General features: G+C 46.4%; 3 protein-coding genes, 1 long non-coding RNA gene and 1 pseudogene across 6 annotated transcripts; 3 read left to right on the forward strand and 2 right to left on the reverse strand.

Annotated features, from left to right (window-relative positions):
• The first annotated feature begins 15,991 nt into the window (after nt 1-15,991).
• RFC2 (replication factor C subunit 2) lies at nt 15,992-38,951 on the forward strand. Its single transcript, XM_059693441.1, has 11 exons — nt 15,992-16,149; nt 18,498-18,567; nt 23,007-23,048; nt 23,335-23,441; nt 26,796-26,897; nt 28,129-28,229; nt 33,068-33,225; nt 33,663-33,728; nt 35,123-35,203; nt 36,648-36,761; nt 38,116-38,951. The coding sequence occupies exons 1-11, from the start codon at nt 16,043-16,045 to the stop codon at nt 38,224-38,226; spliced, it is 1,059 nt and encodes a 352-aa protein (XP_059549424.1). The 5' UTR covers nt 15,992-16,042; the 3' UTR covers nt 38,227-38,951.
• On the forward strand, nt 18,045-18,145 carry LOC132233907 (U6 spliceosomal RNA; annotated as a pseudogene).
• A 1,407-nt stretch (nt 38,952-40,358) lies between the features above and the next one.
• On the reverse strand, nt 40,359-55,382 carry LAT2 (linker for activation of T cells family member 2). The gene is made up of 13 exons (XM_059693442.1): nt 54,961-55,382; nt 50,804-50,918; nt 50,253-50,292; nt 47,231-47,274; nt 47,006-47,051; nt 46,470-46,507; nt 46,173-46,208; nt 46,065-46,095; nt 45,462-45,514; nt 44,052-44,117; nt 43,667-43,729; nt 42,940-43,063; nt 40,359-40,968 (listed from the first exon to the last, which is right to left on the reverse strand). The coding sequence occupies exons 2-12, from the start codon at nt 50,895-50,897 to the stop codon at nt 42,957-42,959; spliced, it is 618 nt and encodes a 205-aa protein (XP_059549425.1). The 5' UTR covers nt 50,898-50,918; nt 54,961-55,382; the 3' UTR covers nt 40,359-40,968; nt 42,940-42,956.
• A 7,385-nt stretch (nt 55,383-62,767) lies between these two features.
• On the reverse strand, nt 62,768-86,121 carry EIF4H (eukaryotic translation initiation factor 4H). Of its 3 annotated transcripts, none has more exons than XM_059693445.1 (7): nt 85,963-86,121; nt 72,090-72,277; nt 69,747-69,811; nt 69,562-69,658; nt 69,207-69,266; nt 65,110-65,247; nt 62,768-64,850 (listed from the first exon to the last, which is right to left on the reverse strand). In XM_059693445.1, the coding sequence occupies exons 1-7, from the start codon at nt 86,019-86,021 to the stop codon at nt 64,711-64,713; spliced, it is 747 nt and encodes a 248-aa protein (XP_059549428.1). In that variant the 5' UTR covers nt 86,022-86,121; the 3' UTR covers nt 62,768-64,710. The 3 variants fall into 3 exon arrangements, with proteins under 3 accessions (XP_059549428.1, XP_059549426.1, XP_059549429.1); XM_059693443.1 differs by having other exon boundaries at nt 65,110-65,265; XM_059693446.1 differs by lacking the exon at nt 69,207-69,266.
• Nucleotides 86,122-86,140: 19 nt separating this feature from the next.
• Nucleotides 86,141-89,276, forward strand: LOC132233180 (uncharacterized). The gene is made up of 2 exons (XR_009452569.1): nt 86,141-86,547; nt 87,747-89,276. It is a non-coding gene; the product is annotated as an uncharacterized LOC132233180 (long non-coding RNA).
• Nucleotides 89,277-123,336: the final 34,060 nt, after the last annotated feature.

The raw sequence follows: 123,336 nt of genomic DNA on the forward strand, positions 1-123,336 counted from the left end.
TTCTTTCCCATAGAAAAGTATTTCTTTAAATAACTGACACTGATCCCACTCTGCAAATGAGGAGAATTTTGAACACTTTTTATCTGGATAAAATTTTTATTAAAAAATTTTAAATCATTTTTATTTTTGCAGGTTTTGCCAAGTGTACGGCTTTATTCATTTTTTAAAATTTAATTTAATTTTTCATCACCATTTACCCCCTCTGTGCCCTCTTACACCACCCCCCCCCCAACAACCACCACACTGTTGTCCACTGATTTTTAGAGAGAGAGAAGAGAAGAGAGAGAAACATTGATTTGTCGTTCCACTTATTTGTGCATATTGCCATGCGAAAGAGGCCAGTCTGAAGAGACTATATAAACCCATTTCAGAAGGCTAAAGAGTGAAAGTCTACCTGGCAGGCTTGGCTCAGTGGTTGAGCATCGACCTATGAACCAGGAGGTCAAGGTGGATTTCTGTGGATTCTGGTTGGGTTGGGATAGATGCTGGGGTTGGGGGCTCAGGGTGGGCAGGAGGCAGCCAATCAATGATCTCTCCCGTCATTGATGTTTCACTCTCTCTCTATCTCTCTGAAATCAATAAAAAAATATTTTTAAGTTCTTGAGCGAATGTCTGAGTTTCTCAAGAAACAGGGAATGTGCACTGCAAGTAGTTTAGTTCCAGGGGACCCACCCTCCCCGCCCTGCCCCCAGTATAGAAAATGCCAATTCTCCTGCCCTGTCACCTTGAGGAGCCAATTTAAGTTTCCCCCAATTCCACACGGTCGGCGACAACAACCGAAACACTAAACTGCTTCTGGTCCCTACCAGCTGGCGGGGTTTCTTCCCTTCTTGGCTCGGCCTAGAAACTCATATTTTATTCATGAAAATTGAGGCCCTGGGAGGCCTCGGCATAAACAGGATGTAAATATTTGCGGGCGGTGGCCGAGAGGTGGTATTTGAGCGGGGACTGTCCAATGTGGGGACCTGCAGGACAATGCTGGCTTGGGACCCGCCCACCTCGGTCTCCTCTCTTGGTGGGGTGATGGGATGGGGGGTGGGGGCGAGGGGGAGGCTGTACCCCTGATTGGAGACGGGGTTGGGACTCCAGCTCCCTGAAGTGAGGGGCTGCTGCTTCACCTCTGCCTCATCCCATTTCCCTAATCGCGGGCTTCCTTCCTCAGCTGGAGACTGAGGTTTGGCTTTCCTAAGTCAGAGAGAGGACCGGCCCCCTCTCGAGCCCTCACCTGCCCTTCCTACATCTGGGCACCTCTTGTTTCAGCTTTGGGGAGCCCCCTACCACTCCCCAAATTGTACCCTCGCACGGTGCTGTCCCTTTGCTTGTTCCAGGTGCGCCACCTGGTGTGAACTTACCTCTGTGGGCTCCCCCTGGTCTCTAAGACCTCCTCCAGATGTTGGCGTGGACAGACAGCACCCTTCCCCGGAACTCAGGGCCTCCTTGGGAGGAGAATGATCCTGCTCAGCTCTCAGGGCCTGGCTTGGGTATCACTTCCTCCAGGAGACAGTCCTGAGGCCTCCCCTCCGAACCGGGGCTGGAAGCCCCTCCTCCCGTCCCTAGAACAGATTTCTCCTATTTTAGCACCTGCAGTGCAGAGCCCCAGCCCTTCCCCTCCTTACCCCACACTCTGATAGGGCCCAGGCCCTCCGGCCCTGTTCACGGAGTAAACACTTGTTGAATAATTGAATGGATAAATAGGTGGATGGTTGAATGGGTGGGTGGATGAAGCCGTGACTGCCTGTGTCTGTGGCTCTCTTCGACTTGCCACTGCTCCCAGATGGAACCCTTCACTCCCACACATCTGCTCAGGGAGGCCAGACCCGCTGTGTTAATGCCTTACACTCGCTGTGCATTAGTCACTTGTTTCTTGCCTGTGTCCCCCACACCCTCCCCCACAGCCTGTGCACTTAGGACACTTCCTGGAGCAGAATAAGTGGCAGCCTTGGAATCTCCCAGGGTAAGGCGGCTTTTCAAAGTTACACCCTGCACCCAACAGCCTCAGGCATGAGGAAAACGTAACCTTCTTGGAAAGGACACCCTCTGGGGATTCCCAAAGAATGTGGTGAGCAGGTACGTGCGTGAGTGGGCATGCTGGATCTAAGCTTTGCTCAACATGTTCATGACACTCTTCAGATAATGAGACCACACTTGGGTCCTTCGGAGATTAGGGAAGACATAAACGACACCCCCAAAGTTGGACCACCAGTGGCCAGTTGGACCCAGCTGAACGACCCCATTTGCAGTGAAGGTGGCGTTGAAATGGTAGATGTAGCCACAGGCTGAGAAATAATGTCTCTGGACAGATTGCTATTGAAAGAAATGTCAACCGGCTTAGGCGAGGTTTCTTAAATTTAATCAACCCCTACTTGATCCTGTGTGCACATGTAGATTTTTTTCCCCAGTACCTATAAGACTTCTTAGCTTAACGTGGGCTCCATGAACTAGCAGTTCAAATATCCCACACAACAGCGAGCCCAACAGGAAGCAAAACAACAACAGCCCTAGCTGGTTTGGCTCAGTGGATAGAGCGTCGGCCTGTGGTCTGAAAGGTCCTGGGTTCTGTTCTAGTCAAGGGCACATTCCCAGGTGTGGGCTCGATCCCCAGTAGGGGGTGTGCAGGAGGCAGCCGATCCATGATTCCCTCTCATCATTGATGTCTCTATCTCTCTTCTCCCTCTCCCTTCCTCTCTGAAATCAATAAAAATATATTTAAAACAGCAACAAGCACCTATCAAACAGCCTAGAGCAGTGGTTCTCAACCTTCCTAATGCCGCGACCCTTTAATACAGTTCCTCATATTGTGGTGACCCCCAACCATAAAATTATTTTCGTTGCTACTTCATAACTGTAATTTTGCTACTGTTATGAATCGTAATGTAAATATCTGATATGCAGGATGTATTTTCATTGTTACAAATTGAACATAATTAAAGCACAGTGATTAACTTACAAAAACCATATGTAATTATATATGTGTTTTCCGATGGTCTTAGGCGACCCCTGTGAAAGGGTCATTCGGCTGCCAAAGGGTCTCGACCCACAGGTTGAGAACCGCTGCTCTAAGGTCACACAGCACCCTCCACTGCCGCACAGCACCCTCTAGACCAGTGATGGCGAACCTATGACACGCGTGTCAGAGGTGACACGCAAACTCATTTTTTTGGTTGATTTTTCTTTGTTAAATGGCATTTAAATATATAAAATAAGTATAAAAATATAAGTCTTTGTTTTACTATGGTTGCAAATATCAAAAAATTTCTATATGTGACAGGGCACCAGAGTTAAGCTAGGGTTTTTCAAAATGCTGACACGCCGGGCTCAAAAGGTTCGCCATCACTGCTCTAGGGCCACACAGCAGCCAGGGAGTGTTGGGGAATCCACAGGCTCTTGTGAAAGAGCAAAGATGGGCCAAAGTGAATTCTTGCTCTTACCACCAAAGATCTGTGAAATCCCAGGATATTGAATTCACCACCAGGCTAAACTTCCAGAGTATTTTCTCACAAGAGGGCAATTAGTTATACAGAAGAGGAAAGACTGGAAAGGAGATAAAATAGAAAACAAAAATCCTTGCCTAAAGCCAGAGCCTTCCAATAAAATGATCACATGAGACAGACAATAAATCTTGGTTAAAATGACACTTTGTCCTGGCCGTTGACCCCCAAGTGGAAGGGTTGTGGCTTTAATTCCTGGGTTGCAGGTTTGATTCCCCGGCCCCAGTCAGGGCACATGCGGGAGGCAACCGATGGATGTGTCTCTCACATCGATGTTCCTCTCTCTCTCCTTTCATTCTCTCTAAAAATCAATGGGGAAAAAATATCCTCGGGTGTGGATTAACAACAACAACAACATGACACGTTGACTGTTACCAGTAGATGTGGTAAAAGCTTCCCCTGTTGCTGGATGGGGTTGAAAATCTGGTGGCATCTCAAGAGCAGGGCTATTGGATACGCCTGCTTCCAACCCACCCATCGGCCCAGAATGTTGACCTGCTTGACGCTGTTTGCCTTGTTTACATTGAATTTTTAAAAATTCGCTTGTTTTCCAGTGGATTTCTTTATTAATTTCAGCTATTTTCAAAGGTGATACTTTTACTGAAATAATTGTTTTCTCTCAGACACTGCAGTGTTCCATCACCGTGAGAGTTTTTCTGACATTAACATTTTGGTTTTTTAAAATTTAATACAGTTTTATTGATTTCAGAGAGCAAGGGAGAGGGAGAGATAGAAACATCAATGATGAGAGAGAATCATTGATTGGCTGCCTCCTGAATACTTCTCACTGGGGATGGAGCCTGCAACCCGGCCATGTACCCTGATCGGGGATTGAACCTGGTTCTTAAGTCAATGCTCAACCACTGAGCCACTCCAGCCAGGCTGACATTTCCATTTTCAATATTAAAAGGCTCATTACGTAGTGAAAAACGCATTTTTCTAAATATATCTATGGTACAAGTATTTGTCATTTGCGTAACATTTGTCCTCAAAAATCACTCTGAATAGGTCTGTGGAATTTGGAAGCTGGTAATCATTAAGCCTGACTCTTGGTTTCTGTCTTTAACAAATGTTGATTTAGTGCCTACAGCCACTGTGATAGGCACAGGATGCATGAACAGGGCAAGCTTCCAGCCCTCAAGAAACTTACATCGTAGAGAGGAAACGGATACCAAGCAGCCAATCATATGTTTACTTAATTATAATTATGATGTGTTAGGAGAGGCACTGATGGGTTGTTGGGATATCAGCAATCGGGTACCGCCCCACCTAGGAGATCTGAAAGGGCCTTGCTGGGGACAGGCATTTGACCCAAGATCTGAACCCTGAATCTGAGATCGGAACACCTGTGGGCTTTGCCTGGAAGGCACCTGCTAACCACCTCCCTGTCTCTCGCTGCTCTCCCCCCATGGCATTTCTTCAGTAGTTGCCTACAATCTGTAGTTATCTGGGTTTATTGCCCTGTTTATTGTCCCCCACACACACCCCACCCCCACCCCCAATAGCAGCTCTCTGAGAACAGGAACTCTCTCTGTCCTGGTCACCATGGTACCCTGTTGCCTATATGGCTGGCCCAGAGTTGGTGCACCATATGTCCTGAAGGGGCACCCAGTAGCCAGATGGATCTGGATGAGTGGGAGTCAGGTTGGAGAGAGATGAGTCTAGTACAGGACAAGAGCAATGAGCCCCTGGAGAAGGCCAGGTAAAAGCTACATGACCTAGTTTACATTTTAGGTCACTCTGGTTGCCAAGTGGCAAGTAGTCTGGAGGGAGGCAAGGGTGTATGTGGAGGAAAGGTGTGTAGAAATGTTTTGTTTTGTTTTATGATCATACATATACTACATATATACAGACACACACACTAGAGGCCTGGTGCATAATATTCGTGCACTGGGGGGCAGGTCCCTCAGCCCGGATTGCAAGAGGGCACAGGCCCGGCCGAGGGACCCCACTGGTGCACAATCAGGGCCAGGGAGGGACACAGGAGGTTGGCCAGCCGGGGAGGGACCACAGGAGGACTCCAGGTGTGGCCAGCCCATCTAGCTCAGTCCTGATTGGCTGGACCCCAGCATCAAGCTAACCTACCAGTCGGAGCATCTATCCCCTGGTGGTTAGTGCAGGTCATAGCGACTGGTCGACTGGTTGACTCTCTGCCCCTGGTGGTGAGTGCACGTCATAGTGAGCTGTTGAGTGGCCTTAGCATATCATTGGCATATTATGCTTTGATTGGTTGAACGGCTGGCCAGATGACTGGACACTTAGCATATTAGGCTTTTATTATATAGGATTAATTTCAGAGAGGAAGGGAGAGGGAGATAGAAACATCAATGATGAGAGAGAATCATTGATCGTTTGCCTCCTGCATGCCCCCTACTGGGGATTGAGCCCACAACCTGGGAATGTGCCCTTGACCGCAGTTGAACCTGGAACCCTTCACTCCACAGGCTGACGCTCTGTCCGCTGAGCAAAACCAGCTAGGGTTGTTTTATGATCTTTTAATCTCTAAATTTTAAATTATAAAACATTTAAAACATATTGAAAATAATGTCAACAGTCATGTGCTCACAGTCAAGACAGCTGTTAAATTTTGCCTCCTTGTATAAAAAAATAAATAAAACATTATGGATACTGCTCAAGCTCTCCACCATGTTCTTTCCTCTTCCCTTTTCCACTCCCACTTTACAGAAGAGGAAACCGAGGCACAAAGAGGTCAAGCTGTGGTCCCAGGGTGTCTTGGTGAGTAGGAAGTAGACTCTGCATCTAGATGAGGCGGTCTGAGCCCAGGACCTATGTTTTATGTACATTTGTACTTTGATGAGACATACATTATTTGTTAACATGATGTACTATTGTTTGGTGGGTTTCAAAAATTTCCATAAATTGAATCCTTCTATGAATAACTTTCCATTTATTTTTCCCCCACTTAGCATTATGTCTTTGAGTTACTTATATAAGCCTATTTCATCTTATAAAATGTAAGATTACCTCTTTTGTTCATGGCCTGGCACAGAATAGGTGCTCAATAAAACTTGCCAAGTGAATCCATTTGTGTTCTGCCAGAGTATCCCGTTGGGTTTCTGAGACAGTTTCTCTGGAGTAGGCACCTGGAAATGGAGCTGTTGGGTCTCCGGTAAGGGCATCTTCCATTGAATAAGGATCCTGAGAATGACTTTCTGTAGAAGGTCTCCAGACAAATCCTCACAGAATATTTGGGGTCAGGGTAGAATAAAAACCCAAGCCCACCAAAACTGGTTTGGCTCGGTGGATAGAGCGTTGGCCTGCGGACTGAAGGGCCCCAGGTTCGATTCCGGTCAAGGGCATATACTTTGGTTGTGGACACATCCCCAGTGGGAGGTGTGCAGGAGGCAGCTGGTCGATGTTTCTCTCTCATCAGTGTTTCTAACTCTCTATCCCTCTCCCTTCCTCTCTGTAAAAAATCAATAAAAATATATTTTTAAAAAAAACAACAAAAACCCAAGCCCCGCAGGCCCCGTATGTCTTACCTCCATTCCGTTATTTTCTTGACCTGCCTTTCCACCACCCTCACCTTCACACACCTGATTCCAGTCACACGGGCCTCCTTGCTCCACATGACAAGGCCCAAGGACATCCTGACCCAGGACCTTGCCCTCGCTTTCCCCTGACTGTCCACATGGCTCACCCCTTGTCGCATCCTGGTCCCTGCTTGGTGTCACCTGCTCACGGAGGCTTTCCTGCTTCCCTGCTCCCACCAAGTCCTTTCCTCCCTGCCCTGCTTTCCTTTTTCTATAGCATAACTAGCTGGTAGTGTATTATGTGTGCGTTGCGTGTGTCCCCCACTGGAATAGGTTTCTAGGTGGCAAGGATTTTCTCTGTTGCAGCCACTCTGTGGTCAGTGCCTTGAACTGTGAGCGCTTGGCACTTTACAGACATGGATATTCGAATGAAGGAATAATCTCAGAGAGTTTCGGAAGTCCAGACATGATGAAGAAAGTAAAAAATTTATATTAGTGTTTTTTGTAGAACTCATAGATAATTGTTATATATTTGATATTAGAGGCCCAATGCACAAAAATTCGTGCAAGAGCGGGCCTTCCTTCCCCCGGCTGCCAGCACCCGCTTCCCTCGGCACCCGGCACCCGGGCCGGCTTCCCTTGGGCCCCGACTTCGTCAGGAAGGACATTCGAAAGATATCGGTCTAATTAGCATATTACCCTTTTATTATTACAGACTAGGGGCCCGGTGCACGGAATTCGTGCACTGGGTGTGTGTGGGGGGGGGGGGAGTGTCCCTCAGCCCAGCCTGCCCCCTCTCACATACTGGGAGCCCTCAGACGTTGACCCCCATCACCCTCCAATCGCAGGATCGGCCCCTTGCCCAGACCTGACGCCTCTGACAGAAGCGTCAGGCCTGAGCAGGGGACCCTCATTTCCCCCCATCACTGGTTCTGCCCCCAGCCCAGGCCTGATGCCTCGGCCAGAGGCGTAGACCCCCATCACCCTCCGATCGCCTGATCGGCCCCTTGCCCAGGCCTGACGCCTCCGCCAGAGGTGTCAGGCTTGGACAGGGGACCCCCATCTCCCCCTGATCACTGGCTCTGGCCCCCGCCCAGGCCTGAGGCCTCTGACTTAGGAATCATGCCTGGGCAGGGGACCCCCATCTCCCTCTGATCGCTTGCTCCACCCCCCGCCCAAGCCTGACACCTCTGACCCAGGCTTCAGGCCTGGGCAAGGGGACCATCATATCCCCCCAATCCCCAGCTCCGCCCCCCACCCAGGCCTGACGCCTCGGCCAGAGGAGTTGACCCTCAAATCACCCTCAAATCACCAGTCACCGGATCGGCCCCTTGACCAGGCCTGAGGCCTCCGGCAGAGGTGTCAGGCCTGGGCAGGGGACCCCCAGCTCCCCGTGGTTGCAGGCTCCGCCCCTGCCCAGGCCTAACGCCTCTGGCCTAGGCGTCCGGCCCGGGCAGCGGGGACCCGCAGCTGCAGCGGCCCCACGATCGTGGGCTCCGCTTTAGGCCCAGGCAAGGGACCCCTAGCTCCCGGCACTGCCAGCTTCGACCGTGCCCAGCTCCCATCGCTGGCTCCACCCCTGCTTCCTGCTATCACTGGCCAGGGCGGCAAAGGCGCCTGATTCTCCGATCATGGCTGGGGGGCAGGGCAAAGGCGGCCCTGGGGCCTTTGCCCTGCCCCCCAGCTCTTAGCTCCCCCCTGGGTTTCCAATCACTGTCAGTGGCAGGGGGCTTCTTCCTGCTTTCCCTTTCGCCTCCCTGCATTGTGCCTACATATGCAAATTAACCGCCATCTTGTTGGCAGTTAACTGCCAATCTTAGTTGGCAGTTAATTTGCATATAGCCCTGATTAGCCAATGAAAAGGGTATCGTCGTACGCCAATTACCATTTTTCTCTTTTATTAGATAGGATATTGAGGATTTGAAATGCTTATGAGAACTTGGCATACTAATGTCTAACAGGGACAATGTATAATTCTAATTTAAATGCAAAATTAAATTAAGTTGAACAAGTGATTTGATATTGAAATTTACCAAATTTATTAGGATGTTTAAGAAAACTTAAGATTCAACATACTGCCCTATCCGGTTTGGCTCAGTGGATAGAGCATTGGCCTGCAGACTGAAGGGTCCCAGGTTCAATTCCGGCCAAAGGCATGTACCTGGATTGTGGGCTTGATCCCCAGTAGGGGTCCTACAAGAGTCAGCTGATCAATGCTTCTGTTTCATCGATGTTTCTAACTCTCTATCCCTCTCCCTTCCTCTCTGTTAAAAGCAATAAAAGTATATTAAAATAAAGATTCAACATACTACAAGTTTAATTTATTAGATTTATAAGATATATTTAAGTACTTGGAAGGTTTGTCAGATAACGGAGATACTTAAAAAGGAAATCAAACATATTAAATTTGTAAGTATAGTTTCAAATGTCTCTGAGAATTTAATTATGTTCTATCTAAAAAGACCTTGAAAAGTTATTGTCAAAATTTGGCAGCGTTATTAAAAGAAAAATAAGATTTATAGAGTGACCTTGAAACCTTGAGGAAGAATGAGGTTTTTCAAATGTGTAACTTTCACAAGGCAAAACCAATGTAACTTTCCGATACACGTTTCAATGCACGGGGTGGGTGTTGCTACTCGTGTCCTGAAAGGTTGTGCTAACATACACTCCTACCAGCGGTATCAAGAGGCAATTTTTAAAGTGCTATTCAATGGCCAAGCGCTATGACAGGCGAGCAAACTGATGGCTGCTGAGATTCAGTGCGCCCTGTCGCAAATGCACGCTGAGTCGGCGGGTCTCAGGCCCCAGCTCCCTCCCTGGGCCTGCTCCTCCCACCTCGGCAGGGCCTCTCCCTCCGGCACCTGGCCTCCCCTCGGTGAGTCTGGGGCTGTTGCCAGTCTTCAGGCCCCGCTGAGGATCAGTGATAGTAACTAGCAATGGGCCCCCGTGAAGGGGCTTTACACGTCTCCTTGAAACCCCGCTGCGAGGCTGTCATTATCTCCACTACAGATTTAGAAACGGAGGCCCATGGTACTCACCGTGCATCTCCATGAGGAGAAGATGGGGCTGTGATCCAACCTAGGGTCCGACGCGAGCCCCGACCGCTAGCAGCTGCTCTCGTGCCTGCACCTGAAAGGTCCTCCGCCATGCCTGTCTCTGCTTCTCGGAGCCTCTCCCTGAATGTGTGCATGTGTCTCCTGCTCCTCTCATTCCAGTGAGCGAGGTCTCAGGGTGACCTCCAGGGGATGTCTCCACAGGCCCGGCTATCGAGTCTGGATGGGACTCTCCGTCAGTCCACCAAGAGCCAGCCCCGGGTGAGCGCTGTGCTGACCATGGTGGGAGATACAAAAATTAGTTTGTCCGTGAACCGAGAAGCCTGGCAGGACCCCACACGCCGCTGGTGACACCTGAAGGGCAGGGGTGGGGGGGGGGGGGGGGAAGGGTCCTGTGTGGTTGGAGTGGCCCAGGCTCTACAGGGAAATGGCCGGTGAGCGGGGCCGTGGGAGGAAGCACAGCTGAAGCTTGAATTCGGTGCTCCTGAGCCAATGTGTCCAAGAGGACTCTTGTGTTTGAATGTTCACGCCTCTCAGCAGAACAGCTCTGGTCCCATCCCCTGAGACCTCTGTTTTGAGGGCCATGGAAGATGGCTACAAAATACCCTCAGATGCATCTTTTAAAAGACATTTGTTTTTTCTCACACAGTGGCATTTTAGAGTGGGTGAGGCTGGTACTTTCAAAAGAGAGGCTGCCTGGCTTTAAGCAAATTCTGAACAGCAAGACTTTACTAACCCTCCCAGAGAACAGGCCGCTCCGCATGGAGACGTGTCCCGGTGTAGTGGCCTCTGCATGCGGATTTTGCATTTTAACGGTTCTGTTAATTTTTAACAATTGGGAAACTTTGAGAACTGTCCTCCTAAAAACAAAGGTACAGGATTTTGCCTGGTGCTTTAGGGTTACTGCTGATGTGGGGATGACCCCAGGCTGCCCTTTGCCCCCACACTCTAGAGCGGGATCATTAGGCTGTTGGAGTCTTTACTGCTAATTTTGTTCTGTTTGTTTATTCATCCAAGCTTTCCCTGCTTCCTGTTCTCAGGCAGCACATCTGCCCTGGAGCCCATGTGGCCACTTCTAAACCTGCTGAGGGCTGGGGGCCAGCGCACCAAGCTCATTCCGGTTATGGCCGGTTATCACTCCATCAGCGGCGATGAGACACGGGAGGGCCTATTTTTCTTTGTCTGCCAGTCTGGTGTGCATATAAATACGCTATTGCATGTAACATAGGCATTGCATGTACTGTAGAACATGTATAATTGCTGTTTTAATTTTCCTTTTCTTGACAAGCCCCTTTTTAACGTGTGTGGGCCTTTTACATGTCATGTATGCTGCCCTCCTTTGTGACTTGTGCATTTGCCCATTTTTCTGTTCTGTACAAATTGTAAAGCTCTTTGGAGAGTAATTTGTCAGTTTCTAGCAATGCTTTAGAAGTATACATTCTTTGACCCAGAATTTGCTTCTAGAAACTGTCCTACAGAAGTGTTTACACATGTGCACAGACATCAGACTAGGATGTTCACCGCAGCCAGCTGGAATGGGAGAAACAGGAAGGGACAGAGATGTCCACCTGCACCGGATGGGTAGGTGAGTGATGGTATAGTCGTACCACGTAGTCACTAAACTAGGAAGGACATCCATGTACACTGACTCCGTGTCAAAAAAAAAAAAGTGGGAGAAAAAATATAATCTCATGTATCTAAAGAGAAATTGTATCTCTGCCCGAAGCAACAAGTGTTAGCTGTGTCTCCCTGTGGGGAGGACAGCGGTGTGGAGCGGGTGTAAGGGGGACGGGGTAAACTTTCTCTCATGGTTCACGCCACACATTTCTGTTTTAGCCTTCTACAAGAAGGATTACTCGTGTCCTAAAACTTCTTGCCGCTTCAAGTGTGGTTCAGACACCAGCAGCGTCAGCTTCCGTGGAAGCGGGTTAGAAATGCAGTCTCATGAGGCACCGCCAAGTCTTCAAGCCCGTCTGCACGGATCTCCCTGAGATTCCACACACGTGCTGGGGCTGGCGCACTGCAGAGGTTCTGAGGGGGTGGGCCTGGCGGCCTGAGCTCACAGCAGGGCTGACCTCTGCTCTGAGACAGCCAGTCAGTGATAAATGGAGGTACAGTGTGAGTGGCAGGCTGACCCTCAGAGGGTGCTGTGTGGCCCTAGAGCAGTGGTTCTCAACCTTCCTAATGCCGCGGCCCTTTAATACAGCTCCTCATGTTGTGGTGACCCCCAACCATAAAATCATTTTTGTTGCTACTTCATAACTGTAATTTTGCTACTGTTATGAATCGTAATGTAACTATCTGATATGCAGGATGTATTTTCATTGTGACAAATTGAACATAAGTAAAGCATAGGAATTAATCACAAAAACAATATGTAATTATATGTGTTTTCCGATGGTCTTAGGCGACCCCTGTGAAAGGGTCTTTCCACCCCCAAAGGGGTCACAACCCACAGGTTGAGAACCGCTGCCCTAGAGGGTGCTGTGTGATCCTGGGGGTGCTGTGTGGCCCTAGAGCAGCGGTTCTCAACCTGTGGGTCGCGACCCCTTTGGGGGTCGAACTACCCTTTCACAGGGGTCGCGTCGCCTAAGACCATCGGAAAACACATATATAATTACATATTGTTTTTGTGATTAATCACTATGCTTTAATTATGTTCAATTTGCAACAATGAAATTGGGGGTCACCACAACATGAGGAACTGTATTAAAGGGTCGCGGCATTGAGAACCACTGCCCTAGAGGGTGCTGTGCGGCCCTAGAGGGTGCTGTGTGGCCCTAGAGGGTGCTATGTTGCCTAGGGGAGGCTGGGGTTCTGAAGCTCTTAGCTCTGTCTGGGCCTAAGCCCAAGTCACAGAAGGCTCAGTACAGGGAAGAGAAAAATGTCCTGATAGTGCAGCTCTGCTCCAAAGGTCACCTCCTTCTCTGATCCCCTGGTATTCCAAGCCCATCACTGAAAGCAAGTCCTGGGAGTGCCAACAAGCCTCTTGTAGAGACTGGTTTTTAGAAAAGAACCATAAAGGGGAAAGAATTGTGCACTGTCTTCTACATTTATTGAAAATGCTTTGTTTCTAGTCACAAACATCCAGTGAATGTGGTGGGAGGTGTGTGTGTGTCATAGCTGACTGTAAGGAAAATGTGAGTAATATTACCACATGGGGACAATCTCGAGAGAAAAACACCAAGAGACATTTCAAGAAAAGTTTATTTCAATAAAAATTTGTTATTTGTTATTTTCTCCTTCAGAGCAATAAAGGACCTGTGAGTAGTGGTTTTACAAATATGCAAGATGGCCTGGCTGGTGCGGTTCAGTGGTTGAATGAACATCAACACATGAACTAGGACAGTGATGGCGAACCTATGACACGCGTGTCAGAGGTGACACGCGAACTCATTTTTTGGGTTGATTTTTCTTTGTTCAATGGCATTTAAATATATAAAATAAATATCAAAAACATAAGTCTTTGTTTTCCTATGGTTGCAAAGATCAAAAAATTTCTATATGTGACAGGGCACCAGAGTTAAGTTAGGGTTTTTCAAAATGCTGACACGCCGAGCTCTAAAGGTTCGCCATCACTGAACTAGGAGGTCAGGGTTCGATTTCTGGTTGGGGCATGCTGGGGTTGGGGCTAGATTCCCAGTGGGGGGCGTGCAGGAGGCAGCCAATCAATGATTCTCTCTCATCATTGATGTGTCTCTCCCTTTCATTCTCTGAAATCAATAAAAAATATGTTTTTTAAAAATATGCAAGATGGTTCCATCAGTTTAAAGAGGAACGGGAGAGAGACAGCTAACCTCAAGAACTTTTCCCAAATCATATACACATAAGGAAGAAAAACACCAAGGAAGTTCTCGACCTGGAAACTTTAATAATTACCATCACTAAAACAAACTGCTTCAGAATTTGAGTCATTTGAGGTTCCTGCCAATTGGCAATAACTTGAAAGAATGAGGAAGCACATGTTCTGGTCCCACCTCAGAACACAACTGTGAATTGGGACCTTGCTGGCCTGGCTGTGTAACTGGAAAGAGCCATCGGCAGACATCAGCTCCACGCTTACTACCCTACTATGTGCAAGGGAAGAAACTAAGGGGTAAGTACTATATCCTCAAGGAGCTAAATACTCAGGTTGGAAAGATGGAATTTACAGATGAAAAATAAATATAACAGCAATATTGTCTTCCCTGATAAATTTCCATAATGGATAGGGCTTTGGGGGGGAGGGGTAAGGAAAATGAAAATGTTAAGAATAAAAATAGAAAGACAATCGCTCTGGCCAGTGTGGCTCAGTTGGAGCGTTGTTGCATACACCAAAGGGCTGCTGCGGGTTCGGACCTGGCCTGGGTGTGTAGGGGAGGCAACTGGTCCAAGTTTCTTTCTTGCATCAGTGTTTCTCCCTCTCTTTCTCTCTTCCCTCCTCCCTCTCTATAACCAGTGAACATACCCTGGGGTGAAGATTTTAAAAATAATAAAAAAATAGAAAAACAATCACCTACAATATAGATTCTGGAGCCCACGTTTACTTGAATGACTGATCAATCACCTGGAAGGCAAGGTCTACATGTTACATATTGTGGACAAAAAAGGGCCAAATACTAAACCTGGCAAGTCATGGCAGGCCTTACCAACATAAATTCCTAACTAAGGTGGGTAGTCACATCCAAGGCCTGTGGCTTCCTTGATAAACATCAGTCTTTAAGTGAGCTAGGATAACACTTAAAATGCCAGCGTAATCTTCTTGCCCAGACCCCTCAGGGCACACCTGCTGGCATCACTGCTTGAGACCACAGAACCCTTGTGATCTCATTGCCCCAATATCACCTCTATGTGCTGTAAATGTAAATTATTAACTATCCACCAATGGAAAAGAAGTATGTGTGTCTTTATTTTCCCCTTTTACCCAATCCGACAGATTTCTCTGCTTTGCTTTCTCCTGCCCCCTTAATCTACCACCAAGGGGTTTCAAGGAATAGTAAATGATATTACTCATATATTTTTAAAAAATATGTATTTATTGATTTCAGAGAGGAAGGGAGCGGGAGATAGAGATAGAAACATCAATGATGAGAGAGAATCATTGATCGGCTGCCTCCTACACGCCCCCCACTGGGGATCAAGCCCGTAACTCCAGCATGTGCCCCTAACCAGAATCGAACCTGGGACCCTCCAGTCCAGCAGGCCAACACTCTATCCACTGAGCCAAACCAGCTAGGGCTATTACTCATATTGTTATTTATTACTCATTATTATTATAACACGAGCTGTGGGAGGAAAGATTAGTAAATTAGGTAGAAAATCAGCCTAAAAGAGTGCTCACTCAAGTCATTGTGAATAAGAAGTACCTATTTCTCTAAAATGAAATTGAGTCGCATCTTACAGAGGGACAGCTGCCTCACTTGCAACGTGAAAGCAATTCCCACCCGGTAGGCAGCATTAATAAATGTCAAGTGCCAGGGCGCAGAGAGGAGCCCGCCCAATGGGAGCTGGCACTGCATCGGGACATGCTGAGCAATCGGGAAAACCGGATGCCGGCGGGTTCCAGCCGGCGGCTTTCTGCCACCCGGCACCACTGGACGTCAGTCCTGTCCGTCCGCCGCCGGGTCCGGCATTCGGATGGCCTCCCCAGGGCCCCTGCCTCCGCACGGGCAGCATGCTCCTCTCCACCTTGGCGCAGCTGCTCTGCTGGTCGCGCGGAGAGGGCCTCCCAACAAGGCACACGAAGACACAAACCCGCCGAACGTCCCTTCCTGGAGCGACACGCTTTCTCGGAAGGCAAAGCGCTCGGGTCCCGCTGTCCTCTCTCTCCCAGGCCGGACGCCAGGTCTCCCAGAGCAACCGCGGCCTTGCGCAACACAACTCCGAGCCGGTGCCCTCCGCGCAGGCGCGGAAAGAGGGGCCAGACAGCTTCCGCTCGCGCCCGGCGTCCCTCGCGTTTCCAGGGGCGGGGCTTGCGTGATGACATCATGGGGCGGGGCCTCGGGCGGCGGGAAGAGGCGGCGGGAACATGGAGGTGGAGGAGAGCTGCAGTGGGGCGGCCGAGCACGGGGCCCAGGACCCTGCCCCGGGCCCCAGCAAGGCCCCCGGCAGCGCCGGCCACTACGAGCTGCCGTGGTGAGGGCCCAGGCCGTAAATCAGGGGTGCTCTGGGAGCGTCGGTGGGCGAGCGGCGGGTCGTGCCCGGGGGAACCCAGGGGCGGAAGATCGGGGGCCTGAGCGGAGCTGGGGGCTCCAGGGTGGTGTCTGGGAGATTATTTGAAGAGGGAGAGGGACACGGGTCGCTTAGCCCACCCGGGGTCGAGGGTGGCCGGTCTGCCCCCCGGGAAACGCAGTGTCGGTCAGAACATTGCTTGGGGAGAGGAGGGGAGAGAGAAACATCGGTTGGTTGGTCGGTTGGTTGCTTGCTGTAGTGCCCGACTCCATGGACTGGCAACCTTTTCTGTGCACAGGAAGACGCTCAGCCAGCCCAGGCACTGGCCAGGCCCGCCCCTCTTCTCGATGAGAGCAGATACCTAAGTGGATGCAGTATAATGTATTGGAATATGTACAGCTGCGCTGTGCAGCCCCCAGCCACTAGCCGCATGAGTCTGTTGAGCCCTGGAAATGAGGCTAGTCAGAATTGAGATGGCCTATAAGTGCACAATATACGCCTGGCTTTTGAGGACTTAGTATTAAGAAGAACTCATTAGTAATTTTTACATTGCTACATGTTGAGAATGACAACATTTTTTAATATATTAGGTTCATAAATAATATTAGTAAAATTAACTTCATCTGTTTTGCCTTTCGTAATGTGACTACCAGGAAGTTTAAAATTACCCATGTGGCTGGCATATTTTTCATGCACAACACTACATGCCTAGGATACTTGAGTGTACAAAACAAACTCGGCTCTCAGGGAGCTTACATTTGATAGAGAAAGACAAAGTAAAAAAGCAAGTGCTGTGGAGTAAATAGCTGTGGTGTTCGGGGCAGGCCTCTGGTGAGATGACATTTGAGCAAAGACCTGAACTCAGGGAGGAGGAAGGCCTGTGACTGGAGAAACCTTGCAGGTAGATGGAGCAGCTATGAAGGCCCTGAAAGAAGAGCATCTTTGCCTTGTTTACAGTCCAGCACAAATTTCGGCTCCTAACATTCCCAGGTGGTGATTCCCTCAGCTTCCGCAGCCCTTGGTTTCTGTAACAAGTCTAGCACGGTAGTGGGACTTGCTAAGCTCTTATCTCCCTGCCATTTGGAAAGCCCTTCAGAGCAATCACCATGTCTTGCTTATCTCTGTATCTTCTGCTTTCCTCCCCTTGAGATCTCTACCTCCTTTCACAGTGCTTGGCACCTGGAAGGGACTGAGTCTGAAGAATAAATGAACAGGAACAAGCATGCTTTATCTGCTGGTCTTGGAGGGGAACTGTTTACTGTAGTATGTGACAATCAAGCTTCTTTGCATGCAGCTGTTTCTGGAGCACAGCTGGTACCTGCATAATCAGGGAGTGTTGTAAAGGACTGAGGAAGTCCTGATGGTTAAATCATTGTATATCTTCCACTTCTATTCTCACCGAAGAAAGTCACTTTCTCTCTAGCATAGTTTGCTTATTCATTTAAAAGAGAAGCATTGCCCGGCCAGTGTGGCTCAGTGATTGAGTGTTGACCCATGAACCTAGAGATCACTGGTTCAATTCCCAGTCAGGGTATATACCCAGTTTACAAGCTCGATTCCCCCCAGCCCCTGGGAAGGGAGGTGGGGGCGTGCAGGAGGCAGCCAATCAATGATGTTTCTCATCTATGTTTCTATCTCTGTCCCTCTCCCTTCCTCTCTAAAAATCAAGAGAGAAGTATTGGTCTGACTAGGCCACTAGCCTGTCCCCTCCACATAGCCTAATAGGGTCACAAGATAGGCCTGTGGTTTCTGTCTAGCCAGCCCTGCTGTGCGGCTTGTCAAGTCTGTAGAAACTGCCAGGGAAGGCATGAGGAGGCTCAGTTACATCCATATCTGTCAGATCAAATGATGTCAGTGCTGTGCTCACTTCAGCAGCACATATACTAAAAATTGGAACCATACAGAGAAGATTAGCATGGCCCATGCGCAAGGGTGACACACAAATTCGTGAAGTGTTTTTAAAAAGAAAAAAAAATGATGTCAGTGCTGTGTGTGCTGGATCTCTGTTGTGACGGGCAGACTGTTGCTCACAGGATCACCTTGGCCCAGATGGCCGCTCTGGCCCTTCTCCAGCAACAACGGGTATTTCTGTGCTGTGGTGGGTTCGGAGCTTCTGGTGTGTAATTCTCATGCACTTAACTTTTGAAATGGCACTTGGGCACCCCTTAAATTTAAAACCTGCCACCAATTGATGTATTTTTTTTTTAATGTATATCACCTGACAAAGCTGAGGATTGCTGCTCTTTAATGCTTCCTTTTGTGTAGCATGAAAATAGCTATGTCAACATCTTTATGCATTTTCTTAAAAACAGGGTTGAGAAATATAGACCAGTGAAGTTGAATGAAGTAGTTGGGAATGAAGACACTGTGAGCCGGCTGGAGGTGGGTGTTTTTTTTTTTTTTAATTTATATATATATATATATATATATATATACACACACACACATATATACATATATACACACATATACATATACATACATACATATATATATATATATATATATATGAACTTATACCACATTGTGCCTTGATAAAAAGCTCACGGCATTTGGAGCAAGACAGCCAAGGTGGGGGATGGGGGTAAGCCACGGATCCAGAAGCATTGAGGGAGTAGGAGACATTCAGTTTGGGGATGCCTATAGGTGGTGGGTAACTTCAGATGTTTGAAGGGCTGGCTTATTGAAGAGGCGTTATCAGACAAGAGCAAGGTTGGCAAACTTTCTGTAAAGGCAATTTAATAGATACCATAGGCTTTTTGCAAATATCTATAGTATCCTAAATAATAAAAGAAACATGTAAATTGACTGTCCCTTTGCTACACTCACCAGCCAATCAGGAGTGAATATGCAGATTAACCCAACAAAGATGGTGGGTTAATTTGCATATACAGGCGCCAGGCAGAGAGCAGAAGCGGGAGAGCCAGCAGCTTGGGGGATCCAGCACGGGGGAACACCAGGAATTCTGGGAATAGTAGTTCTGATGGCAGCCCCAGGACCGGAAGTGGACACCCAGAGCGTAGGGAGCACCAAGAATGCTGGGAATTGTAGTTCTGGTGGCAGACGGATCTCCTGGACACTAGAGCAAAGTGAGCCTGGAGCAAGTTACTGTTGCGGTGGGGGATGGAGGGAAAGCAAAGGTGAGAGACATAAGTAAAATCAGAGTGTCTAGGAAAAATTAAAGGGAAGATATCCTAAAACTTCCAGGAAATCTCCACCAATGAAGCAAAGAAAAAAAAAATGCCTCTCTTATTCTGTGAGCAACAAACCAAACTGGGTTGGGGGTCTCAGACAATTCGCTCATATGATTGCAAAGACAGACAGAAACTCCCGGATTGGAGAGGGCTCCCCTGAGGGCTCCCAGATTGGAGAGGGTGCAGGTCGGGCTGAGGGACACCCCCCCGCCCCCCCCCCCCCTCCGTGCACGAATCTTCGTGCACCGGGCCCCTAGTATAGTATAAACGGTGAATATCCTGTGTCCAACTGATTGCTATGACACTCACTGACCACCAGGGGGCAGACGCTCAATGCAGGAGCTGCCGTGACACACACTGGCCATTTACAGAGAAACCGCACCACGGACCATTTTTTGTTTTTGTTTTGTTTTTCCCATTTAAGATGCATGTTTTTATTGAAATTAAAAAAGATTTGTAGCCGAAACCGGTTTGGCTCAGTGGATAGAGCATCGGCCTGCGGACTGAAGGGTCCCAGGTTCGATTCCGGGCAAGGGCATGTACCTGGGTTGCGGGCACATCCCCAGTGGGAGATGTGCAGGAGGTAGCTGGTCAATGTTTCTCTCTCATCGATGTTTCTAACTCTCTATCTCTCTCCCTTCCTCTCTGTAAAAAATCAATAAAATATATTTAAAAAAAAAAAAAAAGATTTGTAACCAGACAGAATAAACTAGACAAGAATGTTATAATCTCACTATATAATCTCTCAATCTTGTTGAATCACTAAAATATAACATAGGATTGTTCTCTATGCTAATTTTAAGGTTGTCCAGTTAAACCATTATTTGGTATCTTTTCAACAGGTACTCTTAACTATTTAGAATTTCTTATCAGAAACATTCATATATTATACAGGAAACATTCATAGTTTATTTTCAAAACACCCTGGAGCAACAGCCCACCAAATTGCAGCCAATGCTGCCGAGACCCCATGGCACAAAATGCGGCCCATCGCCCAGCCCAGCCCAGCCCAGCCCAGAAACCGTTGCTGTGGTAACGATGTCATGGAGCAACGCCCGGCTTCCTCTCCGTAGCAACTAGCCTCCTTGGAGTTTCTTCAGCCCAGGAACATGACTTGCTTCATAGCCGGGTGCAAACATTTCACACTGTAACCAAATGTCTGTGAAGTGTTTTTCCGTGCCTCATCTCATTTGATCCTCACAGAAGTCCTGGAGTAGGTAGATAGGAGACTCGGTAGAGTCCTATTTTCTTTTCATTAGCCAGGAAACGGAGATTTAGAAAGCTTAGAAACTTGACCCTACTGAAAAGAAGTAAGAAATGGTGGACCTTGAAAGTCACTTAAGGTTTTCTCACTGTGCAGAATATAGTCAAACACTGCTGCAGTTAAATATTTTACCCTTTGTTCTCCCTGTGTGATCTACAATAATAATGTGCTTCATGTTGATATTTACTGCTGTATTGCTGACAATTACCTGAAAGAGAAGTTGGTGTGCTTCACTGGACTGGAAAAAGTTTAGCTAAATCAGAAAGCAGGTCTAATTAAGCAAATTTATACATATAAAGCTCTCGCTGGCACCATTCGCACGTGTGTGTTTCGATCTGTCATCGTGAATTTGGTTGACACTTCTATTATAATAGAGAAAGGGCAAATAGCGATATTAAAATATTTCTTCTAATTAATTTACTTTCAATGTGCATGAATTTGTGCACCAGGCCACTAGTATAACTATATTTGACAAGTACTCTGTTTATTTTTTCAACAATCCTTTAAAAATGTGAAAGCCATTCTTAGCTAGGGGCATCACAAAAACAGGCCTCAAGCTAGATTACGTCCACTCCCCTCATGCCCCTCCCACCATAGTTTGCCAACCTCTGCCTAGAGGGACTAAGTGACAAGGCTGCTGGCTTCAAAATGGGCAGGCAGAAATGTTTAGCAGTAAAGCAAGCTTTGAATTCCAAGCCATCTTTAGGCAGAATCTAGAAGCCCAACTAATTGAGTCATGACAAAGACAATCTCTGTAGTAATCTGTGCTTACACTATAATAGCTAACAAGGTATTTATTTATTTTACGAATGCATTCATTTTACAAATATTTGAGTATGTTTTCTGGGACAGCTATGGTGCAGTGTTAGGAACTATTGATATAAATAGATATTATTCCTGCCCAAGTAAGATTTTTAGTCTAATGGAGTAGCATTCAAGTCAGCAGGCCATGTGATAAGCACTCTGCTAGAGGAGGACAGGGTGCTGAGGGAGCACATGGGAAGAGTTAACCCCCACAATATCTTTATTCCCAAGTGGAAGAAGTGAGACCAAAGTTTGAGTGGGAGTTAGCCAGACTTAGAGGGGAGGAGTGAGAGAGAAGAGGTAGCAAGAATAGCATGTGCAAAGGCCCTGAGGTGAGAAAGCTTGGCTTGTTCTTGGGTGGGATGCCATCTGATTGGAGTAGTGCTTTCCAGACATTAATGGGCATGTGTATTGCCTGGGGCTTTTGTTAAAATGCAGATTCTGGGGCAGTAGTTCTGGAGGTGAGGCCAGATTCTGCATTTCTAACACACTCCTAGGGGATGCTGATGCTTCTGGTCCATGAGCTCCTGATAACAGGGCTGTAGATGTATTGGGGTGTGTGAGACATGAGCCCATGACATGGACAGGATCCAGATTGGGCAGGGCCTCATGAGCCATGTTTGAGAATTGGGGCCTTATGAAGCCAGCCTAGTCACGCCTTAATTTACATCGGAAAATCCCCAGCTCCCTTCACCTTTGTCCTCCCAGCCCCACAACGCACCTCCTCTCTGACAGCTGTCAGTTTGTTCTCTGTGGGTCTGTTTCTATTTCGTTTCTTGGTTTATTTTGTCCATGAGATTCCACATATGAATGAAATTATAAATGTGAAAGGATTAAGCAAACAAACAGACAAAACCAAAACATAGACACAGACGACAGCATGGTAATTACCGGAGGGGAGGAGGAGGTAGGAGAGAGCATAGGGGATGAATGGTGATTGAAGGAGACCTGACTCGGGGTGATGAACAGAATAGTATACAGGTGAAGTATTTTAGAATTGAACACCTGAAACCTATATAATTTTGTTAACCAATGTCAGCCCAATAAATTCAATAAAAATAAATAAGTAAATAAATAGGAAATAAAAAGAGTTTGGGCTTCATGATGAGAGCAGTAAAGAGTCATACAAGGGTTTCAATCAGATAAAAATGTTTTCATTAAATGTGTGTGTGAGAAAATTAGCTGTGGTTACCGTGGGAAATGGGTTGGGGTGATGAGCGACAGAGAGACTAGGAATGACTGGATCTTTGTAATTAAGGTGCTGTGTGGGGTGAGGAGGAAGGCCCTGTTAACGGTGACAGTGACCTCCAGGTTCCTGGCTTGGGTGGTAGTGTTGATGGCATTGACAGTCCATGGAAGGGGAAATGTGGGTGGGGCCTCAGGTTTGTAGGGGGAAATGACGAATTCGGTTTAGAATGTGCTGAGGTGAGTGTTCCATGGGGCATCCATTTGGAGAAATTTGTAGCCATGTTTACTACACAGGCCTATGTGGCTGGGGAGGCTTGGCTTCTTATGGTTTATAGGTTAATGAACGTTTTAATGAACATTTCTTCTTTCAGGTCTTTGCTCGAGAAGGGAATGTGCCCAATATTATCATTGCTGTGAGTACTCAGTCCTGGCCCTGGTGATGTCTTGAAGTCTCATTTTCACTTCCCTCTTGAGTGCTTTCTTGTGCGCAGACCTCCTCCTCAGAGAGGCCAGTTACCAGCAGAGCCCTGACATTGCCCTCTGCAAAGGGAAACATTTCCCCAAAATTGGTCGGGAGGCTTGTGGGTTGGGGTGGAGGGCTCGAGGGGGAGGTGAGTGTGAAAAGTGGTGAACGTCCATCAGGAGCTATGGTAAGTTCATTCTGCTGGCTCGAGCACTCATTGGAGATCTCATTCCTAGGGCCCCCCAGGAACTGGCAAAACTACAAGCATCCTGTGTTTGGCACGAGCCCTTCTGGGCCCAGCTCTCAAGGATGCTGTTTTGGAACTCAATGCCTCAAATGACAGGTACGTCTGGGAGTTAGGACTGAAGGGCAGCAAGTGTTTTGCATTGTGAATTGTTATAGAAATGGCCTTTTTTCCATTCTGTGTTGTATGTGGAGCTTGCCTAGCCAGCTTTGTGTTTTCCTTTAATCCTTCCCAGTGAAATAGAATGGGAATTGCTGGCTCATCAAGGTGGCATCATAGGCACTAGACTTGATGGCTTAACTTTGTTAATGGAAATTTTAAATATTATTTTTAATTGTGGTAAAATACACAATATAAAATTTACCACCTTGCTCATTTTATTTTTAATCCTCCCCCATATTTTCATTGATTTTGAGAGAGAGAAAAACATCGCTATGAGAGAGAAACATCGATTGGTTGCCTCTTATATGCACCCTGACTGGGGATTGAGCCCGCAACCTAGGTGTGTGCCCTGAATGGGAATCAATCCGCAGCCATTTGTTGTATGGGGTGACGCTCCAACCAATTGAGCGCCAGGCCAGGGCCAGCTTACTCATTTTTAAGTGCACAGTTCAGTAGGGTTAAATATATTCACACTGTTGTGTAGCCGATGATCTCCAGAACTTTTTTGTCTTCCAGAACTAAAACTCTGTACCATCCCCCTCCCTCTGCCCCTGGCAACCACCATTCTACTTTCTGTATCTATGAACTTGATTTTATTGTAGATGCCTCATCTAAGTGGTTTCATACAGTATTTGTCTTTCTGTGGCTGGCTTATTTCACTTAGCATATGTCCTCACGATTCGCCCAAGGAGCCAAACTCTAGCATCTGTCAGACTCTTTCCTTTTTAAGCCTGAATAATATCCCTTTGTAAGGACAGACCACCACGGTTTGCTTATTCATTCATCCGCTGATGGATGCTTGGGCTTCTTTCATCTTTTGGACATTTGTGAATTATGAAAATGCTGCTATGACATGAGTGTATAAATATCTCTTTAAGACCCTGCTTTTAATTCTTTTGGATATATACTTAGAATTGATAGATTATACTTGGTAATTCTGTGTTTAATTTGGGGGGGACCTCCATGCTGTTTTTCATAGTAGCTGTACCCTTTTACATTCCCACCAACAGTGTTCAGGGTTCCAATTTCTCCACATGCTCGCCGACACATTTTTTGGTTTGCTGTTGTTAGTAGCCATCCTAATGGTATGAAGTGCTGGTTTACTTTTCAGACATGAAATAGAGGATTATGAAATGAGGACTTGTTAAATAAAAAGTCTGCAAAGTCTATCTTTGGTTATTCCTTGAGGATGCAGATCTCAGCTCTTTAATATTGTCCTAATTTTGAAGATCTATGTAGACTTGAAACAGGCAATGTTCTTGGGATGCAACTAACGGCTCTTCAGCTGTCATGAATGAGCCTGTAATCAATCCATTTTGTCAATGCTGATTCTTACTACCTCTTCTCACACTTACATCATCAAACTCATTGTTTTTGAAAACTTTAGTGACTCATAATTTTGTTGAGGAAAGAATAGCCCATAATTGCAAGATATTTTTAATTTTAGGTTTATAAAAACCTATTTGAATGATCAATACAATGACTTTTTTGCATTTCTATATCACCTTTGTATACAAACCAGCCTTCAGCTTTTGATCACTTAAAAACTGTACCCTGTAAATGTTGGTATACAAACATAAAAGATGAAAGAGTGCTGTCATATGTTCTTTTATCAAAACAGAAGGCCCAAATTCATATCATAGGATATTGGGGAATGAAGTCCTTCCTGTTGAGTGACTAGCCAGATGAAAATATATTTAGTGTTTGTCCTTATTTAACATGTATACACCTAATGGAGTGATCTCCATGGTAAGTCTAGTCACCATCTGACACTGTACAGTATTATTGACTATACTAGAGGCCCGGTGCACAATAATTTGTGCACTCGGGGGCCGGGGGTCCCTCAGCCCGGCCTGCGCCCATTCACAGTCCAGGACCCCTTGGGGGATGTCCACCTGTCTACTTAGGCCCACTCCCCAGGGGATCAGGCCTAAGCTTCCAGTCAGACATCCTTCTGGTAGCCAGGGAGCCCTCCAGGGATGTCCGACTAAAGGCTTAGGCCCCCAAGGGATCGGGCCTAAACCGTTAGTTGGACATTCTTAGTGCTGCCACGGAGGTGGGAGAGGCTCCTGCCACCACCTCTGCACTGGCCAGCCATGAGCCAGCTTCTGGCTAAGTGGCACTCCCCACATGGAAGTGCACTGACCACCAGGGGACAGCTCCTGCATTGAGCATCTGCCCCCTGTTGGCCAGTGTGCATCATAGCAACCAGACATTCTGCCGTTCAGTCAATGTGCATATTAACCTTTTATTATTATTATTATATAGGATGTCCCTGTTTCCCCCCTTTTGCCCCCTCTACCCAGCTCTTGCCCCCCACTTCTCTCTGGCCATCACCATACTGTTGTCTGTGTCCATGGGTTGTGCATATATTTTCTTTGGCTAATCCCTTCTTTAAATTCACGTCTTTAAATTTTTATTTTCAGATAAGTGCTTATAACTGCACTATTATATATTTTCTATTATATCATTTAGAATTAAGATATTTTTTAATTGAACCCTTGTAAATTTTAGCACAATTTAATAAATTATGCTAGAAGCAATTAGGAGATTTTTCATAATCTCATACATGTAAAAAAATCTAAAATACTACAGCATATTATATGTACCCTTCACCCAATTTCTTAGGTGTTAATAATTTAAACATAACCATTATACAACTAACAAAATTTGGAATATATTTTTCTTATAATCTCTTTAATGTTACTTAATCCATTTACTTTGTTTTTGTTAATCTTCACCCAAGGATATTTTTCCATTGAATTTTAGAGAGAATGAAGGGAAAGGGAGAGACACTCTCTCCAAAAAATGAAGTATGAGACAATAGTAATAGTATTTTTCTTTCACTATTGCTTTATTCTTTTAGGCAATTCCATCATTCTTTCATTTTCTTATTATTTTAGTTATTTTTAACATAGTTGGGAATAATTGATGAGTAATGATGAAATAATTACTAGGATGATGAAATACCGAACAGTTTTAAGATACAGGAAGAATAAGAACACTAAGACTTTAAAATATATCTGAGATTGTAAAATAATTCAGTGGACCCATATGGTTATTACAAGATAAAATGAATCTCATTATAAGTAGTAAACTTTTTCTTTGTTCTGAAAACCTCCAAAAAGGAATAAAAGTAATGAAATTTCAATTCTTGAAAATAGAATTGTTCAAAAAGGAAACTTAAAAACTAAAATTGGGTCCATGATGATGTCTGAGGGTTAAAGTTCCCATGAAGGTAACGGATTTTGTCTCAGAAGGTGACAGTTAACTTCTGGCTTGTTGTTTCAGGGGCATTGATGTTGTGAGAAACAAAATCAAAATGTTCGCCCAGCAGAAAGTCACCCTTCCCAAAGGACGACATAAGATCATCATCCTGGATGAAGCAGACAGGTGGAGTGCTTTGCCAGACATTTGACCTTGATCTCTAAGTCTCTTATCTGGCTTTATTAAATCCAGAGAAAAAGCTTTGCCTTTGCACTTTTGTGGTCTATTTGCTTATCTTCAAAAGCAATTTAATAGGAGCCTGAGCCCTAAAGTCATCTTAATTAACTTACAAACATTTGTCTAAGACAGTCAGCTAATATGTTTGTTCCAGCATCACTTACATGATGAATAATTTAAATGTTTCTTTTATTGTTGTGAAATACACATAACATAAAATTTACCATTTTAGTGTATAATTCGGTGACATTTAGTACATTCACAATGTTAGCCATTACCGGTCTAAATTAAAAGTTTTAAATGACATTTTTAAAAAAGTAACTCATATTCTTTGAAGAAAATTTAGAAAATATTGTTAATATCTTGCTTTATTTTCTTTTTCTACATTATATATTTTTACATAGTTGAGATCATAATATATGTAATTTTTTTTTTTAAATATATTTTATTGATTTTTTACAGAGAGGAAGGGAGAGAGATAGAGAGTTAGAAACATCGATGAGAGAGAAACATCGATCAGCTGCCTCCTGCACATCTCCTACTAGGGATATGCCCGCAACCCAGATACATGCCCTTGACCGGAATCGAACCTGGGACCTTTCAGTCCGCAGACCGACGCTCTATCCACTGAGCCAAACCGGTTTCGGCAATATATGTAATTTTTGTGTCCTGTTTTTTCCTTTTAATATAAAAAGCAGTGCTCCACATTATTATAATCTTGCTTGGAACGTTGTAATTGCCATGTTATAGTACATAGTTTGCTACACCTTAACCTATTTTACTGTAACATTATAGCAATAATAGCCAACATTTATCGAGCACTTATATGTAAGCATTACCTTATCCCAGGTAATGTTATTATCTCATTTAATTGTCATCAACAACCCACTGGCGTAGACAGTATCATTATCTCCTTATAGGTGAGGACACTGAGGCTCAGATAATGTACCTGTGGTCCCAAAACTAGCAGATGAAAGAGCTTCAGGTGGGCCAGGCAGCCTGGCCGCAGAGCCTCTGCTCCATGCCCACGGGCACCTGCCTGTGGAAGACCCAACAGGCTCACGAGGAGAGGCTGAGCATGCCCAGTGAGGAGGTCAGGGTTCCCAGTCTCTAGGGAGGGATTTGTGTCCCGAGGGCCTCCGGTCGCAGTTGCCAACTGCACTCATATTTTTCTTCTCAGCATGACTGATGGAGCCCAGCAAGCCTTGAGGAGAACCATGGAAATCTACTCCAAAACGACTCGCTTTGCTCTTGCTTGCAATGCTTCAGATAAAATCATAGGTGAGGGTCAGCTCTGGGTGTCTGCGGTCTACATGGTCCTCCTTTGGCTCTTTAGCAACAGAAGAGTAGGGGCTTTTTGATTGCCTGACGTGAGCCAAGCACTATGCCATGTAATCAACTTTTTCATTTACTCTTATATAACTATTTGCAGAGGTATTATCAGCTCCACATTAGAGATGAGAAAACTGGAGCTCAGAGAGGTTTAGTAATTTGCCCAAGGTCACAAAGCAGGTGGAGGAGCTGAGATTGGCACCCCACATCTTTCTGCCTCTTGCACCATCACAAGCACACGTGACATTTTGATATCCTGTGCACAGTGTCATAGTCACTGCCACTCTCCAGACATGTTCCTGCACTTTCCGTGGGCCTGAGCACTGCACATGCACTGCGTCTGCACACCGGACTTGGTTATTGCCAGGAATTGCTTCACCTGTGAAACCTTACATGCTAGTCTTCTCTCTGACCTGGCATGTGTTCTTCCAGTCCCCCCTCCGTCAATTTGTTTCCTCACAGTTTTATCCCCTCTCCCCCTTTCAGCATCTCAACTTCCTGGTGGTTTCACATCCTTCTCTTTTTCTTACTGTTTTGTTAATCCTCACCCCAGGATATTTTTCCCATTGATTTTTTTTTTAGAGAGAATGGAGCATGGAACGGAGGAGTATGGAGAGAGAGAGAGAGAGAGAGAGAGAGAGAGAGAGAGAGAGAGAGAGAGGAGGGGGGGATATCAGTGTGAGAGAGACACATTTGGTTGCCTCTCACACTTGTTCAGACTGGGGGCTGGGGATCGAACCTGCACCCCTGTACGTACCCACAGCCAGTCAGGGCTCACATCCTTCCCGTTCTGATGCAGACTTCGGGCGCAGTCCAGCTTTCTCTGTCTCTCACCATTTCTCACAGCTCTTTTTTCCCCCGCTGTCCTTGCCTCACATCCGCCCTGCTAACCCCATCCTATGTGAGCTCAGCCATCTGACTCTCCCTTCTCTTTGCTCCCCTACAGGCCCCCCCTCCCCCGGGGCCACTGTGCACTGTTGCAAACAAACTGGTTATCAGTCATGATGCCCCCACAAAGTTGGTGGGCTCTTTGTGTTACCAGGAATCCTTTATGTCCTTTTACCCTATCAGGATAGTCATTATTTGTTTATTAATTTATTCAGCTCTTCACTCAATAAGCATTTACTCTGGTCTCAGTAGGTGGCGGGTACCACTAATGCAGGGCATACAAAGTTTAATGAGAAACATTCTCTACCTTCAAGACATCAGTGGTGTGATGGAGAAAACTGCAGAAAGTTTTGACTGATGGGTGTGTATGGCGCTTCTCTCCTTAGCCGTGGGCATCTATGAGGGCGGGGCACTGTTATGTTTAGAGGCCTCCCCGGTGCGTTTTGCTCAGGGCTGTATGATCTGAAACTGCACGTGTTGGTGGAGGCAGCTCTGGCTTTCGCTTTTTATGAAAGTAATTTTTGTGATACGTACAGCATTTGGATTAACTTTAATTTTTAAAGAGATATAGCAATCAAAAGAGATCTCTAAAGGAATTTATTTCTCAGCATTAGAGGAAATGGCTTATGACCAAATTGCTGCAGAGCTAACTTGTGAAACTGAATAGCCCAGTCTCACTTTGATTCCTGGGGCCGTGCGTTAAGAGATAGGTGTACATCGAGGAAGGCGCCGCCGCCTTATTCTGACATGTATTTAAGTTCTATGGCTTCAGCTTTTGGAACGTCTCAAAAGACAAAATGGACTAGAGGAAACTTCTATTGGAGTTAGAATACTAATTGCCTTAAAATGTGTATTCCTGTTCCTAATTGATCTTTCTCTTGTCTGTGCTGATAAATCAGATATGCTAATACGGTTCATTGTGAGGCTTCCCGCTTTCAGATGAGTCAGCAGTTTTCACCTGGTGTGTAAGACTTTTTAAAACATGCAATACCTAGTTAGTCAGGGACACTGACCTCTTTCCCTCGATTGTCAAATAAAAAAATGACAGCCCAGCTGCTGTGGCTCAGTGGTTGGGTGTTGACTCATGCACCAAGAGGTTGCTGGTTAGATGTCTGTTCAGGGCGTATGTCCGGATTGCGGGCTCGATCCCCCAGTAGGGGGTGTGCAGAAGGCCGCCGATCAGTGTTCCTCTCTCACTGATGTTTCTGTCTCTCTATCTCCCTTCCTCTCTTTCTTTTCTTTTTTTTTTTTTTTTAATTAAATCTTTATTGTTCAGATTATTACATTTGTTCCCTTTTTCTTCCCCCCCATAACTCCCCTCCTCCCAGTTCCCGCCCCACCCTCCGCCCTCACTCCCCACCCACTGTCCTCATCCATAGGTGCACGATTTTTGTCCAGTCTCTTCCCACATCTCCCACACCCCTTCCCCCCCCCAAGAATAGTCAGTCCATTCCCTTTCTATGTCCCTGATTCTATTATAATCAACAGTTCATTCTGTTCATCAGATTATTTATTCACTTGATTCTTAGATTCACTTGTTGATAGATGCATATTTGTTGTTCATAATTTGTATCTTTACCTTTTTCTTCCTCTTCCTCTTCTTAAAGGATACCTTTCAGCATTTCATATAATCCTGGTTTGGTGGTGATGAACTCCTTTAGCTTTTCCTTATCTGTGAAGCTCTTTATCTGACCTTCAATTCTGAATGATAGCTTTGCTGGATAAAGTAATCTTGGTTGTAGGTTCTTGGTATTCATCACTTTGAATATTTCTTGCCACTCCCTTCTGGCCTGCAAAGTTTCTGTTGAGAAATCAGCTGACAGTCGTATGGGTATTCCCTTGTAGGTAACTGAGTTTCTTTCTCTTGCTGCTTTTAGGATTTTCTCTTTGTCTTTTGCTCTTGGCATTTTAATTATGATGTGTCTTGGTGTGGTCCTCTTTGGATTCCTTTTGTTTGGGGTTCTCTGCGCTTCTTGGACCTGTAAGTCTATTTTTTTCACCAGGTGGGGGAAGTTTTCTGTCATTATTTCTTCAAATAGGTTTTCACTATCTTGGTCTCTCTCATCTTCTGGCACCCCTATAATTCTGATGTTGGTACGCTTGAAGCTGTCCCAGAGGCTCCTTACACTATCCTCGCATTTTTGGATTCTTTTTTCATTTTGCTTTTCCCGTTGGGTGTTTTTTGCTTCCTCGCATTTCAAATCATTGACTTGATTCTTGCGCTCCTCTGGTCTGCTGTCGGGCGTCTGTATAATATTCGTTATTTCAGTCCGTGTGTGCTTAATTTCTAGTTGGTTCCCCAATATAAGATCGAGGGTCTTATTAGTTTTCGTGTAGATCTCATTAAGTTTATCGGCAGCTTCTAAACAGTTCTTGAGAGACCTTAAAAGTGTGGTTCTGAACTCTATTTCTTCCATTGACAATTTTGTCCTGTTTCTTTGTCTCCGCATTTTGTTATGCTTCCTTGGTGCACCCCCTAGTGGTCTTTGTTCACAGTCTTATAGATAAATCTTGATTGTTGTAGCTAATTCCAGGGAGGGTTTGACCTCCAGGCCAAGTGGCTATGAGAATCAGCTGTGTCAGCAGTGGGAGAACTTCTGTCCTCTAGGGAGGTGCTAATCTAGCCTTTGCCTGAGGCTATCCGGCAAATGCCTCTGGGCAGGGCTTGGGCAGGGCGGGTCGCACAGGATCAACAGGGTGGGCCGGAGAGAGCAGTTATGGCGGCTCTCAGTCCTGTCCCCAGGGGCTCTGCCTCTCTGAGTCCCAGCACCCGCTGCAAAGCTCAGAGAGAAAGCTGCACTCGCTCTGACCGAAGCCAGACAGTCCCGCTTCTCCCGTTTGAGTCTGGGTCCCTAAAGACTCGCCCGGATCTGGAGCTCAGAGTCTGCGACTCCCTCCCGATTGAAAACGCCAACCGCGCCCTCCGCCGCCAGCCCACTCCGCGCACTCCGCACCTCAGAATTTGACTTCAGCACTGCGCCTCCTCTGAGTGTCCGTGTGCGTTTCTCTTTCCTCCTAGTTGTAGGACTTCCACTCAGCCAGCGTTCCTGTGGTTCTGGGTGATGTCCGTTCCGTGTTTTAGTTTCACTTTTGAAGTAGTTGTTCAAAGCAGCAAACTCCGGCGTTAACCTATGCCGCCATCTTGGTTCTCCAGTGGCCCTTCCTCTCTTTCTCTGAAAAATCAATAAAAACATTTTTAAAAGTGACAACAGCCAACACAACAGTAACCATCTGGTGTGAATGAAGCAGAATTATACCTTTTTTTTTTTTGGTCAGAGCAGCAAAAAAATATATTTTTGGTGTGCCGCAGAACTTTAGTATTAGTTTATGTGTGCCAGGACATGAAACAGGTTGAAAATTGCTGAGATAAGTTGAGGTGGACTAACTCTTAGGAAAGCTGCTCTTTGAAGTCTCATCCACCTGACAGATGTGTGCACAGCATCTACTCTGCACGAGGTACAGTGGAGGCTACGGATCTGTGTGCGGCTCTGTCCCTGCCCTTGGGAGCTCATGCTTGGATAGGGGAGGGGCTCCCCAACAGCAAGCCATGACCCACCCAGCACACACAGTGATTTGGGGCCACCTGGGCCAGCACTGGCTCACTGCGGGCTGTGGCATGTGGGTGTCTCTATGTTAAAGGGTCTTCTTTCCCTTCTGGGAGCCGTGGCCAGCCACGGACATCCCAGGCAGTACTGGCTTAGGCCTCTCTTGTTGCTTATTGGTTAATATTTTGAAATTTAGTCCTAAATACCGAGTCACTGGTGAGCGCCTGCTGGGTAGAGAGTGGTGCCGGCGTGGCTGGGCTGTGCAGGTTGTGCAGCTGCTTCCGAGTAGCTACAGGACCAGCAGGGCGATGCCATCCTGGGCCGGGAGCCTCACCCTCTTCCTGTCTCATTCAGAGCCCATTCAGTCCCGCTGCGCAGTCCTCCGCTACACAAAGCTGACCGATGCCCAGGTCCTCACCAGGTTAATGAACGTGATCGAGAAGGAGAATGTGCCGTACACCGACGATGGTCTTGAAGCCGTTATCTTCACCGCCCAGGGAGACATGCGGCAGGTGTGTGCGGCGCCGCCCGGAGGCGTGGACCTCCTGGGCTTGCCACGCCCTTACTTTAGGGGGAGAAGGAAGTGATGGCTGCGCAGAGTGGGGAGTGTTGGCCCACACACTGATGGGGCCTTGGGCTGATTGAGAGCCGGAGTGGGGAGTGTTGACCAACACTCTGATGGGGCCTTGGGCTGATTGAGAGCCGGAGTGGGGAGTGTTGGCCCACACACTGATGGGGCCTTGGGCTGATTGAGAGCCGGAGTGGGGAGTGTTGACCAACACTCTGATGGGGCCTTGGGCTGATTGAGAGCCGGAGTGGGGAGTGTTGGCCCACACTCTGATGGGGCCTTGGGCTGATTGAGAGCAGGCTTGCAAGGAGGGTGCTCAGCTAAAGAGGTGGGAGAGGGCTGAGACAGAAAATCACCCCGGTTGTTTTTGCTCCTCAACAGGCGTTGAACAACTTGCAGTCTACTTTCTCAGGATTCGGCTTCATTAACAGTGAGAATGTGTTCAAGGTACAAAAGCTGGCTGGGGCATCACAGTCTACAGAAACTGTATCTATCTGCGGGGCCAGTGGAGTGGAGGCGGGAGGTGCTGGAAGGAAGGGGATGGACACGGTGCTGCCGCTGGGGCTCACCCTCGGAGCCGGGGGGCTTGCTCTGCCTCCCGTGTGTCCCCCTGACTCCCTCACTGGAGAGTTGGAGGGACTTTGGGATGCCATCAGGGTGTGATCCATGCAAGTGCTGCCACTGCTGCCTCAGGCTGGTGCTTTCCGGGTGCTCTGGTCTGCACAGCACCCCTGCACACGCGCTCTCGTCAGCATTTTGTGGCCGAGGAAACAGGCCCAGGCAGCCTGTCCGAGACCATCCAGCCGCTGGGGGCCAGGAGGGAGCCCAGCGCTTCCCCCTCTGCAGGCCTGGCTCCCACTGGAGACTTCCCCTCCGCACTTCCTGTCCTGGTGTGGGTATCGGAGCTCCTCAAGGTCAAGCCAGAAGATTCTCATTCCCACAGGACAGGATTTTCCTTCGGGGAATTCTTCTGAAAACTGATGGCCACATCCAACAGCCCAGTCTGATTCCCCCTCATTTGGGGGTGAAATTGGGTAGGGCTGGATTGTGGGTAGAGAGCTGTGCTAAAAGCCTCTGCCTCGACCTGGGCAGTGAGGTATTTTCAAGGGCCCTGGGGGGAGCTTGCTTGGTCACCTGTTGTGACAGTTAAGCTCTCATTTCCTCCTGGAGCAAAGCATCGAGGCCTGCAAACCAGGATCCTGAGGGAGTTCGTTGGCCTGGGAAGAGCAGGCCAAGGGCAGGGGTAGGCACTGCCTGGAGATATCGAAGGCTGTCGTTTAGATTTAATGTTGACCTGCGCTAGAGGGTGGGCTCCAAGGCCAGTGGAGGGAGTGGCAGGGGCAGCCTCTGGGCTCAGGGAGAGCTGCACCGGCTCAACAGGCGGCTGCTCAGGTGACGAGAGGCTGGGACCCTGTCCCGGGAAAGACAGTTGCGATTCCAGTGGGAGACCGGCCCAGGAGACCTCCCAAGTCTTAGTGAGTTCTAAGTGGTTCTGGGCAAGTGATCATCCCAGGGCTCTGAGATGTGACTTATAGCGGCTTTAAAGCTGCCCCTGCGTGGAGATTCTTCCGTGGCCCTTGTTAATTCATCTTCTGCTGGAGAAATTGGTAACAGAATTGGTGTCAGAAGCCTTCCTCACTACAGTAAGTTGACATCATATTCTTTTTATTTGGTGACCTGTTTGATGGCGAAGGCCTTTCCTCAACCTGGTTCTGTTGCTGGAGAATTCAATGAGAGAAAAAAAATTTCAGAGGTTGGTTACATCGCGCAGAAGCTGGTGTGTCAGGGTCCTCCCCAGATGGTCCCTCAGCGCTGACTCACCTTCTTTTCGGTTTGGTCAGGTCTGCGACGAGCCGCACCCGCTGCTGGTGAAGGAGATGATCCAGCACTGTGTGAATGCCAATATCGACGAAGCCTACAAGGTCTGCTTCGTCCGCCTCCCCTGAGTCCAGAGGGACCTTCCTTTCCTGAGCAGGGCTGAGGGAGTTCCCTGTGCTGGGGGCTTACGTGCATCCCTCCCCTGAATTCTTACAATGATGCTAGGAGTTGGTCCACCCTACAGATGAGAAAACCATGACAGGCTAAATTCCGTTCTCTATATCAACTGTTTAAAAGTAGGAGACCTGGAATTCAAAATCATGTCTTTGTACTATAGTTACATTCTCTGCATCAGGGATTTGCTCACCGAGCATGAGGGAAGACCAGCCTAACTCCTTACTTTGCCATGACGCCGTCTTTCTCTGTTAGGGGAGGTTTCCCCTCCATCCTCCCGAGGATCACGGGAGTGAGCATCCTGGGCCCAGCAGTCCCCAGTCGGCCAGGAGAGGAGAACCCAGGGGGGTTGGGCCTGATTGTAGAGTCTGTGAGCAGGTTCCAGTGGGCACCGTGTGGTTCAGGTGATGCTGGAATCACATGAGTGGCCGTGGTGAGATCTGAGGCCATTGGACTGACCACAGCCAGTTTCCCTGCTCCCACTAAATCAGGCTGGAAGTTGACTGAGTTTAGGGTTAGGGTTAGAACTAATGTGAAATGAGTGCAAGGCAGGGAGACTGAGGCGGAGACCCAGGTACCGATTGGGTCACCGAGTGGGCCTGAAGGAAGCCTTCAGATTCAGGCACACAGAGCTTCCCTGCCCCCTGAACCCCTGAATTTACCCCAGGTGCCGAAGCAAAGGCAAAAACAAGTGATTCCAGACCCTGCAGTCCAGGTAGAGTGGAGTGGGGGTGGTGAGAAGGCAGGAGGCCAAGACCACTGCTCTAATCCCTGCCCTGGTCAGGATGTTCGGGGCTGCTCCTGCAGGGGGTGGGTTAGGACTCTGTAGCTAGGGAAAGCGTAGCGGACACTACAGGGGTGGGGAGCCTTTGTTCTGCCGAGGTCCATTTGGGTATTTATAACATCATTCGGGGGCCATACAGAATTATCAACTTAAAAAGTAGCCTGCTATATCTGCTCAAACAATTAGCTCACCCCTACTGCCGTGGCAGGGCCAGACCAAATGATTTCGTGGGCCTTAAACGGCCTGCAGGCCGGACATTCCCCACCCTGACAGGGTTCTGCTTTTGCTCTGGGGTATACTGGTATGGCTATCAAAGTGCTTAAGAGGCTCGGGGACAGTAGTAGACATTGCAATACATTTAAAAAATCTGCAATATTATCTGTGCTGGAAAAATCAGTCAAATTATCCCCACGTGATGTGTAGGGCGTGGCCCACCAGCTCCATGGTGCTCAGCTGATTCTCAGAATCGCTTGGGTTTTCTAGGATGAGCAAAGTGACCAGCCTGAGATTTGTGTGGCTTTAACCTCGTTTCCCGAGTATCCTTGTCATGTACGGAGTTCAGCAGCCTCAGCATGTTCTCTTTTGTATAGATTCTCGCTCACCTGTGGCATCTTGGCTACTCACCAGAAGACATCATTGGCAACATTTTTCGAGTGTGTAAAACCTTCCAAATGGCAGAATACTTGAAACTGGAGTTTATTAAGGTCAGTAAGTGTATAGCCATGCCTCTCTCCTCAAGGATTCTGGCCACGCTGTGGTTCTCTTTGTTTCACTTACAGGCCTGGCATCAGAAAGATGCTCAGAAAGTGTCCCCAGCTCTGATGGAGGCGGGCGGCTGCTTGTCCTGGGGCTGGGAGTCTGTTTAAGCCCAATCTACCAGTCAGGGACCTACTGTTCCTTACAATGACTCTCGTTAGAGATTTGTGTGTTTATTCATCTTTAAGATCAGATTAATTGAGGTATGATTTACATAGAGGAAAATTCAGCCTCTTAGGTGCATTCTGTGAACAAAATCATTCAGTCGTGTAAACACAACTCTAATCCCCCAACTTTACGTGTCCCTTTCCTCTGTCACCTGGAAACCACTGATCTGCTTTCTCTTTGGGGGACAGAATTTTCCAGAATATGATACAGATGGAAGCAAGCAGAAACATAGTCTTTTGAGCCTGGCTTTTTCACTTAGCTGAATGTATTTTGTATTTATTCATATGTTTGCTGAGTAGTATCCCATTGTATGGAGGTGCGGTTGCTTGGTCGAATGGTAAGTCTAAGTTTAACTTGATAAGGAACTGCCAAACTTTTCCAGAGTGGCTGTAGCATGTTGCATCCTGGCAACAGTGATGAGCATTTCAGCTGATCCACATCCCAGCCAGCACTTGGAATGCTCAGTTGGATTTTTAGTCACTGCCGTAGGCTTGTAGAGGCTTTCATTTGCATTTCCCAGTGGCTAATGATGTCAAGCACTTTTTCATGTGCTTATTTTCCATCCCCAATCGTTGATGAAGTATCTGTTCAAATCTCCCGTTTTTAATTGAATTTGTTTTCTCATTGCTGAGTTTTGTTTGTTTTTTTTATCCTCACCCAGCGATATTTTTCCATTGATTTTTAGAGTGGAAGGGAGAGGGAGAGACAGAGAAACATTGATGTGAGAGATACACATCGATTGGTTGCCTTCTGTGACCAAGGTACGTGCCCTTGACCAGAATCGAACCCAGGACCCTTCAGTCTGTGTGCCAGTGTTCTATCCACTGAGCCAAACCAGCTAGGGCTCTTTACTTAGTTTTGAGTGTTCTTTATGTATATTCAGGTATGTGTTATATAAATATTTTAATATTGCCTTTTTTATTTTCTTAACAGTATCTTACAAAAAAATACCAATATCCTTTTAGGAAATAAATTGAACTTTAATTAAACATAATGCATGACAACTTAGAGTTCATTTTCTAGTTGGAGTTAGAATTCATTGCATCAATTTTGAGTAAACCATTAGTACAGATTTAAAAAAAATAAATCTATCCCTCACTTACTAACCAGATTTAAATTTTATTTGTTTTTCAGGAAATTGGATACACTCATATGAAGATAGCCGAAGGTGTGAACTCTCTTCTGCAGATGGCAGGGCTCCTGGCCAGGCTGTGTCAGAAGACAATGGCCCCGGTGGCCAGTTAGAGTGGAGAACTCATTGATGGGGTGACAAGAGTCCCTGACAGTCGGGACTCACAGCCTTCTGCTCTGGGGAGAATGCTGCCCAGGCTGGCAGTGGGACTCGCCTTTTAGTAACATGCCGTGGCCTTCCCCATGCTTCTACACACATCTCCAGCGTGTTTGCATTCAGCCCCAGGCTCTGAGATGTGGTGACGGGGGAAAGGCCGCAGAGAATGTCCAGGGCACGGCACCCACCTGGGTGTGTGTTGGCATTTTAGCTAATAAAACTGTACAATTGATCAGCAGTGATGTGGCAGGGCAAGTCTGCAAAGAAAGCCAGCTTCCTGTCTGCGTGCTTCTTGCATCCTACAAGTAGAAAAGGTGATTTAGATGACAGACGGGACAAGCGAATCTCAATTTTTCTGGAGGTCAGTTCCACGGGGTGAGGGCAGGGTTTGTTGTAATTTACTGACCATTTAGAAAAACTACTCAACAGCTTGGGGCCATGAGCTCTTTCGAAAGGACTGAAGGTGTCGCTGAGGAAAATGGTGCAGGCTTGGCGCATGGAGACTGCCAGGTCACCTTGTCTGTACAGTCCTTGTTGATTTGGCATTTCCCAGTAAACTTTATATTAACCTGTGGAATTGCTTTTTTTGTAAGATACTATTTTTTTAATTATGAAAAATACCAATTGTACATAACATTGAATGATATTCACATACTCATCACCATCTTAGCAGTTACACCAACACATGGCCTATCTCGTTTCCTCTGTATTCCTGCCGCCCCACTCGGATTGTTCTGAAGCAAATCCCAGATGCCATTTTAGAATAGCATTGTTTGTGTGTTTGTTTAATTGATTTTGGAGAGAAAGGAAGGGAGAGAGAGAAACATCGATTAGTAGCCTCCTGTACGTACCCCAACCAGGGATCGAATCCACTGTGCCCTGACGGAATCAAATCCGTGACCCTTCAGTGCACAGGACAGCGCTCCCACCGACAGCCACACCGGCCAGGGCTAGAATGGTGTTACGGGAGGGGATGGGAGTCACTCATCCTGTGGTTAGCGGACTCGTGAAAGGCTTTGATTAAAAACGCTTGTGTGACATGCTGGCTCTTCCTGCCTGTGGTGTCCCTGACGAAGGGCCACAGCAGTGCGGCCGTGTGTGCCCGTGCTGCACGTATTGCTGGGACAGTTGGGTGAGCCCGTCTGCTCTCTCCCTGCCAGGCTCGGTTCAAACGGCTCGCGCTCCATCCAGCCTGACCCTCTGGAGCAGGAGGACGCAGGAGGCGGGGGCCTGCTGCACTTGCACTTACTGCCGTCCTCCCAGGCTGTGCAGTCACTTGCCCGGCCCACAGTGTTGGGTAGTGACACTGAAGGGACACGGAAAAGGCTCTGATTACTGGCTTTTGGGTTTGGTTTTCAATTTAGAGAAAAAAATAATGAAGGTCCTCAGAAACAGCAAGGTGAAGTTTTACAAAACACATGCTTCATCTTATTTTTTGTCAGGAGCTTCGGGATCCCTGTCAGGTGAAGGAATGACTGCCCAGCTTGCAGGTGAGGGGCCCCAGAGACATGGGGGTTTCCACACCTGTAACCCAGGAGGGACTCCCCACCCCGAGCCTCGGCCCCGCCACACCCCCTGGTCTGAGCTTGTGCGGTCAGGGCTGCAGGCTGTGAAGTGGCAAATGGCCACAGCCGTGCTCGAGATGTTTTTTCTAATTTCCTAACGTGGCATCAATTCTCGGAAAGAATCGGTGTGCCGCCCCAGAAGGAGCTGCCCTTTGGGGCCCGGTCCTGTCCCCCGGCCGCAGGCTCCCTTTCTGTGACACAAGAGGCTGAGTCACTCCCTTGGTTGTACACGAAGCAGAGGAAGCAGACTGAGACTCGCTGCCCTTAAACGAAAAAGGTTTACTGAGGTTTTGAAAGGAGGCGGCATTTTTCCCTGAGTGGCTTTTCTGACTCAAGGTCCCACGGGGCCTCTGCCCTTCCCCCGAGACAGTCATGCTGCCCAGTCAGAGGAGGCATTCAGGGCACCCGAGGGACACCGCTGTGCCCCCCCCCCCCCACGCCTGCCCCCTCCCCCTCGGCAGCACTGACGCACTTTGTCCACAGGACACGCCCGCTGGTAGCCTGCGGTGGCTGTGGCCTCAGGGCGCCCCAAGTGTCTGCTGAAGTCAGAACATGTAATGCTTAGAGGAGACAAGATAGACAAAACCTACCCTGGAACGCAGAACATTAAATATGGCTCCACCTGTATAAGTTAATTACACAACTTATCGATCACACAGAATCCCAGCAACTGACATTAGTAAGCGATTTGGGATCCAAACCCAGAGCAAAAAGGACACGAAGGCCAGTACTGTTCGGTGCTTAGATGTGGGGATGGGGTGCCACTGCCCCAGTGCTGGGCATTCAGTTACAGGGGCCGCAGTGTGCTCACGCCACGCTCTTCCCAGCCCCCGGGAAGCTGGCTCCACGTGTAACTTGCGGGTCCCGTGTGGCCAGAGGGATGGTCCGTGGGACATGCAGGTGCCCCTCCCGTGAGTAGCGTGGTGGGTCCAGAAGTCCAGCTGCTCCGGCGAGGTGACGGGTGGGAGACGGTAACTATTCCTGTGAGCGGTGGTTCCTTGGCCCCTCGGCGAAGATGAACGTGGCTGGCTACAGGAAAGGGCGTGCTTTGGCTGGCACTTCGTCCCCTCGGCACGACTGGTTTCAAGAGGGGAGGGGCGCACAGTGGGGTCAGCGTTCCGCTGCCCTCCCGGGCTGAGGAGAGAGCCACCCATCAAGCTGAGTCTCTTCCCAGAGCTCCCACTTTTCCTTTGAAACCCTGACTGTGCTCTCTGGTCCTGGCCAAGGCCTGGGTACGTCCGACCTGTCTTCACGTCTCTCTCCAGCCCGACTTCCCTACTCCCGCACAGGTGCCCACTTCATATGTTCCCCTGCGTGGGCCTCTCCAATCAACAGGCCCAGAAATAAACTGGCCTTGCCCACAAAACCCGCTCTGCCCGTAGCTCCCAGATCTTAGGCAACACCCTGCAATCCTGTTCTACGCCTCTCCCTCGCACCCACACGCAGGGCACCCCACCAAGGGCACCAGCGAGTCCTACGGACTCCGCAAACATTCAGTATCTGCCTCTCCCGCTGCCTCCCTGGGCCAAGGCGGCATCTTTTGTCTGGACTCCTAACTCACTGGCCTCCCTGTTCCCACTGCCGCCCCCTGTAGAGCCGTCCCTCGGTTTCCTCAGAGGATGATTCCAGGATGGCGCCCCCAGCTCCACCAGATACCCACACCGGAGGATGCTGAAGCCCCTTATGTGAGTGGTGTCTTTGCAGGGTGTGCCTACACATCATTAGCATGGGTTCAGTGTACTGCTCAGTGCGGCAAATTCAAGTTTTGCTTTTTGGAACTTTCTGAGATTCACCCCGCCCCCCCCCCCAATATTTTCCATCTGAGGTTGGCTGAATCCATGGGTTCAGAGGGCTGACTGTATTCATTTTGCTACTCAGTAGCCAGCGATCCTTTAGAAATATCAAGTCACTCTTGTGTTTCAACCCTTCCCATGTTCCCTCTTCCCACCCCCAAATCTCGGAAAGAACCCAGGTGCTGGCCCTCCGTGACTGGCCTCCTCCTTCCTCCACGTCCACGCTCCCCCGCCCCCCCCCCCCCCCTGCTGCTGTCAGAGCCTCTGAGCATGCCTCTGCTAGTCCCTCTGCTGGTGTCCTTCCCGGGAGGGTGAGGAGGGGCCTCCAAATGGCTTCCCTGGCTCCCCTACTGAACTGCCCACCTTACTGCCCGTCTCTTCCCTCCCGGGTTCGCCTCCACAGGACTTACCACCATGCAGTAGGCTGGACTTCCCCTCGGCTCTCTCTCTTATCTCACGGGATCTGCTGTACCTCTCCCACCACAATGTCAAGGCATTTTGTGTGTTGTTTACCACTGTGTTCCCAGCACCCAAGGCAGGCCTTGCCTCTGGCAGGTGTGGTGAAGACTAAGGGAACGAGTGAACTGTGGGCCTTTGCCTGTTGGGCTCAAACTTGTGTGGCTGGCTCCGGACCTGCCCAGCCCGCCCCCCACTGAGAGGACTGTGGGTGGACCCCCCCGCCACACACACACACACACACACACACACACACTTATTCTAAGTGTGACCTTGGGCAAATGGCTTAGTGCCAGATGCCTTTGAGGTGACAAGTGATGGTGTGTGTGTGAGCACTTGACTCCGTGCTGGCCAGCAAAGTGGCTGCTTAACACAATTCAGCCACTACTGCCGTCAGCGCCATCATCTCCCAGCCCTGCCCTGTGCCCCTGAGGCCAACACTGGCCCAGCCCCGCTGGGCTCATGCTTTATGTGCAGTGTCTTGTCTAAGACGCAGGTCCCACCGGCTCCATGTTGCAAGTGAGGGCGCAGACCTGGGGAGGCTGTCACTGCCCCAAGGTTGCAGGGACCCACCCAGAGCCCACTTCACCCAACAACTAACTCACCACCTTCCCTGCCTGACAACCTCGTGCTTGCCATGAATCTCACCTCACCAAGCCTGCCTTGGGAGTCAGGGGCAGGGTGGGCGGGGACTGCTCAGGAGGCCCAACACCCTGCAGAGCCACCCCATTTCCGCACCCATGGGTGCTACCCCTTGGCCCTCACCACAGCTCCTCCAGCCCGAGCTCCCACCTTTTCCCAGGGGATGGGGCCCTCTGGTCAGTGAGGCCACCACCCTGCACCAGGGCAGCTGTACCTTCTCCCAGGTCTGCCCTAGGCTTCCGTGGCGGCCACGTCCCCATTTACATAATCGGGCTCTCCATCTTCATCCTCATCGGGGATTCCCGCAGGGGAGAGAGGTGCTTCTCTTGGGACTTGCCCTGTGGACCGGCAGGCGAACGGTCAGTGGTTCACACGGGCACACCCAGACCTGTTCCTGGAGCCAGAACGCCCACCCAGGGCTCGAGCCCCCCGAAGCCACACGCAGCCTGAAGGAAAGGCTGCCCTGGACGAGTGTCTGTCCTGGTTCTGGGATTTGCCAGATTTTTGTTTGTCTGCCCGGGAAGTGGGGTCAGTGGGGCTCCATCCACGCAGGTGAAGGCAGTCTGCGCAGGAGGCCCCGACCTCAGGAGGCCGTGGTCAAGGCCAGTGCAGCCGCCAATGTGCTGCCGCCTTCAGCTTCTCTGAAATTAGCTGACCTTCTGCAAGGGAGTACCCCGCCCCCCCAGCCTGGCCCTCTCTGGCCAGGCCCCCCTGACTCCCACTACCCTTTCCCCCATCCTCCCCGGCCAGGCCCCCCTAACTCCCACTACCCTTCCCCCCATCCTCCCCGGCCAGGCCCCCCTGACTCCCACTACCCTTCCCCCCATCCTCCCCGGCCAGACCCCCCTGACTCCCACTACCCTTCCCCCCATCCTCCCCGGCCAGGCCCCCCTGAGCCCGCTGAAGCTGTCCACTCAGGAGCCCCTGCTCTGGCCACATACCTACGACCTTTCTGGACTCCCGCCACTTGTGGATGGAAGCAGAGTTCTGATAATCCTCATCGCCTGCAGGGAGAGAACCGGGGAGAGGGCCTGCAGGGAGGAAGGGGAAGCCACCACGACTGGTCCTCAGGCCATCGCGCTGCCACGGCCCCTCCAGAGAGGCCTCTCGTGCCCCTGTGTGGGCAGCCCCTCGGGTTGGAAGGGCTCCCCATAGAGCATGCCCACTGAGGCCCAGGATGATGGGGCCTCCTCCCAGGACAGGGGGCAGTGCTTGACCCAAAGCCATTGAGGTGTCTGTGAACTTTCGGGTTTCAAGGAGGGCTATGCCTCTGTGGGAACTTCAGATCTCACCAGTCCCTGCCCAGCTCCGGGCTGGTAGCCTCACCTGAGTCGGGCTCTTTCTGCTTGCAGATGAGCACGTTCTCGTAGGAGTTAGCATCCTCGTCATCTGCTGCGGAGAAGGGAGAGGGGAGAGGGGACAGGGAAGAGGGAAGAGGGGACAGGGGAGAGGGAAGGGGGAGAGGAGAGAAGGGAGAGGGGGTAGGGGAGTGGGGACAGGGGACAGAGGAGAGGGGGGAGGGGAGAGGGGAGAGGGGACAGGGGACAGAGGAGAGGGGGGAGGGGAGAGGGGACAGGGGACAGAGGAGAGGGGGGAGGGGAGAGGGGAGAGGGGACAGGGAAGAGGGAAGAGGGGACAGGGGAGAGGGAAGAGGGGAGAGGAGAGAAGGGAGAGGGGAGAGGGGAGAGGGGACAGGGGACAGGGGACAGGGGACAGAGGAGAGAGGAGAGGGGAGAGGGGAGAGGGGAGAGGACTTCATTATAGTGGGCCCTGTCCATCAAGCCTGGCTCTTCCTCTCTCCTTCTGTCCCCCCCACCCCCGCTCCTGTGGCAGATGACCTGTCCTGCTAAGCCCCCAGTCTTCTGGGTCCCCCAGGGCCTCGAACATTTTCCTGGACAAGCTTCTTAATGCGCACTGGCCTGGCTCAGCAGCTGCCACTCTGAGCTCCTTCTCTGTTCTCCAAGTTTACCCCTAATGCACTGGGGAGGGGAGGTCAGGGGAGGGGCTGCATTCAGGCCCAGGATGGGTATTTGGATGGAGGGAGGCCCATCTCTCTCAGGCAGTGAGAGCCACTGGGGGCCCAGGAGAGACAGCAGCCAGGTCGAAGCTTACCTGGAAGCAGACCCTTCAGTGGGGTCTTTGTCCAGGGGCTTAGACTGCGTGTGGCCTACAGAGCATGCCCCCCGCCCCCAACTGGAAGCTCAGCTCTAACAACTCACCCACCATCCACTTACATCAGAAGGGCTCTGAGAAACGAGGCCCCACCCCAATTTGGAAGCTGCAGGGGGATGAAGAGGACCCACTCCCTGCCCAGCGGTGCCTCACTCCCCACCCCAGCATGGCCCGGGCAGGAGCACTGCCCGCCCTCGGTCCTCAGTTTCTCTTTCTGTAAAGCAAGGGTGTTGAGGGCCTAGAGTTGCAGCATCCGTCAGCCAGTCTGCGCCATCCTGGGCCGTCCTCTGAGGCCCCATATGTGCCCAGCCCGGGATGGGACCTGGATGACGAGGGACCCGGCAATCCCGCTCTTGCTTGCTTGCCCCTGTGGCCCACCCCTGACTCCCACACATCTCTTCTCTCCTCTGCACCTGGGCTCCTGCCCGAGGTGCCAGCTCCCTCATCTGCCCCTCACCCCCCAACCGATCCACACCAAGGCTCAGGCTCCTCCTCCGAGTCCTCCCAAATGCCTCGGTCCCACCATGCTTCTCCTCCCTAGCCCCTCCTTCCTCTCTGCCTCACCTCCCTGCTGCTTCTGGGACCGCTCCCAGTTGAAATACTCCATGATGGGGTCTCTGGCAAGAAAACACAAACACAACACCAGTGGCTGGGCAGGCCCGTGTTGCTGGGGGGCGGGGGGGGGGGAGCTTCATGGGTGCAGTGAGGCAAGGACTGCTTCAGCCATCACTCCCCCAGGGGCCCATGGGGGCTGGGCCAGGGTCTCCCCCATCCCCCCATCCCACTTCCCTGGGCCCCGGAGCCATCCTGGGGCTGAGGGGGAGACAGCCTGGCACTAGCGCCTTGCCATGTGACCCAGACAGGTCTCCACCTGCCCTGGGCCTCAGCCTGCCCGTCTGAGGGAGGAGCTATCCGAGGGCCCTTCCTCTCCGGCAGCGGCTCCAGGTGCCCCTGTGAGGTGTCTGACTGGGCGATGCGGGATGGTCCCTCCACACAGGCCCTTCTGAGCAGGACCATGTCCCCATGGCCCTGCCACTGTCCCCACACCCTCCGAGCCCCTGAAGGGGAACAACGCTACCGAGCGCCTGCCTGGCCTGGCGGGGGTCCGAGGGCAGGAGGCCTTCCTGAGCACGGGAGTCCAGGCAGGGCTGGGAGAAGGCCACTCACATGTAGGAGGCATCTGATCCGTGTCTGCGTCCTGCAGGAGGAGGCGGGATTAGGCCCACGCTCCTGGAGGGGGCCCCCACTGCAGCCCCAACCCCGGAGCCCACCTACCTTTGCTGAAGTTCAGGTACCTTGGTGATGCAGAATCTGGAAGGAAGGCCAAGGGTTTCTTACCTTCACACCTTTGCACCTACCTGCTCGTTCCCCTCCCCCACTAGGCCAATCCCCTCAGGCCCCCCAGCCTGGCGTATATGTCTCCTGCAAAGGCCTCCCTGTCAGGCCTGGCTGCCCTGCCTCGCCTCCCCCACACCTCCCCTGCACGCGTGCACAGTACCTGTCCCACCAGGTAGTCACCTGTCTCAGTCCCACCTCACCCCTGCCCCGCACCGGTGTATGAGGCTCACTCACCCTCGAGGCTGGGGGAGAACTGCAGCAGCTTATCCTTCCTGCAAGGGAGGGGTGCAGTGAGGCAAGGACTGAGGGAGGGGCTGAGGAGGAGCCACGGGGGCTGGAGGTGGGAGGGGGATGGCTCTAAGGCAGCCGTTCTCAACCTGTGGGTCGCGACCCCTTTGGCGGTCGAACGATCCTTTCACAGGCGTCGCCTAGGACCATCCTGCATATCAGATATTTACATGACGATTCATAACAGTAGCAACATTACAGTTATGAAGTAGCCACGAAAATAATTTTATGGTTGTGTCACAACACGAGGAACTGTATTTAAAGGGCCAGAAGGTTGAGAACCACTGCTCTAGGGTTTTGGGGGATTTGAAGGCCACTGGATGGAGGGAGGCCCTTCTCTGTCAGGCACTGGAACTCTGAGGTCTGAGGAGGAAGTAAGGTCTTGGCCTGGGCTCAGCCAGGTGGGGACCCCAGCGTCCTCCTCATCACTTCCTGTGGGGGCTGTGACCCCTCTGGGTCCAGGCCAAGGGGCTCATTCCTACCTTGTTGGTGCCAGGTCAGAGGCTGTGTCCATCAGGGGCCTGGCCACTGCAAAGGATGAGGGGGTGTTAGCTGGACCCCAATGCCAGCTTTCCAGTGTAGCTCCCTCACCCCTTCACCCTACCAGGTTGGGCATGGCCACCCCTTCAGGACGAAGGGAGTTTGATATGTCCTCCCTCCCCCCCATCCCTGAGCCCAGCCCCTGGACCCTTCTGTTTGGGACTCACAGGAATAGGTCCCGGTCACTGCAAAGCTCTGTTGATTCTCTTGCCTGGAAACACAGGGACTGTTTTGAGCTAGGGCCTGGCCCCCCACAGCCCAAGGGACAGGGAGACAGGAGAGAGGGACAGAGGGGGACAAGGAACAGAGAGGAGGCACATAGTAGGGCAAGGGTGAGGAGAAGGAGCTGCCTGCCACCCCTCCAGGTGTCAGAGCCAGAGCCCTGCCCACTGGGTGCCCACCCTTTTAACATGGCCCTGGCCTAGAGTCAGCTGCCGAAAGACCCATTTCTCAACATGGGGTACCCAGGAACCCCCAGAGATGGCCAGGAGGGTCTGTGGGCAGGCATCTAGTCATTGTCCAGTGTCCCTTCTTCCTTTGAAGCACAACCCTGACTTTTGTGTAGCCAGCAGCAGGCCCACCTAAAAGACTGTATATCACGGCCTCCCTTGCACCTACTTGTGGCCACGTGATAAAGCTCTGGTCAGTGAAATGCAAGCCATGGTTGTTGGGAGTTCCGGGAAAGCTCCTTAAAGGACTCACTGGCAACTGGGCACAGCCTTTTCGTCCTTCTCCTTCATTCTAACTACGACCTGGATGCAGAGATAAGGGCTGGAGCCCTCGCTGCCATTTTGGACCATGAAGTGCCTTTGAGAATGGAAGCGACCACGAAGGATGGTGAACAGATCAGCTAATCATTACAGCGTTTTGGCGTCTCCCCTGGATTAATATGGGTGCCTGGCCCAGCCTTCTAGGAGCTCCTGGGGTGCTGGGGGTCGGGGTGACGTGATTTAGGGAGGATGCTCTATCCAAATCCGCAGGAGAGAACCAGGCATGGCTTCCGGAGGAAGTGGTGCAGGAGCTGGGCCTGGCACACCGTAGGCTGGACCCCAAGCTCTCCTCCCACCTCCTCCCACCGTTTCCCCACCCCTACACGGGGAGGTTTAGTCTACAGTCTAAGATCAGTTAGGGGCCTTGAGTGGGCAGGGGCTGCGGGGTGGGGGGAGCGGAGAGGGGAGGTTCTGAGGAGGCCTGCCTGGGGGCAGGGGCGTAGGGGCACCAGGCAGCCCAGCCCACTCCTGGTGGAGGCAGTGGGCTAGCGATCTAGACAGCCAAGTGGCCAAAGATGGCTGGAGAGATCCAGTCCTGCCCCCGGGGTGGGCCTGGACGGGGAAATTCTATTTTCAAGTCTCATTGTGGTTTTTCAGTTGCAAAAGGAAATGAGAAAGGGCGTGTGTGCCCATCTGTGCGTGAGTAGCCACCCGAGTGTGCATACAGTGCTGCATGTGTGAGAAGTGCACGCCTGAGCAAGTGTGCAAGGAGCGTGTGGGGGTGCGTGGGCGTTCACGCGCAGGCCCTCCATCTAGTCACCCGCCTGCTCAACGTCAGGATGCCAATGGCCGCTGCCCCCTGCCTGGGGCTGTCCGAGGGTGGCGCCCTGGTTTGCAAGGTCTCGCACAGCTTACCCTCCCAGCACTCACAGAGCGGCCCGCCTGCCCTCCAAGTGCCTGGAGCTCCATCTCCCAGCCCCACCACTCCACTGGGCTCTCTGACCCCATTGCATCTCTGCCCCACCTCCCTCCTTCCTGCTGCACAGGAACCCCCACTTCCAGCTCTTCTGTGGCCCCCTTGGTCCTTGGAACGAAGGCTAAGGCCTCTCCCACAGTCAAGGCCTCATCCAGCTCATTTTCCCCGAGACACACGGTACCTGCCACCTCATCCCTGCAAGACAGTGTCCACCCGGTCCTATGTCAGCGACTGCCCACACTGTTCTCTCTCCCTCTAGAATATCCCCTTTGGCCTCTTTTTCTCTTGAAATCTTTCCCACCGAATGCAGACTGGTGCAGCCACTGTGGAGAACAGTATGGCGCTTCCTCAAAAAACGAAAAATGGAACCCCCATTTGACCCAGTGATCCCACTTCTAGGAATATATCCCAAGAAGCCAGAAACACCAATCAGAAAGGATATATGCGCCCCTATGTTCATAGCAGCACAATTCACCATAGCTAAGATCTGGAAACAGCCTAAGTGCCCATCAGCAGATGAGTGGATTAAAAAACTGTGGTACATCTATACAATGGAATACTACGCTGAGATAAAAAAGAAGGAACTATTGCCTTCTGCAACAGCTTGGATGGAACTGGAGAGCATTATGCTAAGTGAAATAAGCCAGTCAGAGAAAGATAAATACCACATGATCTCACTCATTTGTGGATTATAGAGAACAACATAGACTGATGAACAAGGACAGATCCAAAGACAGAGAAACAGCAATCAGACTATTAATCCCCAGAGGGAAAATAGGGGAGGGTGGGGGTAAGGGGGAGAGATCAACCAAAGGACTTGTATGCATGCATATAGGTCTAACCAATGGACATGGACAACAGGGGGATGAGAGCATGAGTGGTGGTGGGAGGGGGGGCGGGGGAGGTGGAGGATGGGGGTTATTGGGGGGGATGAGGACACATTTGTAATTCCTTAACTAATAAAGAATTTAAAGATTAAAAAAAAAGAATGTAAAAAAATCAATCTAAATAAATGAAGATTTAAATTACAAAAAGAAAAAAATCTTTCCCACCTCCTCTATCAGGCCTTCCTTAATCCCCCCAGGCACATGCCCACATCCTCCCTGGCTCCTTTAGCATTTTCCAAGGGAGATGTAGACACAGCTCACATTTTGCTCTGTGCCCAGTGTCTGCCCCACACCCCCACCCCTCATGGCACCAAGAGGCCGAATTCCTCCGTGGACACCCACCCCCACCCGCACAGCAGGCTGCCTGGGCTGGGTTCACGGGGGTCTCTGTCTGCAGATGCTCTTGGGCAGCCCCTCCTCCTGAGGCCCTGACTGGGCTGGGGCAGGGCCTGGGCAGCCCTGGGTGCCCCCCCTCCTTATCCGGCTGCTCGGGACCCACCGGAGCCCAGCCTGGAGGAGGTGCGAGGAAAGGGGTGAGGCACAGCATGCCGGATGCCTGAGGGGGTGCCCACACCCAGGCACACAGTCACTGGGCCGGGGACACTGAGGCACTCACAGGTTCCTCTGCTCATAAATTTTCTCCGGTCGCTTCGCACCTGCAAAAACGGACCGGATTAGCAAGCATCCAGAGCCAGGGTGGAACTGACACCCAAGGCCCCCTCATCCTGCCTGCCTGTGCCCTGTCCTAGGACAGGACACGGGGGCCTGCCGATCACTGAGGGCCACCGGACATGGACTTGGTGTCTCTCACTACTTATTTAGGAGAGCGGAGCGTAGACAAGGTGGACGCCCCAGGCAGGCAGCCAGCCCAGCCTTTCCTCCCTTGTCCAGAGCAAACCCCTGCCCCAGACATGCCCCTTGACCCAGCAAACCCAAAGCCCCCCAGTGAACCAGGCTGATGGTGTTCAGGTGCAGTTTGGGGCCAGCCCTTGGGGGAGTCACCCCCATCCTGTGAGGCTTATCTGACAGCCTCTTCCAAACACAGCCAGGCCTGGCCTGTGAGAGTTGCTGGGTAGACTGTCCTCTCCTCCATTGTGCCCATGAGCTTCCCTCCCCAACCCCTCCCCATCATACTCCAACCCCTCCCTGGCATAATCCCGCCTTTACCTGAGCGGGAGCAGCGAACACACAGGCTGGCCACCGCGCCCAGCAGCAGCAGGAAGGCCACCCCGGGCCACAGCAGCTCCGTCTCTGCACTCATGTCGGCTCCTGTGCACTTTTCCTGCAACGCTGCCACGTGAACCAGGGTGGGAGGGCGAGGGGGCTACCCCTTCAGGAGCCCGCCCAGCCCCACACTCTCAGGCTTCTTACCCCCACTGGCCCCTGCCAGCCTCACAGCTGAGTCTAGGCTGTGGAGCACCCTTCCCACCCTGCTGGAGGGCCAGGGCAGGACCACACCTATTCCTCTGTCTGACCCCAGACCTGGACTCGTGACCCCCCAAGGCCAGGATCAACACATGGTAAGTGCTGGAAGGTTCTGGGGACCCACCAGGCAGCACCATGTGCGTATCCACACTCCTGCATACACCCTCGCTTAATCCACACAATTGCCCTTTGAGGGAGGGGCTTGCTCCATTTCACAGATAAAGAAACGGAGGCCAGACATCTCCCAATTGCTACGTCAGTGGTTCTCAACCTGTGGGTCGCGACCCTTTTGGCGGTCGAACGACCCTTTCACAGGGGTCGCCTAAGACCATCCTGCATATCAGATATTTACATGACGATTCATAACAGTAGCAACATTACAGTTATGAAGTAGCAACGAAAATAATTTTATGGTTGGGTCACAACATGAGGAACTGTATTTAAAGGGCCAGAAGGGTGAGAACCACTGTGCTAAGTGGAAAGACAGGATTCAAGTTCCAGCACCAGACCCTAACTCTGGCTTTGCCCACTGCATCCCCTCCCTCCGATAAGTCCAGCTTTACTCCCCAAGCCCGGAGTCTGTGGACCCTTCAGCATGGGACCTCCCAGCAGCCCTCACCCAACCGTGGGCACTTCTCCACCCCATCCATGGCCTCCCGGAGGAGCCGGGGGCAGGATTTCCATTCATTAAAAATCCATGCACCCAGGTTCCTCCTGCCCTGGGAGCTGGGAGGAGGGAGATCAGGGAAGGCTTCTTGGAGGAGGTGGGCTGACGAGCTTGGGAGAAGCGAACTCAGAGAGACCTGGTGTATGGCCCACGGTGGCTAGTGGTGGGATGTGGGGCTGGAGGAGAGAGGCTACAGGGCAAGGAGGCCCTGAATCCCTGCCTGCTGGCTGCTGTCTTAGTGGCTGGTCCCAGCCACAGCCTCAGGGCCACACTCTGACTGTCTGATCTTGGTGATCAAATCTGCACACCAGGGTCTGGTGAAGGCAAGCTCAGCTCCCTTGAGGGGGTTTCCAAGGAGAATCATTGAAACTATCAAGAGACTCAGCCATCTCGAAATAGCCGGGACCAGCTGAGGGCAGCAGGGGCTGTCTGAGGGGCCGGTGCCCCAGGTGCACGGAGCCTCCGCACCGAGCGCCCACTCTGTGCACACCTGTGCATCCTGCATCAGGCACCTGGGAGGAGGGCTTCCCCCTCTTTACAGCTGGGGGGGCGGGTGAGGCTTAGGGAGAAGACGGACCCACCTTCTGCTTCGGGCTCCCCTGAGGCCTGGTGCCCCTGGCTGTCCCCTCACTTCTTTGAGCTCCCGAATCTGGGGCAAAGCCAGCAAGACAGCTCCACGCAGTGCGGAGCCTCGTCAGGGGCCCGCCCCAGAGAAGCCACCGCTCCTTCCCCAGACGCGGAGTTTCGAGTGAGTCAGTGGGAACACGGGAATTCCAAAATCTCGCCACAGGGCAGCCTCCAGGTGGGGAGAAGGACTGGCCCCCGTCACACCCGATGCTGTTTGAGGGGATCCGCTCCCCTCCTCTCGGGGGCTGGGCACTGCCCTCCTGGTCTGCACAGCTTGCCCTGCCTCCTGAGTCCCCTCGGGCTGCTGGAAGTTGGGAACACCTGCCTTAGAGGGAGGCCTCCTGGGGTCAACTCCTGTCTGTGCCTCAGTATCTCTTGGCCTCAGTTTTCTCATCTGTAAAATGGGGGTCAATCACATCCAGCCAGGCTCACGGCTGGGGCTCCCTTAAGAGAAGCGCACGGAGGGCCTTATTTCTGGCCGGCTAGTTTGGACAGCTCTCTCAGGCTCCGGGTCCTCGATAACGTCGTCCTTTGGTTAGCACCGTGACTCTGTGTACCGAAAGGAGACTTGGGCACAGACACACGGCTGGGTCGCACACATGCCCCCTGCGAGAGCTGGGACAGGAGCCCACCACCGGCCACCCCCAGGGGCTGTTTAAGACTCCAGACGTGAGCTGGCACGTGGAGCCCCGGGACATGACCTGCTGACCTCTGGGGAAGGGTGGCCTCCGCCCCAGAGGACCCTGACTATCGGAGAGCCCTTTTGCTTCCGGAGGTGAAGCACCCTCAGGGGTGGCCCTGGTCCATCTCCACCCCCTGGCCCTGGGGGAGGCTGGGGAGGAGAATGCGAATTCTGCCAGGAACAAAAATTGAATCCCAGTGTCCCGGGCCTTTGGTTGCCCCTTTGTTAAGTGGGGGAAGAAGGACACTCTTCCTGGGTTTGTCACATGAGACCTGGCATCGAGATGAGGCATGGAAGGTGCTGGGGCAGGTGGGGCACAGCTGGCCGTGACTGTCACGACTGGCCATCACCTGGCTCCCGGGGCAGGGGCAGCTGCCGCCTGTTGGGGCCAGAGCTGCCTTTGGGTCTGGGAGCACGTCTCTCCAGAGCCTTCTCTGCCTGCTCCCCACACAGGCAGGCCCGAGCCTCCCTCCCCTGCCTGACGTGGGCCTTGTGCTGGGACCTGAGAGGGGCTGGGAGGGGAAGAGAGCACGGCTCTTGCCCCAGCCCCAGCTAGCTGGCGCAGACACCCACAGCATCACGCGGAGACACCAGGCCCAGAGGGAAGCACTCTGTCCGGGCTCGCACCGCTGGCCAGTCGCGGCAGCAGGACCAAAGCCCGGGGCACGCTGCCTATGAAGGCCACGCTCCTTTATCTTTTTCTTATATTTTTAAGAATCATGAAATACATTTTAAAAATAGACTAATTTGAGTAAAACTCCTATGCCCTCTCGCGTCACTTCCCACCCATGTTCCGAGAGCAGATGGGGCGGGGAGGGTGGGGGGAGAGAGGCCCCAAGAAGCCAGGCAGGGCTGGGTGGGGTGGGAGGGCGGCTGTTACAGCCCGTGGCTCTGCAGGCCAAAATAGCACAAAGGGAAGTGGGCAGTTTTCATATGAACAAGGTCTGCAGCAAGCTGTGTGGGAAAGCCCTCAGGGCTGCGCGGTGTGGGCCTCGCGTCTGAGCCTCCCGCCAGAGAGGCCCTGGGGGGTGATCCTGCCCATTCCCCGGCACCTGTCCTGCTGTTGATGGGGGGACCGAGGCCCACCAGGGCTGCAGGGCAGGCTGGGGGTGGAGAGAGAGGCCCTGGTCTCAGCCCCCAAAAGGCTTCAGCCACTGGGCTCTGCTCTGGGGTCTGTTTCGTTTTCCCCAGTAACTTGGCCTTCAGATGAGGCCGTCCCAGGGGCTTCTAACAGAGGCTCTCAGTGCTCAGGTGACTGGTGCAGGGCCTGGGCAGCCCTTGTCCCAGGGCAGGAGTGGAGGGTGGCGAAGGCCAGGGCCACCTGTTGACAGAGTTGGGCACAGGGAGGTCTCCGGGGCTTCCATCTCAGACCCCGGCAGGGAGCTGGCCGGCCGGGCTGGGGCCTGGGTGGGGCGGCAGGGACAGATGCCTCCGTCTGGCCTGGGGCAGGGCCTAGGCACGCTTGCCTGTAGAGTCTCACCATTCTCCCGTGCGTAGCCCCGTGTCTGAGATATCACAGTTCCATTTTATAGATGAAGAAACCTAAGCTCGTGGGCATGGACCGGGGGCCGCTGTCCTGGCCCCTCACGGTCTCTGGAAGTGAGGGGCCCACCCTGGAGGCCTCCTAGGACTGCAGACCCGGCTGGGAAAGGTGAGGGCAGGGAAGTGGCTGAAGGCCCAGAACCAGGCTGCCTCTCTGAGTGCCGCAGGGTCCAGGGGGAAGGGCTCCCTAGTCAGGGCCACCAGGGCAGGAGCGGGGCCAAAGGAAGGGGTGTCCGGCATCCTGACCTCTTCCCACTTCCCCCAGCAGGCCGCCAAGGGCTCCGGAGAGGCCACTCCAACCCCCACGGTGTCGGAGGTCGGGGGCAGCCTCCGGACCCCTGCCCCCAGGGCCAGGCTCCAGGTGCTCCGGGAAAGGCTTACCTGAGAGTTGAGGGCTCTTCACTGCGGCCACCTCATCTTGAGCCCACACACCTGCAGGAGCTGACGCCAACACCACAGATACTTGTGGGCAGCAAGCAAGGCGGCAGGCTTCCTGTCAGCCACTGAATCATCCCTCACACATCCGCTGCCCTGCCGGACAGGCTCTGGTGTGAACAGAGAGACACATGCACGAGAGAGAGAGAGAGAGAGAGAGAGAGAGAGAGAGAGAGAGAGAGAACAGAAAGCTATGGACACACACGCTAAGCACACACGTGTAAACACAAGTCACACAGAGAGTAAGAGACGCAGAGGGGCAGGGAGGAAGAATGAAATGGAAGTGCACACGCGGACACACACAGGCAGCGGCAGCAGGAAGACGTGGAGAAGCACACGCTAAAGAACACAAATGCACACTAACACCAAAACACGCACACACACCCAGACACACTCAGACACGCACACACACCCGGACACACTCAGACACGCACACACACTCAGACACGCACACACACCCGGACACACGCACACACACCCGGACACGCACACACACCCGGACACGCACACACACCCGGACACGCACACACACTCAGACACACTCAGACACTCACACACACCCGGACACACTCAGACACACTCAGACACGCACACACACCCGGACACGCACACACACTCAGACACACTCAGACACGCACACACACCCGGACACACTCAGACACACTCAGACACGCACACACACCCGGACACACTCAGACACGCACACACACTCAGACACGCACACACACTCAGACACGCACACACACCCGGACACGCACACACACTCAGACACGCACACACACTCAGACACGCACACACACTCAGACACGCACACACACTCACACACACACACACAACATGAGACATGGGTGGAAAGAGAAGACAGAACAAACGGCTGGAGACAAGGCAGCTGACAGAGGAACGGACAGCCACAGGCATTAGCGGGAGCGAGAGAGGCAGCCACACGGAAGGACAGGAGGACAATCCCGGCTTCTCCTGTCCTGGGAGCCACATCTCATCACCCCGGTTTTGCAGAGGAGGCAGGGAGAGAGCAGAGCAGGGTGAGAGCACTGGCAGTGCGACCACAGCCCCACGGGGACCAGCCCTTCGCTCCGCTGTGGGAGGGGTGGGGGGAGGTCTGGAAGGCACCCGCTCACTGGGAGAGATTGGCTCCAGTGTTCATGGTGCAGGTCGTTAGTAACTTGCCCAAAGCCATGGAACGATTAGTGGCACCCCAACTGCCAGAGGTCACAGGGAGGCCCCCGAGGGTCCCCAGCACCCCATCAGTCTGGCACTTCAGAGCCTGGTGTCCCCGCTCCAGGCCGGGACTGGGTGTCTCTTGTGGCCCTAGTAGGGGTGGCCAAGACCTCCTGCAGGCCAGGTCCAGCCGAGGCTGGCAAGGGGCCAAGTGCAGACAAGGCTCAGCCAGAACCGAAACAGAAACTGAGGGCTGGGCCCGCTGCTGCCACCCCGTGGGAGAGAAGGGGGGTGCACAGACTAGAGCTCATTTTGGGAGACGCCCTGCGCCCTCACTGTCAGGAGCTTGTCCCCATCGCTGTACGTCAGTGGTTCTCAACCTTCCTAATGCCGCGACCCTTTAATACAGTTCCTCATGTTGTGACCCAACCATAAAATTATTTTCGTGGCTACTTCATAACTGTAATGTTGCTACTGTTATGAATCGTAATGTAAATATCTGATATACAGGATGTATTTTCAGTGTCACAAATTGAACATAATGAAAGCATAGTGATTAATCACAAAACAATATGTAATTATATATGTGTTTTCTGGTGGTCTTAGGCGACCCCTGTGAAAGGTCGTTCGACCCCCAGGTTGAGAACCGTTGGTGTACGTGGTGGGACTAGGACTGAAACTAACCTCATCTGACTCCCAAACCTGTGCCAGGGCAATCACTACCACCACATGCCCTTATTTCATGAGGGTGTTGGCTACATTTAAAAAATATATATATTTTTATTGATTTCAGAGAGGAAGGGAGAGGGAGAGAAATAGAAACATCAGTGATGAGAGAGAATCATTGGTCGACTGCCTCCTGCACTCCCCCGACTGGGGACTGAGCCCACAACCGGGACGTGCCCTGACCAGGAATTGAACTGTGACCTCCTGGTTCATAGGTCGATGCTTAACCACTGAGCCATGCCAGCCAGGCTACATTTAATCTCCATGGTCACTTTTGCTGGCTGAATGTTTCTTACACAGGTGAGAACACGTTGCCTCAGAGACGAACTGGATTTGAATCCAGACCCCTAAAGTGTCCAGAGCCCGTAATCTTCCCACCACCTGAGCGCAGGGACATCAGTGGGTAAAGGCCAGCAGCTCTCCCCCCTGGGCTGCCTGCCTGGCCCCTCCTCACACAAGTGGGTAAACCTGATAGGCTTCCGTCTACCCCTGGACCATGTGCCTCCCCGGGGTTTCCTGCCTGCAGAGATGGTCAGCAGCTCCAACACATCTAATAGGAACAGAGTTCTGTTTTACATTCCTGACTTCTGTCTCAGCTTGGGCCTTAGTAATGGCAGGTCCTGGAGGAGTAACCTCTGACCACTGGCAAAATCTCCAGGTCCAACCAATGTGACCAGGAGCTCTATCGAACCCTCTCTGAGCCCATCTTCCAGCATAAAATCGGGCCTGTCAGCCCAAAGACCCTTTTTGGACCTGAGTGGGAGGATCTTGCCCCCTTTCTAGGCACTTGTCAAATTTCTCCAAAGTTCTATTACATTTATAAACCATTCACTTGTGAATTAGAAAATAAGCTTTAAAAAACTAGACAATTCATGCCCAGTTGTATAAATTCTAGTGCACTGTTTTGTTTTTTACAGTTTGATGGGCTTTGGTATATTGCATTATCTATAATAATAAAAGTATAATATGCTAATTAGACCAGACGACCTTCTGGACAAAGCCGGGGCTGTGAGGGAAGCCCGGGTCCCGGGTGCCTGCTGGCGGCCAGAGAGAAGCCCGGGTCCCAGGTGCCGGAAGGAAGCCAGTGCCAGCAGCCGGGGGAAGGAAGGCCTACTCTTGCATGAATTTCGTGCATCGGGTCTCTAGTATATAACATAAAATTTACCATTTTAACTGTGCGAGTCAGTGGCATTAATTATACTCAAAATATTGTACAACCATAACTATTTCCAAAACTTTTTCATCACTCCAAACAGGGCTATTTAGCTTTCCAGTTCACCGCTGATTCAGTTGCGTGCACACTTGTTATAGAAGCAAAATGCCTACAAAATGCAACAGCTCTAAGGACTCGAAAGGGTCTAAGGATGTGAATATCCTGGGGTCGCACATATCCTAAAAGGGAATGGAAAGCTATGGATTTCCGTCAGAAAAAATGTACCTTAAGAAGTACATACAACATCCTAGAAGGCCCTGGAGCCCACCATGAAGTTGTCTTGCCACCCCCAACTCCCAAGGTACAAAGGAGCATTACTCCCACCCCCGATCCTGTCATTTCTGATAATTAACTCACTACCCAATGGGACCTAGAACATTCCATTCTTCTGCCTCACCCTACCTAAATACCTTTATACAAACTGGTTTTGTCATGTTATTTCGAAAGTTCATCTTACATGTAAGTGTCATGCTGTCTGTAAGTATTTGGGACAAACTTTCTGTTACCATGACCGTGGCTCATCCACGTTGCTGCGAGTGGATACCATTCATTCCTTTAAGGAGACTTCTTTACAACATTCCATTATCTAAATAGAGGTTTTTGCCGCTATGAATGGTCTCTTGGATATATACCTGGAGGAGAACCACTGGGTATGGAGTATGGGAACATTTAATGTTCAAGTTCATTCCCAAAGCGGCTATACCCGTTTATACTCATCTGTAAGGGAGAAGAGACCCACAAACCTTCCAGCGACTGGTTTATCAGGCTTCCTGACTTGCCATTTAAATGGGTGTAAAATAGTATTTTATTTCTTTAGTCTCGATTTAAAATTCCTTGATTGCAAATGAGTTGAACATCATTTGGGGGCCATTATTTCCTCTTCTGTGAAATAACTTATCATATCTTGCTTAGTTTCCTATTGGGTTGCCTTTTACCAATTTGCTGGAATTCTTCGTATGTCCATCATTTTAGTTACACGCCTTTTCCTTTTTTGTTTTGATAAAGTACTTTAAAGCCCTTGACCAGAATCGAACCCGGGACCCTCCAGTCTGCAGGCCAATGCTCTATCCACTGAGCAAAACTGGCTAGGACTTAGTGAGTACATTTTTAATTTCAAGAGTATAATGTATGTGAAAAAGAATTCTACCAATTCCAAGGAATCTTGGTGCTATTTACAGAAACTCTGGGCTATTTAAAAAGCTTCTCTGGCCTAGCCAGCATGGCTGTGGTTGAACATCAACCTATGAATCAGGAGGTTGCAGTTCAATTCCGGGTCAGAGCACATGCCCAGTTGTGGGCTCCATTTCCAATGGGGGTCATGCAGGAGGTAGCCAGTCAATGATTCTCTCATCATTGATATTTCTCTTTCTCTTTCCCCCTCCTTTCTTTTCTGAAATCAACAAAAATGTATTTTAAAAATTGATGGTGCCATTACAATTCAAGTTATTAAAAAAAAAAAAAAAAGCGCTTCTGATTCCCTCCCTCCTAATCCTGTTTAGGATAAGCTTCTGGGCCAGTAATGATTTTTGTTTATTAATCCTCACCCAAGGATGTTTTCTCCATTGATTTTTAGAGAAAGTAGAAGGGAGGGGGATAGGAACGTTGATGTGAAAAACATGGACTGGTTCCCTCCCACATGAGCCCTGACCCGCGTCAGGGATCGAGCCTGCATGCCCTTGACTAGAACTGAACCCAAGAGCCTTCAGGCCACAGGCTGATGCTCTAACCACTGAGCACCGGCTAGGCCTAGGCCAGTAATGATTTTAACATTTACCTTGTCCCCTGCCATGAACAGAACAGGTATAAGAAACAAATTCTCTCTAGTGTCCAAAATGAGTACCAAAGAGCCTGCTGCTGTGAAATAGTTTGCTTTATTTGTATATTTACTATTTTACAGTTAGAGGGTGGTTACAGGTGGGGGAGAGATTAGTAGGTTACAATTAAGTACATAGTCTTCATCATTTTTATTTATTTTCATGACAAAAAACTTGCAAAAAGACTTTAAGATACCAGGTATGCTTATAAGCCTGTTAACCTCACACTAATGAGAAAGTAACTCATCATCTCAATGATGGAAAACATTGGCCAAGAAAATATGAAAAATAGAGCAAAGCTCCTCACCAAAAAAGGCCACACGTGGCCAGACCCAGGCCAGCCACTCTTACGCAATGAGGAGCCCGGGCGATAGCCACCTGCAACACACAGCATGGACCGCTGTCCTGTACTAAAGCCCCTTTACAAAGTCTGAGATGCGACTGCCTGTCCTCCTCTCCTCCCCATTTCCCTGGAAGAGCACTGGTGCGAAGTCCCACTGGGCAGACAGCAAGCAGCTGAACAGAAAACGGGCTGCCCACCCCATGCTCCACCAGATCCAGCTCCGTGGACTACACTGGGCCCTGTCAGGTCCTACCGCAGCTGACAGTCCAGCGTGAACCTTGTCAGTGGCAGACTCTGCATGACCTCAACAGCCAATGGAATTTGAAGACTGAGGGGAAAGAACCAAAGTGTACAACTTGTGAAAAGAGCAGATTATAAGGCTGTTTAAAAACCAGTCTCCTCCCACTGCAAAGAAATGCTGTTTCCATGCCCAGCCAGCATGGCTGTGGTTGAGCGTCAACCTATGAACCAGGAAGTCATGGTTTGATTCCTGGTCAGGGCACATGCCCAGGCTCGGTCCCGTGTGGGGTGTGCAAGAGGCAGTCGATGAATGATTCTCCCTCATCATTGATGTTTCTCTCTCCCCCCCCTCTCTGAAATAAATAAAAAAATAAAATAAAAAATAAATGCTGTTTCTACTGAGTCTCAAGCCAGAGTGGCTTTACAAAGTGACATTAGCTCTTTTGGTTCTAGACTTCATCTCTACCAAGTAATCTCCTTCACTGAGAAAACCAGGCTATTCCTTAAAAATCACAAACTGAAAGTGGACAGTAGGTAAAATTGCAACACCTCCATCCTTTCCCCAAATGTCCACTTCCAACTTCTTCCTTCTTTACGCCTCCTGCTCCCTAAGCCCTCCCTGAAGAAGACATGTGAGTCATGAAAGGAAACCCAGGCTTCTGGAGTCTGCTGTGACCACAATTACTTTCCCAGGACCTGGAGAAGCAATCTGGCCGCTGGAAGGCAGCTATGCTCACCACTAAACCACCACGGCTGCACCAAACAGGCCTCCGACAAAATGTAAGAACATTCGTAGAAACCTGAAACCTATGGATAATAAAGGGACTCCCATTTGTAATTTCATTAAATTTTGTTTCTCTGAAGCCAGCTCAATAGCACAGAGGAATCAGGCATCACCTGTCTTAAACCTATCTCTGGAATATTCACATAGTAGGTGCAAATATTTATGAAACTGAGCCTATTTATATAGGTGCTTCTTTGGGGAAAGATGTACCCTTCTCTCTTCCAGTTAACTTACGGATGGGAGGCAGATACTAAAATGCTTTCTGCAGTATTTAATATTACAGAACTATTACATACTGCAGAGGTGCTTATGAGAAGCAACCGCTGTCAAGTTATAGCAATAGATGGGGGGAGGCAGGAAGACAGCTGCACAGGAGTTTCATTTCAACTATAAAGAAACCTCTGGCTCTGGCCAGTGTGGCTCAGTTGGTGGTGTTCTGTGCACCGAAGGGTCGCCGGTTTGATTCCCGGCCAGGGCACATACCTGGGTTGTGGGTTTGATCTCCGGTAGGGGTGTACCCCAAGAACAAAAAATTTTTTAAAAACCTCTGAATTCCTGGGAAGCCTAGCTGACTCTTCCAAAGGTTTGAACATCCTACAGGTCCTTCAAAGATGGAATCTAACAGCACCTTTGGAAAGAGGCCTCACAGAGCTGGAGTTCAAGCCCCTGGCCATTAGTAAATCCCCCCAGGAGACGGGTCTCCCCCTGAAAGGAAACACCAGTAGGCAGCAAGTCCTTTCCTCCATGTTCTTGGCTGGGCAGCAGCTGAAATAAACAGTCCCTCATGCACTCACCAGAACAGCTCCTACTGCCCCCACCTTCTTTCTCCAGGTTAAGCTGCCATCAAGGCTCTCACCTTTAGGAAGCAAACTGCACCGGGCCAGGTCCTCTACCATCACTCTCCAGTGCCAGCCTGGCCTCCCAAACAGCTCAAAGCCCTGTACCTAGACCACTGAGTCATAAAACCATCCAACTACAAGCAGTTCTTCCCAAAACATGATCTGCTTGTTATGGAGTAGCACCCGTCACTGTCATGAAGAGTACCTAGAATTTCTTCTAAAAACAAGCAGCTAAAAAAGGGCAGGTGTAAAAAAACAAATGGAAAAAAAAAGAAAAGAAAAAGCAAGTGCACACTGTGCAAATTATTTGATTTCTTCCATACTGGGAAAAACTACAGCCACACCAGGTTCCTATCTGTTAGGAAAATTACATTTTTAGAAAATGGCGGGGGGGTGGGGGGTGAGGGTGAGGGGGCGCATGCGTGGGGTGGATCTGGCATCCTATTGCTAATCATCATTAGTTCTTCTTAAGATAATTTCACTAATCCTGTAACTTCCAAAAGCAAGCAGCTTTTCTCTCTTAAATTACAGTATTCTACTAAATTTGGATACTGCTTCCCAAATTAAAAATGGTTAATTTTATGAGCAGCTAAAAATAACTCAAAATAAAGACAAGCATTAAATATTACGTAAGGTTTTCTTTTATTTAAAAGATCATTCACAAAATACCATATCCATAGATTTACTTTCTGTCATATAGTTGAATGTGTTAAGTGTTTGGAATTCCATTCTTACATTTAAAAGTCAACTGGATTGCCCAGAAGTGTAGATGAATTTGTTTTGTTCTTAATCTTTTCCACATTGAAGATATAAGTAGGTCATCTGAAAGCATCAGGTTTGGTTACAACCACATAATGCATGTCTTTCTTAAGTTAAGTATTGGTGTTACACAAATGGTTCTTATTTCAGAAGCAAAGATGACAGGTGGAAGGAAAGAAGGGAGAGTTCTGTAAACGGCTGAGACCTTGTAACAAAGACAGAGTAGACACCAAGGACACCAGCGAGGGACTAACTACTATCTGAGCACACTGTGCTGTGGAGGCCAGGACTCCCCTCAGCCCTCCAGCACGCTGGCGAGGGCCTTTTTTCTCTACCGCTCTAGCTGCTGGCTGACCCTGAATTTCTCCCAATAAAACGAGTGGGACTCAGGTGCTGATGAATTTGATTTGTCCACACATGGGTGTTCAAGCTCAAAAGCTATTGCCTAGACCCCTAGTCCTGGGTAAATGCTGAACACTGTATGTGGGAACAATGAACTTTGTCCCAAAGATGAGACCTAGTAACTTACACCCACCTACCAATTATTTTAAGGTTCTTGATAGCTATATATAGTAAAATTCTCAATTCATCAAGTGAAACAGAGTAAAGTGCCAGATTCTAGGCCCATTTTAATTTTCATTATAAAAGTAAAGGATGGTGGGAAGCACAGTATCTCATTGTTAAACTAGGAAACAGATAAATGCAAGGGAGAGATGCAGAATACACAGATAACAGGGATTTGGAAAAAGCAATGTTCACACTATAAAGTGAGCCCAGCACAGCTCTACCACCCCCCCACCCCTACCCTTTAGTCCCCCAAAGCACCTGTGCCCAGTAGAAAGGAAACCAGCAGCAGGCAGTTCGGTACATTCAGCCAGAGGAGCCTCTCGTACAGCTGGTGAAGGAGGGAACCGGTTTGGACAGTGTTGAAAAAGCAGTAAAACATGTGAACACAGTAGTGCATTCAACTGATCCTCCCGTGTAAACTCCCTACTAACATCTCACACTACCCTTTAGGTTTCACTGTTCAAAATTGGAACCTATTCAAATAATCCATCTGGGGAGGGGGCCATAGAGACGGGACTACCTATAAACAGGATGGAAGGAAATCTGCAAGAATCAACAGACATTTTATCCTTGTTTTGAAAACAAGGTGTTTCAAATCTGTATGTTGATCAAAGCTGAATAATAACAAGATGCTATCCAATTTGTGACTTCTTTTCTGTTATTTATTTTCATTTTGTGTATGTGTATGTGTATGTGTATGTGTATGTGTATGTGTATGTGTATGTGTATGTGTATGTGTATGTGAAAGCCACAGAAATACAGAACTCAACATGCAGGTTGGAAGAGAAGCACTAAAAAAAAAAAAAAATCAAAGGAAGTGACTCGAGTCTGGCCAGTGTTTAAAGTAAAAAGAGAAAGCGAAGGAGAAAAATGAAGCAGCACCTCAATTCGAAGAGCTCCCCACATGGTGGCTGCCTTTTGTCCCTTTAGAGAAACTCATGTGCTGGAAGGAAACAAGGAACAAGAAGGAAAAAGGACAGAAGGAAATGGGGAAAGGAGTGGCAGGAAAAAAAAAAAAGCACGAAACAGGCACTAGATACAGCAAAGCCAAGAATGTACTAAAAACCACTTGTTAACTGCTGACATGCACTCACAAGCTCTGTGTTTCCTTTGTAAGAAAGGAGGACAAAGGTCAGGCGCAGGAATGGTAACTGCAGGACTGCCGGTCCAGGGGGCTGCCAGGCTTCGGTCTTGCTCTAACTGCCCCCATACCCCATTCCCTCCCAACCGCCAGCTCATTCTTGCTCCTTGTGAACAACTTCCTCTCTGGGCCGGGCTCCCCCGAAGATAGCAGAGTTGGGATTGGCTACTTGGTTGAGGGGTGTTGCAACTGTTCGAGGTTTAAGCTGGAGCCGTGGTCTCTGTGCTCTTTCCTCTGGGAGGGAAAAACAAAGTTTATAAAGAATGGATCCCATTCCCCATCGGGTTAAATGACCTCTACATCCCAGCCCAATTTCTAAAAATTAACAGCCTTGAAGAACTATTCCATTCCCAGATACACAATAAAGATAAACTTACTATTTAAGACCAAGGGTGGGTCTACAGCCACTGCATGGCTTAAGAAGGCAAATGTCTATGAGGTACAAAATACCATGAAAAGGCACCCTCCCTCCATTTACAAGTTGTCGCCATACCTTCTGTTGGTTCTCTGAAATCCATATTGGGCCCTCGGAGGGGAGGGCCATCTCTGAAACGACTCCCCATTGGGGGGCCTGTTCGCCGATCACCGGGGCGACTCCCGCCCCTGCCTCCTAAGAAGTCGTCCCTGAAGCCTGAGGAGAAAGATGACACTCATTACTTTTGAAACTACTGTCTCAAAGCTGACTACACAGAATAAACTGTTTCTGATTTTAAAATTGTAAGTTCTTTAGTTTGTCCAGCATCTGAAGTTTTTCCAAAGTATGATGCATTGAAAATGAGTCCAAATGTGAAACTGTTTGATAATTTCAATGCAAACAGACTTTTTAAATAAAAAAGAATCTTGGGAGAGAAAAATAAAATAAGCTGTTTAAATTCTTAGCCTGCAGGAAAAGTGGAAAACACCATAGGAGACTATATTCTAATATGACTTAAAACAATGAAAATCCTCAAGGCACATTTTATTCTGTTTTCTACTATAAATCTATACAGTTATTAAAAAGATAAACCTGAAATTTAGAAGTGACAATTTAGAATGCAAAATAACAAGGAAAAATAAAAAGACAAAGACAAAACAAAAATACGAAGTCACCTCTGGGTGACACTCCCCATTTTCCTGTTCCTGCTGCGTTTCAGGGTGGATCATTCTAAAAGCAAAGCACCTGTGTGGTAAACAAAGCGGTTATCCGAGTAAGGCCCGCTCCCTAAGGGGGCAATGCTGAAGAGCAGAGCACCTCACACCCAACCTGTACCTCGCCTCTTCTGCTGTACTTGCAAAGGGGTTTCCCTCATTCATTTGTGTATCTGCTAAAACAATTACCAACATAAGTAAAATGCATCTCAGTTACAAATGTTAAGAGTCAGTTACAATTCTCATCAGTGTGTAGAAGAAACAGTATTTTCTCAATGGACTTTAAGGTTTTATTTAGTTTTGTATTTAAGTAAAAGTCCTTCAGTTATTGGAGTTTAATTAAACTTTTAAGAGTATGGCCCATTGAAATCAGAGTTAATTTCCAGTAGAAATATAGCTAATAAGATTGTGATTGAACAAATGTGCTTGCCCCCTTTGTTTAAGCTGCCAAAGGTGACTACTTTTGCTCACTCTAAGGATGGTGCCATTGCTCACAGCTTTATAGGAATGTATCGCGGAGAAGAATCCTGAGCCTGACACATTCTTCTATATTCTTGATCCCCATTTTAATAGATTTTGAATTTGCAAATTCATCTACTTGCTAAATTTACCTGTAACCCCCAAATCAATACTTGCGGTGTTTTCGCTGCCATTCAGACATGCAAACAGCAGTGAAAGATTTTAGTCACCTGACTGGAGTGTTCTCAGTTGAGGTGGAACAAGATAACTCTGCCTTATTTCAGCTCATACTGTAAAGAGATTCTTTTCACAACCTATTTAGTGCAGGTTTTTTTGCTCTTGTGTTTTTTGTTGGTAATTTTTGTTTAAAATGGCCCCCAAATAGTGCTGAAGAAGTGTCTAGTGTTTCTAAGCATAAGAAGGCTGTGATGTGTCTTAGGGAGAAAATACACGCTAGATAAGCTTCATTCAGGGAGTTATAGTGCTGCTGGCAAGTTCAATATTAATGAATCAACAATACATAGAAAATAAAGTGTCTTTAAATAGAAACACACATAAAGCAAGTTTATGCCTACAGCTGCTGACAAAATGCTACGATCAGAGGCTCAAAGGATCCTGACCTTGTTATTTCCCCTAGAAGAAGATCAGTATTTGTTAATTAGGTACTCTCATTGATTCTATAGAACCTAACTACTGCATATATGGAGAGCAACTCTATCTGTAATGGTGGTACTTTTCTTGTACTTTAAGGTGGCAAGGACTTTGGAAATAGATCAAGTTATTTAAAACCCAGTTCACAAACTGAGTTGAACAATACCCATTTTAACAAAGCAAGCAATAAAAACAATTCTAAAAACGATTTAGACCAAATCAGAGCACTGTTTCGGGGGAAAACACATTGGGATGCACATAGTCAAATAAATATTCTTTAGTCTTTTAACCTGACACTCTCTCCAAACTAATCTAAACTGTGAAGTGTCCCTTTCCACGTGAGTATGAAAGTAAAGTTACTTTCCCTTTAATAATAAGGTCAAATGATTTTTGCTGCCAGTGTTTAGTAAAACATATCAACTCACACCCACACTGATGAGACAGGTAAACACAACTGCTACTTTGTCCAGGTGGATGCGACAAAGTATAGGAGAAAAAAACCAGTGTACATTATCAGTGACAGCTTCACTGCAGAATATCTTATGATACGAGCATTGGAAAGATTATGAGAAAAGCAAGGCTGACATTAACAAATACCGTTTAATCAATTTGATGAGATTTCCAGGAGGTACACTATGCATGAGAATCTTTTGAGTTTTCTTTACAAAGCTTAGTTTAACACACTGGCTATTTCTGGTAGTGGGACACTTTAATTTTTATTTGACACTTGAATTTTTTTAGCAGCACACAGCATTAAAAAATAGCATCCTTTTAAAGAATAACATAGATCTACTTTCATAAATAATGTATGTAGCCATTACGCTACCATGTGGCACTTCACCGAAACATTGTTTACACTGAAACTGGTGAGCGGCAAGGTAGTTTCTCTGGTTATGTTCACTATACTGTATGTCTCTGCTTCAGAGTTAAAGCCCAAGCTAAGTCAACAGTAGAAAGGCATTGATTGGTTAACTTTCACAGGTCCAGAGCTATGAGCTCCCTGTGCTCTTTCCATAGTACCAGGAATGCACAACTGGCAGGTCAGAGACCACCATTCACTGAGCTTAACTAACTAACTGCTGCACCTGGATTGGCTTTAAGACTTTAAACATTTGTTGCATGTTTCAATCAGAGACTAGCTTATACATAAAATTACAGGTTTACTGGATTATACTGTACTTTTATGAATAAGCTCATTTCTAATTGGCTATAGGACTTTAAAAAAATAGATTATTCAACAGATATAGTCACCTGTTTAGCTAAAGCAGTATTGGAAATAAATCTGAAAACTTTTTAGACTCACAGGACACCTTGCACCAGTTTCCCATACTTACCCATTACTTTATATTGAGTTTTGTTTTGACGGGGGTGGGGGGTGATAGCTGGGTGGGTGGGGCTGTTGATGTTCTCATATATTGTAAGAGTACAGAAATGACCTCAAGTTTATAGGAAAGAAAACAGTTATTTTTAATTTTCTACTTTTCTGTACAGTTGACATTTTTACTACACGTATGAATTACTTAAAAAAATAAAAAATAAAGGTAACGAGATGAAGAAATGTTTAAGAGATCTTTCAAAGCAGAAGCCTGGCATGCAAAAAGGCCTCTTGAGCTGAGGCTAGGAGGCACCTATTGGCCTGCCTTGGTAAATTAAGAAAAAGAATGGTAGGCCCTGGTCAGGTAGCTCAGTTGGTTAGAGCAACGTCCCAATACTCCAAGATTGTGGATTCGATCTCCAGCCAGGGCACATACAAGAATCAACCAATGACTGAATAAAATAAATGGAATAACAAATTGATGTTTTTCTCTCCCCTTTCCTCTCGCACTCTAAAGAAAAAAAGAATAGGAATGGTAAAGTAGATCATGCCCGTCATCAAGCCATGAGTTCTGCACCCCTCAAGAAAAAGGTCACAAGGACTCTTTTACCATCTTAGGGGGAGCCACCAGGAATCAGTTAAAAGGCTTTCCGTAAGTTTCTAGAACCTCCATACTATATTTCTAGAAGTAACAAACAGTATTCTATTTGTGTGGTACACACAAACAAGAGCCACCAAGTAGTTTCCTCAGGCTAGGCGCTGAGAAAGACTACTGCACGAGACAAAGGCACTGAGAGAATGAACAGCTGGCTAAGGAAAGGTAACAAACAAAGCAGGGTGGATCAGTCTAATAGGTCCTACCCCAAATATCTAGGTTCTAATAGAGGCTTATTGCATGCCTGGGTACCTTTTGGGAAAGTTTCATTTGTCAAAAGCACTAAAGAAGTAGTCCGGCCAGGCCGGCCACTCACAAGAAATGTACAACAGCAGCAAGGCTATTGAAAAAGGTTAAGTGGTGATACTTTAAATACTGATACCGGAATTGAAGTCATCCCGGGACTCCCATGCACCTCTAGATTCTCGAGGGCCACCCATTCCTGAGGATACACAAAAAAGATAAAGTTGAGGTCGGATCATTACCTTGCTGCACACACATGGAAAAATTCACTGGGACGATGTACAACTCGTGATGGGAAGTTCAACAAAATTAAAGAGTTTTTCTTGCCAACAGGAAAAACATCCCCAGGCTTGCAGAAGCATCATTTATTCTAAGACTTTATGTTTATAAAAGCTCACATAAATCTATCTGACCTACAAGACAGAGTTCTACTAGTAACCTTCCAGAGTTGTAACCAGTAAGTTGTTATGTTCAGTTTTAGAAGAACCAATCACCTCTGTCATCTGGTCCACCTTTCCTGAATCCAAAGCCACCTTTATCTTGTTTTCTGCCTTCTGCAATGTCCACACGAAGTGACCGATCACCCAACAGCTAATTATAAGGGGAAAACAGTGTAAGTATTAGCAAGAAAAAAACTCAACTACTAGCAACATGACAGAGAAAACCTGAACATACTTACTGCGCCATCGTATGTCAAGGCTTCCTTAAGGGAATCCACCTCGTCAAATTCTACATAGCAGAATCCTGTAAGACAGAAAAAACTTCATTTTCTCAAGAAATTATGGGTTAAAACTATGATGGGATCCCTATTTTGTACAACTTGCCCACATCAGAACTACCACTTTGTTGCATTTATATGACTGCAGACTAGTAGAGCCTGAATGAACATTTTTACTTTTCAATAAATAGAGCTTGCCCACCAGCATGGACCAGTGGTTGAGCACTGACCTATGAACCAGGATGTCATGGTTCGATTCCCAGTCAGGGCATATGCCCAGGGTAATGGGCTTGATCCCCAATGCAGGAGGCAGCTGATCAATGATTCTCGCATCATTGATGTTTCTATCTCTCCCTCCCTCTCCTTTCCTCTCTCAAGTCAATAAAAATATATTTAAATAAAGAAATAGAACTTGATTGTTATTCTTCCCTCTGTTATATTTTTTTAGAAAGTACTAATCAAACAGGTACTAAAATAACAGCTGTGTTTTTATAAAGCTCTCATATGTTTTAACCATAATATTAAAACCTTTCTTGGATCACGGCAGAGTTGTTGGGTCTGACTTCTGAATGACTTTGATATACCGTGATTGGGGTTTTAAGACAGATTTCAAAGTTGATACTGATATGCTCTGAAGGAGAGGCTGAAGGTGCCTACTACTTAGTTGGTATAAAACCTCTGATAAGCCTTTCTTTTTACGTGCAGCACTCCTGTCCACGTTCTTTCCTTGCACCCGGGGACTACATCTGGGCTAAGTCCTTTCCCTGCTGTAATATGCTCACACTGTACCCTGCACACCCCCACTCCTGCCAGAGTATCCTGATCTTGTGTGATGATTACACTTTACCTTCAAAGCCCACTAGACTGCAAGTGCTTTGAAGGCCTGGGTCCAAATGATTCCGGTTCTCCATTTGCTCAGTAAGTACTTACACTGAGAATGTACTGCTTGGCTGGAAAGTATCCTCTGCCCTCCCACCTTCTTCCCTAAGTAGATTCAATGTTTAGAGAAATTGAGAAAACCACTCCAAAGTTCAAAGAGGCAACCCCAGCCCAGTCACACACCTCACACCCTAGAGCTGCTGAAATGGAAGGTGATTCGCTATGAGATCGTCTAAAACCTGCTGCTGCTGCTACTGACTCATCCCAAAGGTTGGCTTCACCTACACATTTTTTTAAAAATATATTTTATTGATTTTTTACAGAGAGGAAGGAGAAGGATAGAGTTAGAAACATCGATGAGAGAGAAACATCGATCAGCTGCCTCCTGCACACTCCCTACTGGGTATGTGCCCGCAACCCAGGTACATGCCCTTGACCGGAATCAAACCTGGGACCTTTCAGTCCGCAGGCCGACGCTCTATCCACTGAGCCAAACCGGTTAGGGCTTCACATACACATTTTTATCTTAACTTCGAATTCCTAAATGCTTTTTAGCAAGCTAACTAGGTGGGACTTACAGAAGTTTAATTTGTTTTCGGTGTTTAATCACTCGGTAACAAAGCTTTAGGTTCTAAAGTCAAAAAGCTTTCAAAAAGGTAAAAAAATACCACTACATACAGAACCACTCCGATGAGCAACACCTCTGCTTCTTGTACAGCTCCCCACTGTAAGTCACCACAGTGACTCTACTTTTCATGGACACACTTCTGGATAAATAATGTAAACCAAATGCCCTTATGCCTTGCACCAGGCACTTAACTACTGGGCACATTTCCCTTCAGGCAACCTTGAAAGCTAGATGATGATGTCATTTGATTCTTCATTCTTACTCCTCTGCTCAATTGCCCTTAAGATACTAATCTATAGACACTAACTCCATCTGAAATTTGACTCAACCTTCTCCCAAACACATACTCTGAAGTTACAAATGTACAGTGATAGTAACACTTATTAGGTTATCTTTTGGAATTTATAATAAATAACTGAATTATAGGAAAACTACCAAGAAAAATGCACAAGTTGGCTAAGGTGAAATACACCTGAAAAATCCTCAGATGTTTTTGTTCACTTCTTTCCATTAACTTCTTTAGTGTCAGATAAGATTGCTATATAGGTCAGGCAAAGAAATAGCAGGTTTACTTGGATATATGCCACATATTTCTACAAACTAGACGATGTATAAAACATTTCTCCCCCAAGTTGAACTGAAGGCCTATGAGCCAAAGTGCTATGTTTACTGCAGTTACTTGGACCAAGCAAACATTTAAATCACTTTCATAATTAGAGCCCTGTGGTTCACTAAAACATCTGGTTCAGACCCTCCCCCCTTACAATAATGGAAAATAAGAATTTCCCCAAACTCACCTTTGAATTTGTCTGTGTCTTTGTCTCTGACTAGTCGTACGCTCCTTATGCTGAGATCCTTAAAGATAGCATCTATGTCGCCTTGAACCGTATTAAAAGGTAGATTTCCGACATATGCTGTGTAGGGGGGCTCTGTGGGCAGCTCCTTCTGGGTGCGGGAACCATGGCCACCAGCAGTGCCGCGAGACCTAGGAGGGGAAACAGACAGCATTCAAGTCTGCCCATGTATTCCTGTCCCAGATCAGGAAAAATAAAAATGCCATCCAGCCAGCTATACATTCCACTCTAATGTACAATTACACCACCTGGAAATTATAGGAGTATTCCTAATATTATTTATTAAAAAAGTGCCTGTTTTTTTAGTGACAGAAATGTCCTCAGAATCACAGAATCTATGTAAACATACATTTCTCTGGAAAAATCAAATCCAAATAGAACATATGCTCCTATGGTTCTTTCATATTCACTTAGAATCAGCATTTGCAAAATGTTTATCTCCTAAAACAAATCAAATGCCCTCCCTCACACCCAATAATAAATACATACTAAAAGTAGACTGTCCCGAGTCACTGTGTTGTACTGAAGCTGCTGAAGTTTAATGCATTTACAATATAATTCTTGCTACTGTCTAGTTTTGAATAACATTCTAATAAAAATTTTAGACTTTGTGCAGTAAAATCTATGTACATATACTCTCCACTTCCCATGAATTACTTCACTGGGTCCGCAAATGTGTGGTGCATATTATTTATCCATTTAAACCTCAATGTCATTTCCTCAGATATAACCAGAGTGGCTTACTTGTCCTTGGTTACAGAGCTAAGAAGTGGCAAAGGCTGGACCTTGATTGTGTCTCATCATTGGCAATTTGCAGAGTATAAGTTTAAATCTCAGCTCTGCTGCTTACTAGCCATATGATCTAAGCTCAAATTCTCTAAGAATTTATTTATTTGTAAAATTGGGTTAATACTAATAAAGACCTTGAGTTATTGAAAAAATAACAAATATAAGGTGCTTAAAATAAAACCCTGCCTAACACACAGTATATATGTATAGAGTAACAAGTACCATTATCACCACCACCTACAACCTGAGGTTAATGTTTTGCAGATAACATAAAAATAAGTGGGGTCATTATACATTTGTCCAAACCCATAGAATGTACAACACTAAAAGTGAACCCTAATGTAACTGGACTTTGGGTGATTAATGACATGATGAATGTAGATAATGACGCTATGAATGTAGAAGTTCATTGATTGTAACAAATGTATAACTATCCTGCAAACGGGGGGGGGGGGGGGGGGGGGCTGTGCATGTGCAAGGGCAGGGTTTATATAGGAACTCTGTAATTTCTGTTCAATCTTGCTTGCCGTGAACCCAAAATTGCACTTTTTTTTAAAAAACATATTTTATTGGTTTTTTACAGAGAGGAAGGGAGATAGAGTTAGAAACATCGATGAGAGAGGAACATCAATCAGCTGCCTCCTGCACATCTCCTACTGGGGATGTGCCCGCAACCCAGGTACATGCCCTTGACCGGAATCGAACCTGGGACCTTTCAGTCCGCAAGCCGACGCTCTATCCACTGAGCCAAACCGGTTTTGGCACAAAATTGCTCTTAAAAGTAGTCTATTAAAATGGAAGAATGAATGAATGAACGGGAAGGGGAACTATTCTTTATATCAATAAGAATGTCAGCTAATAAATGTAAAAGGAATCACATAATTAGAAAATCACTACTCTGCAATGTAGTTAGTAGTAAAGGATTCAGGCCAGGCTCATCAATGGATGCCTAAACCACTGATAAACTGGTTTTTGGGGAACAAGATATTCACATGATCTCAAATTATCACCCTATAGATCATTAATCTCAAGGGGGGAAAAGTTTCTTCTCAAATGGAAAAATCTGGCAGTCACCACCTTAACCAGGTAATTGAACTTAGTATCCTATATAATAAAGGTCCTATATAATAAAAGGGTAATATGCAAATGAACCAACTGGCAGAAGGACCGGTTGCTATGATGGGCACTGACCACCAGGAGGCGGGTGCTCAGGAGCTGCCCCCTGGTGGTCAGTGTGCTCCCACAGGGGGAGCGCTGCTCAGCCAGAAGTCCTGAGCCAGGCTCATGGTGGCTCCTTCTGGCTGCGGGAACCATGAGTGGCGGGAGCCTCTCCTGCCTCCACAGCAGTGCTAAGGAGCAGCGAGCAGAGCAGTAAGGAGCGAGGGCTCCCAGACTGGGAGAGGGCGCAGGCCAGGCTGAGAGACCCTCCCCCCCGCCTGCCAGTGCATGAATTTTCATGCACAGGGCCTCTAGTCACTAATAATGAAACAAGCTTACATTGTATGCCTTCTATATTGGCGGGGGTTGTTCAAATATGTCAGTTAGGAAAGGTAAAAAATGGCAGGGGACTAATGAAATAAGACAACCAATGCTATGTGTGATCTTTGGTTCCTGAATGAATAGCTATAAAAGAAAAAGCAGCCCTAACCGGTTTGGCTCAGTGGATAGAGCGTATCAGCCTGTGGACCGAAAGGTCCCAGGTTTGATTCTGGTCAAGGTCATGTACCTTGGTTGCGGGCACATCCCCAGTAGATGTGCAGGAGGCAGCTAATCGATGCTTCTCTCTCATCGATGTTTCTAACTCTCTATCTCTCTCCCTTCCTCTCTGTAAAAAAACAATAAAATATATTTTTTTAAAAAGAAAAAGCAGATAGAGGAATCTGAATATGGCATGTATAGATACTATTGTATCAATGTTAAATTTCTTACTAGTGACAACTGCTACTGTAGTCAGTCAGTAGAATGCCCTTGTTCTCAAGAGACTTAAAGTATTCAGGGGTGAGGTGTTGAAATAGCCAACATTTACTTTCAAAGGGTTCAGCACAAAGGATATGTGTGCATGTATGTATGTATAGAGCAAATGTGAAACTTGTTAATCTATCAGAGTCCATTGTGTCGTTCTTTCAACTTTACTATAGTTTAAAACATTTTCAAAATAAAATGTTCGCAGAACACAGGAGAAAAAACTTAAAAAGGGAGGTATTATTTCTTTTAAAATAACTATTTAAAACAAACGAGTCTTCTCAACAACCAAAGATCTGCTCAAAGTCATCCTTTTTGCAGGGGAAATATGAATGTCAGTCCTGGAAAGCAACCTCATTTCCATATATTGCTAGAAGTATCATGGAAGAAATTCCACATCTTCCCTTGAAATAAACTCCAGGTAAATATTTGGCAATAAAGATCATACTTTAAAAATGTTATTTATTGATTGATTTTAGAGAGAGGGGAGGGAGGAAGGAGAGAGGCAGGGACAGAGGGAGGGAGGCAGAGAGACACCTATTTGTTGTTCCACTTATTTATGCATTGGTTGCTTCTTGTATGTGCCCTTACTGGGGATTGAACCCGCAACCCTGACATATGGGGACGACGCTCTAACCAAGTGGGCTACCTGGCAGGGTTAAATATCATTCTTCAGGACATTTTTTCTGAAAAGAACCAAGCCATGACATATCTTAGATGACTAAACATTTTAAGTTTAATAACAAGTCAGAATTCTGCTACTTCCCAACAGGAATTATTAAGTACTACAGACCTGGTGCACTCGGGGTGTGTGTGTGTGTGTGTGTGTGTGTGTGTGTGTGTGGGGGGGGGTGTTCCCTCAGCCCGGCCTGCACCCTCTCACAGCCCAGGAGCCCACGGGGGATGTCCGACTGCCATGGAAGTGGAAGATGCTCCCGCCACCGCTGCTGCACTTACCAGCCGTGAGCCTGGCTCAGGGCTTCTGGCTGAGCAACGCTCCCCCTGTGGGAGTGCACTGACCACTAGGGGGCAGCTCCTGCATTGAATGTCTGCCCCATGGTGGTCAGTGCATGTCATAGCGACCAGTTGTTCCACTGTTCGGTCAATTTGCATATTAGCCTTTTATTATATAGGGCTATTTTGTATTTTGTCCTAAGAACACTAGAAAAAATAGTTTTATTAAGTGAATTGCATCCCACTCCCCCTCTCCAAAGGCTAGCAAATGTTACTTATTTTGCATTTTTAACACTGCTGATAGTGTACAACACAACTGTTATTATCTCAATAACCATAAAACCTAAATTACTTCCAATAAGATACTCTTTAGAACTGGATACTGAATACATAAGATACAGTATAAACATACAGAAAAATGTCAAAATGGAGTATGAAAAATAAACACTTTAAATTCATTTATGCAACATTTATTAAATATCTGATGGAAAACAGTCCCTTGCCTTCAATCAGCTCACAACTGAGTAGCACCTATAAAACACAAATAACTATATTTGCATATGTGTTTTTGTGTTTTGTGTGTGTGTGTGTGTGTGTGTGTGTATATGTATGCATATGGTAAATTCTCACTTATCGTTGATAGATTCTGTGACTTTAAGCAAAATAACATATAACAAAGTACCAGTTGTATAGCTCAGTTGGTTAGAGCATCATCCCCATATACCAAGGTTGTTGGTTTGATCAGTCAGGACACATACAAGCAGCAACCAATGAATACATAAACAAGTGGAACAACAAATTAGTTTCTCTCTCTCTCTCTCTCTCTCTCTCTCTCTCTCTCTCTCTCTATATATATATATATATACACATATATATATATAAAGAAAAATAAATGTTAAAAATATATATAATAAAAACAATTTTGGCATGAACTAATTAATTAATATAAACCAAGAGTTTAAGTTCCCACAGCATCACACCAATGTTATTAAGATACCGCATTGAACGAAATGTTATTTGAGGACCTGCTGTATATGTAAAAAAAGAAAAAAAGCTACAATCATTTTTATTTAAATATAAGGTGAAGGGGAGCATATAGAAATGGTAAATTCCATGTGTATGTTTAATAAATCAGAAAAATGGAGGGAGGGAGGCTCGATAAAAGGGCATATTAAATATTTACATGAGAACTTATGGAGTGTGCTCCATGTAGAACTGAAAAGATAGGGTCAGATGATCTCAGATTGAACAGGGAGCCAGAAGAGCTTAGGACTGCTGCTGCCTAGATGAATGAGAATCAGACGATGGGGACACTAATAAGAATGTAGTAGGATAAGAAGCCAGCTTTGGGAAGACAGAAGAAGCCCATTTTAGGGAAGCAGTATTTTAAGAGCTAGAGATGTGGAGACAGGTAAACTAACCCAAGTCCAACAACTTGCTCACTTCACCCTAGCCTCACAAAACCACCAGTGATTTAATTACTCTAGACCAGCGGTTCTCAACCTGTGGGTCGGGACCTTTTGGGGGTCGAACGACCCTTTCACGGGGGTCGCCTAAGACCATCGGAAAACACATAGATAATTACATGTTGTTTTTGTGATTAATCACTATGCTTTAATTATGTTCAATTTGTTAATAATAAAATTGGGGGTCACTACAACATGAGGAATTGTATTAAAGGGCCGCGGCATTAGGAAGGTTGAGAACCACTGCTCTAGACCAAGCATGTCAAACTCAAAGGCTAACAGGGGCCAAATAAACAAGGCATGCAGTCCACGGGCCGTGAGTTTGACATGCTTGCTCTAGACCAGTGAGTTTCCACCAATGTGCAGCAAGAGGCACACTGGTGTGCTTCAAGAATATTTAAAACATGCAATACTTGACTACTTAGTTAGGGGCACTGACCTCTTTTCCCTTAGATTGTCCAATAAAAAAAATAACAGCCAATGCAACAATAGCTGTCCAGGATGAATAAATCAAAATCATACCTATTTATGGGGTCAGACTGTCAAAAAATCTATTTTTCTGGTGTGCTGCAGAATTTTAGTAACTAGTTTATGTATGCCATGAAATGAAAAGGGTGAAAATCGCTGCTCTAGACACTTTCTTAAGAATTACTGAAGCAGTCCTAAATACTACCCTATCTGATGTAGTCAGTTCTACAGGATTTCAGTTTTTCTTAGCTTTTCATCAAGCAGTTAGTTCCCTGAAGACACGACAGGGCAGTGGGATTGGGGCCATTTAGGTAGGCTTCAATTTATCCACTCTAACATTATGAAGCGTCTACAGTGTGCCAGCAACTTGACAATCCCAGAGAGTGCATATGCACATAATATACATTCTGCTATCAACCAAATAAAAAAAAAAATCAAATGTCAGAAATATTCTTTGAGCTAAAGTTCCCATGAGATACTTTTGACACTAAAGTTGGAGGGACTATTACCTAAACAAATAAGCTGGGTTACATAAAAGCACTTTCTTCAACAGGTTAAAAATAAGAGAGAAGACTCATTTGAGACCTTAGTTCAGGGGTCCTCAAACTACGGCCCACGGGCCACATGCAGATACAAATATTGTATTTGTTCCCGTTTTGTTTTTTTACTTCAAAATAAGATATGTGCAGTGTGCATAAGAATTTGTTCATAGTTTTTTTTTTTTTTTTTAACTATAGTCCGGCCCTCCAACGGCCTGAGGGACAGTGAACTGGCCCCCTGTTTAAAAAGTTTGAGAACCCCTGCCTTAGTTAGTTTGGTATAGTACCTCTTCCAAATAACTTCTTTACCCCAGTTTCCTTGTTATATTTCAAAGCTTTATTTTATAGCGAAACTTAAAATTGACCATAAAAATACTTCATAAATACTGATTGCTTTATAAAAGTTTAATAACAATTCTAAAGTGTTACAGGAAGACAACCCTCTCGAGGCTACACTGTTCATGCAGAAGCAGGTGGACTAGCAGCAGTGGATATAAAACAGGAAACAGATGATACAGGTGGCAGCCCGGGCAGACTCCTCCTCCCCATTCCGATTAGAAGGTCTGTGCTGCAAACTCCAGGCCATACCATCCCACCACTGAGCAATGATCTTTCCTGCTCGTTACCACTTCTTACTGTCCCTTGGGGACAGTCCATTGATTTTTAAAACAATATATGAGTTTTTAAGGTAATAAATGACATCCTCAGTATTAGGAAATCTGACTTTCAACTCCAAGTATGGTCAAAATCCTCTGCAGACAAATCATTTTTCTTCACTCAGATCAACTGAATATCTGAATGTCCACGAAGTATACGGTATAGTGGGAACAAACCTAAGATTCAGTTTCTGTTCTCAAGGGAGCTGACAACTCAACTGAAGGAGAATTAGCAAGGGTAAGTCCTATTCCAAACAAAGAACTGCAGAAAATTCAGGAGATAGCAATGAGGGCAGTCTCTGCAGAATGAATCAACAGGAAGTTGGACTCTACTTTCCAGATAGTAGATAGGGAGAGCACTGAACTCTTAAGATGATAACGTGTTAAGCAAAGATATATAGGACTGAAAGGAGACTAAAGGGTGACCATAAGAAAAAAATAGAAAGATTATAAATCATTAGGGCTGGGATTAGATGCAATAAGTAGGTGAAAGAGAAAATTAAGTGTTCAAGACTTATTTCCAAAGTATAAAAGTTAATGAAAAATGAAGGACACATGCTGTTATTTCTGGGAAAATATTTTTATGATTATTTCTAGGCCTATTAGAAACTATACACAATTTAAGCTCTGTTGCTGTTAATCTTAAAACTTTAAGACCAATGGCAAGATACCAAGAAGTATTAACCTCTCACTTTGGTATTTGGACCATCAGGTATTCTTCTATTACCTCTAGGTGATAACTGAGATTAATTTCATTAGGGCTGATGAACAACTCTGGTCTTTCAGTTGCCATTCAGAAACATTTATTAGTACATATAATTTGGCATGTGGCACTATGCTAGACCCTACATAAAAACACAATAAGACTATCTTTATAAGAGTAAAATACAAGTAAGCAACAAAGACAGAACCCATTGAGCATGCTTAACGGAAAAATAGTCAAAATGTGTAACCTAGTTTCCAGACAATAAAAAAAGTTAAGCTCTCAAAAGTCAAGCCCTTATTTCACTTACACCATCTATTATTAATATCTTACATTAAGTAAGACATACTAGTTATAATCACTGGTACATTGTTAACTAAAGTTCAGTTTATTAATATTTCCTTAGTGTTTACCTAGAGTCCTTTTTTCTGTTCCAGGAATCCACCTAAGATGCCACACTAATTTTAATTGTAGTGTTTTTGTTTTTTTTACGAACCCAACACAACTTGGATTAAGGCACTTTACTATTTCCAAGTAGATCTCCCTCTAATATATGCATTTCAAAACTAAATCCCTTCATCTTGATAACTGCTCATTTACTACAGGATGTGCATGGAAGCTTCTGCAGGAGATCTGTCCTATACACTGCTTTCATCTCCCAATTATACTACCTGGTACTTACCAAGGGGGGAAGCAATGAAGTCACAAGCCTAGCAACTACTTTAGCATCACAAATATATACTTCTTAAAAAAGAAATATAGCCCTAACCGGTTTGGCTCAGTGGATAGAGCGTCGGTCTGCGGACTGTGGACTGCAGGTCCAGGTTCAATTCCGGTCAAGGGCATGTACCTTGGTTGTGGTATTCCTGTTAAGTTTTCCCTTTTTATCAGAGACCTACACTGATCTTTTCATTGGCCTTAGCATAAATCAAGGGGGCACTAAAATGAATTATTACTCATGCTTCACTTGTAGTATTTAAGGGGGGGGGGGAAGCTAGCTTCAGTAAAGAATGTCCTTGATAAAGCAGTAAAAATTATTAATTATATTAAATTGTGACCCACTTTTTAATATCTCATGTTACGAGATGGGGACAAAACACTTCTGCTACTTACAGAAGTACGATGGTTATCTCCAGGAAAAGCACTCATGTGAGTTACAAGCTGTACTAGCTATTTGTTTCATGAAACATCATTTTTACCCAAAAGAATTGACAAACTGGTTATGCAGACGGGTATCTGGCAGACATTTTCCTGAAAATGAAGTGAGTCTGTCACTTCAAGAACTGTAACAGTACCTGTTGCCAATGATAAAATGAAGGCTTTCAAGCAAAAAAACAGAACTTTAGAAAACTAGTACTCATCAACATAAGCTTGGCAGACTCCCAATACCTGAAATTTTCAGATGAAAATTGATGGTGATAGCAATAAACGTGATTTTTGAGACGGTATAAAGGAATGTGTCAAAATTTGGAAGATCTGCATAATTCAGTCTACTGGCATTGCCTAAATGACCCTTGTGCATCATTTCATTCAAAATATAAGGCACATTCTCTCTGGCTGGTGTGGCTCAGTTGATTGAGCCTCATCCCATGCACTGGAAGGCCACAGGTTCAATTCCCAGTCAGTATGTGTATGGGAAGGAACCGACAGATAGTTCTCTCTCCTCCCTCCTTTCTCTAAAATCAATAAAAAACATATACTTCTTAAAAAAGAAATATAGCCCTAACCGGTTTGGCTCAGTGGATAGAGCGTCGGTCTGCGGACTGAAGGGTCCAGGTTCGATTCCGATCAAGGGCATGTACCTTGGTTGCGGACACAACCCCAGTAGGGAGTGTGCAGGAGGCAGCTGAATTGATGTTTCTCTCTCATCAATGTTTCTAACTCTCTATCCCTCTCCCTTCCTCTCTGTAAAAAATCAGTAAAATATATTTTAAAACAACAACAACAAAAAACATTCTGCTTTGGATGTTCTAATTTGGATGTCATAATTCAAGACTTCCCAGAATACTAAGGTTAATTTCAGACAGAAATATAAATGTGAAAAATATACTAAAAAAGTTTTTAGAAATCTCAGAGGCATTTATAGTAAACATTCCAAGCATAAATTCTGTAACAAACCAACAATTTCAAAGAACAAATTACTTAATACACACTTATAATACTCATTGTATCCTAGAGGAACAGATTTCTTACTTCGATTTAGATATATAGCCAGGTGAGTAAAAACTCACTCTAGTTAACTCAACAGAACTTTTCCCACTCTACTAACCTCAGGGAAAATATTTTAAGAATTAAAAAAAAATTATAAACCAATAGCTACTAATTATTAAGCATTTTTATGTAGTAGATATTGTGAGACACACACACACATCTCATTTAATACTCCCAAGAACCATACAGAGGAGTTTCTATCTTACATGTGGAGAAAATGAAGCTCAGAGAGTAAGGGAATTTGTTCCAGGTCACACAACTAACACATGGCTAAGCTTACATTCAAGCTCTGGTCTGCCTGATTATGAATCTAGGGCTTCTGCCTGAACTGTCTCCCAGATTCTTTTTGGTAAAACCAAGTATTTGTGGTAACACTCTTCACAGAGGATGATTTGGAATCAAGCACACTGGGAGACTGGGGAGTGGAGAGAAGGATGACAACAAACCCCAACAACTTGACATTTGATATGTAAACAGAATTTTCCCCTCATTGATTTTTTTTTAGAGAGACTGGAAGGGAGAAAGAAGGAGAAGGAGAAACAAAGTGGGGGTGGGAACCCCTGACTGGGAATCGGACCGAGACCCTTTGGTGCATGGGCTGACACTCCAACCACTCATTAACACTGGCCACGGCAGTAAACAGAATTTTAAAGTCAGCTTTTCAATACCTTTACAAGTCCTTGCATCAGAGGAAATAGCTACTATTTTTATACACTGCTTTCTTTTCAATTTTAAGTTAAAATATGCTTAGAAATTTAGAGATGCTAAGCTAAGCCTTACAAGACTCGATTGGTGGTTTTAGGTTAAACACTCAAAAGGCTTTTATTACAGTCAGAAATGTAAAATCAGTAATGCTCTCCACTTTATTGGCAACGGCAAATGAAAAACTGGAGCCTCAATGATAATTTAGCAAACTGGAAAAAAAAAATCCACACAAAAAAACGAACAAACCCCAAAATACATTCAAGATCTGGTACAACCAACTCTCTGATAATTTGGGAAAAAATTTTTTTTCATCCTCGCCTGAGGATATTTTAGCACTGATATGAGAGAGAGAGCTCTATTGGGTCAGGACGGGAATTGAACCTGCGACCTTTTGGTCGCAGGGCTAATGCTCTAACAACTGAGCAAACTGGCCAGGGTGATAATTTGGAATGTTTTGACTTGCTTTTTGAGCAACAATGTAGCCTCTGGTTCTCTTCTTGGCTGCTGGGGACATGCCTTTACAGGCTGGGAAAACAAAGCACTTGTTCAATATTGCTTACAAGTGCACTGGTTATTACATATGACTATAAAATAAATTTATGGGGAAGGTGTAATTATAAAAGCCAAGTTTTTAGATTGTGACTGTACATTTCAAACTTGTATTTTTTTCACCTGTGACCCAAGTGGTTTAGAGTTAGGGCATCTCATCTAGCTGAGGTGTTTTAGACTAGAGCAGCGGTCACCAACCTTTCAGACCTCACAGACCACTGGTTGGCGACCACTGCCCCAAAGGTTTCCTTAAACCAGTGGTTGCCAACCTTTCAGACTTCATGGATCATCAGTGGTCCACAGACTACCGGACTAGAGGGAAGGTGATTTACAAAAGTACTAAGCAAAGCAATATAAGATTGGCTTTCTTTCCATCGATGGTATAATTTTATATAATGCTTAAGAATTGTATTTGAACATAAGCAACAACACCAAAACATTTATTGGTGTGAACATAATTCAAATAACAATTGAAATTATCGTTAAAGAATATCTGATCAGCTAATTATCCTACCATCTTGCTAAATTTCAGAAATCCCAGTAACATAAAATTAAATCAATATTGATGAAATTAAAATAACATTTACTGGAAAAGGAAAGCTTTGGTACAGACCACAATACTACAAGTCTGGTCTTCTGTGAAATTTCTGGACTCACTCCAGAAATTATCTAAATGAACACACAATTCACCAATAGGTTTTTAAGAATCTGAGCAATATTTCCTATGTACTTTTACATGAATATGAAGTCAAATGGAAAACTTCAAGCTCTTATGTAGAAGGTGCTTAACAGTAAAGGGACTTTTTAAAAAAATATATTTTATTGCTTTTTACAGAGAGGAAGGGAGATGGATAGAGAGTTAGAAACATCGATGAGAGAGAAACACTGATCAGCTGCCTCCTGCACACTCCCTACTGCTATGTGCCCGCAACCAAGGTACATGCCCTTGACCGGACTCGAACCCAGGACCCTTGAGTCCACAGGCCGACGCGCCATCCACTGAGCCAAACCAATTAGGACTAAAGGGACTTTTTATTAGGAAGCTTAGGTGATGTAGAGTGCTAGCTACTGTTCTCTCATACCAGTTTTTGGAGAACATCTGGGCAAATGGCTAACATTTTCATTTGTCTTTTGATATTTGAAATAGCATATTAAGAGAATTTTATTCCTTTTTTTTTAAAATCCTTACCAGAGGATATTTCCCCCACTGATTCTTTTAGAGATAGTGGGAGGGAGTTGGGGCGAGAGAGAAACATCAATATGAAACATATTGAACCTGCAACCCAGGTCCATGCCCTTGACAGGGAATCTAACCAGAGAACCTGTGCTGCACCAGCCAACACTGACCACCGAACAGTACCGGCCAGGGCAAGAGAATTTTTCTTTTGTTCACTTTGCATTATTCAAGTCACTCCAACTGTCAAAACTGACGCCACTAAAAGTCTAACTCAAACACCTCAAGTCACCAGAAGAGATGGCAAGTTTGTGAAAAGGTAGAATTAAAAAAAAAAAAAGTGCCCGGGGGCTCAGTATAATGTGACTTACTTCCAATGAAAACTCCTTGGATCTGCCTCATATTGAACTGCTTACTCTGTTTAAGAGCAGTTTCCCTGGGTACTTCTAAATGAAAGTAATAATAATAATCCTAGTTATTAAATTTCTAGTACAAATCTGATGTCTAGAAACCTACCCCAAAGGCAACAATTTCACACGTCATCCAACATCTATTTCTTTTTTTATTAGCAAATAAAATATCCTTTGAAATAACAGGTGGCTCCACTTCCACGTTAGGGTGTAATGAATGGTACCGGGTCCTCTCCCAACGCAAACAAGCCTGTTCGGAGGCATTCCCAAACCAAGGCAATAAGAGATCATTCTTCACCAAAACAAAGATACTCTGGGGACTGAAACCCGGGAGGCGGGACACCTCGGTAGGTACAATTGTGGTGTTATCCTGGGAAAGCAATCTTCCTGTGAAAGCACACAAAAGGCTAAGTGTGTCCTTGACAAACAGCAAGACGTGTGTAGCCCACCTTCTAAATTCCGCATGAGGTAATTTGTATTAAAGTGAACGATTTTTTTTTTCTTTTGAACAAGGCGCCCCCGTTATATATGGTCTCTAGTTGGCCAGAATCAGAATGGGGCTAAAAGAGATTCCTCCTCTAGGTCACAAGGAGAAACTAGGGAGAAATAAAAATTTCTGCCAGCAAGCACGTAGCAACTGTCAATAATAGGAAATGCTCTGATGTATCTGTTTTGGTTGGTCCCCCCTCTCCCGACGTGGATCGGGCCATTCCCCGGCTCCAGCGGCCACGGAAGGGGAAGGGGGTCGCTCCTCTCTCGGCCTCCCGACGTGGCCCAGGCGGCTGGCCTCCGGGCGAAGGGGGCCCGGGCGCCGGGGGCACAGGTCAACAACACGAGGGCCGCGGCCGGGCTGGAACCGAGGGGGGCAGGCTGCGGCCCCGATCCCGCGCTGCAGCAGAGCCCCCGCGCTGGCCCTGCTGTCCTGGGGGAGGGGGTTGGAAGCAGGAGCTCGTCTTCCCGGGCGCTCAGTGCCCCTATGGTTCGGCCTGGCGGCCGAGGAAGGGGGAAGACCACACGTCGTCACCGGCAGAGCCAGGGATCCGCCCTGCGAGCAAGACCCCGGGAGCCTAACCGCCCCCTCCCCGAGCGCGCCATTTCCAGGCCCCAGTCCTCCAGGCGCCTCTCCCCGGCCTCCGCCGGCCCGGCCCGGCCCCGATCTCTCGCCGCCCAGGAGTCCCCGACTCCGCCCGCCCCCCACGCCCGGCTGGGGTGCGCGCACGGCCGCCTCACCCTCTGCCGCCGCCGAAGCTGCTGTAGGCCCGATCGTCGTAGGTATCGAAGTCCGCCATTTGCCGTCTCCGCTCCGAAAGGAACCAGGGTGAACGAGGAAGGACCCCGCAATATAACTCCCCCCGCCCTGCCGCCCGGGCTGTCCGCAGCGCCGCCTGATCGCAAATCGCAAGCACGCACGCACATGCGCGCGCACGTACGCCGCGCCGCGCCCGGCCTGGCGCGCTCTGCGGCCCACGTGTTGCGGGGCGGTGTGCGCCCGGCGTCCGGCCTCGGGCCCCGGCCCATTGTGTGCTAGTCCAGCGGCTTCACCTGCAGCCGCCTCCTGCCACCGCCCCGCCCCACCCGTGGCGCGAGGCCGGCCCGACCTCGGGAGTCTCCAGGGGCTCTGTCCGCGCGCCTAGACGGCCGCCCTCCCGGCTGGCCTTGCACCCTGTGCCCGGCCTGCAGTACTTTCTGCTTTCGCCTAGCTGTTCGTCACCCAGAACTGGCGGGAACCCGGAATGCTGCTCAGCTTGGCCGCACTCCGACACCTCTTCCCAGCCCAGGAGTCGCTGGCTTACACCAAAGGGTCACCTCCTCCAGGTCGGAGACCCCAGGGCTGTGCACTCGCTGAGAATGCACAGGGTCGAAGGGCTTTGAAGGGGTGAGCTTGGCGTCAGGATCCGAGCTTGTGGGGCGGTGGGAGTGCAGTTGTGGGTTTGAGGTAGGGGTGGGGAATGAGATTAGAGTGTAGGTTGTAGCTGAATTAGCAAGAGTCGGTGCATCTCACTTTTGCATAGTCACTACGCTGGAAAAGAATTCAGTCCTGACGGGAATTCCATCTAGCAGTAACAGACTGGCTATTCAATGACAATTACATTGGTAATTGCTGAGGTTTGTGATTGAGATTGTGGTCATGTGGGGTACTCCAAACCCTAGGCACAATTTAAAAGAACCTCAGAATTCTTGCATATACCCAGTAAGTATAGATAGAGTATACTAAGGCCCTGGCCGGTGTAGCTCAGTTGGTTGAGCGGCATCCCATGCACCGAAAGGTTGCCAGTTACGGGAGGCAATCAATCCATGTTTCTCTCTCACATTGATGTTTTTCTCTCTGTCTCCCCCTTCTTTCCTCTCTACAAAAATCAATAAAATCTTTATTTAAAAAAAGATAATACTAAGCAGGTATAAAAGTATAAAAATGTGATAAATTTAAACATTTTCTGCTATTTTATCCCAGTACCGGGATGACAAAGCAGCTATTAACTCACTTTTTATATTTCTGTCTCTCCACTTTACTATTAGATAGATAGACCCAACATAACCTGAGTTCTGCCTCTTACCTAGGTGTGTGACCTCAAGCAAGTTGCTGAACCTCTTTACCGTCTCATGTTTACCACCTACATAAGGGGAGGATGTCACCTACATCCTCAGGATTATAAAGATGAAATGAGAAAATTTTTATAAAATTCCTGGTCCACAATCATCTGTATTGAGCACCTATCTCCTCTGTGTCTGGCAGCATTATGGGTGTTTTTTTACATATACAATTCCCACATCTCTTATCTAAGTTACAGTTGTGAAACACCTAGAGAGAGGAAGTGACTTGCCCAAAGTCACAGGGCTTTGAACTTAGCACCTGGCTCAGAGAACCAGGCTCTCCTTGCACAGTTTAAATTTGGACCGCCCCTCCACATCGCTTTCCCATAACTCCTTTACTTTTCAAGTGTGCTTAAATGCATTTGACTAAATGAAAACCTTAATATTTATTACTGAATGTACTTTAATTTTTTATTTCAAAGTGTCCCAGGCCAAAGTCACCTCCAGGTGAGATCCTGGAAGATAGGAACCATGTTGAGAGGGATCCCTGTGTCATCTCCCACAGAGCTCTACATGAGAAGAAGGACGTAATTTATCATTAATGAAGTAAAAGGAGGGAAGGCTTCAAGGAAGACCTGTGGCCAAGGTTGTCTAAGCACCAGACCATCCATGGATCATCCCTTCCCTCCTGGTCCATTCCCCACTTCTACCCCACCAGCACCTGAAGCCCATCTTTTGGGCCAGACTTTTAGACCATAGGCCCTTTTCCCTTTCATTGGTCTTCACCTTCCCCTCAGGATGCAGAGGATTGAGGCCAACACTGCAAAGTCCCATAAATATGGTGACGGACTCCATGGAAAAGTTAGATATCTAATCTCTCCTGAGCTTGTCCTCATAAGCCTTGATTCCAATTTGTTCTCTAACTCCTTTCCCGGAGTGGATATCTCAGCCTTTACCAGTTCCCTTGAGCCCTGAGAGGGGGATAAGGACCTTCCTTGAAGGCCCCACTCAGATGCTACTTTCGCTGAGAAGCCTTTAGTGTAGTGGTTAACTTATGGGTTGCATTTCACATTGCCTGCATTTTAAATCCTGGCCAAGCCACTTACTAGTTGTGTGACCTCAAGCAAGTTGTTTAATGTGTCACTTCTTTGTCTATAAAATAGGAATAATAGTCGTTGGATACCAGTTTTCAGTATTCATGCTACTGTTAAGTTGTGAAATGTTGGTGTTTTGTTGGTATAATACTGTTAACTTATCTAAAATAATCTGAAATATGAGTCATTTTTATGTTGAGATTAAAATCAATGACTTAAATATTCAATTTACGCACAAAGAAACATTGATACTCTACAAACTATACAGATCCACTCCTGTGTGAATCATAATAAGCATCTGCATTGAGCTACTGCAAAGCTTCTGTTACAAGCATGAGTGTTACTATAGGTTAAAGACCTTACAAACAGGCCCTGGCCTTGTAGCTCAGTTGGTTAGAGCGTTGTCCTAATACACCAAGGTTGCAGGTTCCATCCCCAATCAGGGCACATACAAGAAGCAACCAATAGTCGTAGCCAGTTTGGCTCAGTGGATAGAGTGTCGGCCTGGGGACTGAAGGGTTTTGGGTTCAATTCTGGTCAAAGGCACGTACCTACCTTCGTTGCAGCCTCCTCCCAGGCCCTGGTTGGGGTGTGTGCAGGAGGCAACCAATCGATGTGTTTCTCTCACATTGATGTTTCTGTCTCTCCCTCTCTTTTCCACTCTCTTTAAAAATCAATGGAAAAATATCCTCACCCGAGGATAAAACAAAACAAAATAAGCAACCACTGAATGCATAAATAAAAATTAAAAAAAAAAGACTTTCCAAACACGTGAATACGAGTGTGAAAAAAAAAATTAAATTGACACGTAATGTCCATCTATACATGTTGAAACGAAAGGAGTAAAAAAAGTTTTGAATATGCTTTTTTCCTAACCAAAACTATAGCTCACTAGTATTAAAAACATGCAGATTTGGCCGGAACCGGTTTGGCTCAGTGGATAGAGCGTCAGCCTGCGGACTGAAGGGTCAAGGGCATGTACCTGGGTTGCGGGCACATCCCCAGTAGGAGGTGTGCAGGAGGCAGCTGATCGGTGTTTCTCTCTCATCGATGTTTCTAACTCCCTCTCTCTCCCTTCCTCTCTGTAAAAAAATCAATAAAATATAAAAAAAACAAACATGCAGATTTTGCAAAATAACAACAAAAAAAAAACCCTGTTCAAAAATATATCAAATAAGAAGAAATATTCGAAGAAGGATGCTTCAACTCTGCCCCTTTGGTCTGTTTTCCACATAGCAGTCATAGTCTTTCTTCTTTCTTTTTATTGAATTGGGGTGACACTGCTTAACAAGATTAAACAGGTTTCAGGTGCACAAACACATCATCGTACACTGTATTGTGTGTTCACCCCAAGTCGTCATGTGTCTTCTACCCAAAATCAGGGCATGTCATTGCTCTGCTCAGCCCTCTCATTTTTCTGAGTAGGAAGGAGCCAAAGCCCTCACTATGGCCTATTTGTCTACTCCTGCTCCTAGCCCCTCCTCCCATCACTCCCTCCTCCCTTCTCTCCCATCACTCAACTCCCAATCACCTTCCCACTTTAAGCCTTTGCTTTTACTTGTGTTCTGACACCTGCACGACACCCACCTTCCAGTGGTCGGCAAACTCATTAGTCAACAGAGCCAAATATCAACAGTACAACGATTGAAATTTCTTTTGAAAGCCAGATTTTTTAAACTTAAACTATATAGGTAGGTACATTGTTATTAACTTAATTAGGGTACTCCTAAGGCTTAGGAAGAGCCACACTCAAGGGGCCAAAGAGCCGCATGTGGCTCGCGAGCCGCAGTTTGCTGACCACGGCTAGGCTTCTGTTCAAAAAATCCTTCCCTAGCTGCTTTATGTGAAATAGCAAGCCCCCAGTTTTCTCTTTTCTGCTGGGTGGCTCTTTTTTCAGCACTTGTCTCACCTGAACTAGTGAAATATTTGGAGTCAGATGAAAACCCTTTCTTCATCATCCCTTCTCCTCCCAATTCTCAACTGGGTAGCGTTGCAAAGAGCTTCTGTAGCCACTGGAGCTCTTTGGTTAAAAAGACATCGTGACTCAATAATTCATGTGCTTTATTGGTATTATATTTCAGTTTTAATGAGATATAATTCGCATACCACAGAATCCAGCCATTTAAAATGTACAATTCAGCCCTGGCCGGGTAATTCAGTTGGTTAGAGCATCATCCGATACACCAAGGTTTCAGGTTCGATCACCAATCCGGGCACATACAAGAATCCACCAATGAATACATAAATAATTGAAACAATAAATTGATGTTCTCTCTCTCTCTCTCTCCTCATGAATCAATAAAAACTTAAAAATGTACAATTCGGGTGTTTGTAGTATATCCACAGAGTTGTACAAACATCAACGCAATCAATTTTAGAATCATTTTTGTTACCCAAAAGAAGTCCTGTTCCCCTTAGCCTGGATTCCCTAATCCCCACATCCTCCCCCAGAACCAGGGACTAACTAATCTACTTTCTACCTTTGTAGATTTGCCTATTTTGGATATTCCGTATGAATAGAATCATACAGTTGTGGACTTTTGTGACTGGCTTCTTTCACTTAGCATAATATTTTCAAGGTTCATCCATGCTGAAGCATGTATCCATACTTCATTCCTTTTTTCCTCCCTTTTTAATCCTGATGTTTACTGGTTTTAGAGAGAGAGAGGAAGAGGGTGAGGGAGAGAAAATGGATGTGAGAGAGAAGCATCCAGTGGTTGCCTCCCATACTCGCCCCAGCGGGATTAAACCTGCAACCTAGATATATGCCCTGACTGGGAAATGAGCCCACAACCTTTGTTTTTTAAAATATATTTTTATTGATTTCAGAGAGGAAGGGAGAGGGAGAGAGAGATAGAAACATCAATGATGAGAGAGAATCATTGATTAGCTGCCTCCTGCACGCACCACACTAAGGATCGAGCCCACAACCCCGGCATGTGCCCTTGACTGGAATCGAACCTGGGACCCTTCAGTCAGAGGCTGACGCACCATTTACTGAGCCAAACCATTTTTAAATTAGGTTGTCTTATTGTTGAGTTGAGTTGTAAGAGTTCTTTATATATTCTAGATAGAAGACTCTTATCAGATCTATGATTTGCAATTTTTTTCTCCTATTTTTTTTTTCACTTTATGGTGCCATTTGAAGGAAAAAATTTTAATTTTAATGATGTTTCATTTTCTCCCCCCCCCTTAGTTGCTTATGCTTTAAATGTCATATCTAAGAAACCTTTGCCTAATCCAGGATCACAAAGATTTATGTCTGTTTTCTCCCAAGAGTTTTATAGTTTCAGTTCTTATATTTAGGTCTCTGATCCATTTTTAAAAATCATTTTTATTGATCTTAGAGAGGAAGGGAGATGGAGAGAGAGAGCAACATCAATGTGAGAGAGAGATCAATAGGTTGCTTCCCTCACACACCCTGACCAGGGACTGAACCCACACCTTGGGCTTTGTGCGCTGACTGGGAATCAAACTGGCAACCTTTCAGTGCACAGGACGACACTCAACCAATGAGCCACACCAGCCAAGGCAATCTTTGATCCATTTTGAGTTCAGTTTTGTATATATGTGACATAGGGCTCCAACTTCATTCACATGTGGATATCCAGTTGCAGCACCATTTGTTGAAAACTTTGATTTCCCCATATAATTGTGTTGGCACCCTTGCTGAAAACCAGTTGACTGGAAATGTGAGAGTCTATTTCTGAACTCAGTTCTATTCCATCGGTCTATAAGTCTAGCCTTATGCCAGCACTAACCCTTGATTACTGTGGCTTTGCAGTAAGTTTTGAATCAGAAAGTATGAATTCTTCAATCCCCCCCGCAAGATTGTTTTGGCTATTTGGGGTCCCTTGATTTTCCATATAAATGTTAGGAACAGTTTGTCAATCTCTTGAGAAAAGTCAGCTAGAATTTTAATAAGCATTGCATTAATCTGTAGATTGATTTGAGAAGTATTGCCAACTTTGCATATTTAAGTCTTCCTATTTTGGAGTATGAGATGTCTTTCCATTTCCTTACATTATCATTAATTTCTTTCACCAATGTTTTATAGTTTTCAGAGTATAAGTTTTGCATTTCTTTTGTTAAATTTATTTCTAAGGAATTTTGGGGCTGTTATTGTAAAGTGGAATTGTTTTCTTAACTTCTTTTTCAGTTTGCTCATTGCTAATGTATAAAATACAATTGACTTTCCTGTATTGATCTTGTGTACTGCAATCTTGCTGAACTCGTTTATTCTAATAGCTTTTAAATGGATTCCTTATGGTTTTCTGTACACAAGATCATGTCATCTGCAAATAGAGATCGTTTTACTTCTCCCTTGCAATGTAGATTCATTTTTATTTCCTTTTCTAGTCCTAATTGCTCTGGGGAAAATTACAGTGTTAAACAGAAGTGGTGAGAGCAAATATCTTTGCCTTGTTTCTGATCTTCAGAGGAAAATTTCCAGTCTTTCACCATTAAGTATGATGTTAGCTGGAGGTTGTTCATAGATAACTTTTATCAGTTATTGACTAGTTTTTTGAGTGGTTTATCATGAAGGAGTGTTGAATTTTGTCGAATGCTTTGTTGTTTTTTTGAGGTTTGTCCTTAATTCTATCGGTGTGGTACATTAACTAATTTTTGGATGTTAAACCAACCTTGTATTCTTGGTATAAATACCATTTGGTCATGCTGGGTTTGATTTGCTGGTCTGTTGTTGAGGATTTTTGTATCTATAATCATAAGAGATATTGATTTGCAGTTTTCTTGTAATATGTGTCTGGTTTCATCTGCTTAATATTTTTGAGATGACCCTTTTTAAAAGGGAAAAACATTTCAATTTAAATTTTTCACCATTTAATGTTCTTCATTAAATGGTAGTGTTCAGGTTACTTTAAAAAAATACATTTTTATTGATTTCAGAGAGGAAAGGACAGGGAGAGAGAGAAACTATCAATGATGCGAGAGAATCATTGATCGGCTGCTTTCTGCATGCCCCACACTGGGATTGAGCCCGCAACCCGGGCATGTGCTCTGACAGGGAATTGAACCCTGACCTCCTGATTCCTAGGTTGATGCTCAACTACTAAGCCATGCCAGCTGGGGCAGTTATTATTTAAAAAAATGTTTCTATTCATTTCTTTTTAGAGAGAGTGGAAGGGAGAGGGAGAGAGAGAGAAACATCAATTTGCTGCCTCCTGCACACCCTCCACTGGGAGTGGGAATCAAGTCTACAACTGGTCATGTGCCCTGACTGGGAATTGAACCAGTGACCTTTTGGTGCATGGGAAGATGCTCAACCAACTGAGCCATACCAGTCAGGGCCAGACTATGACTTTTGAATAATGCTTTATTTTTATCCTTTTACTCTACTAACCATTAATATTTTTTATAAATATGTTTTTATTTGACATTTTGTTAAAATATATTTGAAATACAATGCATATTTAGTTTATACAGCCTAAACACTTTTTAGAAATAAATTTTGTGAAGTAAATACAGAAATATCAATATTGTCCACATTGTCATGTTCTACCTCATGAAGTTATCAGGATTAAATGAGATCAAATTATAGAATGGTCTTAGCATAATGCCAGACATGACAATAAAGTTATAAATATTTTCACATAGCCCAGCTGGTGTGGCTCAGTGGGGAGCATGCAGGAGGTAACCGATCTATAATTTTCTCTCGTCATTGATGTTTCTATCTCTCTCACCCTCTCCTCTTTGAAATCAATAAAAATATATTCGTTTTTAAAAGGAAAACTTTGTTGAAATGTATTTTCACATGCATTATTATTTACATACTAGAAGCCTGGTGCATGAATTTGTGCACCAGTGCACAAATTGGCCTGGCGGATCAGGCCGAAACCGGCTCTCCGACACTCCCTGAGGGGTCCCGGATTGCAAGAGGGTGCAGGCCAGGCCGAGGGACCCCACCAGTGCACGATCGGGGCCAGGGAGGGATGCGGAGGGTTGGCCAACTGGGGAGTGATTGTGGAGGGCTCCAGGGCGTGTCCAGCCAGTCTCACTCAGTCCCAATCAGCCGGACCCCAGCAGCAAGCTAACCTACCCGGTCAGAGCATCTGCCCACTGGTGGTCAGTGCACGTCATAGCAACTGGTTGACCAGTTGACTGCCTCCTGGTGGTCAGTACACATCATATCGAGCGGTTGAGCAGGCTTACATGCAAATCGACCAAACGGCAGAACAGCCCATTGCTATGATGTGCACTGACCACCAGGAGGCAGACGCTCACGCAGGAGCGTTGCCAGAAGTGCCGCTCAGCCAGAAGCTGGGCTCATAGCTGGTGAGCACAGTGGCAGTAGTGGGAGCCTTTCCCGCCTCCGTGGCAGCACTAAGGATGTCCAACTGATGGCTTAGGCCCGCTCCCCGGACTCCTGGACTGCAAGAGGATGCAGGCTGGGCTGAGGGACCCCCCAAGTGCATGAATTTCATGTACCGGTCCTCTAGTATAGGATATGAAAATTTCTTTGTCTCTCCCAAGTGTGAACCCTCACCCTCCCTGCTGTAATGCCCACATTGTTATCTCACAGCCAGGCAGTATTGTGGCAGGGAGTCATTTTACATTATCTGCCTTCCCCACTGGACAGTTGTCTCCTTCAGAACAGGGAGATTTCAGCCTTTTGGGGGGTTCCCTCTGAGATCTGGCGTCTCAAGGGGAACAGGGTTGGGAAAAGAAGGAAGGGATGCTCAGGCCAAAGCCAGGAGCTGCTTGGCTCAGAGGACCCTGGCTGTGGAACCTGTGGGTGGAGCATCTGGCATTGTGAGGCCTGGAGGCAGAAGAGTGGAGTTGGTCATTGGGCAGAAGGTAGGCTGCTTTCAGGGTGACTGGTCCAGCCTGTCTTCCCTAGAGCTCCTGTTCAAATCTACACCTTCCTGTGGCCTGGGCAGAAGTCACAGACCGGGGTTGGGGGGCAGAGGGAGGACACAAACCGAATTTAACCCTCCTACAGAAGAGCACACCCTTTTAGTCTTTCAAAGAATTGGAAAATAATTCATATAAATGTCTTGATTTCTTGTTCATCTTCCAAAACTGGGAAGATCTGGTCACCCTAGGCCAGTGATGGCGAACCTATGACACGTGTGTCAGAGGTGACACGCGAACTCATTTTTTTGGTTGATTTTTCTTTGTTAAGTGGCATTTAAATATCTAAAATAAATATCAAAAATATAAGTCTTTGTTTTACTATGGTTGCAAATATAAAGTAATTTCTATATGTGACACGGCACCAGAGTTAAGTTAGGGTTTTTCAAAATATTGACACGCCGAGCTCAAAAGGTTCGCCATCACTGCCCAGGGCCTTCATTTCTTCATAGAGTCAAGCCATGCTGGCCTCGAGGGCCCTTACCACCCTCTATTGACTTACATTCAACCCCTTTCATCTCTAAAGAATAGATATTTGTTGCCTGGCTGGTGTGACTCAGTGGTTGAGCATTGACCTATGAACCAGGAGGTCACAGTTTGATTTCCCATCATGGCACATGCCCAGCTGTGGGTTCACCACAGTGAAGGGTGTTCAGGAGGCAGCTGATCGATGTGCAGCTCTCACATCAATGATTCTCTCTCTCCCCCTCCCTCTCCCTTTCTCTCTCTCTAAAAATCAATAAAAATATTTTTAAAAAGTCAATGCTTATTATATTTATCCACATACATATGTACTAATGCCTTTGCTGTCGACACATCTTACAACCTACCATTTCATTCTGAATACCAGTTCTTTCTTCCCAGAGTACATACTTTACAAGTCTTTTAGAAAGGTTTTTATGAGAGATAAATTCTCTGTCTTGTCTGAAAAAAATTTTTACTTTTCATTATTGAAGGATGGTTAAGCTGGGTATAGATTTCACGGTTGAGAATTATTTTCCCATAGAATATGATTATGTTATTCCATTGTCTTTTTTGTCTTCTGTTATTGCTATGGTTCCTGTCTATTGCCAATTTTATTGTCAAATAATCAGCATTTCCCCCCCTGATAGCTTTAAACATTTTTGCCTTTTGCCTTTGTTCTGCGCTTTCCCTATGATGGTTCTAAACGTAAACTGTTTCTAAGCATGGGAGGGTTTGTGCTTCTTATGTATTTTGTCTTTTCTGGAAATTTACTAATTATTACCTCTTTAAATATTGTCTTTCCCCATGCTTTCCTTCTCCTTATAGAATCCTTTTAGACATGTCAGATTTTGTTATTCTCTCTTCTATGTCTTCTAACTTTTGTATTTTTCATCATTTTAGCTTTCTGTGCTTTCTGGGCACAGATAATGTGTTCCTCAGATATGTCTTGGTTCATTAATTTTCATTTCAGGTACATTTTACCTGATATGTAACTCATTTCCTTTTTTAAAAAATATATTTTTATTGATTTCAGAGAGGAAGGGAGAGGGAAAGGAGATAGAAACATCCATGATGAGAGAGAATAATTGATCAGCTGCCTCTGCACACCCCCTACTGGGGATTGAGCCCACAACCCGGGCATGTGCCCTTGACTGGAATCAAACCCAAGAACCCTCAGTCCACAGGCCGACGCTCTATCCACTGAGCCAAACTGGCTAGGGCCATCTTTAATTTTTAAAAGTTCTCTTTGTTTCTTCTACAAACCTGCCCCTTGTAAAGTCTTATTCTATAGAGTTCTGATCCAAATATTTTTTTCTTCAATCATTTCTTAAATCATTCTACTGAATTATAACATACATTCTGAAAAGTGTACAAATTATAGGTGTACACCTCACCCAGCTTTCAAAAACTGAACAGACTTTTGTAACCAGCACCTGGGTCAGGACACAGAACATTCCAGTGTCCCCAGAAGCCTCCCTAATGCTCACTTCCAGTCTCTCCTTCCCTCCAAAGGCAAACAGTCTTTTAAATCATTTTTAAGACATTTTTGAGTTCTCTTTCAGATTGTTATGTATTCTGGAGCTCTTCTGTTTGTTGTGTCTTCCCAGTTTCAATCCTAGTGCGCCCAGGGATTTTGACATTTCTTACTGTGAGCTTATCCTTAGGGTCGCTGATTCTTAATTACTATTATTATTATTTTTTAAGAATTTAAAAAGTTAATTTTTAGAGAGAGAGGAAGGGAGAGGGAAAGAGAGAAACATTAATGTGTGAGCGAAACATTGATTGGCTGCCTCCTGCATGCCCCCTACCAAGCAAGGGTCAAGCCCGCAACCCCGGGCATGTGCCCTGACCAAGAATCGAACCAGCAACCTTTCAGAACACTGCACGATGCCCAACCAGCTGAGTCACACCAGCCAGGGCTTAATAATTTTTTACCTCCTGTAGCATCTGTTGCAGCCTTGGGTCCTGGGAGCATGGCTTCAGGGCTTTCCCCTCCCCTTCTGTTCATGCTCTCAGAGCATCGCTGGACTGGGTCCAGTGAATTGGCTGGGGAGTTTTCCCACAGTCTCTGTCCAGTAAATTGACATCCCAAACCATGCCATGCTGGGTTGGGAGTTTTGGATTCTCGGGCTGAAACAGACAAGCTTGCTTATCGCCTTATCGATGGGCATGTTTTCTCAAGTTTGCCCTTTTGCTGAGAGTGCAGCTTTTCATGAGTCCAGCTTTATGCAGAGATCTCAAGTCCACTCTGACCTTAGGTGCACCCCAAGGCTGTCTCCTGTCCCTCCATGAACTTTAAGCACAGCCCTTGCTGCTCACCCCATCTTCACCCCAGGGCAGAGGCAGGGTGAGTTCATTAGCTGTCATCTGTAGGGGTCAGTCCCCTCTTGTTTCTGGTACCTTGCTTTTCTTTCATGGGAACTCAGCCGGGCGTTTTAAACAAGTTCTGTTCTGTTTCATTGTCCATTTTAAAGAGATGTGATGAGAAAAATTTTAGGTTTTTAAATTTGCAAAGTCAGAATACCTGAACTATTTAATACTTGGAAGGTAGCTAAGGTGGAACTGATTTCCACATTTTATTTCATTTTAATTAATTGACATTGAAATTTCAATAACTATCTGTAGCTAGTGGTCCCCATATTGGACATTGCAGCCTTAGAGAGGAAGGAGGAGCTGACCGTGGCCCCACCGCCTTGGCAGGCTCAGGTCAGACTGATTCCAGGGCATGGACAACCTGCATTCCAGCCTTGGTCCAGGCCTCTGATGACCTTGATGGAGGTCAGGTGGGAAGCATGTGGGTTGGCCTAGATTCCATTCTATGGATTTGGACCCACGGTCCTTGATGAGGGGGCCAGTGAACCTGGAGGACAGGCCATAGGGGTGTGTGTCAGGATTGTGTATTAGGCCCCACCTGTTCATCTGCTTGGGGCGTGGCACAGAGTTGTGAAGGATCAGGGACACTAATTGAGAGTCAGGACTGAGCCATAGCCTCTTTGCCTTTTAAACCTTGGCTTTTCACCGTTTCCTTGTCCCCCACTCTGTCCTCAGCCCTTTCCTGATCCTGAGACTCTTCCTGGAGCACCCCTCTAGCAGGGGTGCTCCTAACCAAGGGGCTGCAGCCCCATGGTTTGCCTCAGTTACCTCAGTTACAGCCTCATGCATCTCATGATTCTCCACGCATCCTGCTTTCCCAAGCCTGCAGTCCTTTGCCTGTGCTGTACCCACTTCCTAGCAAACCCTCTCTCTTGCCCCTACCCCTACCCACTTTCTTAATTGGTACATTTTAATTCTCTTTCAAAATCAATCTCAAATGTTGTCTCCCCTAGAAAGCTCAACGTCTATATTCTTAAAATACTCTAACATACATACTCTAATCAATATTTATACATATATGTATACATATACATAATTTGTTTTTAAAAGGAAGCTTTATGTGCACAATGTACAAGATTCAGAATTCATCCGTGAGTATATGGTGAAAAGTTTGTCTCCCCCAGGCCACCCAGTTCTTCCCAAGGGCAATTGCTATGGAACACCCTTCCTCAGGGTCCATGTGGGTTCTTTTGACCTGCCAGAGACAGTGCCTGGGGGGCAGGGATAATCTTGTTCATTCTCTGCAGGCTGCAGGGCCAGCTAAGGAAGGATTTGATGCCGGGGCAAACCAAAACCGCAGCCATCTGAGGACACGGCTCTGGGATAGTAAGGGAATATCATAGTGCTGTAAGCAGGGGTCTGGCCCTAAACTCAAACTTATGAACCCCCGCCCTAGCTGGTTTGGCTCAGTGGATGGAGCGTCAGCCTGCGGACTAAAGGGTCCCAGGTTCGATTCCAGTCAAGGGCACATGCCTGGGTTGCTCTCTCGATCCCCAGTAGGGGACGTGCAGGAGGCAGCCGATCAATGATTCTTTGTTATCATTTATGTTTTTATCTGTCTCTCCCTCTCCCTTCCTCTCTGAAATAAATAAAAATAATATTAAAAAACCCCACAAAACCCAAAAAACGTGTGAACCCACGACAGAAGGATGGATGACAGTGCAATAAGAGACTCACCCGCCACTTTCCAGAGGGCACCGAGGGTGGGAGCTGGGATTTGTTCCTGGGCAGCATCTTATGCATAAACATCAGCCATTGCTCCTGACACAGTCCCGGACAATAGGACACAGTGCTGTGGACGAAAAGGGGGTGGTGTAACAAATCTAACTGAAAGCAACCTCACAGGGCGAGTGATCATAAATTCCTACCTGGGCAGGTCATGGTAGTAGTCACTGCCTCAGGTTTGTCACTTCTTTAGTAAAAGGTTTTAAGCCCCCCGGTTTATTGTTCTTATGCATCTAAGTTAGCACACCCTTGAAATACCAGAGTAATCCTTTTTTTTGGAGACCACTCTTAAGGAGCATTTGGGGGTCTTGCATGTGCTCAGACTGAGGCTTATGTCTCAGTTTGACTGAAACTCATAACAATTCTCTGCAGGTTTGGACATTTCTTATATCGCTGACAGTGCAATGTTCAGGCTGGGATGTTCCCACCTTCTCAGGAATACCAGTGGTGAGGCACTTCCTTTGATAGGTCGTGGAGACCTACCTTCATGGGAGGGGGAGGCAAGAGACTGTGGAACAGGTGCTAGAATGATGGCTGTTCTGTAAAAGCTAGGGAGCTTGGTGGCTGTAGGGCTGCAGGTATTACCACGCTTGGTCCTGCCTATCCTACTAGCCTCACCCCCAGCCCCTCTGCCACATGCATCCTTCTATGGTGCTGGCCTCCCAGTGGTTCGAGACACTCCAAGTCCTTGCCCACATCTGTGCACTTGCACACACTTTTCCTCGAATGTTCTTTCCTTCTCTGTCCTCACTGCTCCCTCATGTCCAACAGGCAAACACCTACTCCTTCCTCTGCTTATTGCAAGCGCCACCTCCTCCAGAGCGTTGATGTTGCAACACGGTCTATTGGCATGTCTGCCTCCCCACTGTGCTATGGGTCCTCTAGTCCAAGGGCAACGTGGTGTTTATTTCTGTCCCACCCATCTACTGCAGCCTGGCAAACGGGGGTGCAACATGTTTGCTGAATAAATGGAGTTTGAAAAAGCTAGGAGCACTATTTCAGGATAAGTGAGACCTGGCTTTAACTTGTGCTGTAGTGGAATTTGTGGTCGCCTGTAAAGTCATCTCACTCTGAGATGCAGTGAACTCTGGTTTCCAAAAAGCAAATGCCATTCATCTTTCAGGTAACGTGATAGACATCCACTGATTTTCATCTTGCCAGCATTGCTGTTTCTCATGCATTCACCCATCTCTCACGCCAGGACACAGGATTCAGGCTTGGGCAATCATAGTACCTTCCTGGGGACGGCGATTGGTCCAAGGAGTGCGCACATGACCCAGCAGGCCAATCAGTAGCCTTCCCTGGGCTGATGCACAGTAGCAGGGAGGCAAACCCTGGCTCGCTGGGGTTGCTGAGCTGGACTGCTTTGGGAGCCACTGGATTTGATTTTGGTTTTGCTTTGTTTTTCTTAAGCCAGTTTGAATTGGTTTCTATCACAAGTGGCCACAAGAGTTCAACTCATAAAGACTAAATAAAGTAAAAGGAATGCTCCTGGACTGGCGAGGTGGCATTATCAGCTCTGAGCACGACAGCTGTAGAATTAGGTAAATAAAATGATGCTCCTTCCCAGCATGTTGAAAGGTCTGGAAACCATGTCCTGTATGTAAAATGAGGAAAACCTGGGGGTTTTTAGCCAGAAGAGAAAGCTGAAGCTGAACAGGGGTTAGGTTTACAATCCACGTGTTGAGAGAATTGAACTTGTATAATAGCTGAAAGATGTAGGAGGAGAACCGACGGGACAGTGATCAAAGCTGCCCGAAATTGGCGGGGCTGCCTCCTGAGGCAGTGAGATCTCTCCCTCATTGGAGATATTTCAAGAGAGGTGTCATATGACTCAAGAATTCTGATGAGGCAATTCTTGAGTTGGTTATAACAGTAGTCCCCAATAGGGGAAGTAGTACTCTTCCCAATGGGAAATGTGTGGGGACTTTTATTTCTTTTTTAATTCTCTCAACCACTAGGGAGTGAAGTTGACATGTAATGAATCTGATTCTTTGGACCAATTCACAGAGTAAAGATTGCCTAAAATGCTGAGTGCCTGTACTGAGAAACACTGGGAGAAAGGTTAGTGTGAAGAATAGTTTTAGATTTTATTTTAGTAGTGGAACAAATCTTATACAGAACCCTAAAACACAGCAATTCCACTTTCAACATATTCATACTCATGATGTATGTACAAGATTATTTCAGCAAAAAAGGTGGAAGTGATTTAAATATCTATAAATTATGGTTCATCCATACAGCAGTTTACTGTGTGCCCCAAAAAATGAATGAGGTGTCTACTCACAAGTACCTATTTATCAGAAATACCTAACAGAATTTTGTTCATCAAAAGACATGTACTAGAATGTTCACAGAAGTACTATTGGTTACAACTAAACCTCAGAACCCATCCAGATGCTCATCAGCAGTAGAATGGATAAATAAATTGTCATGTATTCTTTCGCTGGAGTAGCTCACAGAAGTGAGAATGAATCAGAGCGACTATACACAGTGTGGATGAATTTCACAGACACAATGTTGAGTAAAAGAAGCCAAACACAAAAGAGAACATACTCTGAGTCTGTTTATAAAATAAATATACAAAAGCAGGCAAAACTAAACTCAAATGTTAGAAGTCAGGATAGTGGTTACTTTGAGGTAGCATGATGCTGGAGCTGGAGGGCTGGATTCTCCTGTAGCTTAATCTGGGTGCTGGTCACATGAATGCGTTCACTTTGTGCGAATTCCTTGTTTTCCTTATACATTAATTTTAATGTATCTGTAGTACACGTTAAAAAAGGATTACAAAGCCTGGCCAGCATTGCTCAGTGACTGAGCATTGACCTATGAACCAGGAGCGCATGGTTTAATTGCCAGTCAGGGCACATGCCTGGGGTTGCCGTCCTGATCCCCAGTGTGGGGTGTGCATATCAATGAGTATCTCTCATCATTGATGTTTTTCTCTCTCCCTCTCCCTTCCTCTCTGAAATCAATAAACATATTTTTAAAAAACTCCAAAAAAAAAAAAAAAGGAATGAGAGGGCTGGGTGGAGGTGGGCAAAGGAGGGAAATGAGGACATTTGTAATGGTGTCAACAATAAGGAATGAGAAACTTTTCATGTACCGGAATAAAGTGATCTCTGTGGTTATGAGGTGGAAAGAACAAGGAACAGGAGTATGTACCCATTAAAAACAAGTGCGCCCTAACCGGTTTGGCTCAGTGGACAGAGCGTCGGCCGGCGGACTCAAGGGTCCCAGGATCGATTCCGGCCAAGGGCATGTACCTTGGTTGCGGGCACATCCCCAGTAGGGGGTGTGCAGGAGGCAGCTGATCGATGTTTCTCTCTCATTGATGTTTCTAACTCTCTATCCCTCTCCCTTCCTCTCTTTAAAAAAATCAATAAAATATATATATTTTAAAAAGTGTGTGCCCTAGCCGATTTTGCTCAGTGAATAGAGCACCAGCCTGCCGACCAAAGGGTCCTGGGTTTGTTCAATTCCGGTCAAGGGCGGGGCACGTACGTTCATTGCAGGCTCCTCGGGCCCTGGCCCTGGTCAGGGCTCGTGCAGGAGGCAACCAATCAATGTTCTCTCTGTCTTTCCCTCTCTCTTCCACTCTCCCTAAAAATAAATGGAAAAATATCCTTGGGTGAAGATTAACAAAAGCACACACAATAAAACAAGTGTGTGCAGGACCTGGGAAAGAATATACCTCCAACTGCTGGGGGCAGCTGCAAAAATCATTTGCACCTTTTGAATTTTCTACCATGTGGATGTATTTCTAATTTAAGAGAATAAATGACATTTGGATTTGGCTTTAACGAACATGGAGCCCCTGCCATAAGCCAGGCACTGGCTGGGCCTTGCTTCCTGCGGTCCTTGTAAGAGCAGGTGGGCACTGCTGTCCCTGAGCCTGAGCCTGAGAAGTCAGCGTTTGTCTGCAGGAACCCAGAGCCTGAGTGATGGTGGCTGTGGGGACAGGCATGGCTGCCCCACTCCTGTGATAGAGACAGAATTTTAGAAGCATCTGGATCCCAGGCCACCGAACTCGGTGGTTTTCACAGGTGTTCTTTGGTGCCTTAGGGTTCTGGAGAGGGGCCATGGTGGGAGCCACCCTGTCTTTAAACACTGATTCTATTCTGTATTCTGGGTCTGTGAAGCTGTTGTTTGAAAAATATTTTCATTGATGAAAGCCATTTTCTAACCAAGCCTCTCACCCAGAAGCTCTCAGTTCTTTTCATGGGACTGTCCCACATGCTGCAGGGCCGTGTCCACTGTCTATTAACATTTGCAGTCATTGTGACAACGAAAAACACTCAAAGTATCCAGCTGGGTGAGGGGAGTCTCTAACCGATGCAAGAGACGCCTCGTGAGTTTACCTGATGGTCCCCCAGCCACTGTTGGGACATCCCCAGCGACGAGGAGCTCACCGTCTCACAAGGAAGCCCAGGCCACATCCCGCAGCTCTGGTCTCTGTACACAGCTTTTGCTTTTCCCCTGTATTGTCCACCAGTCAGTTCCAGATAATCCGTCTAAACATGGAGACTAGTTCAGACTCCTTCCCCCTATGTACAATGCACCGCCCTTGAGCTATTGTCAAAACGTTTAACCTGAGTCAAGCCTTTAACTTCTCTTCCTGTTGAAGGCCATGGGACACTACCAGGTGTTAGGCCAGTGGGGTCACACTGGACCTGGGTTCGCAACCTTGGTACTTGGGTTCTGGCTAAGAAAGAATTCAGAGCCAAGACCCAAATTTATAAGAGAGCATCTACACCAGTGATGGCGAACCTATGACACGCGTGTCAGAGGTGACACGCAAACTCATTTTTTGGTTGATTTTTCTTTGTTAAATGGCATTTAAATATATAAAATAAATATCAAAAATATAAGTCTTTGTTTTACTATGGTTGCAAATATCAAAAAATTTCTATATGTGACACAGCACCAGAGTTAAGTTAGGGTTTTTCAAAATGCTGACACGCCGAGCTCAAAAGGTTCGCCATCACTGCTCTACACTAATAAAAGGGTAATATGCTAATTAGACTGGGAGACCTTCCGGACATCCTTCTGGACAAAGCCATGGTGGTGGGGCTGAGGCAGAGGTGGTTAGGGGCAATCAGGCCAGGAGGGGAGGGCAGCTGGGGGTGATCAGGCCAGCAGGAGGGTGCAGTTGGGGGCAAGCAGGCCCATGAGGGGGGCAGTTGGGGGCGAGCAGGCTGGCGGTGGGGTCAGTTGGGGGTGAGTAGGCCAGTAGGCAGAGTGGTTACGGGCGATCAGGCAGGCAGGCAGGTGAGTGGTTAGGCGCCAGCGGTCCCTCATTGCAAGAGGGATGTCCAACTGCCTGTGGGATTGGGCCTAAATGGGCAGTCGGACATCCCCCGAAGGGTCCCAGATTGGAGAGGGTGCAGGCCGGGCTGAGGGAGGCGCCCCCCCGCCCCCGCACAAATTTCATGGACCGGGCCACTAGTTTATTTATAAAATCACAGAGGCAGCCTGGCAGTGTGGCTCAGTGGTTGAGCATCGACCCATGAACCAAGAGGTTGTTGTTTTGATTCCTGGTCAGGGCACATGTCCATGTATCCCTCTCCCTTCCTCTCGCCCCCCTCCCCCGCCCCCCAAAATCAATAAAATCACAGAGGTAGAAAATGTAATTTCTAGAAAAAATGGGTTTAGGAAACAAGTTAAGGAAGGGCCCTTGGAGCTTGGGAGTAGGAAGGTAATAACATGCCTGCGGGCTGGGGGAGGGAGAGGCTCTGGGTCCTCCGTACCAAGGGTTTTATAGGTGGAGGCTTTAGGGGAGGTCCCAGGGGATGATCTTATTAGAATATTCAGCAGCTTTCCAGGTGTGGCCTTTCAGGTCTAGGTCTCCACTGATTGATTGGCGGTGCCAGGGAAGGGGGTCATTAGTCAAGGCAGTTGGTCTTGAGGTCAGCCATGGAGTTGCTTGTCTGGTTTTGCTGCTTTTCTGGCCCTGGAGCTGAAATACAACTGAGGCCTAGATGTTCTCTCTTGGGAAGGAAAGGTCAGGGGTCCAAACCACATGACCAGTGATATGCTAGGGGAGGAAAGGTCACCCTGGGAGGTGAGGTCCTACCCTACAGTTGTCCTTTGCTAGGCACCCAGGACTTTCTGCCCTGGTCACCTTCTGTATCTGGCCCATTGTCCTTGTTCTGCTCATGTCTCTCTAACTGCCTACCACATTCCCAGTTATAGGAAATATAGGGGATAGAGCAAGCGCGTCAAACTCAAAGGCTAATGGGCCAAATAAACAAGGTTTAAGTTTATATGGGCCGCAAAAAAAAAAAAAGCTTCAATTTTCATAGAAATGTAGGTTTATTTCGATAGAGACATGCTCAACACAAAGGGCTGAAATAAGTGAGTAATCGTTAACATAAAATAATAGAACATTTTAATAAAGATTAGTATTTTTTCTTGAACATGTACTTACCAGACACTGAATAACTGCACAAATTAATAAGCGTAATGCAAATAAACCTATTTTTCTTGTTCTCCGAAAGCAAAATATTTCCTGTTGCGCATACCAAACAAGTCAGTACAAGACTAATGATGTGGCAATCGGCTGCTAAAATATTCGCTGCTAGTATTAGTTGAGAGAAATAGTGTGCCTGCACGTAAGGCACATAAGGGAAATGAATGCAACATGATTATAGCAATAAGTCATTAGCGAACGTTGTAGTTCATTATTAATAACTAGAGGCTAGGTTCACGAATTCATGCACAGGTGGGGTTCCTTGGCCTCTCCAGTGATCAGGGCCAGTCGGAGCTGTGTCGCCCAGTCCCGATTGGGGCTATCGGGGCCAGCTGGCTGGGGGAGGGACTGTGGGAGGTTGGCTGTGGGAGGGCACTGACCACCAGGGGGCAGCTCCTGCACTGAACATCTGCCCCCTGGTGGTCAGTGTGCATCATAGCGACCGGTTGACCGGTTGTTCGATTGTTCAGTCACTTAGGCGTGCATGGGTAGGGTCCCTAGTGGTTGCCGGTTGCTGGCCAGAGCCTCCCTTCCCCGGCTGCTGGCCTGGGCCTTTCTACGTTCTGCGCTGTCCCCTAGTGTTCAGCGCATGTCATAGTGAGTGATCGAACTCTCCGTCAGTCGAACTTCCGAGGGGACACTTTGCATATTAGCCTTTTATATATATAGATATTATGTATAACAGGATAGTGTAAAAATTGTTATGAAATTTTTATTAAAATATTTCTTACACACCGTTATATTGGCTGGGCCACAAAAATATTCATTGTGGCTGCATGTGGCGAGTTTGACATGCTTGGGATAGAGGAACAAGTTAAACAACTCAAAGAAATGTGATAAATCCAGAAGGTGGGACTTTATATGAGACAGTTGGCCTAGTTGCATAAAAAAGTAAGGGGCAAAGGATTGGTGGGGGCAGTGACACAGTAGGCAGGGTTGCTCTCAAGCCTTGATTGGATCCTGATGTGACCAATAAAACAACAAAACAGCTATAAAATACTTTTCTGAGACAATTGGGGAAACTATGGACTAGATATTGGGTAATACTGGGAATTACTGTTGTTAATTTTCTTTTTTTAAAGCTCTATGGCCTTTTAAGACCCAAATTCAAGTCATTTAAAAAATATATATTTTTATTAATTTCAGAGAAGAAGGGAGAAGGGGAGAAACATCAATGATGAGAGAGAATCATTGATTGGCTGCCTCCTGCATGCCCCCTATTGGGATCAAGCCTGGAACCTGGGCTGTGCCCTTGACTGGAGTCGAACCCAGGACCCTTCACTCCCCAGGCCAACACTCTAACCACTGACCCAAACCGGCTAGGGCTGTTACTAATTTTCTTTAATCTGATCGGTTTTGAAGAGAATGTACTTTTAGGATATGCATGTTGAAATCTTCACTGTATTCAGGAAGTGAAATATTATGATATTTATGAATTAATTTAAAATGGTTCAGCAAGACCAACCACCCAACTAACTAACGAACCCTATACACATATAGGCAAATGATAATAATTGTTGAATGTAGGTGGTGGGCATAGGGATTTGTTAACCTATCATTTCAACTTTTTTTAATGTTTGAAATTTATCATAATAAAGTTTGTGGAAAATCTCTCCTCAAAGACAGCCCATTGGATAGTGTTCTATACTTCATGTGGCTGAAAAATAGTTGTTCTGTGGAAAGTGGCCTCACAGGGTGATCTGATCATAAATTCCTAACTGGTCCTAACTGGTTTGGCTCAGTGAATAAAGCATCAGGCCCTAGGTTCAATTCTGGTCAAGGGCATGTACCTTGATTGCAGGCTCAATCCCTGGCCCTGGTCAGAGTGTATGCAGGAGGCAACCAATCCATGTGTCTCTCTCACATCGATGTTTCTCTCTCTCTCTGTCTCTCCCTCTCACATCCACTCTCTCTAAAAATCATTGGAAAAATATCCTTGGGTAAGGATTCACAACAACAAGTTCCTAACTGGGCAGGTCATAGTGGGTAGTCATGCTCCAGGCGCGTAACTTCTTTGGGAAAGGCTCTTTGCCTTGAGCAAGGCCTGGCCATTGTTCCTGTGCGTTTGGGTTAACACACCTTTGAAACACCCCTCATTCCAAAGAGTGACCCCTCAAGAGAGCACAGAATCTCATTACTTTCCTATAATCCATTCTCAACCGTGCTTTCTCCCACCTTCATGTAATCTTCCTTACTTCCCTCCTTAATTTCAAATGCATAAAAGAAACTGCAACACCGTCATTCTCGCCCTGTTTGTTGCTCAGTTGGCTGGAGCTCCATCCTGTTCACCAAAAGGTGACAGGTTTGATTCCTGGTCAGGTTGTGGGTTCAATTCCCCTTACGGGCACATACAGAAAGCAAACAATATTTCTCTCACACATTGATCTTTCTCTCTCTCCCTTCCTCTCTTTAAAATCAATTAAAAGAGACAAAACACCCCAAAACAAAAAAATGTCATTCTATGGAGCATTTGAAATCTTGCCTGGCATATGTTGTTTGGCTCAAATAAACTCCTATAAAAATTCTCTACAGGCTGCCAGGGCAGTATGGCTCAGTGGTTGGTTGTGTCGGTCTATGAACCAGGAGGTCATGGTATGATTCCCAGTCAGGGCATATGCCCAGATTTTGGGCTCGATCCCCAGGAGGGGGCGTTCAGGGGGCAGCTGAGCAATGATTCTCTCATCAATGTTTCTCCCTCCTCTCCCTTCCTCTCTCTGAAATCAATTAAAAAAAACATTTAAAAAATTCTCTACAGGTTTGGATGATGCTTACATGGACATCAGTGTACACACTTTTGTGTATATAACTGCAACTATTCTTATGTAAACGAAGGAGGATCAAAAGCCCAATTTATATGTAAGAAAGGTCTGGGAAAACAGAATTCATGTGGGGAGTGTGAGGCCTGTGAGGCAGTAAGCTGTGGTGCTCCAGGGGAGCAAAAGACTGGGGTGAGGCTAGAGAGGTGGCATGGATGGAATGGGGAAGGGCCTGGAATGCCAGGCTAGGGAGCCTGATTTCTTCTGTGGGACTTAGACAAGCTGCTAAATGGCAGGATCAACTTTGGTATTTTAAAAAATAGACATTTTTATTATTTCAGAAATGAAAAGAGATAGAGAGAGAGAGAGAGAGAGAGAGAGAGAGAGAGAGAGAGAAGAAAGTCATAGATTGGCTGCCTCCTGCACGCCCACACTGGGTATTGAGCCTGCAACCTGGGCATGTGCCCTGACCTGGAATTGAACTGTGACTTCTTAGTTCATGGGTCAACGCACAACCACTGAGCCACGCCAGCCAGGCAACTGTGGTATTTCAGTTGGGAGTGGTGAGGATGATGAACTGGAGCCTTGATCTCAAGAGCCTTTAGAGGCAAGGCAGATGGGAGTCCCCTCTAAAGGGACCAGCTGTCACTTGGGGACAGCTCATATCCCCTCCAAAGGGGTGAACTGTATGTGAGCCCAGCAAATTTCTCAAATACAGCCACAGTTCTTTTTTTAAAATGTGAAATTTTCTAGTTTATAGTGTTGGCCCATTTAAAAACAAAAGCAAAGCAAACCGCTGTGGGAGGCAGACAAAGCAGATCTGAGGCCCTGATCAGGCTTGGGGACCACCATTCCCAGGCTGGAGGCTGGAGGCAAGTTAGTGGCTGTGATAATCCAGATGGCAGTGCTGGGGGCTGACCTGAGGTGACTGACGGTGAAGAGATTGATTGGTAGAGGCCTGATTGCAGAGATACCCAGAGGTGGACTCCATCCAGGAGACTTGGTGACTAAGCTGAAGAGGGGAGGGTGGAGTCCAGGGTGACATTCTGGCGATGGAGTCACAGAGGGCAGAGTGTGGGGGAAAGGAGTGTGTCTGGGGACGTGGCCTTTGAAGGGCCTTTGGGCCCTCCTGCGACAGGCTGGAGGTCTGGAGAGAGGATGAGCTGGAGTCCCTGGGTAGGCATCTGTGCTGGAGGAGGAGCTCTCTGGAGAGAGTCAGAGGCAGGAAAGGGCTGAGGACAGAATGGAAGAGAGGGGAGGGGATGGAGAAGGAAAGGTAAGACTTTATGGGGCAAAAGAGGCCATCCTTGGTGCTGACTCAACGTACTCCTGATCCTTTATAGCTCTGTGCCATGCCCTAAACCAGCGGTTCTCAACCTGTGGGTCACGACCCCTTTGGGAGTCGAACGACCCTTTCACAGGGGTCGCCTAAATACATCCTGCATATCAGATATTTACATTATGATTCATAACAGTAGCAAAATTACAGTTAAGAAGTAGCAACGAAAATAATTTTATGGTTGGGGGTCACCACAACATGAGGAACTCTATTAAAGGGTCGCGGCATTAGGAAGGTTGAGAACCACTGCCCTAAACAGATGAATAAGTGGGGCCATACAAAATCCTGACACACCCTCTCGGGCCTGTCCTCCAAATTGACTGGCCCCCTCATCAAGGACCGTGGGTCCAAATCTACAGAATGGAATCTAGGCCAACCCACATGCTTTCCACTTGATCTCCATCAAGGTCATCAGAGACCTGGACCAAGGCTGGAATGCAGGTTGTCCATGCCCTGGAATTAGTCTGACCTGAGCCTGCCAAACCTGTGGAGTGGTGGTGAGCGCCTCTTCCTCACCACCTTTGTTTGTTTGTTATTTAATCTTTATTGTTGAAAGTATTACAGATGCCCGCCTTGACCCCTTCTAGCCTGCCCCTGTCCCTGCCCATTCTTCCTCATTTCAGGGTAAGGAAAAAGGGACCTTTGTTGGGCAGTTACTATGTGTTGGGTTGTGTCAGGTACTGTCTAGTTTGATCATATATCAGACCTGCACGATAGATATTCTTGTTGTTTTTCATATTACATAGGAATGATCCCCACCTCCACCCCATTTCTGGCCCAGCTCCATCCAGATTTTGCGTACTCCTTAGGGGACTGTATCAGAATGTTGGCAGGGGAAGAGGGGCTTTGAAACATACTCTGAAAAATCTTCCCATATGTTTCTGATTTGGCAGGCTACAATAGCCAGAACATTCTCCTATTAAAACTCTTTGAAATGTGTGATAAAATTTAAAAATTTTATTTTAAATGCATAGCCGAGCTCCCATGAAAGAAAGGGAAATCTCAGGAGTCCAGAAAGAAATAGGGGAGAAAACATTGTAGATGACAGCCAGTGAGTTGATAATGTGTCATCCCTTAGGTGTCAATGAGAGTCAGTAACCAGGAGTGACAGGAGATGAGGCTCTGCACTAGGTTTGCCAGGAAAAAAATAGGATGTGTGTGTGTGCGTGTGTGTGTGTGCGCGTGTGTGTGCATGTGCATGTGCGTGTGTGTGTGTGTGTGTGTGTGTGTGTGTGTGTGTGTGTGTGTGAAATACACAGACAGCCCTGCCAGATAGCTCAGTTGGAGCATCATCCAGATATTCAAGTTTGCAGGTTCAATCCCCTGGTCAGGCACATACAAGAAGTAACCAATGAATGCATAAATAAGTGGAACAACAAATTGATGTCCACCCCCCCCCCCCCCGCCCATCAATTTCTTTTCCATTTTTTTTAAAGCCACACTCTCAGTGAAAGGATAGACTAGAGATAATGTGTGTACCCAGGAAAGTCCTAAGCTTGCCTGCCTCAGCCTGGAAGGGTAGGGAGGTTAATTTTATACTTTGCTAAGTCAAATATGCGGTTAAAGGTTGAATGGTCACTACCAAAAGGTAAGAAATAGAGTGTATAATAATTATGGGAGTAAGCAGTTTTAGCCCCCACAGTTTGAACTCTGGTGGAGATAGGAACTGGAGATTGAGTTAATCACCAGTGGCCCCCAATTTTTTAAAAAATATGTTTTTATTGATTTCAGAGAGGAAGGGAGGGAGACACATCAATGACGAGAGAGATTCATTGGCCAGTTGCCTCCTGCACGCCCCCTACTGGGGATCAAACCTGCAACCCGGGCATGTGCCCTGACCAGGAATCATAGGTCGATGCGCAACCACTGAGCTACACTGGCTGGGCTGAAAGCACCCCTTTAAAAATAGGGGAAAAAGGCACAGAAACAACGGACAGGGATTGCTTAAGGCAAAGATAAACCTTTCACTACAGAAAAATTTTATGCCGGGTGTGACCACCCACCATGACCTGCCCAGTTAGGAATTTAGGATCAGATCACACTCAGAGGTGACTTTCCACAGAACCCTTCTTTCATCCAAAAATCTATACAAAATGATCCTGATTATGCACAATAAGATGAAACTCTCTCAAATGTTTGTGTACAGCTTTTAGTGAATGGGGAAAATACTACATAAAAATGCTGTTATACAAGGCAATATACAAATATACTGGTGGTCATTTCTGGGTAGTGGGTGGGGGTGATATTAATCTTCTTATGAATGTATGCATATGTTCTGATTTCTCAACATTTATATACTCAGCATCTTGAGATTCATTTAATGAATAGAACAAGAAAGTAAATGTAAACGCTTCAGGAGATTTGGCACAATGGCCAATAAAATAAAAATATATAAATAATAAAATGAGGAAAAAAGAAAAGCTTGCCCCATACCACCACTTCTGTTCAACATTGTATGGGTGGTACTGGCCAGTACAGCCAAACAGGAAAATAAACTGATGGTGTATTTGAATTGGCATAGGCCTTTTGGTTCACCAAAAAGAACTATATATCTGTTTATCTATATATCTGTTAATAGAGGGTTTCTCTATTTATGGAAGACTCACCAATATTTGAAAAAAATTAATTTGTTATTGGCATGTTTGAGCTTCTTAAACTAGAATTTTACAGCTTTTCATGAGTGGTTTGGGGCCAACCACAGAAGGAAGCAGCATGTTTTCTATATACACAATTGCCCTGCTGTGTTAACGCCTCAGTTTGGAAGAAGGATGCACTTTAAAAGAAGAACATTATTTAATTTTAAAGCCCCTATTAATTTGTAAAAACAACTGGCTCTGCTATAAACTCTGGCAAAAAGGCAGTAATTTGATTTCCACTTAAATGGTATTTTTGCTGTGAAATTATCATTAAAGTGATATATGATTCCAACAAATTCAACATAGTTTTATTGTGTTACAAGGTACTGTATTAATTTTCCAAAATTTTGTCATTTGGCAAAGGAATTAACTTCTTTAGATTTGTATTTCCAAGTCTTTATGACTTAGAATGCTGTATTATAGTCTGATAATTTTAACTGAAAACTATTACCTGCATTTTGCTGCTCTAAACTTAAACAGAGGAACAATTGTTCACATCTTTTCATTTTCTCCCCCCCCCCCATCTTTTAGCATTTTACATTTGTGTAACATAAAATTGCCATGTAACTTATAAAAAAGCTGGGGGCGGGGGCAGGCTGCATGGGGCCATGTGTCAAAAATCACACTTGTATAATTGCTAAATCATGACATGTCAGTTTATTGGAATGTAATTATATCTTGAAGTAATTATGACCATAAAGCATTTTTTCTAAAAGGAAACTTGTGCCAGGCTGGTGTGGCTTCATGGTTGAGTGTTGACCTATGAATCAGGAGATCGAGGTTTGATTCCCAGTGGGGGGGCACATGCCCGGGTGGCAGGCTCGATCCCCATGGGGAGTGTGTAGGAGGCAGCTGATCAACGATTCTCTCTCAGCATTGATATTTCTATCTTTCTCTCCCTCTTCCTTCCTGTTTCTGAAATCAATTAAAAAATATTTAAAAGAAAACTTGTGATTTGACTTATAAATCAACTTCAGCGTAAATTCCATGTACTTAATGCTTCTAATAATATGGTGCCACAAGGGGAAAAACAGTTGACTTACATTAACCACTAAATGCAGTGCAGTGGTTTTCATTCCTGGAAAACCCTTATTTCCAATTAATGGAGGCCAGGTGTCATCTAAAAAACAATACACAAAGTTTCTATTTCAGGGCATGTAATTACAAACACTACATAGTTTTGCTAATACTGGCAGTTGTTGTATACAGAGTATTTTGCCTTTATTTTATAACTAGAGGCCTGGTGCACAGATTCATGCACTTTGAAAGGAAATTGATTAGAAGGTGGCTGGTGAGGTGGGACTGGGCGAGACAGGCAGGACACGCCCTGGAGCCAACTTCCTGTGGTCCCTCCCCAGCCAGCAGCACCTGGGGCGGGGCCAGGGCTCGAAGGGCATCTGTGGAGTGAGCAGGGTCCTTCCAGCAGGTGGGGTCCCTCGGCCTGGCCTGCGGGGATCGGGCTGAAACCAACAGTCCAACATCCCCTGAGGGGTCCCAGAGTGCATGAGAGGGCACTTCGTAAAGTTGCTGTCGCTCGGCAGCTCCTGTATTGAGCCTCTGCCCCCTGGTGGTCAGTGTGAGTCAGTGTGCCAATCAGCCGGTCGGCCAGCTGCTTAGCCTTTTATATACAGAGATGCTTAATGTGAGTGACTGACTTGTCAAGTTTCTTATAAAAGAGAAAGTTAATATATGCATGTAAATCACAGAAATAGTATATTAAATGATTTGAAAATTATTGTTTTTTCCTAATTAAAATATTACCTATAAAACTCACATGGTTATCTCAACAGATGTAGTAAAAGCATTTGAATATGGAGCTACCATTTGACTCAATGATCCCACTCCTAGTAATATATCCTGAGAAACCGAAACACCAGTCAGAAAGAATGTATGCACCCCTATGTTCATAGCAGCACAATTTACGATAGCTAAGATCTGGAAACAGCCCAAGTACCCATCAGCAGATGAGTGGATAAAAAAGCTGTAGATAAGAGATCAACCGAAGGACTTGTATGCATGCATATAAGCATAACCAGTGGACATAAGACACTGGGGGTAGGGGAGGCCAGGGGATTGTCAAGGGCGGGAAAAAAAAGGAGACATATGTAATACTCTTTGTAATACTTTAAGCAATAAAACAATTAAAAAAGAAAGAAAGAAAAGCTGTAGAACATTTATACCATGGAATACTATACAGCAATAAGAAAGAAGAATCTCTTACCCTTTGAGACAGCATGGAGGGACCTGGAGAGTATCATGCTAAGTGAAATAAGTCAGTCAGAGAAAGACAAGTACCACATGATCCCACTCATATGGGAGATCTAATTAACAAAATAAACTGATAACTAGAGAGGATCCAGAGACATGGATGCATGGAACAGAGTGCGGAATCTCAGAGGGAAGGTGGGGGAGGGTGGGTGGGTGGGAGGTAATCAATCACAGACCTTGTATGCCTATATGCATAACCCATGGACAGGGACTATTAGGTAGTGAATGCCTGGGGCGGGGTGGGAGTGGGCTGGAACGGGCTAATGGGAGAAAAAAGTATATGTCATACTTTCAACAATAAAGATTTTTTTAAAAAAGCATTTGACAAAATTCTACATCCTTTCATGATAAAAAACACTCAACAAACTAGGAATAGAAGGAAACTCCCTCCAAAATACCCATATTGCCCTGGTGAGGTAGCTCAGTGGGTTGATGCATCCTCCCCATACACCAGGGTTGTGAGTTTGATCCTTGGTCAGGGCACATACAGGAACCAACCAATGAATGTATAAATAAGTGGAACAATAAATGGATGGGTTCGCTCTCTCTCTCTAAAATCAATCAATAAATTTTAAAAAGTTTAAAAGAAAAACCCATTGCAAACATCATACTAAAATTAAAGACGACCTAAATAGATGGAAAGACATGATCATGGATTGGGAAGACTTACAATACTTCAGTACTCCTCAATTGACTTACAGTCCCTTTCCTTTTAAAATACGTTTTAATTAACTTTTTAGAGAGAGGAAGGGAAAGGGAGAGAAGAACATAGATGTGAAAAACATCAATTGACTGCCTCCTGCACGTCCCCTACTGGAGGTAGAGCCCTGACTGGGAATTGAACTTGTGACCTTTCGGTGCATGGGATGAAGCTCAATCAACTGAGCCACACCGGCCAGGGCGACCTGTAGTCCCTATTAAAAGCCCCAGCTTGGGGCAGGTACGGTATGGAGGGGGTCAAAGAGGGGGAAAGGGGGACATACGTAATACTTTGAACAATACAGATAAATTTAAATAATAAAAGCCAGCTGACTCCCCACCCAGAAATGGACAGGCTGTTCCTAAAATTCATGGAAATTCATAATGAAAGTTAAAACCAGTAATAAAACAAGCTGTCTACTCTCCCCACTTCTATTCAACATTGAGGGTTCAATTAGGGAAGAAAAGCAAATAAGGTATCCAGATTGGAACAGAAAAAGTAAAACTCATTTGCAGATGTCAAAATCTTGTATATAGAAAATTCTAAGAAATCCAAAAATTACTAGAGCTAATAAGAGTTCAGCCAGGAACCAAGATTAATATACAGAAATCAGTGATATTTGTATTCACTTAACAAACAATCCAAAAGGAAATTAAGAATTTCATTAAAAGAACAAAATACTTAGGAATAAACTTAACAAAAGAAGTACAAGATTTAATTTCTTTCAATGACATTTTGTAGTTCTCTCTCTAAAAAAAAAATCAATCAAAATATATATTTTTAAAAGGACGCGCTTCACTGTATATAAATTTATCTAAAAATTATCTTGGTGGTTCATTTATCCATATTTTATGTTTTAGGTTCATTAGATCTCTCCTTTTTTCTTTTAAAAATATGTTTTTTAGTGATTTTAGAGAGAGGAAGGGAGAGGGAGACAGAGATAGAAACATCAGTGATGACAGAGAATCATTGATCTGCTTCCTCCTGCATGCCCCCTGTTGGGGATCGAGCCCACAACCCAGGCGTGTGCCCTGTCTGGCAATAGAACTGTGACATCCCAGTTCATAGGCCAACACTCAAACACTGAGCAACACCGGCTGGGCAGGTCTCTCCTTTTTTCAGTGCTAATGGAATTCTACTGAGTAGGCTTGAAAATGCTAATAAGAGGCTTAGAAAGAGAAGTCTAAAATGCATGCTCTTGTCCTATAGCTGCAGAAATGCAGACATCATTGAGTACCAGAAAGCTATTTCAGACAAAGTAGTAAATTGAGAGGATTCACAAAATATCATTGAAAGAAATTAAATCTTGTACTTCTTTTGTTAAATTTATTCCTAAGTATTTTGTTCTTTTAATGAAATTCTTAATTTCCTTTTGGATTGTTTGGATGTGAGAGTGTGCAAATGTATACTCCTCTTCTAGAAGCAGTGTTTGTTCAAATGAGTCTTCTAAGACACCCAGGCTTCAGGGTGTTTAACTATATTCTGTGAACTGTAACCAATAATCCCTCAAAGTCTGCATTCCGGTTATCTTATTTAACAATTTGTTGTCCTTGTAATGATGTTTAATCTGATGTATATGCTCTCTGAAAGATACAGATAATTAAAGTTCATTTTGTTAAGCCAGGAAAAGGATCACTGGCACTTTTTCCCTTTTCCTACCTGCAAAAATTTAATAAAACTCAATCTATTGGATTTATTGTTCAGAGGGTTGTAGAGACTGAATTTAAATTTATAGGGCTCAAAATAAATTTATAGGGCTAAGAAGTGAAAGCAGAACTTTAAGAGTAAATGTTGAATGATTTCATTAGTGACTGAATAATTTAGCTGTTTATTTGGAGATTAAGATGGCAGCTGGGCCTCCTAGACCTTATAAGTCAGTTCAATTATAAATTCATTATTCATTTTATTCATTAATTTACCCAGCAAATACTTCAACCCCACTCCTGGTACCAAGTACTAGTATCAATCAGGGAGCAGTCAGGAGAGCAGAAACTAAAATTGATAATTTACCAGAACCGAGGAGCTCTAAGTTGTATCTCCATGCAGCTGGTGCTCAGAACCGGAAGGAACCCTGAGACCAGGGTACCCTTGGGTGGTGCCAGACGACTGAGGAACTCGGAGGAGGGGTGTTGTGACTGGTACTCACTTCTGAAGAGAGAGCTATGGGCCATGTGTGCTGCAAGTAGTCAGGGGCAGAAGCCGAATGCTGGCTGCTGCTGAAGACAGTCCGCAGAAAGGTGGAAGGAAGTCCTTTTCCCCCTTTGTCCATCTTCCGATGTCCCTTTTAGTGCTTCCTATTGTCAGAAGAAACATAGCTGGCAAGATAAATCGACCTTCATAGATGGGAGAGATTGTGAAATTTATTTGGTCATGTTTTTGACCTTGAACTCAGCGCTGAGCACCTTGCCAGTGTAGATGGATTCTGGTATCCCCTGGCATAAAGAGACATCTCAGGTAATCTAATCGCCACTGGAGGTTTCTTGAGATGAAGAATCTAATGCCAGGGGAAAACAAGCAGCTAGGGAAAACGGTAGGAGTGGTGGGTTGGGCTGGCTATTTCTGAGGGCACTACAGAGTTACGGAAAGAAGAGGATTAGACTGGGGCTTGAAATTCTCAGCGCAGGTCATGGTCAAAGAACCAGAGAGGTTCTGTGGTGGCCGTATCAGCTAACTATTGCTGCGCAACAACGTCTACTAGAGTTTAGTGGCTTGTCTGTCCGTTTCTGAGGGCCTGGAATTCAGGAGTGGCTTATCTGGATAGTTCTGGCTCAGGGTCTCTCGTATTGGCTTGGGCTGCTGTCAGCTGAAAGCTGACGGATCCACTTCGAAGGTCCGACTTCACGTGGCTGTAAAGTTGGTGTCTACTTCTCCTTTCAGTTCTGGCAGTTTTTACTTCATGTGTTTCAAAACAATGTTTTTAGATGCATACATATTTCAGAGAGTTATGTCTTTTTGGTGAGTGGACTCTTTTTTCATTATGTGATTCCATCTTTATTCCTAATAATTTCCCCAGCTCTGAAGTTTACTTTGATATTAAGCTAATCTAATCCAAATGTAGCCAGTCCAGTTAAAAAAAATAGTGTTTGTGTGCTTTATCATTTTCCACCTTTTTAATTTAAAAAGAACATGTTTTTATTGGTTTTTTTAGAGAGAGAGGAGGGGAGAGGGGTAGATAGAAACATTGATGAGAGAGAAACATCACTGATCTGCTGCCTCCTGCATTGCCCCCTACTGGGGATGGAGGCTGAAACCCGGGCATGTGCCCTGACTGGGAATGGAACTGTGACCAGAACCGTGACCTCCTGGTTCACTGAGCCACATTGGCCGGGTCATCCTTTTACTTTTAACCTATCTATATCATTATGTTCCAAGTTGGTTTCTTGTAAACAGAATAGATGTTTTTTAAATCCAATCTGATTATCTCTTTTCCTTTTTGGTAGAAGTACTTTATATATTACAAATGATTTGACTGTTGTCTGCTTTGGCTAGATTTTTTTTTTTTCATTGAAGAGTTTGGTGTATAATATCATTTGGTCACTTGATGTATAATACACATTATAGTTTTGTGCTAGCTTTATCCATTCGTGTCTTTTAAAAAATTAATTTTATTTTGCCCTAGCCGGTTGCTCAGTGGTTAGAGCCTTGGCCGGCGGACTGAAGGGTCCCAGATTTGATTCCGGACAAAGGCACGCATCTCTGCTGCAGGTTTGATCCCTGATCCCAGTCAGGGTGTGTGGGGGAGGCAACCAATCCATGTGTCTCTCATATCGATGCTTCTCTCTCTCTGTCTCTCCCCCTCCCTTTCACTTTCTCTAAAAATCAATGGAAAAAATATCTTCAGGTGAGGATTAACAAAAAAATAATAATTTTATTTTTTCCACCACCACTTAATCCATCTATGGCCTCTGTCACCTCCATAATCACCAAACTGTTGTCCATGTCCATGAGTTCTTTTTTCCTTTTTAAAATTTATTATTTTTTTCTCATCACCTTTTATCCCCTCTATGCCCTCTACCACCTTCACTCATCCCCCTCCACCCCTGCAATCACACACTGTTGTCTGTGTCCATTAATTCTTTTTTTTTTTTTGCTCAGTCTCTCCACTCCCCTAACCCTCCCCTCCTTCCCCCCTTTCCCCCCAACCCCTAGAGCTGTCTGCCTGCTCTCTATCTATGAGTTTGTCTCTATTTTGCTTGATAGTTCAGTTTGTTCATTAAATTCCACATATGAGTAAAACCATGTGGTACTGGTCTTTCTCTGACTGGCTTATTTCACTTAGCATAAAATTCTCCAGATCCATCCATGCTGTCGCAAAGGGTAAAAATTTCTTCCTTTTTTATGGTAGAGTAGTATTTCATTGTGTAAATGTGCCAGAGCCTTTTTATCCACTCATCTACTGATGGACACTTGGGCTGCTTCCAAATCTTGGCTATTGTAAATAACTCTGCAATGAACATAGAGGTGCATATATTTTTTCAAATTACTAGTAGTGTTTGGGGTTTCTTTGGATAAATTCCCAGAAGTGGAATTGCTGGGTCATAAGGCAGTTCCATTTTTAACTTTTTGAGGTAACTTCCTACTGTTTTCCACAGTGGCTGCACCAATCTGCATTCCCACCAGCAGTGCATGAGGGGTCCCTTTTCTCCACATCCTTTTGTGGTTCGTTGATTTATTGATGATAGCCATTCTGACAGGTGTGCGGTACTTTGGTTAGATTTTAAAAATATATTTAAAAATTTACAAAGAGTAAAATAGATTTCCTTTTCTGCTTACAATTCTGTGTGTTTTAGCACATTTATAGACTCATTTAATAACTACCATAATTAGGATACAGAACAGTTCTATCACCCTAAAAAAACTCCCTCATGTTGCCCCATTGTAGTCAAATCCTTCCCCAACCCCTAATTCCTGGCCATATTGATCTGTTCTCCAGCTCTATAGTCTTGCCTTTTCTAGAATGTCATATAAAGGAAATCACCGTAACATGTTTTTCTGCTTTTCTTTCTTTTCTTTGTATGTAACATTTTGATATTGACTTCTTTCACTCAGCAGAGCGCTTTTGAGATTTATCCACATTATTGCATGTATCAATGGTTCACTCCTTTTTATTATTATTTAATCAAATTTTTTGTTAATCCTCACCTGAGGATATTTTTTCCATTTATTTTTTTAGAGACAGTGGCAGGGAGGGAGACAGAGAGAAACATCCATACATCGATGTGAGAGAGAGATCGATTGATTGATTGCTTCCCACATGTGCCCTTGACCAGAATTGAACCCAAGACCCTTCAGTGCTCGGGCCGACACTCTAATGACTGAGCCAAACAGGCTAGGACCCTTTTTATTATTTAATAGTTTCCGTATGGATTTACTGCAGTTTATTTTTTTTCACTTGTTGAAGGACATTTGGGTTGTTTCCAGATTTTGGCAATTATACCCTTTAGGAACATCCATCTACTTAGGGGGTTTAAGAGAATTTCTTTTTTTTGTGTGTGTATGTAAACATAAGTTTTAATTTCTCCAGGGAAAATACCTAGGAGTGGGATAGCAAGGTTACATGGTAAATTATAGGGTAAGTGTATGGTAAGTGTGTTTGACTCTGTAGGAATTACTGATTACTCAGTGACTGTATCACCTGGCATTCCTCGATACCAATACAGAGAGCTCCAGTTGCTTCATTACCTACGGACACTTGGTATTACAGTTTAAAATGTTAGCTATTCTAATAGGTGTGAGTTGAATGTCAATGGTTTTAATTTGCATGTCCCTAACGACTAGTGATGTGAAGCATCTTTTCACGTGCTTATTCGGCATCTGTTTATCTTTCTAGGTGGCGTGCAGGAGGCAACCGATCAATGTTTCTACTTCTCTATCCCTCTCCCTTCCTCTCTAAAAATCAGTAAGAACATATTTTTTAAAAATTGTGATGTTTATGCAACTCTGAATACATTAGAAACTATTGAATTTTACATTTTAAGTAGGTGACTTGTATATGTGAATTATATCTTTTACATGTTACAAAATCAGTTATGACATCATAATCAGTTGCAGCAGTGAAGACTATAGCAGCTCTGTATATTTCCTTCTTTGCTTGTTATGTGTCTATCAACTAATTTTTCCTTCCCTCTACTGTTTTATGTAAAAGTACTGATGATGAGCCTTACTATTTAAGTCTTTCAGTTACGGAATATTCAAGTGGAATGTTGACTGGAATGGATGACTATAGAACTTTGTTGTCCCTCTTAGGAAGAGAATGATGCATCTGTGTACGAAGGACACTTCAGTGTTAGGTGGCAGCATGAACTTGTTAGAGGTGGATGGAAATTGAATATGGTAGAAAGGTGGGTATTGGTGATGAGTAGCCACACGGGGTGGGCCGTGCTGGTTACTTACTGTGTCTCAGCCCCAAACCCACTCCATTTTGTGTTCTGTGATGCTGGACTCCTGAAAACTACATTTCCCAGACTCCCTTGCCAGCTGGCTTCCTGTTAAGGTCAGTCTGCTAGTAGGGGCCAGCTGAGGGAGACTAGAGTGAAAGGGAAGGGACTTGCTTCCGCTCTCCACACTAGTCATCAGCAACAGGCATTTAGCTCCAGCACTGACCATTTGGGCACCTACCTTCTTATAAGTCCCAGCACCAGCTCCTTAGAATCCAACCCTTCCCCAGCGCACATCAACATCTGAGCACTGGCCTCCCGGGGCCCCTCCCTGCAGGTTTCTGGCCAGCTTCCGAGATGACCCCCAGTGACCCCTTCTGGTCTTGGTATTAGTGACCCTGTGTGGGCCCCTCCCACGTTGAATTGGGGTTGGCCAGTGTGACCAGTGGAATATGGTGACAATGATGCTGAATTCTGAGCCCAGGTCATAAAAGGCAGTGGAACTCCCACCTTGCTCTCTCGGATGTTCACCCTAGAGCAGTGACGGCGAACGTTTTGAGCTCGGTGTGTCGGCATTTTGAAAAACCCTACCTTAACTCTGGTGCCGTGTCACCTATAGAAATTTTTTGATCTTTGCAACCATAGAAAAACAAAGACTTATATTTTTGATATTTTATATATTTAAATACCATTTAACAAAGAAAAATCAACCAAAAAATGAGTTCGCGTGTCACCTTTGACACACGTGTCATAGGTTCGCCATCACTGCCCTAGAGGATGCCATGAGGACACTCAGGGAGCCCTGTGGACAAGAGCCCAAGGCCTCAACATCCAGAGCCAACTCTCAGCCATGTGAGTGAACCACATAAAAGGGTCCTTGGGAGTGGATCCTCCAGTTCCAGCCAATTCCTCAAAAGATTGAAGCCCCAGGCAGTATCTCACGGCAACCTCAGGGCAGACCCCAGACCAGAACCACCCACCCAACCTCAGGAGA

The sequence above is a fragment of the Myotis daubentonii genome, chromosome 4 (assembly GCF_963259705.1).
Source record: "Myotis daubentonii chromosome 4, mMyoDau2.1, whole genome shotgun sequence".
Classification (NCBI taxonomy): domain Eukaryota; kingdom Metazoa; phylum Chordata; class Mammalia; order Chiroptera; family Vespertilionidae; genus Myotis; species Myotis daubentonii.

What these genes read in the sequence shown, in the direction of transcription:
- RFC2 (XM_059693441.1), top strand. Translation starts at nt 16,043, where the DNA reads ATGGAGGTGGAGGAGAGCTGCAGTGGGGCGGCCGAGCACGGGGCCCAG. An exon ending in GGCCACTACGAGCTGCCGTG is followed by an intron (nt 16,150 to 18,497) that starts GTGAGGGCCCAG and finishes TCTTAAAAACAG; the next exon opens with GGTTGAGAAATATAGACCAG. An exon ending in CTCAATGCCTCAAATGACAG is followed by an intron (nt 23,442 to 26,795) that starts GTACGTCTGGGA and finishes TTGTTGTTTCAG; the next exon opens with GGGCATTGATGTTGTGAGAA.
- EIF4H (XM_059693443.1), bottom strand. Translation starts at nt 86,021, where the DNA reads ATGGCGGACTTCGATACCTACGACGATCGGGCCTACAGCAGCTTCGGC. An exon ending in AGCTTCGGCGGCGGCAGAGG is followed by an intron (nt 72,278 to 85,962) that starts GTGAGGCGGCCG and finishes TTCCCCTCCTAG; the next exon opens with GTCTCGCGGCACTGCTGGTG. An exon ending in CCGGGATGACTTCAATTCCG is followed by an intron (nt 65,266 to 69,206) that starts GTATCAGTATTT and finishes AAAAGTAATGAG; the next exon opens with TGTCATCTTTCTCCTCAGGC.
- LAT2 (XM_059693442.1), bottom strand. Translation starts at nt 50,897, where the DNA reads ATGAGTGCAGAGACGGAGCTGCTGTGGCCCGGGGTGGCCTTCCTGCTG. An exon ending in ATTTATGAGCAGAGGAACCT is followed by an intron (nt 47,275 to 50,252) that starts GTGAGTGCCTCA and finishes CTGTGTTTCCAG; the next exon opens with GCAAGAGAATCAACAGAGCT. An exon ending in GTCCCAGAAGCAGCAGGGAG is followed by an intron (nt 44,118 to 45,461) that starts GTGAGGCAGAGA and finishes CCTTCTCCGCAG; the next exon opens with CAGATGACGAGGATGCTAAC.